Source organism: Neltuma alba, unplaced genomic scaffold, assembly GCF_004799145.2.
Source record: "Neltuma alba isolate B1F8T4 unplaced genomic scaffold, ASM479914v2 tig00011409_pilon, whole genome shotgun sequence".
Lineage (NCBI taxonomy): Eukaryota > Viridiplantae > Streptophyta > Magnoliopsida > Fabales > Fabaceae > Neltuma > Neltuma alba.
In genome coordinates this window covers 269,800-413,978 of record NW_021636095.1, presented here as the reverse complement: position 1 = coordinate 413,978, position 144,179 = coordinate 269,800, and the positions used below count along the sequence as shown (strand labels likewise).

The window sequence follows — 144,179 nt, the reverse complement described above, 5'->3', positions numbered from 1 at the left end:
TCTGTTCATCCTCCCATTGGGTTCCATGATCAGCTTATAAGCTGATCTTACTGTAAATTCACCCTTGCTCCCTGGCTTCCAAAATCGTCTATCTGCTACGTCTCTCTGGATTGTTGCTTTGATTCAAAAGTAATATATGTTAGGGGAAAAAAGGTACCAAGACCTTTGTTTTCTTCTTTTATCTCATAAAGTTGTATTTCATTTTTCCCTTGCTTGCTCTTACTATTTAACTCACATTTGTTAAGCTTCCACCCATTAGAGGCATGCCAGGCTCTCGATCATTTCACTCTGTTGCATTCATCATCATTCCCAATTTTTTGTCTCTTTCCAAGTCGCAATTACTTGAGTGTGTATGTATATGATATTGGAAATGCCTCTGTTAAGACGAGACTTGGATATATTTTTCTGCCTTAACTTTTCTTGGGTTAAATTGTTTTTCTTACATATCGAACCCCAGCTATCGCATGTAAAATTGGGGGGAAAGAAGTCAATTATAATCTGAAAGTTAAAAATGAACAAATGATAAGATATCCGTATAAATAAGTTTAGCATGAAAAGAAATCATTGATTACTAATATACCCCAAACTGAAACAGAAAGAAAAGAACTTTCACAAATGAAAATTGATAAACAAACACAAAAAAACTAATACGGAAAGAAAATTGACAAATTTCAATCCTCCTTACATTGCATTTAAATTAGTTTTCCATTTGAGTGCAACCTCAGACAGCGCTTTTGTAGAAGAACCGTCTTCTTTAATTGTATTAGCAGAAGCATCTTTTAAATTTTTCATTCTCTTGCGAATCTTCTTACCTTCTTCACCTTCCATCAAAATCTTTACCAGTTTAGCAATCTCTTCCCTTTTCACCATGCCATGTTCATTAACTTTAGGCCTCAATGCAACTTTTAGACCATCAGTTAACAAAACAGCATTCATTCTTTGTTCTGCAAAAAGTGGCCACGCTATTATCGGCACTCCCTTCTGTACACTCTCAAGTGTGGAGTTCCAACCACAATGACTCAAAAACCCACCAATGGAACTATGGCTAAGGATTGAAATCTGAGGTGCCCAAGAAGGAATAACAAAACCTTGCTCTCGGGTTCTCTCCAGGAAACCTTTTGGTAAGAAATCTAAAGGATTCTCATCTGTAGAACCAAGGTAAGCAGAACTCACTGAGTTACTTGGTGCTCTAAGAACCCATAAGAATTTCTGCCCACTCTTTTCCAAGCCAAAAGCTAGCTCATTGATTTGTTCTTGAGATAAGGTCCCACCACTTCCAAAAGAAACGTATAAAATAGAGCTAGGTGGTTGATTCTCCAACCACTTCAGACACTCTGACCCATTTTCTTCACCATTAGACCCGGTTTGAGTGATGGGTCCGATCGTATACACAGACGGATAACCACTTTGTTTCTGTGTCAAGGTTCTTACAGCACTTTCTTCCATCTCTGTGAAGGTGTTAACCAATAATCCATCAACAGATAACAATCTCTTGGTTCGTTGAAGAAACGATGTGTAAGATTCACTGGACCGATTTTGAACCGGGTCAGGGAGATCTCTTCCATAGAGTGGGACACACAACCTGGGACCTGGATAGGTTGTGGTATGTCTCTGAACTCACCAGAAATCTCTTTGTGGAGAGTTGGGAGATAGAAGCAGAAGGAAAGAGTTGAAGCAGCTGAAGGGAAGTAAATGAAAGACAAAGTATTGAGTTCCTTTGCGAAGCTTAATACCTCAACTGCAAAAGGGTCTGCAACTATGGCGGCCAAATGAGATTTGGAATTCAACGACTTCAATTCGTGGTGTAAAGATGGCAAAGATTTGGAAATCGCGAGTTGAATTTGGACTGATATGTTGGCATCTTTAGGCAGGTCTTGTTTGGAAATAGGAGGAAGAAAGATGGATTGGATGTTTGAAGGAAGATTCTGAAGGTAGGCTATGGAGGAAGGAGGAGGAGATTCTAGTGAGGGGATGATGAAAGTGACATGAAAATCTGGGTGAAGATAAACAAGTCGCTTGGAGAACTCAAGAACAGGAATCAGATGGCTAAATCCAGGACTGGGAACAACGGCTACGTGTGTTGTTTTCTCCATGGAAATTTCAAAACCAAACCTTCAGATCGATGAAGACTTGGTTCGACGTTTGTAAATTTGTTGATTTCTAGGTTTGAAGTTCGAGATTTTATGCGCTTATATAGAAGACCGGTTATGCTGTGATTACTTGTGTTCGGAAAGCTTGTCTTTTTAACCGAAGAAATTTCTCGACATGCCTAGGAAGTGGTGGGACCCCGCGGCAGGTTGATTTTTCTCTTCGATTCTGATACTCCAAATTGTGATTCAACGTGGAAGCAAGTGCTGATGTAAGTGATCACGTAGATTGGTACTACTATTTCTTTTCTTGGGCAGCAAGGGTATCAAGTATAAGAAATAAGATATAATTGGATACGTGAACTGCTTTGGTTACAAATGAAACATTGAACTGACCACCTTGATCTGGAAACATGATTTCCAAAGAAAAAGCGACTTTACTGATTGAACTTCAAAAAACACCCGGTTCCTCTTTAGAAAAAGATTGCATAAAAGATTGCAGTCAGTTTGATAATGATCGAGTGACATTGCTTCTTCGGCCCGAACCAAGAACCGCTAAACCTACGTTACAAGCAATAGTACCTAGAATTACTACTGGGAAAATAATGGTGACTCATTATTTCGATGAATAATTTCTCCAGACAGAAAAAGATTATGTAAACACTTATTCGAAATCTCACTTATCAGATTCTATTGTGGAAGACACACATTTTTTCCCCCCAACTTAACAATTCAACAAGGGTTTAAATTTATAATCTCCCTCAGGTGCTTAAAGTGTCCAAAAGTTTCAAGTTTTGACTTTTGCCGCAAATAATTATGGAGTTGGATGCCAAAAAAGAAAGGGGGAACCGATTGTAACAAATTTTTTTCCATCAAACTTTTGTTTTTTTTTTTTCTGGGAATTAAAGTACTCATCCAGTTCTTAATATAAGACCTAATCATTAAGTTAATTTTGACTTTAAATATAAAACATATTTCTCATATTTATCAATTTTTCTTAAATTACCCCTATGAATACTTCTTCTTCAACTAGGGAGGGAAGCTATTAAGAAAAATGATTATGGTGTTTTAGAAAAAACATGTCATATTTCTTATAATCAATTAACTTACCTAACTTTCTTAATCTAATTAAATTAGTTAAATATATTTTATATTGAGAAGCGGAGGAGTAACATTCATGCAAGACTTTTCTGAGTATTTGTAGGAATAATCTCCATCTTTTGAGAGACAAAGTTTTGCGTGGGCATTGAAATTTGGAACAATTTCGCTACACCCTTCTATTTGCCTTCAAAAATCAAAATGAATTAAATTTTGAGGGCTAAAAAATATTGATATTCTTGCATATTTTTAATTAAAAAAATCCAACTATCATCGGCTGTTGAAGCTCCAACCATCAGCGGACCCCAAGCACCAGTGCCAACAACCAGAGCTCCAGCATCCGAAACTCCAGAGGTGGCGATGATCGATTTTTTTCCCAAAAAAAAAAAAGGAGTATCAATATCTTTTCAGTCCATAAAATTTAATTTCATTTTGGTCCTTGGCATGCAGTGAAATTTTGCCAAAATTTATGAATGTTTGGAATTTATCTTGGCAACTTGCGTTTTGTTTAACATCAATGCTACGTGTAGGCATCTGATGCATTGGTATTTTAATTTAGACATTTCGTACAACCCCACGGAGTATTTTTACATGAATGAATTTGGTACGTAATTATATAAGGAGGATCTCGTAGCCAGTACTAAAGCATATTAGGAAATTAAAGTATTCAGTGTAAGAGAATTACTACTATTGATGGTGAATACCTTGGGTTAAAAAAAAGAAAAAGAGTTAGTGGCCTAAAAGTAATTCTGCTATGATCGGCCCAATTGTAATTAAAATATATAAAAATATTTATACATAACTCTGAGAAATGATATTTAAATAAACCGACATTCATTCACAAGTAAATAAAGCATTCGCATTTAAACTATACATAACCTAATAAAACAGAGTTATTAAAGTATAAATATTTTATTATAAATTTAAAATAATGTCGTTACTTAACAAGAAAAGAAAAAAGTTTAACGTAATCAAATCCATCCAAAACTTTTGACTAGAAAGCCAATGTACTACTATTCCCAATAAGCTAGTATGCTTGGGTTAAATTTTAATACATGATACTTTTTTTTTTGGAATTTTTTTTGGTGCAAAAATTTTAGGTAAGTCAGGGCTTAACGTAATCCTAGTTAAGGATAAAACGCTTAAATGGCTCCTCCTAAGTGATATCAATATTAGGTAGAGTGAACCCATAATAAACTCTCAAGTGTTAATTTAGACACTTCTATTTTTAAGATGTCTTTCCAAATACCGTGACGGGGAATCAAACGCTGTCCTTTTTGAGTGAGAGGGTGCGGTTCCTATCCCTTCCAAAGATTGGCACGGCCCTTGCGCAAGATTGCCACGCACAAATCGGGAAATGCTTGAGAAAGTTTAATTGAACTTGGACATCCTTATTTTATCTAGTATTTAATTAAATTTATAAATAATATATTTTAGTATTAAGTAAAAAAAAAGAAGAAGTTAGATATAGGCAAATTATTATTATTATTATTTTATAATGTTTTTGTATGTGATTGTGTGTATGTGTGGATGATATTCTAGAAAATTAAACCATAGTATAGAAGTCCCACATCGACTATCTTTGGAGTGAAGGAGTTTGAGGAGCCTATATATAGGAGCTAGTGAGTGGAGTTGGAGTAAGTAACAATTTTTTCGCACATATCTGAGGTAGTCTCAGAAAAGTGCTAGTTTTGATTTTATTAACCGTTGGATCGGACTGAAATTTGGTCGGTCCATTTGGGACATCCAAATCGTTAATTTCAACGGTCGGATCACCCTTTTGATCTCCGAGTTACAATATTAGGTACGTTTTAACTTATATCTTTTGATATTAGCAGATAGAGTCCTGAATAGTAAATTAGCATTTTAAAGTTTATTCACCGTTAGATTGAGCTATAATTTGGAGGATAGTATCATGATGGATAGGAAATTGAATTCAACGGTTAGATTATGGGTTAACTTCTGTAGTGAGAATAACTTGGGTCGTACTAAGTCTATTTGTCTAAGTCTTTCGAAGATGGAATATAAGTTATAAATTTATAGTTTGTCTATTTCCATTATGAATTTGATGATTCTAATAAATAATCTAATATTAAAGGATATTTAAGTAAGGAAATTTAGGAATCGAGTCTAAATCACATATATATATGTTCTTTATTCCAAACCTTAGAGAAATGTCTTTTAGGCTAGAGTTCTGAGTAAAATTAAAGCTTTTAGAGAAGGAGTTAGAGGCTAGAATTTTGTGAGTAGCCTACTCTAATACTATAGAGATAATATTTTAATTTTGTTTGTAGATATAAACTCTATTGTGGCATTTTCGAGGTTGGACTCTGGTTGTAGTTGATGATAGCTAGGAGACCAGGTAACTAAATTTCTATCTGTTGCATGCTCTAGTATGAAGTTGGTGAGCGGCTTTATAACTAATTCTATAAAAGTATATACGTTTTGTATGAACTGTCTTGTGGGATGCTATTTTAAAAAGGATTGACATAGTTTGTATTGCAAGAATTGGTGATCATGATTATGATGTGCTATTATGAAATTCTGTTGATTATGCATATAAATGTGTCATGTTGAACCCTGTGCATCTATTTTGGGTGGGGAAAGGAGATAATTGGAGTTATTGAGATTCATATACTTGCCACGTGGTATTAGCCTCCATACGGAGCTCTATGGTTGGCTGCTATTATTGTCCCACTAGTTCTTCGAGGGACTGCGACACCCCACTAGTTCTTCGAGGGGGGACCCATGGTCCACCGAGTGCTCTGTGGTCTTTGGCCGGTCCACATCATTCGTGTGGTGAGCTTGTAGAGTTGCCAGTCAAATGGAAAGAACTTAGCCCATGGGTCCAGTCGGCGGAAATAAGGAGGATATAAGGATGGTTTGGGTTCAGGAATTGCATATGACATGAGATATTCATTGATATTTATATCTTTTAAATAAATGACAAGTATGTTATTTCTTTTGAAATGTATCCATTGCATGAGACTGGTGGAAATATTTGTCTTGTATGATTATTGTGAGTTTAAATGTTAAATAAATGTTTATCAACTATTATTAACTCTGTGTATCCCACCTGACACCTCGCTAGCCCATGCTAGGGTGTGGGATAGGTAGGGATTTAGTTACTGAGACGTTGTCTCACTCCTGTTGCTTTACCATTTTCAGGAAACAATACGTTAGCGGGACCTTCGGGGAAGACTCCTGAGGCTCAATAACTGTAGCTGGCAGTGTAGAGCTTCTGGACCTTATTTTATGTAATCTTTTCGTATATTGCCACGCATCAGGACTGCATTTATTTGGAACTTATTTTACCTTCTTATATTTTTATGTCGTTTGACTAAAAACGTATTATACTTTCTATGTTTGGTTTATTTTGTTTGGACATTGGAATAGGGTGCTGGTAGTGGGCTTGAGACCCTTAGATTGCATGTGATTGAATTATTGTGGATCCACGATGTGATAATGGCAATTTTGGCAAGTTTAGTTGTTGCTAGTGTTGACTAAGATAGTCAAGTCTAAACTGCTATTATAATTTATCATTCAAAGGCATATTGTTTTATACCATGTTTGCCATGATTACAATTATAGGTTATTCTTTTTCTAACCATGATAGTCTTAATTAAGGTCGAATGTTTTCTATCATGGTTAGCCCTTTAATGATGTGATTGCTCTTAAATAACCATGATAGGGTATGTTTACTAGTTTTAATCTTTTCTATCATGGTTAGCTCTGGTTAGTAAGTGGTGATGTTACAATTATCATATTAACTTATATCTTTTTTAGTAATTTGTACATATAAAAAGTGCTTCTAATAATAACTATCCAAGCATTCTCACTTTATCAGAATTACTTTTTATAAAATCTATTATAAAAAATAAATTTTTTTCTAAAAACTATTTTCTAATTCAAACACCTTAGTGTTGGATAACAAGTTTTCTATATAAGCCCATCAAATCTTGAAAGACATCAAACCCAGAAATCAACAAATTTACAAACGTCAATCCAAGTCTTCATCGATCTTAAGGCTTTGTTTCCAAATTTCCATGGAGAAAACAACACGCATAGCCGTTGTTCCTAGTCCTGGCTTTAGCCATCTGATTCCTGTTCTTGAGTTCTCCAAGCGACTTGTTCATCTTAACCCAGATTTTCATGTCACTTTCATCATCCCCTCACTAGAATCTCCTCCTTCTGCCTCCATAGCCTGCCTTCAGAATCTTCCTTCAAACATCCAATCCATTTTTCTTCCTCCAATCAACAAACAAGACCTGCCCGAAGATGCTAATTTAGGAGTCCAAATTCAACTCATAGTGGCCAAGTCTTTGCCATCTTTACAACATGAATTGAAGTCCTTGAACTCCAAATATCGTTTGGCTGCTGTAGTTGCAGACCCTTTTGCAACTGAGGTACTAAGTTTCGCAAGGGACCTAAATATTTTGTCTTTCATTTACTTCTATTCAGCTGCTTCAACGCTTTCCTTCTGCCTCTATTTTTCGATCCTCCACGATGAGATTTCTGGTGAATTCAGAGACGTAGCAGAACCTATTCAGATACCAGGTTGTCTCCCACTCTATGGTGAAGATTTCCCAGACCCGGTTCAAACTCGATCCAGTGAAGCTTACACAATGTTTCTCCAACGAAGCAAGACTTTGTTATTTGTTGATGGGTTATTGGTTAACAGCTTCACGGAGATGGAAGAAACGACCATGAGAGCCTTGACACAGAAAGAAAGTGGTTATCCACCTGTGTATCTGATCGGACCTATCACTCAAACCGGGCCAACAGGTGAAGAAAACGGGTCAGAGTGTTTAAAGTAGTTGGAGAATCAACCACCAAGCTCTATTTTATATGTTTCTTTTGGAAGTGGTGGCACCCTATCCCAAGAACAAATCAATGAGCTGGCTTTTGGCTTGGAAAGGAGTGGCTAGAAATTCTTATGGGTTCTTAGAGCACCAAGTAACTCAGTGAATGCTGCTTACCTTGGTTCTACAGACGAGACTCCTTTAGATTTCTTACCAGAAGGTTTCTTGGAGAGAACCAAAGAGCAAGGCTTTGTTATCTGCTCATGGGCACCTCAAGTGTCAATCCTGAGTCATAGTTCCATTGGTGGCTTTTTGAGTCATTGTGGTTGGAACTCCACACTTGAGAGTGTCTAGAAGGGAGTGCCATTAATTAATAGCGTGGCCACTTTTTGCAGAGCAGAAAATGAATGTTGTTTTGTTAACTGATGGTCTTAAGATTGCATTGAGGCCTAAAGTTAATGAAAATGGCACAGTAGAAAGGGAGGAGATTGCTAAATTGATAAAGAGTTTGATGGAAGGTGAAGAAGGTAAGGAGGTTGGGAAGAGAATGAAGGATTTAAGGGATGCTTCTGCTAATGCACTCAAAGAAGATGGTTCTTCTATAAAGGCGCTCTCTGAAGTTGCACTCAAATGGAAAAATAATTTACACGGGATATGAAAGGGTTTTAATTTTGTAATTCTGTTTTTCCTGCTTTTAGTTCTTGTAATTGTTTGTCGGTTTTCATTTGTCAAACTAAATTGGCTTTCTTTGAAAGTGAATAAATATTTTGTGCGCTTCTGTTTCACTTTTGGGTGTATTTGTAATGAATGATATCTTCTCGTGATTAATTTATACATTCCGACAACATCTCATTTCTTCTTGTTTTTTTATTTTAAATTTTTAGATATCACTTATTTTCTTATTATTTTATGGGTTAATATGATTTTGGTACTTAAAATTTGAGCCTATTATGTTTTAGTCTGCCCAAATTTCAAACTCATTATAGTCTTCGTCTTTGAAATTTAGTCTGTCTTGAAACATTAGTCCTGTAGGTGTAATAGTATTAAAATCTAATAAAATATCGTTAATAACATTGAAGTGGTAAAGTGGACTCATCATATAATACCTAGCTATATCTTGTGTAAATAACAAAAGGAGAAAAAAACAATAGATCCTCAAAATGCAACTAATTAGCCCCTCATTTTTACTTCCACTATTACAGAATTATAAATACTTTGATCCCCAAAATTCAACAGTTATGAGGAAAACCGTCAAAAAAAAGTGAGGAGAAAATGCATGAAGCAGTACTTGATGGTTTTTCTTTTTTCAAAAACCATCAAGTATTTTCAAACAATAATTGACTGTTTTTGGAAAAACTGTCAAGTGTTCAGTTATAAATCCCTAATATAAACTACTTCCCTTTTCGAATCTAGTTACCTGTTTGCTTTCATGCTCTAAGAGAGTGATGGCTCCGTTCTAGTAGCTTAGTTACCACTATTTTTGCACTCTCCTCTTCTATTTTTAGCTCGTGGTTGCTTGTCTATCACCTTCCACCATCGACCACCTCATGTTTCTCTACTTCTCATCATCATCGAAGGTTTGTTTTGACTTCTTTACCACTCGTTGTGAACCAGGCACCTCTCTGCTCTACATGTTCGCATTTGTTTCTTCTTGTTCCAATAGTTATTTGGTTGTTCCCATTTCTTTCTTCATTTGCATGTTTCTTCTCCTCTATGCTTGCTATTCCACTGTTCACGAATCCATGATCGACATGCTTGATCTCTGTTTTTTTGGGGCTCATGGGGTCTATGGTAGAGCCACATTTGAGTATGTCACAAATGATGTACCGGAAAAAAAAATTCTGACTCATGATATGGCTAGCATGAATATCTGTAACTTTTATATAAAATATTTCTCAAACTATGATTAAATACTTAACTACTTAGAACATTTATTATATTGATATACTTGTTTAAGCTATTAAGTACCATTACAAGAATTTCATAGTCCCTAACGGCCTTGATGAAAAGTTCAGGTTCATTAGTCCCCACACGTTTACCGGCCACGGCCCTGATATGAAGCAAGATTTATTGAGGGATTTGGAGGATATCTTCATTTCAAGGGCAGTGAAGAATAACGACACTTTCTTTTTGGCACCTTATTGCCAAGGGTAAGTGTACTAAATTTTCTGAAATTTTTATATTTTATAATAGTTTCTAGTTGTTCTTATTTTCTTTATTGTACTTGGGAAATATTGGATGCTAATTGTGGTAAATCCCTTCAAGCCAAGAATTTGGTATTTCAATTCTCTTAATAGGGATTCGACCAATTGACTATTTATGCAATCAACATTTAATAGATATCTTGAATATGTTTTATCACATTGAATTTAATTTCTTCTTTCTATCTAATTTTTGAAAATTATTAAATTTAATTTCATTGTATTCTCATAGTTTTGTGGCTATTTTGCACGAATCAAGGCTTAATATGCCCCTTGGTCAAAGGCAACGTATTTGATTCTATGTTCATGTGGAAAAAAAATGAAGGCATTGATCACCATTAACTATTTAACTAAATATAGTTTATTATTATATCATTAATATATTTTCCTTCCCCTTTCTTTATAGTGCTCACTGCAACTAAACCAAAGCTCAGATTATGGATATTGTGTCATGAAATTCATGAAAAAAGATACTCATGCACAATGTTGACATAATTCCTACTAAGTAACATGCATTTGTTCAATTTATGCTTAGGTTAATTATACATGTATATCTAATCTCATCAATTTCTTTGTTTTTTGCATTTAGTACTTTGTGTATACATATTGCACGCAATTTCATCCAGTCAGATGGAAGAAATGGTGAAAGAGTTGGCATTAGCATTGTATTATTAGTGGGCATAGAAAAGATAGACAAAAAGACAATATTGATTTTGGTATTTGTTATTTTTTTACTATATTTGTCAAAATTCAATGTCTTGTGCTTTTGGTTTTGGTACTTAGATAATTTTGTCATGGTTTTTGTAAATGGCCAGTTTTGGTTTTGGTTTAGTACTTGGTCAGTTTTGTTTTGCTTTCTCTTATCCAATTTTTCTTTTGGTATAGAGTACATTGTATATCACTTTTGGTTTCTTAAAATATAATATCAATTTCTATTCCTAATTTGCTGGCTGGATAGAGAGAGATATATATATATATATTTTTGATTCTGTTGCTGCCTTTTGTTTTCAAAATGCATGAGAGCTGCTAGAAAAGTAGCCACCCATTTTAAAAAAACAATATTTGCAATACTTGACAGTTATTGATTATAACCGTTATGTATTTTGAACATATTTGACGGCTATAACTAATAACCATCAAATATTCACAATACTTATGGCCATGACAAATAACTATTGAGTATATATAACAAAAAACTTGACAGTTATTGATCAAAATTGTCAAGTACGGTAATATATACTTGATGGTTATTATGAATAACGGTTAAGTAAATGTTGCCAGAGACTATAAATATGTGGCCATAATACTTAATGGTCTTTTCTTAAAACTGCCAAGTATTATCTCAAATATTTGACTGTTGCTAACCATCAAATATTATCTATATAAGTATTTGACTCCTTCATATTTGACAGTTTATAACCGTCAAGTATTTAAATTTTTGTAGTAGTGTTCTTCCCTATGCGTTTCAGGAGCTATTCCCTACCCTATATTCTGTTATTTACACATTATCTAGTTAGATGTCATTTGGTGAGTTCACATTATCACCTTTAATGTCATTGATGACATTTCAGCATATTTTAACAATGTTCCACCTTCTAGGACTAATGTTTTAAGACAAACTAAATTCTAAGGACTAAAAGCACAGGTTTAAAATTTGAGGGGCTCAAATTAAAATTGGCTCAAATTTTTATATACTATAATTATACTTCGATACATGCAAAAATAAAAAAAAATAAAGAACGAGAAGTTAAGGCAGACAAATATCGAAGTGACTTGTATGAAAAAATATATGCAGGTGAAGTTTCAGTAGTGGCGCTGCCAATTGCAGACACAACTTGTGAGTTAAAGCCATAAATCCTCGAGTTTAGTGGCACTAGTCCCCTGATCTCTGAAAGGAAATGAGATCACAGGTTTAACCCAGTGATTGTGTGCACCCACCCACACGCATATGTATAATTTTATCACATGGGGATTGGTCCACACTACATATGCTAACACAAAGTAAGATCCAACCTTTTGAAAGCCAAAATTGGATTTGAATGATTGAACCACTTCACCATCGACTGGAGAGAATGTGGCTTGTTTCATAGAGTTGAACCATTTAAATATTTTTTCTCCTATTTTTATTCATTTTTTCTAAAACAATTCTTGTATAGTTGTACATATTGGGTTCATTTAGATTAACAGTAGGAAAAATAGGTTATTTTTAATTTGACTCTTAAAAAATTTAGATCAGGTAAGAGTTAGATTGGTTAATATAATTTATATTTGGATTGACTTTTTATAAATAAGTTAATTTGAAAAAATAGAAGTTGTTTGGATTATGATTGAATAAACAAGTTTACTTTATAAAGTTAATAAAATAAAGGGTGTTTGAATAGAAACCAAACCATGGTTTCAGAAATACTTTTACTGTTTACGAAGTAAATATGTGGAGGAGTTTGTTTCGTTTTGCGAAAAAGTGGTTCTAAAACCATGGTTTGGAGGTTGCCAAACACCTCCTAAATATGACTTTTATTAAATAATAAAAAATGAAAAAAAATCAATTTACATAATATAATAATTTTTAATTATTTTAATAGGAAAAAGTCAAATTTAATGAATAAAATATATTTATATCAGAAATCTGTAAAATTTTTTGAATCAAATAATATTACATAATTAATTAAATGATATACTTGTGTACAATTTATGTAAATATAAAATAAAAAATAGTTTTAAAAATTAGAAATATTATATAAAAAAAACTACGTTAAACGAGCGTATATATGTATATATAAGAGAAGACTAGCCAGTTGGGAAAAGCAAGCCACGACAAAATAAGGGAGAAGATAAAAAATCTGGCACAAAAGCACGATGAAAAAGGTAAAAAGCAGTAAGAAATAACGTCACATAATCGCACGATTACAAGCAAATTTTTTGCCATAAGTTTGATGTGTAAAAAGCTAATCCAAACAATGCTCATTTTCTCCGCACGTGCTTATAAACCCAAAAGCCACTTTTCATACTCAGATCGCCATACCAAACAGACACATTGAAATAAGAGAAAAAGACCAAAAAAAAAAAATGACATGTTAACTTGGGATAACCAAAACGTCGGCCAAACTTGGATAATCCCATTTTGGTCATATAAGACCAAATTGGCATTATCTTGGCAAATGAAAAGACCAAATTGCCTTTCATTTTATTTATTGTTTTTAAAATACTAAAGCTCTCACTGGTTGGCCATCGGAGCTTCGGCCATCGGAAATAACTTTTTTGAAAATTTTTACAATTTCAGTATAACGGTTAACCACTTTTGTAACGCTATTAACAACTTTAGTATAACAATTAACAATAGGTTTTTTTGGAAGATTCAATAAGCTCCGGTGGCCGGAAACAGTTTTTTTGAAAATTTTTACAACTTTAGTATATCAAGTAACAACTCTTGTAACGCTATTAACAACTTCAGTATATTAGTTAACAATAGGTTTTTGAGGAAATTCAACAATTGGTTGTCGGAGCTTCGGTGATTGGAAACAATTTTTTAAAAAAATTTTACATCTTCAATATAATGGTTAACAACTTTTGTAATGCTACTAACAATTTTAGTATATCTGTTAACAACAGGTTTTTTAGGAAATTCAACAATTGCTCCAGCGATCGAAAACAATCTTTTTAAAAAATTTTACAACTCAGCATAGTAGTTAACAACTTTTGTAACGCTATTAACAATTTCAGTATAGCGGCTAATAATAGGTTTTTAAGTTTGTTAACGGCATTACTGAAGTTGTAAAAATGCTACTTTTTGAATTTCTCAAAAAACCTGTTGTTAACTGCTATATCAAAGTTGTTGATAGAATTACAAAAGTTGTTTACTGTTAAACTGAAGTTGTAAAAATTTTCAAAAATAAGTAGTTGTTAAAGTTATAAAAATGTCATTTTTTTGAATTTTTTAAAAAATCTGTTGTTAAATACTATATCAAAGTTGTTAATAAAGTTACGAAACTTGTTAACGATATTACTGAAGTTGTAAAAATCTTACTTTTAAAATTTTTCTAAAAACTTGTTGTTAACTAATACACTAAAATTGTTAATAACATTATAAAAGTTGTGAACCGTTATACTGAAATTGTAAAATTTTTTTTTAAAAAAAGTAGTTGTTAAAGTTGTAAAAATGCCATTTTTTTGAATTTTTAAGAAAACATGTTGTTAAATACTATATAGAAATTATTAATAGAGTTACGGAACTTATTAACGACATTATTGAAATTGTAAAAATACTATTTTTGAATTTCTCAAAAAATCTGTTGTTAATTGCTTTACAAAAGTTGTTAACCATTATACTAAAATTATAAAAATTTTCAAAAAAAAAATTGTTTCCAGCTGTCAAAGCCCCGGCGACCAATTGTTGAATTTTTCGAAAAATATGTTGATAACTGATATACTGAAATTGTTAATAGCGTTGCAAGAGTTGTTAACTGTTATACTGAAGTTGTACAAATTTTCAAAAAAATTGTTTCTGGCTGCCGGAGCTTGTTGAATTTCCTAGAAAACCTGTTGTTAACTGCTATACTAAAGTTGTTAATAGCGTTACAAAAGTTGTTAAACGTTATACTGAAGTTGCAAAAATTTTTAAAAAAAATTGTTTCTGGTCGCCAGAGTAATTGTTGAATTTTCTGAAAAACCTATTGTTAACTAATATACTAAAATTATTAATAACGTTACAAAGTTGTTAACCATTATACTGAAGTTGTAAAAAAATTTTAAAAAATTATTTCCGGTCGCCCGAGCTCCGACAACCAATTGTTGAATTTCCTGAAAAACTTGTTGTTAATTAATATGCTGAAGTTGTTAATAGCATTATAAGAGTTGTTAACTGTTATACTGAAGTTGTAAAAATTTTCAAAAAAATTGTTTCTGGCTGCCGGAGCTTGTTGAATTTTTCAAAAAACCTGTTGTTAATTGCTATACTGAAGTTGTTAATAGCGTTACAAAAGTAGTTAACCGTTATACTGAAATTGTAAAATTTTTCCAAACAATTATTTCCAATCGCCGGAGCTCCGATGACCAATTGTCGGCCGGTCGTCGAGCCAGTGGGATTTTGGTATTTTAAAAACAATAAATAAAATGAAGGGTAATTTGTTCTCTTCATTTGCCAAGATAATGCCAAGTTGATCTCATATGACTAAAATGGGATTCTGCAAGTTCAGCAGACATTCTGGTCATTCCTAAGTTAAGATGTCATTTTTTTGTCTTTTTCTCTTGAAATAATACCCTTAATTTGTGGCCTTGGTATTACTCCAAAAATAAACTGAAATTATGCAATATAGTGCACACTTGGGTTGTTTCTCTTTGAGGAGCTAAAAACGAAATTAAATCTTAGTAAATAAATAGAAGCAACCTAAACTATAAAAGGGACTTCTATTTGATGAATTGTTATAACTAAATGCCATGAATTAAATTAAATGTAAAAAGCTTGTTTTTGGTATTTTTATATGAAAAATGACTCAAAAGGAATGATAATGAACAGAGTGAAATGAGACATGCGAGAAAACAATGATAACAAATAATCCCCCAACTCAATAGCGTAGGCAATCTTCACTTCAACAAATAAAGAAGTTAAAACGATGAATTAAGAATTATAATTAAGCTTTTAATCGAATAACCAAGCCACCTCGAATTGCTACAAAACATTTTTCAAAATCCCAACTTACTAACTACAACCAGAATCGTAAAATAGAATTAAGGATGCCAAAATTCAATGCTTAATTATAACTCTATAATCCAAAACAACATAACTAAAACTAATAAGAAACAATATGATCAATATTCTAAGTCACCTTAGAAAATCACAATATATTAATTCTAAAGTCAATACAAATGTTATAACCACAACATTGTAATTGAAATTAAAGTTATAAACAACCCAATATCAAATGCTAAACAATAATCGATCCACAATAATCTCCAATAAGTATCAAATTAAACATTACAAAATTCGCAATAATCAGAAAACTATCCTAAAACCTAGGAATTATTAAACAATTAAATAGTAGAGGATTAGAGTAGTATAAAACTCCCTTGTGAAGACCCAAGCTCATGTTACTGCTGTTGAATCAGAGAATCATAAAACTCCAGCCATGGAAAGACATGGAAAACGACACCATTAGCAAGTCACCACGCCTAGCCATGAAGAACAGAGAAGAAAGTGATGGGAAACTTAGAGAAGTGCCAAAGACGGTGATAGAACAGTGAGCGAAGACGATGACAACGGTGGACTTGAACGGAGGTGGGGAGACGATGATGGTGGTGGGCTCGAATGCTTGGATTGATAAGAGATAGGTGATTTCTGTCATCGTCGTTCAACTCCTCTGTCACTCTCGTGACGCCCCTCTGACTGAAGATGATGATTTTCAGCGGGAATGAAAGGATTGATGGGACTGGTGAATTAATGGTTTGGATTGGTGGGAGATGAGGAATGTGGGCGAGAATCAGAACGAAAAATATGGAAGAGCTGCCGCTACACACCGGTCTGCCTCACGTTGTAGCCCCCCTCGTCAACACAAATTAGTCAACTTGATCTTATATTAAGGATCAAGATATTACTACTTAACATTGAACCTCCATGGCTGGGGCAAAAAAGCCAGAATTTCCATTTCTAATGTGTAAGCGGTGGTTCAGAAAACCATGTTTTTCACTTCAGAAACTTGTTATGCAAATCTTCAAATATTTTTTACTTCTCAAAAAAAATATTTAATGCGTATTATCTAAACCTTCGAATCATATTGTTTTTATTTACTTCTGAAAAATAATGAGTACTTAACATGCTAACTACAATAATTCCCCAGCATGTCTGACTAGCTTTAGTGTATCATATAGCACGCTAACAATTATTACATTTTAGTATCATATTAAAGTTGGTGATAACATGGGATTCAGCTTTATTCTTATTTCATTTCATTGGATGAACATTGTCTTTTTAAAATTTAGTGTTCTTGCTTCCCTAGAAAAAGAAATCTACAAGAGTTATACATAGAAGACCGAACGTGCTCGTTACTTGTTGCGTCGCCAGTTCCACTGAAGGCACTCAGGGCAAAGAGATAAACAGGCGCCCAGCGGGTCCCACCACTTCGTACAGCGTAACAAGACTTTTATAGTAGTACACCCTCTGTATCCTTTTTTTTTTTAATTAAATTGTGTGATTTAAGAAACAGTTAAAATTAATTAATACGTAGCAAATGCAATTATTTTTTTAAATATACCCCTATATATAAATAGGTAAATATAAGATAGTAATAGTGAGATAAATGAAAAAAGAGAATGTGTCAAATACATTAAATTAGAGGTAAAATAGGTAATAATGCATTAAATGTTCAGACAAATTCAAAAAGGATCTTATAAAAAGAAACAAACCTATTTAAAAAATTAGGTATTATAATAAGGGACAAAGGCAGTATATATATAAGCGCATCAAATCTTGAAGACTCCAAACCCTAAAATCAGCAAGTTTACAAAAGTTGATCCAAGTGTTCATCGATCTCAGCGAGGCTTTTTTTTGAAATTTCCATGGAGAAAACAACACACATAGCAGTTGTTCCCAGTCCTAGATTTAGCCATCTCATTTCTGTTCTTCACTTCTCCAAGTGACTTGTTCATCTTCATCTAGATTTTCATGTCACTATCATCATCCCCTCACTAGAATCTCCTCCTTCTACCTCCATAGCCTACCTTCAAAATCTTCTTTCAAACATCCAATCCACTTTTCTTCGTCCTATCTCCAAACAAGACCTACCAAACGATGCCAACATAGTAGTCCAACTTCAACTCACAGTGACGAAATCTTTGCCGTCTTTACAACACGAATTGAAGTTCTTGAATTCCAAATCTCGTTTGGGTGCTATTGTTACTGACCCTTTTGGCAATGAGGTACTAAGTTTCGCAAAGGAACTAAAAATTTTGTTTTTCATTTACTTCTATTCACCCGCTATAGCGCTTTCCTTCGGCCTCTATCTCCCAACCCTCCACGAAGAGATTTCTGGTGAGTTCAGAGACGAACCGGAACTTGTTCAGATTCCAGGTTGTGTCCCTCTCTATGGAAGGGATTTCCCTGACTCGATTGAAAATCGGTCCAGTGAAACTTACGCAATGTTTCTCCAACAAAACAAGGCATTGTTAACCGTTGATGGGTTATTGGTTAACAGCTTTACGGAGATGGAAGAAACTACTGTAAGAGCCTTGACACAGAAAGAAAGTGGTTATCCACCCGTGTATCCCATTGGACCCATCACCCAAACCGGGTCAAATGATAAAAAAAATGAGTCAGAGTGTCTGAAGTGGTTGGAGAATCAACCACCTAGTTCTGTTTTATACGTTTCTTTTGGAAGTAGCGGAACCCTATCCCAAGATCAAATCAATGAGCTAGCTTTTGGCTTGGAATGGAGTGACAAGAAATTCTTGTGGGTTCTTAGGCCACCAAGTAACTCAGTAAATGCTGCTTACCTTGGTTCTACAAATGAGAATCCTTTAGATTTCTTACCAGGAGGGTTTTTGGAGAGAACCAAAGAGCAAGGTTTTGTTATTCCTTCATGGGCACCTCAAGTTTCAATCCTTGGTCATAGTTCTATTGGTGGCTTTTTGAGTCATTGTGGTTGGAACTCCACACTTGAGAGTATACAGAAGGGAGTACCAATAATAGCATGGCCACTTTTTGCAGAGCAGAAAATAAATGCTGTTTTGTTAACTGATGGTCTTAAGGTGGCATTGAGGCCTAAAGTTAATGAAGATGGCATAGTGGAAGGGGAAGAGATTGCTAAATTGGTAAAGAGTTTGATGGAAGGCGAAGAAGGCAAGGAGATGCGCAAGAGAATGAGGGATTTAAGAGATGCTTCGGCCAATGCAATCAAAGAAGATGGTTCTTCTACAAAGGCGCTATCCGAAGTTGCTCTCAAATGGAAGAATAATTTAGATGGGTTATAAAAAGGTTTTAATTTTGTCAATTCTCTGTTTGTTATTGTTAGTTCTTGTACTTGTTTGTGGATTTTTATTGGGTAATGGTGCAATTTTTTTTGCTTATCTTTATTTTCAGGTACACAACCTAACACCTTGATTTTTTTAGTGCTGCCATTTTACCTATGATTTTCTTTTTTTTTTGTGCAGTTCTACCCATGACCTTTTTATGTTGATGCAATTATGTGTCTATGCATATGTTAATTGCACCAAAATAAAATGATTATGGCTAACATTGTAACACTAAAGAAGATCGAGGTGCTGGGGTGCACCTAAAAAATAGTTTCAAAATTTTTGAAAACATTGTTTGAAAATGAATAAATATTTTGTACGCTTTTGTTTCACTTATGGGTGTGTTTGTAATGAGTGATTTCTTCTCATGCTAAATTTATACACTCCGACAACATTTTATCTCTTTTTCTTCTTCTTTTTTTTTGTTTTTTAATTTTTAGATACCGTTTACTTTTCTTCTGGAAACAAATCCAAATGACTTGCATAAATAAATAAATATATATGTGTGTGCGCGCGCGAGTGCAAGTGAAGTTTCAATAATGGCGTTGTCAATTACATTAACTACTTGCTAATTGGACAGCCATAAATACTTGAGTCTAGCGGCACCAGACCCCTCTTTGGGTGGAATTAGGTTACTGGTTTAAACCTTTGCTAGTGTCTTTATGTGTGCGTGCGTGCATACATACATGTATGCATATGTGTATACATATGTACTATCTTAGGTCTTAGTTATAAGATTTTGTTTGTACTATACAAACGATATCTTATAAATAGGACCGGAGCTAGTATATAATTTTATCACAAGGGGATTCATTCATACTACATATGACAACACAAAGTATGACCCAGCCTTTTGAAAGCCAAACTAGATTGAATGATTGAACCACTCTCATCATCGACTAGAAAGAAGGATTGGTACGGATTCTTCTGGAAACCTGTCTAGCTAGAGATCCCAAAAAGAACTCCTTTTTTTATTAACAGTGAACCATTGATTGAACATTAAAAAAAATCTAGTTATTTATTCGTTTGAACTTTACAATAACACACGAATATATCCAAACGCACATATGCACATAATTAAGCATTTAAACTTGCGACGTGGTTCAGAAAAATCTGGTGCTTAGGGCTTCTGAAAGTTCCAATAATTTCAATCAAATTTGTTCACATATTCTTGCAGATTCTATTGGGAAGAAAACTAGTGGTAAAGAAAAACCCAGTCCTTGTTTTTGCCACTAATAATTCTGTGATTGTTGACCATCAAAAGATGCATACGGTTATAGTTGCATGCCAAAAAAGAGAGGTGGAACCAAGTAACAAAATTTGTACGGTTAAACTTTTGTTTATTTTTCCTTCAGGAATTAAAGTAACATTCATGCAAAATTTCAGAGTGTTTAATGTTTATGCGAAAATAAAAAAAGAAATAAATAAATTAAAAATCAACTAAATATTTCCCACAATTTTAATAGCCAACCAGAGAGTTGATTATTTGCTCCATCTTTTGGGAGAAAAAGTTCTGCGTGTGAATTGAAATTTTGGAATATTTGGAATTTATTTTGTGAACTTACATTTTGTTTAATATCTATGCTAAGAGTAGGTACACTAACCAAAAAAAAAAAAAAAGTTTTAGCGATGATCCTCAATATCACAGTTGAAAGTGTGATTTTCAGCAGCTACTTTAAAAGTTAATTTTTAAAAATAAAACTTTCAGCATTCACGCTAAAAGTCACTTTTTCTGTAATGGTATATGATGTCTTGATATTTTAATCTGGGCATTTTGTTCAACCCCTTCGAGCCTCTTATAGGGAATTTGGTATGTAATTGAGTTGTTGGCAAATGTTACTATGCAAAGGTATTGAAAATAAAACCAGTTATTTAAATAGTTCAGATTGTCATTCAAAGATCAATGGTTTATTAGTGACTCAATTAATAAGATCAGCCCAAATATTATTAAAATAATATAATATAATTAAAAAAATATAATAATATTTGTATATCACTACAAAAAAAACATGTATTTTATAGTGGTTAGAACACGACATTTCTAGTAGTTTTAACAGTAACAAATAACATTTGTAGCCGTTAGACAAACTGCTACAAAATGAAGTGCAAGAAACATATTTCTAGCAGTTATGGGAATCGCTACACAGTATGGTCAAAACGCCAGCAACTTTCTAGTGGTTAAAATAACCGCTAGAAAAAACAAGGAGTCGAAAGGCAATGAGACGAAAATTTCTAGCGATTCATTAACCGCTAAAAAGTTCTGAGCAAAATTTCATTTTACCAAGAAACAAAAATTTTCATTTTAGCATCAAAAATTTTTAGTGGTTAATAACTGCTAGAAAGTTTGGAGGAAATCAAATTTTTCCGGGAAATGAAATTTTAGAATTGGCACCAATAATTTCTAACGATTAGGAACCACTAGAAATGTGGCGACAAATTTAAATTTTACAAAAATTGTCCCTCTTTTTTTTTTTCATTTTCTAGCGGTTTAGGAACCGCTAGAAAGTTTTTATTCCATGCGAAAAAAAAATTGAGATGTTTGATTATTAAAAAATATAATATTATAAATTTAAAAACCATTAAGTAGATTATATTAGAGAATTTTTATTAATATGTATAATTACCAATGTATTATATGTTATACATTTGAATTTTGTAATAAATAATAAGTAATTAAGTCATGATTGTGTCAAATGAAATGAATTTAATTTAATAAGATAGTTGAATTGAAGATGAAATAGTTTATAATATTGAACCGAAATTGTTATGTTGAGAAGTGCTTGAATCAGTTGAGGAGGGTATGACAAATGTGAAAAAGAAAAATCTGAAAGAAAAAGAAAAATAAATATGTTAGTAAATTATAAATAAAGACAAATAAAAGATATTAAAACTTATAAAATGAAAATCACGTAACCATATAATAAAGAGAAAAAAACCATCATATCAGAGAATAAGAAAAAAAGAGAGAATTATAAAGAAGAAGGGGAGAGGAAGGAAAAGAGATGGGATAAATGAATAAAGAGGTGATGTGATATTTATAGTGATTAGTGAGATATTTGTAGGGGTTTTTTTTTGCAACGTTTTAATTTATTTTGTAGCAGCCTTGTATTTTCTAGTGTATAATATAACCGCTAGTATTTGTAGCGGTTATATAACCAATTTTAATTTATACATATTTATTTACGAAAGACAAATTTTTTGAATGATAAAAATTTTTGAAACTGCTATTCTTGATTATCATCCTGCCTGAAAGAAGATATTGAAAAAAATTATGGTAGAATTATAATATATTTAGAAAAAATTAGTAATTAGTAGATAATTATTTAAATAATTTAAGAAAATACATATACCTGATAATTGCCAAATTATAGTCTCCTTAAGGAAATTTTTTTTCAAAATTCGGGGGTTGAAACAATTCGTTGTCGTAAATAATATCACCATCACCCATATCATAACGATCCCGTGGCTTGAGGTGAACAATCATATTCCAATCTTTATGTTTCTCGTCCTCAACATAGTAAATCTGGTGTGCCTTAGAAGCAAGAATATATGGCTCATCATCTTCAGATTCCCCCATATGAATAACTTTAGAGAAATTAACAGAGGTGATACCTAAGTGATCAGTAGCGAGTCCCCGTGAAGTTGTCGTATTTGCCTAGAGGCACTTGAACAGAGTTACGGTGAAAAGCTGGTAACTTAACTCAATGATGTCAATTAGCTTTCTACAGTAAGTGACGCCTCTAAAACGCATATCGTCGTCACTACTATTAGCATAACATCTCGTCCTAAATGTCCCGCAAACTCTAAAGTTTTGTGTGATCAATCCTTGATCACGTCCAACCATACAAAACTTGAAGCCATTGACATTATACGACATAAACCTTCATGCATGGTCTAACGGACTGAGGGAAAGAGCTTTGAATTCATCTGTGTATGAGATGTTGTTATTATGTGTTTGACGTGTAAACCAACCAAGAAACTCTTTGTGGACTCTTTTATCAATGTCAGCGAAATGCGCACGCCCCCATAGCTGCTGCCTGAGGTAACTTCTAAACTCACTACAGTGAAGTATAATTTGTTAGAAGAGTCAGTGAGAAACAAATATAAAGTGTAAAAGTTAGTGAGTTTATATAATACTTACTGCATGAAGGGTTCAACTTGGCTACAATTTATCAAAACATGTATGTGTGCCTGGAGTTTCTCTATAGGAGTGAGTCTGAAGAATTCATATCCTCCAACTGGTTTCCCACCATGAGGAAACAAAGTTGACGTGGAAAAACCAGGAGGAGAATAATCTACGTGACACAGACGGTTAAAAGATGTCTCCATGTCATCAAAGTATCTTGAATAGAAAGTTATGACCTCATTTCTGGAATAACGTTATGCTATTGACCCCTCAAGCCATGCCTTATTCCTAACATATGATTTTAATTTTCCCAAGTACTTGCAGGTTAATATTCCATTAATAATTGTGAGCAAATAAAATAACAATGTGAAATTTAAAGAGGCGGGGATAAAAGGTAATCGAGTATCTCTCTATAAGATGTACATCTATCGATAGTGAACTGGGCCAGCAACCTTTGCTTGTCAAACAAGGTGGATAGTCAAATAAACCATAACAGTGAAGAATGATGGAGGAAATATCATCTCCAAGTGACAAAGTGTAAGAATTATTTTATTTTGTAGCTGATCAAGCTTTTCCGCTATCATGACCTTCGCACACAACTTCTTGAAAAATGAACACAATTCCACCAAAACCACTGATACATCAAAAGAAAGTGTGTTTTGCAAGGCCAATGGAAGTAACTATTACATAAGAACATGGGAGTCATGACTTTTTAACTAAGTAACCTTTCAAGCCTGCAGATCAATAGACCTTGAGATGTTGCTAGAATATCCATTAGGTACTTTTATATTCTTCAGCGTCGAAAGGAAGATATCCCTGTTCTGCTTTGTCAAGGTGAATTTAGCTGGTTGAAACTTGTTGTTTTCATCAGGCCAAGCCTCTTCACAAATTCTCCAAGCCTGTAAATCTTTTCTAGCTGCTAGATGGTCTCTGGATTTTCCAGCTTCGCTGAGCAACATATATAGCACATTATCGCCAGGCCTCTTCACAAATTCCCCAAGCCTATAAATCTTTTCTAGTTACTAGATGGTCTCTGGATTTTCCAACTTCGCTGAGCAACATATATAGCACATTATCGCACACATTTTTTTCAATGTGCATAACATCCAAACTGTGTCGTAGCAAATTAGATTCCCAATAAGGAAGAGTGAAAAATATGCTTATCTTCCGTCATTGTATAGGTTGCGCATCAGATGTTCCATGAGATCGTCATCCCAGTCGTTCAAGATCCACATTCTTACCAAACTTAACATTAACATCTTCTAACTGCCGCAAAATATCCACACCAGACAAAATAACAGGAGGATCTCTCTTTACTTGTTTCCAATCAAAGTGAATCTGTTGCAATCTAAATTTGTGATTGGAATTAATGAACCGTCAATGTCCTATGAAGCACCACTTGCGACTATGTGGAAGGTGACATGGCACGGCATCAAAATTGTACTCAGGACAGGCTAACCCAGTATGCACGTTCCAGCCAGACAAAGTTCTCAAACCGGGAAAATCACTTATTGTCCACATCAAGACTGCACGGAGATTGAATAGTTGCTTGTCATATGAGTCATATGTCTCAACACCATTGATCCACAGGTCGATCAATTCGTGCATCAACAGTTGCAGATATACATCTATATCATTTCCTAGTGCTTTCTTACCAGGAATGATCATGGAAAGCAAAAAGGAGCTCCGCTTCATGTATATCCAAGGTGATAGATTGTATGAAATTAACACCACCAGCCAGATACTGTAACTTATGCTCATGTTTTTGAAGGGATTAAAACCATTAGTTGCCATCGCAAGACGTACATTTCTAGGATCACTAGCAAATTTTGGAAATTTTGCATCCAATGTTTTCCACACCTCTGAATCTCGTGGGTGCCTTAACCTACCATCTGGATTTTCCTCAGTCATATGCCACCTCATGTGCTGAGCCATTTTTTATGACATGTACATTCTTTTCAACTGCGGTTTCAAAGAAAAGTATCTAAGGAAATAATGTATTACAAATTTCAAATATCGAATATTTAAAGACTGAACAAGTCACACATTATAATAAATTATATTGAGAATTTCAAATATCGAATATTTAGAGACGGAATAAGTAGCACATTATAATAAATTTTACTTGAGAATTTTGGCTGGTTTCTTCTTCTACTGTTTCTCCTTCCGTACCGACTTATAGCGAGACATCTTACATCTCGTACAAATCTCCTTGTTTGCATCATCTCCCCAATACAACATACAGTCGTTTGGGCATGCATCTATCTTCTTATAGTTCAAGCCAAGTTTGTTAATAATCTTCTTTGTTTCATAAAAAGATGGAGAGAATTTAGCTTGAGGGAAAGCATCTCCCAGTAATTCCAATAGCATGGACATCGCCTTGTCAGTCATACCACATAAGCATTTGATATGATACAACCTCACCAAGAATGACAACTTAGAATACTTTGTGCACCCAGAATAAAGAGGCTTATCAGCTTCGCTCATGAGGTCAAAAAATTCTCGAGCAATTTCATTTCTAAGAAACTTCAGTTGAGGCCCCTCTACTTCATCTTCGTTGGAATCCTCACTTTCGTGAACGCCAAAAGCATCACTCACAGCATTGTTCATAGTATTGACTTCATCCACTCGAACTCCTATTTGTGAAACTACTGGAACTGACTCAGCAACCATATCTAGTCGTTCCCTATGTAGTTGCTAAAATACATACTCTCACAGGAAGGGCTTAAAAATCAAATGTTCTCTAACAATATATTTGGATGCTACTTCTTGAAATAACATTTAGGACATGGACACTGAATCTTACTGTTTACAATAGTATTGGTGAAAGCAAAATCCAAGAAATAGTTTAGACTAGCCAAGTATTGCGAGGTCGACCGGTGCAAGTTGATCCACGACCTATCAATTACTAATGTTGCTCAAATTTCATGAACATATGACATGGGAACCTCAAAGGGAAGTTAAAATGAATTTCAGATGGAGTTCTTCAATTTATAAAGGAGGCTGTCAACGGATACATAACGGTCAAATTTTTGTAGCGGTTCCACTAGAAATTTCTAGTAGTTTCAACAGTTAGAAATTTGAATTTTCTAACGATTCCAGATTTTCTCATGGTTTATAACTGTCAGAAGTTTCAAGCCAGGAGGAAAATTTGAATATGCCAAAGGTTATCTATTTCTAGCAGTTTCTAACTGCTAGAAATTTTTTTGCAATGTTTATTTATGTTCTAGTGGTTTACAACCGCTAGAAAGTTCGAGGGAGGAGGGAAATTTGAATTTCACTATAACGGGGTGACTTTTCTAGTGGTTAACTAACCGCTAGAAATTCTTAACATTTTCCAAGTTTTGTGGCGGTTTATAACCGCTAGAAAGTATCAGTTAGAATAAATTAATATTTATTAAATTAAATTGGGTTAATACAAATTTTGGTCCCTTAACTTTGGGCCCAATTTGGTATTGGTCCCTAAAATTTAAAACGTGTGGTATTGGTCCTTGAAATTTAAAACGTGTGGTATTGGTCCCTGAAATTTAAAACGTGTGGTATTGGTCCCTCAAATTATGTCCGTTTCAGACCATTAGTCCCTTGCATCTTGGCACCGTTAAATTTTGTTGACGTAGTGTTAACACCGTTAATCGATGAGTTGGCATGCTAGAGACTAGCAGCCAAGTCAAATGCCATATCATATAGAACTTGAAACTTTAGTTGCCAAGTCAAATGCCATATCATAGGTTAACAAAGTTAGAGCTAACTCAGACAAATTTGATGGCCTAAAGCCATCACGAACCAACGACCAAAAATAGATATAATTTGAAGGACCAATACCATCTATTTTAAATTTCAGGGACCAATACTAAAATGGCCCCAAATTTGAGGGACCAATATCATGTCCAGGTCATATGCCACCTACATGCCAACTCATTAGTTTAACAGTGTTAATGCCACATCAGCAAAATTTAATGGTGCCAAGATGCTAGGGACCAACAGTCTGAAACGGACATAATTTAAGGGACCAACACCACACGTTTTAAATTTCAGGGACCAATACCGAATTGGGTCCAAATTTGAGGGACTAAAATTTGTATTAACCCAATTAAATTTTACAAAAATAATAAAATAATAGATAGGTATTAAAAGGCATCAATAATATATGTATGCATAAAATTAAAAAAATTCCATGATATGTTAAATATTAAAATACATATTCCAAGAAAGAATTTTAATGTTAAAAGGATATATGTTTAACATGTTTTATATAGTGCAACAATATATTAATTAATACTTGATATAAATAAAATTATATAAATAAATAATAAAAGTAAACAAATAAACATAAAATTTAAATAAATATCCACATAAAACATAAGATAATAAAATCCAAATCTAAATAAAATCCTACACAAGGAAAACAGGAAAAATCAGGGGTTAGGGCCAGAAGCAGCATCATCGTGATCATCGAGCACTAGATCCTCCCGTTGGTTCTACTGGGGGTGGGCAGGCTGCTGATCATGCTAGGACTGGACTGGCTGCTGGTGGTGTAGGGGCTAGATTGGTGGCAAGTGTACGTTAGGGATCTCGGGAATCGGGATGTTTGGAGCGATAGTGATCACCACATCATGCATGGCCATAGCAGCTACCTTCGACTGGTCAAGCTGCAACTGGAACTGACGATCATGCTCTTCCATCCTAGCCTCGATCTCTTGCCTGATCTCCTGTCACAACTCGTATGAGGACAAGGAACCCGGTTGCTTCACTCCTACACCCGCCTAAGAGCTCCTCACAGTGTTTGAAGGGCCAGCGCAACCCGAGCGGGGCAACCTAGTCAGTGTGGGTCTAAGACTGAGCCCACTAACTCGACCAGGGTGCTGCGCTTGGCCATGACTCGCTAAAAGTGAGGCGGTGGGATCCAAGGCAGATCCCTGAGACTCACGCAGCTGGGTATTGACCTGAATCATCCGCGCCTATCAAAATTAATATAAAGATATTAATTAGTATGAAATAATATTTATGCTACGACATGATATTAATATTTAATTAATTACTTGCTGCCATCTCCTTAACCTCATCTGATGCAAGCCCGTCTAGAGGTCTGTACAGAATCGGCCACATCTTGCCATAGGTCGGCGTGTATCCCTGCTCCTGCCACGTCTTTTCTCTCTGTAAATGAAATGAAAGAAATTATTAATTACAAATTAAATACATATACATATTTAACAAATTCTTTTCAAGTACTTACAACTTGTCATAAGTGATAGCAACGCTCTTGGATCTAGCCCTATGACATACTGTCTGCTGCCTGACGCTCTCAGTATTTCTCTGGGAAAGAGCCTAAAACAAAATGTAAAAAAAAATTAAATCAAATTAATCAAATTGGACAAAAAATAAAAAAATGATAATTAATGCAATATTATCATACCATCTACTCAGCCGACGTTCTAAAATAAACATAACTTAACCAGTTTTGCTCCAGGACTCCACCAGGTATATATGCCAATATCTCCTACAGGGGCCTCATCCCGTCACCTTTCTTCTCTCGCCACAGGTCAGTCCTCTTGTTTTTCCATGCCACCCCAAGTCTCTTGATCGTATCCGCCCTCAACTCCTCTCCCAATATAAATTTACTCTGTAATTAAAAAAATAATGAATTATATTCATTTCACTAATATAAATAAAAATAAATAAAATAAATAAAAAATTATAATCAAACAATTAAGTAATTTAAATAAAAAATATATATTCATTTAACTAATTTAAAAATACTATAAATAAATAAATTAAATCAATAACAAATCATAATAACACAATTAAGTAATTTAAATTAAAATATATTTTCATTCAACTAATTTAAAATTATTATAAGTAATAAATTAATGAAATAAATAACAAATTATCATCAAACAATTAAGTGATTTAAATAAAATATATATATTCATTTAACTAATTTCAAAATATCATAAACAAAAATAAATTACAGCAATAACAAATGATAATCAAACAATTAATTAATTTAAATAAAAATATATTTTCATTCAACTAATTTAAAAATATTATAAGTAATAAATTAATTAAATAAAATAAAATTTAAATACCAAAAATTAAGTATTTTAAATAAAAAATTTATACTCATTTAACTAATTTCAAAATATTATGAATAAAAATAAATTACATCAATAACAAATTATAATCAAACAATTAGGTAATTTAAATAAAAAATATATATTCATTTAACTAATTTAAAAATATTATAAATAACAAATTAAGTAAATAAATAAAAAATTACAATCAAACAATTAAATAATTTAAAAACAAATTATATATTCATTTACTTAAATTAAAAAATTGTAAATAATAATTTTATATTACCTTCATCATTTCCAAATCTTGTTGCTTCTTCTCCAGAGTGATTTTCTTCCAATCCTTCACATAAATGGAGAACAGAATCCATTGCTGACCAAGAAGGCGTATATATTTATTATACAGCTGGCCACCTTTCTTGGTTGGCTGGCTAGCCTAATTTATTCAGTAGCATAACCACCTGTCTACTCGTCATCATAGACAGCTCTCTGGTTGTCAGCCTCCTATAGGACCTATTGTCAGAGTCTACAAAATTTAATTAAGAAATTAATTATATATTAATTAATTAAAAAAATTTCTATATAAATTAAATAGTTGTTAAATTTAAAAAAGTTAAATAAATACTTACCCTCAAATTCTATTTCAAAACCGGTCTGGCGTCTAAGAGCAGGACACTGCTTAGTATGGGGATTCTCATTCCCCTGAACCTACTCCTCCTCCTCGCCAGCATCACCATGGGGTTGTTTATCCCCAGAGAAATGAGCCTCCTCAGTCCGCTAGATATCATCATGTTCTATGAAGCTCAAGATATCCTCCTCGTTTAGATCATAGTCATGAATGCTCGGGAATAGCTCACCAGCATCACGACCCCCACCACCACGATTCTCACTAGGTCTTGCTCTCTTAGGATCAATCGGCTCCTTCCCTACTCGACGACTCATCCTAATAATAAAAAATAGCAATCGTAATGAAAAGTATATTTTACAACTAACAATTATTAAAAATAAATAATTATATCAAATAATAATTATTTCTATTAACTCTAAATAATAATATCAAATAATATTAATTGAAAAACAGATATTCCTATATTTAAATTTGCCGTTAACTCATTAAAAAAAATATAACTACTTCTATTAACTCTATAAAAACTAGCCTACTATAAAAAAATTTCTATTAACTCTAACTAAATTAAGCTAGTCTATCAAACTTAATATAAAAAATGTAATAAAATAAATAAAATAAAAAATAAAAAATTATTTATAAATAAATTACTATTCTTATCTGAAAATATGGATATGGATATGGATCTGGATATACTTCGTGGAGAGAATTCGGCAAAGCTTCACTTCAAAATTTGCCAAAACAGTGAAAATGACGTGGTGGAGGGTATATATAGGCCGTGATTTTCTAGCTGTTTTCGTGTAACCACTAGAATTTTCTAGCTGTTTAAATAAAACCACTAGAAATTTCTAGCTTTTCCACTCTGCCACTGCCTGTATTTAGTCACGTGTCACAACTTCTCCAAAGACATAAAAACTTTCCAGCGGTTTTAAGAGAAACCGCTAGAAAGTTGGTTGCATTAGTAGCGGTTCAGTAACCGCTAGAGAATGAAATGACGGTTCTAGCACCAAATCCGCTAGAAATTAAATGCTAGAAGTATGGCGCCAACTTCTTGCCAAAACGCGCGAACAACTGTGGTGGTCACTTTCTAGCGGTTTGCTCCTAACTGCTAGAAACTTGTGGGGCCCACTCGCTTTCTGGTCAAAGCGTTAGGAATTTCTTGCGGTTTGTGTGAATACCGTTAGAAATTTCTAAATTTGTGGCGATTTTATTTAACCTCTAGAAATGTACCGTTGCTACTTCACCCTTTTTTTTTAGTATATGACTTTAAAGAATAATATTCAAGTATTACAAATAATTAATTCAACTAAATTTCTTAATATTTTAAATTAATTATAGAGCTCTTACAATTAATAAGTAGATGAGGTGTACATAGCATGCTAACCTTTCTACTTAATACTCTCATCTTCAAATTTTATGGCCTGAATTTTTGTTTTCCCCTCTGAAAATCCTTAATAACATGTTAACGTACCAACTCCCTAACATGTTTGGTGACTAGCTTTAAAATATTTAAACTTTGATCATATTAAAACTGGTGATTACATGGGATTCAACTTTATTCTTATTTCATTACATTCGATGGACCTTTTCTTTTTTTAAATTTAACGCCCTTGCAACCCAAGAAAAGAAATCTCGAAGAGCTATATATGATAGCAGACCTACCTGCGTGATCACTTACATCACCAGTTCCACTAATTTGACTGAAATTTGGACCTTTAGAATCAAAGGCAAAGAGAAAAACAGCTGCCCAATGGGTCCCACCACATCCTGGGCAGGTGAAGAAGCTTCTGAAGCTAAAAGACACACTTTCTGACATGTAACGATAGCATAGCAAGTATTCTATATAAGCCCATCAAATCAAGAAAGGCTTCAAACCCAGAAATCAACAAATTTACAAACGTCAATCCAAGTCTTCAACGATCTCAAGGCTTTGTTTCCAAATTTTCATGGAGAAAACAACACCCATAGCCGTTGTTCCCAGCCCTGGATTTAGCCATCTGATTCCTCTTCTTGAGTTCTCCAAGCGACTTGTTCATCTTCACCCAGATTTTCATGTCACATTCATCATCCCCTCACTGGAATCTCCTCCTTCTGCCTCCATAGTCTACCTTCAAAATCTTCCTTCAAACATCCAATCCATTTTTCTTCCTCCTATCTCCAAACAAGACGTACCCAAAGATGCCAATATAGCATTCCAAATTCAACTCACAGTGGCCAAATCTTTGCCATCCTTACAACACGAATTGAAGTCGTTGAATTCGAAATTTCATTTGGCTGCTATAGTTGCAGACCCTTTTGCAATTGAGGTGCTAAGTTTCGCAAAGGAACTGAACACTTTGTTTTTCATTTACTCATATTCAGCTGCTTCAACGCTTTCCTTCTGCCTCTGTCTCCCAACTCTCCATGATGAGATATCTGGGGAGTTCGGAGACGTACCAGATCCTATCCAGATTCCAGGTTGTGTCCCACTCTATGGTGGAGATTTCCCTGACCCGGTTCAAAATCGGTCCAGTGAAGCTTACACAATGTTTCTCCAACAAAGCAAGACATTGTTGTCTGTTGATGGGATATTGGTTAACAGCTTCACCGAGATGGAAGAAAGGGCGGCAAGAGCCTTGACACAGAAAGGAAATGGTTATCCACCTGTGTATCCGATCGGACCCATCACTCAAACTGGGTCTAATTGTGAAGAAAAAGGGTCAGAGTGCTTGAAGTGGTTGGAGAATCAACCACCTAGCTCTGTTTTATATGTTTCTTTTGGAAGTGGTGGGACCCTATCTCAAGACCAAATCAATGAGCTAGCTTTTGGCCTAGAACATAGTGGGAAGAAATTCTTGTGGGTTCTTAGAGTACCAAGTAACTTGGTGAATGCTGCTTACCTTGGTTCTACGAATGAGAATCCTCTTGATTTCTTACCAGAAGGTTTCTTGAAGAGAACCAGAGAGCAAGGTTTTGTCATTCCTTCTTGGGTACCTCAAGTTTCTATCCTTAGTCATGGTTCAGTTGGTGGCTTCTTGAGTCATTGTGGTTGGAACTCCACACTTGAGAGTGTCCAGAAGGGAGTGCCATTAATGGCGTGGCCACTATTTGTAGAGCAGAAAATGAATGCTGCTTTGTTAACTGATGGTCTTAATGTGGCATTGAGGCCTAAAGTGAATGAAAATGGCATAGTGGAAAGGGAAGAGATTGCTAAATTGGCGGAGAGTTTGATGGAAGGCGAAGAAGGTAAGGAGATTCGCAAGAGAATGAAGGATTTAAGAGGTGCTTCTTCTAATGCACACAAAGAAGATGGTTCTTCTGCAAATACGCTATCTGAAGTTGCACTCAAATGGAGAAATAATTTAGATGAGATACATAAAAAGGTTTTGAATTTGTGAATTCTCTTTTTTCTATTAGTAGTTCTTGTACTTGTACGTTCATCTATTTTGATTTGTCAAAGTAAATTGGCTTCCTCTGTTCAAAATGAATAGATATTTCCTGCGCTTGTGCTTCACTTCTATGGGTGCATGTTTGTAATGATTGATTTGTTCTGATGCTATATTTATATATTCCGACAATGCTGCACAGCAGGGAAAAGCTATTTTTAACAGCAATCAAATGTAATATTTTACGCCAATGAACATTTCATTTATTCTTTCTTTTTTAATTTTATATATTCTTTCGATTCTAAATATAAGACCCTTATACTCATATATAGAGAGGTCTTATATTTAGGATGGGAGGAGTATCTTTTATTTTCTTGTTATTTTTCTATACTATAATTAGGCTTCGAAATATAAATGTGTAATGAAAAGAATTTAATGAAAGAAAAGTTAAGACAAAGAAATATCCAAGTGAGAAAAGGAGGAAGAAGAAGACGATGGTGAACGAGACGACAAACAGATTACTTCATTGTTGAAGTGGTTTCTCTAATTAATCATCATCATTCATCTCCAATAACAAGAAAGCATAGAAGTTCAGCTCATATATTCAAGTGAATACTATCCTCTGGAATTTTAAATTATAACATACCATCATGTGTTCAAAGTGCTAAAATACAATAAAATACCATTATTAATCATTTGAATTAAAACTACCTCTTAATGGAAACTTTAACGCGTGTAATCACCTGTGCAAGCTGAGATAGAAGAAGGGATTGATGAAATTGAGATTGTGAATAAGTTTCCTTAGGTATTTCCCAAGGAAGTGTCAAGATTATCCCCTGAATGGGAAGTAGAGTTTTCTATTGATTTGCCTCTTGGGACAGAGCTTGTCTCTAAGGCTCCCTATCAAATGGCTCTTGCTAAATTGGCAGAACTAAAGAAGCATCTTGAAGAATTACTTGAGAAAGGATTCATTAGACCAAGTGTATAGCCATGGGGATCACCGGTACTATTTGTGAAAAAAAAGGATGGAACCTTGCAATTATGTATCGATTACTGACAATTAAACAAAGTCACCATCAAGAACAAATACCCATTACCAAGAATTGATGATCTGTTAGATTAGTTGGTTGGGTCAGTAGTATTCTCTAAGATTGACTTGAGATCAAGATACTATCAATTAAGAGTTACAGCAGAAGATGTTTCTAAGACTGCTTTTTGTTCCCGGTACGGTCACTATGAGTTTCTTGTGATGTCATTTGGTTTAACTAATGCTCCAGGTGCATTCATGAATTATATGAATAGGATCTTCAGACCCTATTTGGATAAGTTCGTAGTGGTGTTTATAGATGACATTCTCATATACTCACAAAACGAAGAGGAACGCCATGAGCACCTTAAAATAGTGTTGCAAGCATTGAGAAAGCACAAGCTTTATGCTAAATTGAGCAAGTGCGAGTTTTGGCTCAAGGAAGTGAAGTTTTTGGGGTATGTTGTTTCAGCTGAAAGGGTTGCAGTGGACCCTACAAAAGTTGATGCAGTTCTTAAGTGGAAACAACTGAAGTCAGTGACTGAAGTGAGAAGTTTCCTAGGTTTGGCTAGATACTATAGGAGGTTCGTACAAGGATTCTCTTAGTTGGCTATGCCACTTACTAAGTTGACTAAGAAAGACCAACCGTTCATCTCGACAGAGAAGTGTAAAGCTACCTTTCAAGAGTTGAAAAAGAAGTTGACTTCTGCACCAATATTGGTTATTCCTGATCCTGCTTTGGCATACACCTTATACACCAATGCTTCTTTGAAAGATTTAGGGTGTGTATTAATGCAAGAAGGGAAGGTTGTTGCTTATGCTTCTAGACATTTGAGACCACACGAGGAAAATTACCTAACTCATGATTTAGAGTTAGCAGCAGTGGTATTTACATTGAAGATATGGAGACACTACTTATATGGTTCACAATTTGATGTTTTTAATGGCCATAAGAGTTTGAAGTATCTGGTGGATCAAAAGGAGCTTAATAATTGACAGAGAAGGTGGATGAATTTTCTTAACGACAATGACTTCCAATTGAAATATCATCCCAGCAAAGCGAATGTTGTCGCTGAAGCTTTGAGTAGAAAAGCTATTCATGTATTTCAACTAAGTCTCTATGAGAACCATTTATTAGAAAGGGTGAAGGACACTGATGTGCTAGCTGATATGGATACAACCTTCCAAGCCATGCAGATTAAAAATGAATTCTGGAAGGAGCTCAAGATAGCTCAGTTAGAGGATGACTATTTATTGAAGATTAGAGAAGAACTAGAAGAGGGAGAAGTTAGTGATTTTGAAGCTGGCAAAGATGGAATTTTGAGATTTAAAGAGAGAGTTTGTATCCCTAATGATGGAAATCTAAGCAATACATCTTAGAGGAAGCTCATCGAAGCAGATACACCATACATCCAGGAATCACTAAGATGTACAACGATCTAAAGCAGAACTATTGGTGGCCTGGAATGAAAAAAGATGTGATAGAATTTGTCTCCCATTATTTGACTTGTCAAAAGGTCAAAATTGAGCATCAGAAGCCACCAGGGTTAATTCAAAATCTAGAGATACCAAAATGGAAATGGGATAGTATATCTATGGATTTTGTTATGGGGCTACCGAGGACACCTAGTAATCATGATGAAATTTTGGTTATTTTTCATCATTTGACCAAGTCTGCCTATTTCCTGCCTATACGAGCTACTTATACAATGGAGCAATATGCTCAATTATATGTGAAGGAGATTGTCAGATTGTATGGTGTGCCAGAGAGTATTATCTCTGATAGGAATCCAAGGTTCACGTCAGGTTTCTGGACAGCTTTGTACCAAGCTATGGGTTCTAGATTGAAATATAGTACAGCTTATCATCCACAAACCAAGAGACAAATAGAGAGAACAATCTAAACCTTAGAAGATATGTTGAGGGCTTGTGCCATTGAATTGAAGGGTAGCTGGGACAATCACTTGCCGCTGGCTGAGTTTGCCTATAATAACAGCTATCACTCGAGCATACAGATGACGCCTTACGAGGCATTATATGGCAGAAAGTGCAGATCACTGTTGTGTTGGATAGAATTGAGTGAAAGAACTATCATCAGCCCTGATTAAGTTGACTGCACTACAGAAAAGATTGAAATGATTAAAAAGAAGTTGTTGGCAACTCAAAGTAGACAGAAGAGCTATGTGGATAAACGACAAAGACCCTTGGAATTTTGTGTTGGTGATCATGTATTTCTACGTGTCACCCCAATGACAGGCATTGGAAGGTCTATCAAAGCCAAGAAATTGAGTCCAAGATTCATGGGTCCGTATGAGATTCTTGCTAGAATTGGTGAAGTAGCATACCATATCGCATTGCCACCATAGCTAGACAAGGTTCATAATGTGTTTCATGTGTCGCAATTGAAGAAGTACCAACCCGATCCCTCACACATCATTGAGCCTGAAGAGGTTGAACTTCATGAGAATTTGACTTACAGGACAGAACCAAAGCGAATTGCCGATGTGAAAGAGAAACAACTAAGAAATAAGACAATTCGACTTGTGAAAGTCATATGGAAGGGTATGGCTCCCAATGATGCTACTTGGGAAACGAAAGAGAAGATGCAACAATCTTATCCTCATTTTTTTAATTAGGTACGTAGAACTCTTACATCAATTGAATTTTGGGGGCAAAATTCCTATTTAGGAGAGGAGAGTTGTAACATCCAAAAAATATATATATTTAGATTTTAGTTTATTAAAATGAGATTGATTAATTATCATTGAAGTTAATCTTAATTACGAGTGAGACTACTAATTAATAAATAATAGTTAAATAATAATTAATATATATTTAAAATATATATAGATAAATATAATATATAAAAATATATATATTTTAATAGTGGGTGGCACGTGGCCACCCACTGTTTGTTTTGGGGGGGAGTTAAATCCCCGGTGGGCCGTGACCCACCTTAAAAAAATAGAACTAAGGGAATGAATAAGAGGTCACGTGACCCACTACAATTGAATCATTTTTCCCTTCTTCCACCTCCCGCCTCGTAGCCCCTCCTCACTACTTCACCTTCGTGTTCCTCTGGTCCACTGCCCTGCCGCATGAGAGACTGAGAGTGAGAGGTTGAGGGTGTGAGCAAGAAGAGATTCTTTGGTCTCCTCTAAATTATTTAGGTAAACTATTTTCTTTCTACTTTTTCTATTTATTTTTAAGTTTATGGCAGAAAATAAGATGTGTTAGGGCTTGATAGATTTTTAATGATTTGAGGCTTCTAACTTATTTTGATGATATTAATGGAGCTTATGGGATTAGAATAAGAGCCTTATGACTTAGAGTTTTGGTTGGATGGTTGATTTGAGGCAATATAAGTTAGGGTTTGGTTAGGAAATTGTGATTTGTGTTAATAATGATATTAATTTCAAAATTTATCTCTTACTTGGGTTCATTGGAAGTTATATTAAGGATTCAATGCTTGAACTTTGAGGATTTTTGTTAAAATAGGATTGTTGATGACTTTTGGAGAGACTTTAACTAGTAGAAGTTAGGTGTTTTGAATAAATTGGGAAAAATAATAAAAGTTATTGATTCTAATGAATGGGGAATGATTAATAGAAGAAGGGAATAGGATTGTAATAATGATTTGAGGCATAGTTGATATATGGTTATTTTTCTAAGAGTTAAAGTAAGCACTTTTTGGAGATTTTAGGATGATTTGAAGGAATTATTCTTATTAATAATGGGAATAAGAGAAATAGAGTTGGGAAGTACTAGAAATTGTTACTTGGAGGAATAGATGAATTATTATTTTTCCTAAAGATAAATTCTTAAAGCAAGCCAATTATGGGGATTTAGTTAATAAACTATTTTAATGTATATTAATTAGTTTTTAATACTTGTCTATAAATTTATTATTGTAGAGTGAGCTTGGCTTGGGCTCTTGGGTCTTGAATCCTCCCATTTTAGTTCTTGTGTCAAGAACTTGAAGTAGCCACTTTCTAATTTACCTTGTATGCTTGTTGATGTGATTATAAGCATGTGTTAATATTATAGATATTATCATTATATGTTATGGTGATTTACGTATGAAAAGCGAAATATACATATATATATATATGAAAATTTATTAGTTAAGTGGGCATGGATTATTTTATCTTGTGAATATCTTGTTGATGTTGAACAAAAATTTGATTATTGAATCTGAGGATACTTTATGAATATTGGATTTTGAGGAATTAGATGGTTGGAATGTTTATGGAGCTGTATTGTGTTGTGCTGAAATGTAATGGTGGGAGATTTGATTATTTATACCACATGGTATAACCACCACTTGGCATCCAGTGGCTAGCTTTAACATTCTTAGGGCCCTCGATATCATCCTTCCTTTGGCCGGGTCAAGGGTCAGCCCAAGGGACATGATACCTTTTAGTATTCTAAGGAAAGGAAACCCATGGTCTGATATGAGCTCTATAACTTTTGGCCAAGTTATATGTCATTATTGGAGAGCTTGGTGCAGTCTTGTTAAAGAGACTAATCCTATTATGCATTATTAGTCCATAGGTTCTGTTAGAGGTTACAATGAAGTTATAAGGATGGTTGATGAAGTTCTATGCATGCAAGTTATCTTTTGAAATTATTATATATTGTTTTCTGTAAAGATGTTTACCTTATATGTTATTTAAAATTGTACTTTGCCTGCTTAACTATCTTGTAATCACTCCCTGTATACTTGTTAAATTGGAATTGTGGTTATTGGGTCAATTTGACTCACCCCGTAGTTATTTAATATTTTTCAGGCGAGGGTTCAGGTGTTAGTCTCAAGAGAAAGTTGTCCAAGGCTTGAGTTGCTCTTCCAACTTTGTGTAGCCTCTATGTTGGTATACATGATTTGTTTGATATATATTGCCAAAACTTTAGGGCTTTTTTGTTAAACTTAACATATGTTTAATTTTTCTGCTGCATTCTAGACTTGAGCTATTGGGCAGAGCCCTTTTTGGGTATAGGGGACTATTATTTTGATTGCGATTGATATGGGTAGTGGTGGTAATTATTTTGGTGGACTTCAAATGCTATAACCCATTCATGATTGGTTTTAGTTATATTTTTGGGATTATAGATATTCATGATGGAGTTATTATACACTTGAAAAATCAAGTACTGATTACTTCTTGTTACATTAATTATCTCTACTACTTTGGAATAGTGGCTACTGCACTATTATGGATGTAAATTGTTAATGACTATGGTAGATTTCTATTTGATTGGTTTTATTCTTCCTACCATAGCTACTACCTAAATTTTTTCTTGGCTAATTCTTTTCTAATTATTAATCTTTAAAGAATTAATTATCATTTTGAAAATGATTATTTACCATTAATTACGGAGGCTGTTACACAATGACATGTCCTATTTATAGGCAGAGTCTTACACATAAATTACACTTGTACTTAAATGTCATAGTGGATAATAAATCATATGAATATGAGTGGGAGGTGAGTTACAAGATTAAAGGTATAGTGGAGGAGTAATAGAGTAGTGGATGAGTAATGTATAGTGAAAGTAGGGGAAGTTGATGAAGTTAAAGAGGAAGTGGAGATGGACATTCACACTTGATAATATTCATAACAATTTATAAATTTTTATATCATTTTTCTTACTTTGTTGAGTAGTAGTCATTTGCAAAAGTTGTATAATCATATCATTCTAACATTTCCCTCTAGACAAATACATTAAGAATTAGATCACCAAATAACTTGATTAATTTCTTTGCATGATAAAATATATTTATTAGGTGAACAAAGATTAATTCAAGATGAAAAAAAAAAACAAAAATTAGTCCAAAAGCTCTAATCCATAACTTGATTAATTAAGTGGGCAATTTGCAGCTGTCTCTATTTTAAATTTGAACGTGCGTCGCCTTGACATTTATAAACTATCTTGACCCAAATCATCAAAACTCTTTAATACAAAAAAACAAAAAGAAATATATCTATTCACAAAATGGATCAATGGCTAATTAAGAAATTATGTCATCTACTTAAAAGTAAACCACGGCTATTTAAAAAAAAGAAAACCAAGGGAATTGTCAATAATTTCACTTTTGTGCCCAATAGTTTTGTAAAGTTACACATTGATCCAAAACTGGCCAAATATCCACATAATGCCCAAGACATATCCATATATTAGGTCCCCATTTTTAGTGCTTATGAATTTCAATTGCAAGACAAAATTCTAACGGGGATATAGTTCAGTAATTGATGCTTCATTTATTGATTGTTGGATAGAGTTACTTTCCCCTTCACTTGATCTTGTTGCCTCTGAGTTATACTCCCTCAAATGTGTCTCTGATGAGCCACTGGTACTCACTAAAAGTGGAGGCTTTGAAGGAAAAGGGAGAGAGGAAGAGTAGCTATTCAGCATAACTACAACCGAAGCCATGGTTGGCCTGTCAGCTATAGTTTCTTGAACACATAATAACCCAATATGGATGCATCTCATTATTTCATTCCTTGAAACATTATTTAATAGAGGATCTACTAAATTGAAAGTCGTCCCTTCCCTCCAATTTTTCCATGCCTACAAGCAGTTCATCATCAATGATAAACATTAATCCCAAGCTACTTTTACAACTACATGTGAGCTAGTCATGATACGCACAACAACCATAATAATAAAGTTTTATCCCACTAGACGGAGTCGGCTATATTGATTATACAATGCTATTGAGTTCTATTAACAATCAAATATTTGATTAGGTTGTTAATTAAAAGATCTTGCTTAATAGCTTCATTGAGTATTCTTTTTAACTTTCCTCGACCCACAATCTTAATTATGTGTGTGTATTGAAAGATGACAAATACATGTATGCATGAGTGAAAAGAGGCAAGGGACTTACATAGCTTAATAGATCATGGGCGTTCTCTTCATCAAAGACACTGTTCTTCTTTTTGCCACTTAAAATCTCTAGAACTAATATGCCAAAACTAAAAACATCTGATTTGATGGAAAATAGTCCATGTATTGCATATTCTGGTGCCATATATCCACTAAACATCAAGATGAATAAGCTTAGTTAGATGTGCTAGTCATGACTAAGTATTGTGATTATCAATAGATAAGAAGGAGCAATATACTTACTAAGTTCCAACAATCCTACTAGTATTGCTTTGAGTTTGGTCGACAACAAATAGTTTTGCCATGCCGAAATCTGATATTTTAGGATTTAATTCCTTATCTAAAAGAATATTACTTGCTTTGATATCTCTATGAATAATACGTAATCTTGAATCTTCATGAAGATAAAGAAGGCCACGAGCAATGCCTCCTATGATTCTGTGACGCATTATCCAATTCAAATGAACACGTTGATTCGAATCTGCAATATTTTCATACCTATTTAAGGCTATAATCCACTGAAACTATGTCTACAATTTGGATTTTGATTTTCCTCCAATATAAATGAAAGAAGAGAAAGACCATCCATCCGAATTAAGACAAAAACATCCCATCCAACGACTTACCAAACAACAAGCAATCAAGACTTTTATTGGGAAGAAACTCATATACCAATAGCCTTTCTTTCTTTTCTAAGGAGAAGCCCAATAATCTCACTAAATTGCGATGTTGGAGTTTAGCCACCAAAAGCACTTCATTTTTAAATTCTGAGTCTCCTTGGCCAGAATCCATGGACAACCTTTTAACAGCAATGTCTTGCCCATTTGGAAGCTTGCCCTACATTATTTATTAGAGCTAAGGCATGCAATTATTTAATCAATACCAGACTACACACACTCAAACATATATTCACACACACACACACACACACAAATGACAGTGTTATCTGATATTTTATCTCAACATAACAATAATGTAATGTTGTTTACCTTATATACTGATCCAAACCCTCCTTGTCCAAGCTTATTTGCATTAGAGAAGTCACCTGTGGCGAGTTTTATGGTGTTGAAATTGAATTGCAGTGACTCGGTTGGTTCAATTTCATCATGCTCTACCTCAGGTTGAATGGCTGAGAAAAAGTCAAACAAAAGATGTACCTGAGCTTTTTTTAATCCATTATGACGTTATTAAAATTAACAATGTTCAGAGAACATGGTTTAGGCTGAAAACATTATTTTGACTTACTTTCAATTGGTTTCTTCGATCTCCGAACCAGAAAATAGATGCAAATCAAAATAAGAATTGCGACAAAAGCTCCAATAGACATAGCCACGATTATGACTGTTCTTGATGTACTGTTGCCACTCCCTACAAATTAAAGATCGGAAACCGACTAACATATTTATTGACAAGATACGAGGAGAAAATTACAAAAATAAAATTTATATTTAATACTCCTTCTTGTTCTTTTTATAAGATATAAATAACTTAATTATGTAGATAAAAACAGTTGATTAATATTAATTAAAAGTAATATGTGTATAATTAATAAAGTGAGAGTAACTAATAATTAATGCGGAAAAATTAAAAAATAATACTAGAAATTTTAAACAGGATATTATTCACTCTTATAAATATGTCATTTCCAAATAAATTCCTTTTACATATATAGAGAGAGAGAGGATGAGAGGGAGAGAGGATCGGAGAGTAATTGCTTTGATTGCTTCTTTGCCTAAAAAAACAAAAGACATTGCTTTATTAAGCTAGAAAGATGAGTTAGTACCTTTTGGGGAAGACACAGCTTTTGGTGAATCAGCTGTTCCTGCCATGACATAAAAAGAAAAAAAAAATAGAAATTATTTGCCGCTTAACAATTTACTCATAACTGGTGTGAATTTGAGAAATAAATCACATTTATTGATTATTCATGTTAATTTACGAACAATTGATTCTTGATTAAGTATAGTATTCAATTATACAGTGTTTACATTAATCAATATGGGATGAAGTATAAATAATAATTGCTTGATGGCAAGAGTTTAGACGTGAGATATACATGGGTGCTATTTAGCATGTGATACTTAGGTGAAAACTTATATAAATAATTGTCCTTTCGCTCTAGATTAAGTTGAGGCTGCACATATACACGCGCGCGCGCACACAACTAATAGGAAAATTAGCTACACTATTTATAACTTATAAAATGATCAGTTTATTATTTATAAGGTATGCAAACTGATGCATCGATTACGAGTCTTCTTTATTGAGAAAAAGACACAAAAATACTCGCAGATCTACAAACGCCAATTCAGGACTTTAAAATGCGTGCCTAATTACTTACTTTAAAGTCCCTAGGGAGTTGTCTTGGATTAAATTTTGTAGTAAACTTAAATATCCATATTTTAAATTTAAAAAAAAAATTAAAATGACAAGAAGTTCAGTTAGTAAAAATTTTAATTGATCAAATAACAACTACAACTAAGATACTAATTTCACACAAATTTCATAGAGGGCAATTAAGTCATCTCATGAAAAAAATTAGTTCCAAAATAGTCCATAAGAGCTCCATAGAAATTAAGTTATTTTGAGTAGTTATAATCATTTTGGATTTCTCATATCTATATGAGTGGTCATTATGTGTATGTGTGTGTGTGTCTTTATATATACATATATATATGTCTTTATATATACATATTAGCATTAATAAATGAACATAGATTGGCATGGCGCGTGCGTGCATAGGATATTGTTAGAATGCAAATAAAAGTATTTGCCACGTAAGATTAGGATCAACAGTACCTTGGGGGGAAGATGTGTTGGATGGTGAAGCAGCGGAAGGAGGTGAAGGTACCGCAACATCATAGAAGGGATAATTCTCATATCTAACGTTGCAACTCGGTTTGATAATCCGTCCACCGATCCTGTTGTTACAAAAAATGGGAATGCTCGAGATTGCCTTCTCCAAGCAGTCATCACAATCTTGCTTAGGCAAATCAGGCATGCACTGAGCAAAACCATATACAGTTTGAAAGAAAGAAGCCGCCACCGCCGCCGTACCGGCAGCAAACTTCCTGCGGCTGTCGCCAGCGGCGGCTTTGCCTCTCAGCCTTCGCATCAGACCATCAAGCACTTCATTGTAGCTGTCTGTTGCATTACTAGGGTTACACATATCAAATGAAAAATTTGAGTCTTGGTTTACCCCAAACATGGAGCGATTAGCGTATCGTGAAATGCACCCATCGTTGTATCCATATGCTTCCTTTTGATTTGGACATAGCTTTCGTAGAAGGATTGTGGCATTGTGGAGGCAACTAAGACAAGAATCTGGCTTAACATCTGCTCTGCACAGCCCAAGAGCGTTGACCCTGTTAGGATTTTGGCCTTCAGAGGAAGCGTAATAGCCATGATCAACTTTTGGGTCGGAAGTGAGATTAGAAAGAAGGGTTTTAAGGTTTGCGTCGTAGGAACTTCTGCTTGTGTAGTTACCAGCATTACTGAAACACAAATGACGTAGAAAGTTTTGCTGTGCAGTAGTGAGAATGATGAAATGAGAAAAGAAAGAAAGCAAAGCGATCGAAATGATGGTTGTCATCAAGGAATGAATAGTTGTGACAAATTGATGAGTGTCACAACAAAGATGTATAGGTCGAATTGGCAAGAATTTAGCTCTTAACTCATAAGGCTGTAAGTTCAAATCTTACCATTAATATGATAAGAATCTTGTTAGCCAGCTATTTATAAGTACCTCTCTAAATGCTTTTTGAACTCAGAAACATGTCATCATCTTGACGAATTCCTCAAGACTTAACTTATCTAAACTTTTCAAAACCCAAAAAAAAAAAGGTTAATAGGTGGGAGAAGAAGAAGCTTTAGGATGCTATTTTTGGCTCCCAGTTGTTGATACAGAGGCATCTTCGGCTTGCTCATTATATTACTCAAGTCAAAAAAGTCAATCAAAAGAACAAACAGGTCGCGTCTACATTTCGTGCTCATCACACCGATGACCAAGGCGTAGTCAGCACTCAAAACGCCGTTTCGTGCTCACTACTCTGATGAGCAAGGCGTACTCAGCACTCAAAACGCCGTTTCGTGCTCACCATTCTGATGAGCAGGCGTACTCAGCACTCAAAAAACTGGTGCTTTGAGTGCTGAGTAGTGTGGGACTTTAGTTTTTTCCCCCTTTTTACCTTCTTTATTAAAAAAATATATGCATTAAAATTATTTTTGATTCAACTTTCACTACTACAAAAAAATAGACTTTCAACGACGACTTTCGGCGGCGATGAAAAAAGTCGCCGTTGAAAGTCCACTTTCAGCGGCGACACCAAAAAGTCACCGCTGAAACTAAGACTTTCAGCGGCGACAAAAAGAGTCACCGCTAAAAGTCCTGCTGAAACCAAGACTTTCAGCGGTGACAAAAGTGTCGCCACTGAAAGTGGACCTTCGGCGGCGACTTTTTTTGTTGCCGCTGAAAGAGGACTCTTAGCGGCAACTTTTTTTGTCGCCGCTGAAAGTGTGATATAATAATATATATTTTATTTTACAATATTAATAAACAAATTCAATCTAACTCAGCGGCAAGAAGATTGGAGACGAAAGGAAGTGGTCACGAGTTCGAACCTTGAAGAAGACACATTTAAGGTGAAAATATTTGGACGATGATATGGTGAGAAGGAGTGATGTGGCAATAACATGGAGGTGGCTAGTGATGATGTGGCGGTCAGCGGTGATGATGTGGCCGCCAATGACGATGACGTGGCAGTTGGCGGTGATGACGTGGCGTTGGTAAAGCCAATTCTTCTTAGGTATTAAATGTCGCCGCCGAAAGACTTTTCAGCGGCGACAAGAATGTCATCGCCAAAAGTATCTTTCAGCAGTGACAAGAATGTTGCCGCTAAAAGACTTTTCAGCAGCGACAAATGTCGCCACAGAAACCTTTAAAAGTCGCCGCTGAAAGCATCTTTTAGCAGCAACCTTTTTAGTCGCCACTGAAAGTTTTCAGCCACGGCTGCTACGGCAATGACTTTTTAGCGGCGCTAAAAGTCAATTTTTTTGTAGTGCACCTAGTTTCTAAATACATGTCATCTTTTTTAAAAGTACTTGGTAATCAAGTATATTAGTTAAAACTACTATTATTATAATTATTATAGAGAAATATGAAAGACAAAGTGAATTATAATTTTATATTTAAGACTAAAATAAAAGTCAAATGAGCTCTCATATTAAGCACTAAAGGTAATATATCTTTTTTTGTGATGAGTGCTAAGCATGCCTGATGAGCACGGGATGTGGACGTCAAATGCGTCTTGGAAAACTATGATATACTACCTCCAGTTCTAATTATAAGATCTCGTTTATAGATTATAAATAAGGTCTTATAATTAGGATTAAAGGTAGTAGTTGATATCCACATTGATTTGAGAAAGAGAAAACGACGTCCGTGAAATGAGTTGCGTGCCCGACAAGCCTATTGAGGGGAAGTTCACCGAAATTTCTAGTATATTATATTTAATAATTTTAGACAGTCTTTCATATTATTTTATATACTGTTACGAAGATTTAATTAAACAATTATTTTATAGATTAAGACTGAAAAATATATAATTACTAACAGATTATACATAATTATATACATGACCTTCGAAGGCCATGCATTGAGAACTCTTGACGTGTTACGACTTTGCAGCCAAACTGACACCAAACACTTCTCTCCAGAGTTTTTTACGGGTAAAAATGTGAGTTTAAATTTTTGATGAAAGTTGTGATGTGTGTTTGAGTCATGAAAAAAAAAAGCACTTGACATGTTTTTTATACCAAAAAATTATGATTTTATTAATCATGAAAAAATTGAACATGCTTTTTGAATAATTAATTAATCAGTTAATTAATTTAGAAAAAATGACCTAATAATTCAGAATCTGCAATTTATCATCTATAATCTACATTTATCTTCCATGATTTTGCACTTCTTCCATGTCTTGAAATCTAAGTCAGTTTTTCCAATTAATTAGCCTACTAGGTCCTTTCCCCCTATCTTCTCTAAAGTCTAATTTATTGGACAAGAAGAAAAAAGTCCCATGTGGTCGGGTTGAAGACAAGCCAGCGTTTCTATGACGCCTAAATAGTCCCACGCAAGTTGTCGGTATTATTGTATTGACTTGGACAAATCTCCAACATCAATGTGTTGTGTGATAAACATAATTTGTCATTTATATTAAAAAAAAAGTAGACATTGGAAATATTAAAATCTCAGATATAGACTCACAAGGAGAGAAGCCAGCTAGCTGTTTAAAACATTTATATTATTGTTTACGCATTCAAATAACTTTGATGTATACTAACATTTTTTTCTATATTTAAATCTTCTCTTTACCTCATCCTCAAATAATAATCAAATAAATAAATACCAACCAACCTCACGTCATGCCGGGTTATCTAGTGATTTTAAGGATATCTCAATTATATAAGTATATAACTATAATTATACTATACCTCCGGTCCTAAATATAATACCCTTATAAGATCATTATACTAATACACACTAGTATAAGGGTCTTATATTAGGACCGGAGGAGCACAAAAAGATCAAAATTAACAAGTATTCTTACACTTTGTTTTTTATAATTCATGTGTAGCTCGTTGTTGTGTATGATCCGTTGTATAGTTCATAAAAAATAACGTCCTGTTGATAGAAGAGCTTTTATGAAAGTGAAAGTGGAGGTGAGGTCGGTGGGTCGCTGGAGAAGAAGAAGAAAACCAAGTGATGGTTCACTAGGAGTGAGCAACAAACCTATTATCTGCTAGCCCACTCATGACCCATGAAATTTTTACCCATTTAAGCCCGCCCAGTTAGTCCAAATAAGATATTATAAACGGACAGGCTTAAATGGGCGGGATAACCCATTAAATGGGTTGGGCTATGGGTAAGGTATTGAGCTGCCCATACCCGCCCGTTTAAGTTTTAATTTTTTAAAAATATTTTTATTCTTCATTTAATTGATGATATTGTTTCTCATTCATCTTTTATCAAACCTTCATGTTTGTCTAAACTTTTATTTTATTCTTTAGGTGAAAGTTAGAACTTTCAAAGTTTATGATACTTTATGATTGGTGACTACTTTTATGATTTTATCAAACTTTGATGGTTTGCGAATCTAAACGAGGTTGTGTGATTGAATATAATTGATGTTATTTCATATTTGATTTGCTATTTAGCATGCAAAATTTATTAACAACTTCATAAGGTTACATATACAAAATAGTTATACTGAAAAAAAAATTAAAAAAATAAATGGGTTATCCTATAACCCGGTCAGCCCAAACAGGCTGTCCCATAATCCATTTAATACGAGCTAAGTAGGCTACACCGGGTTATGGGTTAGCCCATACCCATTTATTCATAAATGGACAGGAAGGTTAACCCACCCTACCCATTGCTCAGCCCTGTGGTTCACAATTAAAAATGAGAAGGACAAAATTGTCAATATATAAAATAACAAAGCGTAGGAGTGAAAAAACCGGATTCCTCCGAAGGGGACCACACTTCCATATGCCATGCTGAATATTACGCACCGTGTGGTGGGACCCGGTTTCATTAATTTTGTATTAAATTTATATAAAATTATAGTTATTATCTTAAAATATAATATTCAGAATTGGGAAACAAAATATAAATATTTAACTATTAAAATAAGTCTTTAACAGGGACAAAATAAAAAATTTATTACAAAAATTTAAGATAACTTACAAATATTTATTTCGAGTATGTGTCTGTGTGTGTGTGTGTAAGGAGAGATGTCTTGATCAGTGTGGAGGGAATTTTGAATGGTAGATACTCCCTTTGGTTCAAAATATGATCTAAATTTTCTTAGAAAGGTTAGTTTTTTTTATAAGATAATATTCATTTTTATCTCAACATTTAATGAGTTTTTTTTTAAATTTTATCCCCATATATTCTCTTTCCTTTTTATTTCATTTATTACATTTTTTTACTTATTCTCTTCATTGATAAATGTATATTAGAAAAAACAAATATATGTCTTACATATTTATTGTTTTAAATTGATTTTAATTAGTTTCTTGATAAACATAATAAATAAAATTTAGCTTATATTTTAAACTGGAAGGAATAAATCTTTCTATTCCAGACAAAACTTGAGTCCCATCAAGTTCCTATCTTGGAGTACCAACCATCGTTCAATCAGTATCATTTAATTAATGATATTTCGTCCCATTCACAATATAATTTAGTTCTAGAAGGATGACTTTATTCAAAATATAAATCGTCATTAGAAGAGTAATTAACGTTTATTTATCAATTTTGTCTCTATAATTAATGTTTAAATGCAACTCTTTTTGTTTTCCTCTTCCCTTCACAATCTCATTCAATATGAGTAAAGTTGAAAAAAAAGTTCAATTTGAAACAAATTTAATAAATTAATTATCATTTTTTATCTGAATAAATTAGTTAAAATGAATTATATGTCTAAAGCAAGAAGAAGGCTTATTACTCATAGCTAATTTAATTTCCATGAGCAAAACCATTCACATTGAAAGTTGACAGGTAGTAGTATTTTTTTTTTTAAAATACCAGCGTTGACCAGTGGTAGGTGAGTTAGGTGAGATTTACCGGGGTGTTTGTTAAACCTGAAAAGTATTTTTTTTTTGTACTTTTCCTCAAATCAAAACAAACTCTTCTATATATTTATTTTAGAGGTGTTTGGATGGAAATCAAACCAAGATTTCAGAAGTGTTTTTACGGTTTACGAAGTAAATATGTGGAGGAATTTGTCTCCTTTTACGGAAAAGTACTTCTGAAACCATGCTTTGGAGGTTGCCAAACACTTTCTTTGCATACAGTAAAAGTACTTTTAAAACTATGGTTTTATTTCTACCCAAACACCCTCTTAATTCCTCTTAAACAAAGAATTCAGATTTTGATTGGTAGGTGATTAAAAAAAATCATGTTGAAAAGTCTATTACTTACAATAAGATTCGACAATGTTTAAATTTGACACGAAAATACTAATTATCAGATAATTATATAAGGGAAAAAAAATCCATCCTTCTCTAAGGAAAAATACAACAACCATAACCATCCAAATCTCAAATGCATAAAATTTTGAAAAAAAAAATTAAAAGATGATTATATGAAAGTAAAATATAAAAGTAATGCTTTATCTGCCGATGCGATCCTTGAACGTTTTTGTTAGCTAGAAGTAAATCGCCGCAACCAAAACGCTAAAAGTCATTTCTTTATAATTTATTGTTCAATAAATATTTATTATGATGTTATTTTATTATATAAACACAAAAATATTATATTTGTTATTTTTTATACTGTCATATTTCTGTAACATTATAACAATGTCATCCTATTTATAAGTAACTTGTGTCCCAACCCTCAAATAAACAATGTATTTAATTGATAATTATTTTCACATTTGCTCTTATTAAAGAAAGAATATTAAAAATATTTAATTTCTCTCACATATTTGTTTTATCTCTTTGTGCATTTATTAGGTTAACATGAGTAAAATTGAAAAAAATCTAATTAATCATGATTCATATTTAGAAATAAACTTTTTTTCCTCTATAAATAACTCATAAATAGTAACATAGAGTATTTATTTATGGGAGAATTGCAATAAAGTCCTAAAAATTAAGTATAATTACTAAAAAGTCTTAATGATAACTGAGTAACTTGTAATGATAGGTTTTATGGTAGAGAGTAACAACTTCTAACTTGTCATTAGAACTTTTTGATAGTTATTTTTTTCTTTGGGTAGTCATTGTAATTCTCCATTTATTTATTGTCAGTCTCTCTGAAAGCAGGGACAGAAAAGTGTAACTACGTGAGTATTTGGATACAAACTAAATCGTGATTTTAAAAATAATTTTACAGTATACAAAGTAAATCTGTGAAATGAGTTTTGTTTCGATTTGCATGAAATCACTTTTTAAAAGTTTTTTTTTTTGTTTAACCACACACCCTATACATGGCTTTGGGTGAGTTCAAGTGGAGGGGCTGTACTGTGAATGAAGGATAGATTGTAAAGATTTCGGAAAAAGCTTGAGTAACGTCAATAACTTTCCATTCATTTATGTTGTGCATAGTTTTCGCAAATAAAGCTATCGGTCGCCCGGTTAGAAAATGGGCATCTAAACTCATTCCTTGGTTAACAAGAAGAAAGCAATTTCTCAGAGCTAAGCTTCCATGGAGAAAACAATTCACATAGCAGTAATTCCCAGTGGAGGGCTCACCCATCTTGTCCCCATTATTGAGTTCTCCAAGCGACTGGTTCATCTTCATCCGGACTTTCAAGTTACCTGCATAATTCCCTCACTTGGTCCTCCTTCTTCTTCCACCAAATCCTACCTTCAAACTCTTCCTTCAAATATACACTCCATTTTTCTCCCACCAGTTCATGAAAAAGACATTACTGCTCATCAGAGGGATCAAGCAGCTGACATTGCAGTCCAAATTCAAGGCGCAGTGACTCTCTCACTGCCACATATTCGTCAGGAATTGGAATCCTTGTGTTCAAGAAATGGCCTTGCAGCTTTGGTTGCTGATATATTTGCCATGGAAGCATTAGATATTCCTTCGGAACTCATTATGTTATCTTACGTATACGTCCCCCTCTCTGCCATGGCTTCATCTCTTTACTTTTATGGACTAAAGCTTGATAAGGCAGTCTCTTCGGAGTTCAGAGACCTACAAGATCCCGTGAAGATGCCAGGTTGTGTGCCAATACAAAGTAGAGATCTCCCAGAGTCTCTTGGAGATAGAAGCAGCTTTGTCTACAGGAAATTTCTTGAGCGTTGCAGAAGAATCAGTCGTGCTGAGGGAGTTCTTGTTAATAGTTTCCCAGAACTGGAAACTGATACAATAAAAGCCTTACATGAAGAGTTCAAAGACAAGCCCCGGATTTATCCGGTTGGTCCCATTTTACAAAATCACGCTTCAAGGGGTGAGCAAAATGGATCAGATTGTTTAAACTGGTTGAACAATCAACAACCCAGATCAGTTCTCTATGTTTCATTTGGGAGTGGAGGGACAGTGTCTCAAGAGCAGCTCAATGAACTGGCTTTAGGGTTGGAACTAAGTGCTGAAAAGTTCTTATGGGTCCCCAAATAAATTTGGTAGTGCTGCTTACTTTGGTTCCAAAAATAGCAGTAATCCTTTAGATTATTTACCAGAAGGGTTCTTGCAGAGAACCAGAGACCAAGGTTTGGTTATTCCTTCATGGGCACCTCAGATTCAAATCCTTAGTCACAATTCCATCGGTGGATTCTTGAGTCACTGTGGTTGGAATTCCGTCCTTGAGAGTTTGCAGAAAGGGGTGCCATTAATAGCATTTCCATTGTTTGCAGAGCAAAGAATGAATGCTTGTTTGTTAACTGATCTGAAGGCGGTACTGAGGCCAAAGGTTAATGAAGATGGCATAGTGAAATGGGAAGAAATTGGAGAATCAATAAAGAATTTGATGGCAGGCGAAGAAGGTAAGGAGATTTATAAAAGATTAAGGGATTTAAAAGATATTGTTGCTAATGCGCTAAAAGAAGATGGCTCTTCTGCAAAAGCACTACGTCAGGTAGCTTTGATATGGAAAAATTTGGATGGGAATCAGAAATGATAAGATTTGTTGGGGAGGATGGTCCCTGCTCCTCCTCCTTACTGCCCTCCCTGCTTCCTCCTCATTTTAATTTCCTTTCCCAATGCTTTTTTCTTGTTTCTTTTCATTACTATATTCTATATTCAATCAGTAACATTTTGATATCCTATGGGCAAAAAATGGAGCTGTTTTCAATTTTTTATGAGTTTTCAAAAATTTACATAAAAATCTATGCTGTTTACATTTGTTTTTTGAAAATTTCTTGAAAAATTATAAAAATTGAAGACAGCTCCATTTTTTTGCCCATAAGATATCAAAATGTTACTCATTGAATTTAGAATCTAGTAATCAAAAGAAACAAGGGAAAAAAAACATTTTGAAAGGGAAGAAAAACGAGGCGGAAGCAGGGAGGACAGTAGGAATTGAGCAGCAAGCGGACACCCCTCTCCCGATTTGTTGGGTTTTATTAGTTTGCTTATTGTTTACTACGTCCTAGCATTTCTTATTACAATACCGTTAGATGTGCTTTTAGGCCGATTCCAAACCGAAGAAAATGTTGTGAAGAATAAATAATGGAGAGAGATTTTTATTGCTTATATTGCTTTTTTCGTTCTCCTTTTAAATTTGATGTTTAATATTTAATATTACTTGGTTGCTCTGTCTAAAAAGAAAATATTACTTGGTTGCATTTAATGGTTGGTGCAATAATGTAATACTTTACTATAAGTTTCAAATAACTAGACTTGAATTAAAAAAAAATTAAAATTAGTTAAAAGTAATAAATAAATTTTTTTTATCAGAAAACTAAAAGAATACGTTAGAAATGTATTTTTATTTTCAAATATGTATTTATAATAAATATGAAAAAAGATAAAAGAAAATGTATATATTTGACAGTTTAATAGAAATGTCCAATTTTAAATATAGTTATTTCATTATTTTAATTATAATCGTCAACTAATTTCTTAATATTTATTTATTTTTAATATAACGAAGAAGTATTTAGGCAAATTTAAAATGCCTTTCAATTAAGTGATGAATATATTAGAACGATATTCTAGTTTTTCTTTTTCTTTTTTTAAATTAATGGAGTAGACACTAACAAACCAAGACTACAAGCGAGATCGAACCTACAACCTCCTACTTATAAAGAAATATCAATGCTACTAGATAACAAGGAGGATATTCTAGTTTTTTAAGATGTTCAGGAGTCATTGCACAAAGAAAAGGTATTTGTGGATTGTGTAATTCAGAAGGAAAAATTAATACTCCCTCTAGTACTATTTATAAGTTTCGAGAAAGAATATGTTTCAGTTTATAAGCTTCAATTTGTTATTTATATTAACATTTAATTCATTTTTCTAATTTTTTAAAATTATTTAATCTCTCTTCCTGTCATAATATCTCTTATCACATTTTCCTACACATTCTCGTCTACCATTTTTCTTATTTATTATAAGGACATATTTAAAAATAAAAGTATAGGTTTAAATCTTAACTAATTTTAATTAATTGTTTGTTATTTACAAATTAATTATTTGAAACTTATATGGATTAAAAAAATAAGTGATTGAGATTTAATATTTTATAAAACTATTATATAGTATTACGTGGAAAGGAGGGGATAGACATCTATTTTTCAAAATATTGGATTTGAACCATTTATTTTTTTATTCCAATCTATTTTGAAAAATAGATGTCTATCCCCTCCTTTCTACGTAATACTATATAATAATAGTTTTATAAAATATTAAATCTCAATCACTCATTTATAAATTACCCTATAAATTAATCCACCCACATCCAAACGAACAACAAAGCAACCATAACTTACCATACGAGCCAAAATCCAAATATCACAACCTTATTGATTGCAGTTTCCATGGCGAAATCACCTCACATCGCCTTCATTTCCAGTGCAGGGTTCACCCATCTTTTCCCAGTAATCGAATTCTCAAAGCGTCTCCTTCAACTTCACCCAGATCTTCACATCACTTGCATCATTCCAATTCTCGAAACTCTTCCTTCTTCCTCTGAATCTTACCTTCAAACCCTTCCTCCAAACATTCATTCGATCCTTCTTCCTACAGTTCACAAGCACGACATGCCAGAAAATGTTCATCCTGGAGCTCAAGTTCAGCTCACAGTCACTCTCTCTTTACCATATATTCGTCAAGAATTGAAGTCCTTAATCTCCAGATCTTCCCTTGTTGCTTTGGTTACTGATTGTTTCGCACATGAAGCTCTAGATTTTGCTGCAGAGTTCAACCTTTTATCTTACATGTATCTTCCTTATGCTGCAATGATGTTCTCTGTCTACTTCTGTAACTCCATGAAGCTTGAAGATTCAGAATTCAGAGACGTACCAGAATCCGTAGAAATTCCACCTTGTATACCAGTTCGCGGCCGAGAGATCGTAGATTCACTTTATGATGGGCTTGTTCGTAAGCAATTCTTTGAACGTGCCAAGAAGCTAAGATTAATCGACGGTGTTCTGTTCAACAGTTTCTTAGAGTTAGAAACTGCGACAATTGGAAACTTGCAAGAAGAAACCAAAGGAAAGAAGCCTCAGATTTATCCGGTTGGACCCATTATACAAAGTCGATCCAATAATGAGACAAATGGGTCGAACTTGGATTGCTTAACCTGGTTGAACAATCAACCACCAAAATCTGTTCTTTATGTTTCATTTGGGAGTGGAGGAACATTATCCCAAGATCAACTCAATGAACTAACCTTTGGGTTAGAACTAAGTGGTAAGAAATTCTTGTGGGTTGTGAGACCTCCAAGTAATGATGTTAGTGCAGCTTATCTTTCTGCTTCAAGTGAGAACCCTTTAGATTTCGTACCAAATGGGTTCTTAGAGAGAACCAAAGATCAAGGTCTTGTTGTTCCTTCATGGGCACCTCAAATTCCAATCCTTAGTCACAATTCTGTTGGTGGATTCTTAAGTCACTGTGGTTGGAACTCCACAATGGAGAGTATCGTTCATGGCGTTCCAATAATAGCTTGGCCTCTGTTTGCAGAACAGAAGATGAACGCAGCCTTTTTAACAGATTGCTTGAAAGTGGCTTTATGGCCTGAGCCTAACCAGAGAGGGATGGTGGAAAGAGATGAGATAGCTAAGGTCATAATAAGATTCATGGAAGATGAAGAAGGAAGACAGGTTCGTAAAAGAATGGAAGACTTGAAGGATTCTGCTGCTAATGCACTGAACGAAGATGGGTCCTCTACACAGACTCTGTCTCAGTTTGCGATGGATTTGAGAGATAGAACATGAGGGAATTAGTGATGTTTGAATATTATATTATATGTAATTTCAATATTAAGATGAATATTTCAGGTTTTATTAGTTATTTTATAAGTGTTGAAGATTTCATATATGTGTAATATTTGCTGGTTTGCAAAAGAGATGAACAGAGGAAAACAGAGGATGAGTTCATTTTTTATGAAGCAAAAGTTGAGATTGTGACATGCAACTAAAGAGATGAAGATAAGAGAACTATGGAGGATAATAATAGCATATTCCTTTAGCCTCATTTTTCCCGGATGTGGATCCTTTCAAAAGTTAGAATTCCTCTCTCTCGTTTCAGAATCTCATATCTATTATTGAATAAAAAATAAATGGTTCAAACCCAATATTTTGAAAAATGGATGCCTGCCCCCTCCTTTCTACGTAATACTATATAATAATAATTTTATAAAATATTAAATCTGAATCACTCATTTTTTTTAACCCAATGACAGAGATGTGGTTTTGAGAGGAATAGGAGGAAATTCAAATCCATTTTTCTTACTCGGAAGTTTTTCTTTTTCACATGAAACCTACTGAAAAATCACACTCCTTCATCCTGTCTTGAATGAAGAGCTGCTTTTTTTTCTTTTTGAATGTGGAATGGTATTAAAAGATAAAGATATTTACAGGGGATTACAATGAGTAAAAGAAAAAAGCAAAGCCAGAGAGAAACATCAAAACCTAGCAGCGGTTGTTTCTGTGAAGTCTTGCTTATATTTCCACGCTAAGTTCCAGTAGGTCCGTTCATCCTCCCAGTTGGGTTCCATGATCAGCTTATAAGCTGATCTTACTGTAAATTCACCCTTGCTTTCTGGATTGTTGCTTTGATTCAAAAGTACTATATGTTAGGGGAAAAAAGGTACCAAGACCTTTGTATTTCAATTTTCCTTTGCTTGCTCTCACTATTTAACTCATTTTTTAAGCTTCCACCCATTATAGGCATCGCAGGCTCTCAATCATTTCACTCTGTTGCATCCATCATTTCAAATTTTTTGTCTCATTCCAAGTCTCAATTACTTGAGTGTGTATGTATATGCTATTGGAAATGCCTCTGTTAAGACGAGACTTGGGTATATTTTTCTGCCTTCACTTTTCTTTGGTTAAATTGTTTTTCTTACATATCGAACCCCGGTTATCGAATGTAAAATTGGGGGAAAAAAGTCAATTATAATCTGAAAGTAAAACATGAACAAATGATAAAATAGCCGTATAACTAAGTTTAGCATGAAAAGAAATTATTGATTACTAATATACACCCAAAAGTGAAACAGAAAGAAAAGAACTTTCATAAATGAAAATTGATAAACAAACACAACAAACTAATACGGAAAAGAAAATTGAGAAATTTCAATCCTCCTTACATTGCATTTAAATTACTTTTCCATTTGAGTGCAACTTCAGATAACGCCTTTGTAGAAGAACCATCTTCTTTAAGTGCATTAGCAGAAGCCTCTCTTAAATTTTTCATTCTCTTGCAAATCTCCTTACCTTCTTCACCCTCCATCAAAAGCTTTACCAGTTTAGCAATCTCTTCCCTTTCCACTATGCCATTTTCATTAACTTTAGGCCTCAATGCAACTTCTAAACCATCAGTTAACAAAACAGTATTCATTCTCTGTTCTGCAAAAAGTGGCCATGTTATTATCGGCACTCCCTTCTGTACACTCTCAAGTGTGGAGTTCCAACCACAATGACTCAAAAACCCACCAATGGAACTATGGCTAAGGATTGAAATCTGAGGTGCCCAAGAAGGAATAACAAAACCTTGCTCTCGGGTTCTCTTCAAGAAACCTTCTGGTAAGAAATCTAAAGGATTCTCATCTGTAGAACCAAGGTAAGCAGCACTCATTGAGTTACTTGGTGCTCTAAGAACCCATAAGAATTTCTGGCCACTCCTTTCCAAGCCAAAAGCTAGCTCATTGATTTGTTCTTGAGATAAGGTCCCACCACTTCCAAAAGAAACGTATAAAACAGAGCTTGGTGGTTGATTCTCCAACCACTTTAGACACTCTGACCCGTTTTCTTCACCATTTAACCCGGTTTGAGTGATGGGTCCGATCGGATACACAGGCGGATAACCACTTTCTTTCTTTGTCAAGGCTCTTACAACACTTTCTTCCATCTCCGTGAAGGTGTTAACCAATAATCCATCAACAGATAACAATCTCTTGGTCCGTTGAAGAAACGATGCGTAAGACTCACTGGACCGATTTTGAACCGGGTCAGGGAGATCTCTTCCATAGATTGGGACACAACCTGGGATCTGGATAGGTTGTGGTACGTCTCTGAACTCACCAGAAATCTCTTCTTGGAGAGTTGGGAGATAAAAGCAGAAGGAAAGAGTTGAAGCAGCTGAAGGGAAGTAAATGAAAGACAAAGTATTGAGTTCCTTTGCAAAGCTTAATACCTCACCTGCAAAAGGGTCTGCAACTATGGCGGCCAAATGAGATTTGGAATTCAAGGACTTCAATTCGTGGTGTAAAGATGGCAAAGATTTGGCGATCGTGAGTTGAATTTGGACTGACATGTGGACATCTTTAGGCAGGTCTTGTTTGGAGATAGGAGGAAGAAAGATGGATTGGATGTTTGGAGGAAGATTCTGAAGGTAGGCTATGGAGGAAGGAGGAGGAGATTCTAGTGAGGGGATGATGAAAGTGACATGAAAATCTGGGTGAACATGAACAAGTCGCTTGGAGAACTCAAGAACAGGAATCAGATGGCTAAATCCAGGACTGGGAACAACGGCCACGTGTGTTGTTTTCTCCATGGAAATTTCAAAACAAAACCTTGAGATCGATGAAGACTTGGATCGACGTTTGAAAATTCGTTGATTTCTAGGTTTGGAGTCTTCGGGATTTGATGCGCTTTATATAGAAGACAGGTTATGCTGTGATTTTTTTTTGCCTGAAGTTTATGCTGTGATTACTTGTGTGGAAAGCTTGTCTTTTTAACCGTAGAAATTTCTCTACATGCCTAGGAAGTCGTGGGACCCCGCGGCAGGTTGTTTTTTCTCTTCGATTCTGGTGCTCCAAATTGTGATTCAAAGTGGACGTAAGTGCTGATGTAAGTGATCACGTAGATTGGTATTTCTATATAATAATTCTCCGACATTTCTTTTCTTGGGCGGCAAGAGTATCAAGTATTAAAAAAACAAGATATAATTGGATACATGAACTGCTTTGGTTACAAATTAAACATTGAACTGGCCACCTTGATCTGGAAACAGGATTTCCAAAGAAAAAGCGACTTTACTGATTGAACTTCAAAGAACATCTGGTTCCCCTTTTGTTCCCCCCCCCCCCCCTTCCTTTCAACTTAACAATTCAACAAAGGCTTAAATTTGTAATCTCCCTCAAACAGATTAGGTGCTTAAAGTGTCCAAAAGTTTCAAGTTTTGACTTTTGGCGCAAATAATTATGGAGTTCGATGCCAAAAAAGAAAGGGGGAACCGATTGCAACAAATTTTTTTCCATCAAACTTTTGTTTTTTTTTCCGCGAATTAAAGTACTCATCTGATTCTTAATATAGGATCTAATTATTAAGTTAATTTTGATTTTAAATATAAGATATATTTCTCATATTTATTAATTTTTCTTAAATTACCCCTATGAATATTCCCTCAATCATAATCAAGTGAGTGAGATAAGAAGGCTATTAAGAAAGATGATTATAGTGTTTTAAGAAAAACATGTTATATTTCTTATAATTAACTAACTTACCTAATTTTCTTAATCTAATTAAATTAGTTAAATAGATTTTATATTAAGAATCGGAGGAGTAACATTCATGCAAAACTTTTCAGAGTATTTGTGGGAATAATGATTTGCTCCATCTTTATTTGTATTGTATTTCTCTGACGGCACCACGGTTCAATTTTGGGTGTAGTGGTAATTTCATCATTTTGGTAAATTTTCCATTTTTGGTTTCATTAAGATTTTTTCCCAAAAATTTAGATTCTCCCGTTTGTTAGTGAATTAAATTAACCAAATGAAGGAATAGTTTTAGTTTATTTTTCTATGGTAATAAAACTCAGCTTGCAAGGCTTTTTGCAAATTACATGAAAAAATCACGAAGTTGAAGGGGAAAAAGAGGGAAAACTTAAGCTTTAGTGCTTTAATATTTTTTATTCTTAGTACGTATCTCTTGTAAGAAGTTTAGATAGCTTAATTCTTGCATGAAAAATTGGTTTTCAAAGTCTTAAAATAGATTTTTTTTTATAATTTCCGTTTACAAAATTTCATAGCAATCTAAATGTTATTTCCCATAGATTTATACTTAAAACTGAATCTCCATGTCTAATGCGTTAGCTGTACTTCATAAAAACTTGTTTTTCACCTCAGAAACTTCACTTGTTATCCATGTCTTTAAACATTGTTTGCTTTTCAAAAAATATTTAATGCGTCATTCTATCTACTCAAATTATATGGTTTAAATTTATTTCTTAGAAACCCCATTAACATGCTAACTAGAATTCCCTAACAAGTCTGACTGGCTTAACTGTCATAAAGCGCATTAAAAATTCTTAAATTTAAGTTGGTGATTAGATGTGATTCAACTTCGTTCTTATTTCATCACATTCGATGAACCTTCTCTTGTTAAAATTTAATACAATGGTCATGGCCCCTCTAGAAAAGAATCTAGAAGACCAATCTACGTGCTCACTTACATCATCACTTCCATTAATTTGACTCAAATTTGGACCTTGAGAATCAAAGGCAAAGAGGAAAACAGCCGCCCCGTTGGTCCCACCACATCCTAGGCTGCCGGTCGGTAGAGAAGCCTCTAAATAGGTGGTGTTTGGCAAACTTGCCAAACTTACTTTTAGATCCCAAACCATAGTTTGGTCCAAAAAGTTGCCAAACACCCTATATTTTTAATAAAACTATAGTTTGGCTTAAAAATTATGGTTTGATCCACTTAAATTATGGTTTCATAAAAAGCAAAAAAGAAAAAAGTGCTTTTTGAAAATATGGTCCTTTTTTTGTTTACATTGTAATACTACCTCTGGTCCTTAATAGAAGAGCTAGTTAATTAATTTTATTAAGTTAAAAAAACTAGTTAAATTAGTTATTTGTAATAAATAGGTGTTGTATTTCCTAAAATATTCTTTCTAATCACGTGTATTAGCTAGAAGTACCATTTGATGAAACATTTAATATGTATAACTATTATAATGACTACTTTAAAATATATATATAAATATGAGAAACAAAATATTGAAATTTTATATTTAGAATCAAATTGAATATCAAAATAGTTCTTATATTAAAATTGGAGGTGGTATGTTGTTAAAAAAAATTAGTTGTGAAAAAATGTTATGGGATTTCAAGTTTAAAATCTTTAAGGCAAAATAATATTTTTCTGTTGGCAAAAAATAATTATTTTTCTAAAAAAATATTTAATCTTATATTTTATAAATACACATACACATATTAATTATTTATTAATTGCGTTTTTTATATATTATTTATTATGTTGGCAAAAAATATATTATTAACAAATTTATTACTTCAAATAAAAATATATTATAAAATCTATCTTTTATGTAATTATTATATTAACTTATATCCTTTTTATGGGGTGTTTGGATGAAACCAAACCATAGTTTGGAGAATAGATTCTGAGGAGAATAGATTTTGTGCAAAATAGATTTTGTAAAAAAGTTATTCTGATAAAGTGAGGGTGTTTGGATAGTTGTTATCAAAAGCACTTTTTACAAGTGCAAATTACTAAAAAAAGCATAAGTTAATATGATAATTATATAAAGAATAAATTTTATAATATATTTTAATTTGAAGAAATAAAATTATTAATAAAATAATTTTTACTAACATAATTAATAATATATAAGATAATATAATTAATAAATAATTAATATGGGTATATATATTTATAAATTATAAGATTAAATATGTTTATAGAAAAATGATTCTTTTCTAGCAGAAAAAATATTAATTTGCTTTAAAAATGTGAATATATATATGTGTATATATATTTAAAAATGTGAAGGACCGAAGGCTCCTGATAGAGTGAAGTACTGAAGGCTTTTGATGGGTTGAAGAAAGGAGTGAATAATTGAGGGCTGATTTGTCCTGCAACGTTAGGGCCCACACTAACAGCTACAAATTTAAGTCAGAAGTCAGCATGCTTTTCCTGAACCCATGGTTTCATATATTTTTTTCACCTGTTTGGGAATCTCTGGACCAAAACCATGGTTTGAGGTGATATCCAAACAGCCCCTTAGTAATTTATACATATAAAAAGTGTTTTTGATAACAACTATTTAAATAGTGTCATTTTATCAGAATCATTTTTCCATAAAATCTATTCTTTCAAAATCTATTTTCAAAAATAACTTTTCTCCAAAAAAGTTATTCTCCAAATTATGTTTTGGAAAACCCCCCCTAATGGTTTGGATAACACATCTTCTATATAAGCCCATCAAATCTTGAAAGACATCAAACCCAGAAATCAACAAATTTACAAGTGTCAATCCAACTCTTCATCGATCTTAAGGCTTTGTTTCCAAATTTTCATGGAGAAAACAACACACATAGCTGTTGTTCTCAGTCCCGGCTTTAGCCATCTGATTCCTGTTCTTGAGTTCTCCAGGCGATTTGTTCATCTTCACCCAGATTTCATGTCACATTCATCATCCCCTCACAAGAATGTCCTCCTTCTACCTCCATAGCCTACCTTTAGAATCTTCCTTCAAACATCCAATTCAGTTTTCTTCCTCCAATCAACAAACAAGACCTGCCCAAAGATGCTAACTTAGCAGTCCAAATTCAACTCACAGTGGCCAAGTCTTTGCCATCCCTACAGCATGAATTGAAGTCCTTGAATTCCAAGTATCGTTTGGCTGCTGTAGTTGCAGACCCTTTTGCAATTGAGGTACTAAGTTTCGCAAAGGAACTAAACATTTTATCTTTCATTTACTTCTATTCAGCTACTTCAACGCTTTCCTTCTGCCTCTATTTTCCGATCCTCCACGATGAGATATCTAGTGAGTTCAGAGACGTACCAGAACCTATTCAGATCCTAGGTTGTCTCCCACTCTATGGTGAAGATTTCCCAGACCCGGTTCAAACTCGGTCCAGTGAAGCTTACACAATGTTTCTCCGACGAAGCAAGACTTTGTTATCTGTTGATGGCTTATTGGTTAACAGCTTCACGGAGATGGAAGAAACGACTATGAGATCCTTGATACAGAAAGAAAGTGGTTATCCACCTGTGTATCCGATCGGACCCATCACTCAAACCGGGCCAGACAGTGAAGAAAACGGGTCTGAGTGTCTGAAGTAGTTGGAGAATCAACCACCTGACTCTGTTCTATACGTTTCTTTTGGAAGTGGTGGGACCTTATCTCAAGAACAAATCAATGAGTTGGCTTTTGGCTTGGAACTGAGTGGCCAGAGGTTCTTATGGGTTCTTAGAGCACCAAGTAAGTCGGTGAATGCTGCTTACCTTGGTTCTACAAATGAGAATCCTTTAGATTTCTTACCAGAAGGTTTCTTGGAGAGAACCAAAGAGCAAGGTTTTGTTATTCCTTCTTGGGCACCTCAAGTTTCAATCCTGAGACATGGTTCCATTGGTGGGTTCTTGAGTCATTGTGGTTGGAACTCCACACTTGAGAGTATACAGAAGGGAGTGCCAATAATTGCCTGGCAACTGTTTGCAGAGCAGAAGATGAATGCTGTTTTGTTAACTGATGGTCTTAAGGTTGCTTTGAGGCCTAAAGTGAATGAAAATGGCTTAGTAGAGAGGGAGGAGACTGCTAAATTGGTAGAGTTTGATGGAAGGTGAAGAAGGTAAGGAGATTCGTAAGAGAATGAAGGATTTAAGGTATGCTTCTGATAATGCACTCAAAGCAAATGGTTCTTCTACAAAGGCGCTATCTGAAATTGCACTGAAATGGAAAAATAATTTACACGGGATATGAAAGGGTTTTAATTTTGTAATTCTGTTTTTCCTACTTTTAATTCTCGTAATTGTTTGTCGATTTTCATTTGTCAAACTAAATTGGCTTTCTTTGAAAGTGAATAAATATTTCGTGCGCTTGTGTTTCAATTTTGGGTGTGTGTTTGTAATGAATGATATCTTCTCATGAGTAAGGGTGTGTTTGGATGAAACCAAACTATAGTTTGGAAAAGTGATTCTGGAGAATAAATTCTGGAAAGAATAGATTTTATGAAAAAGTGATTTTGAGAAGTGAGAATGTTTGGATAGTTGTTATCAGAAGCACTTTATATATATACAAATTATTAAAAAAAAGACATAAATTAATATGATAATTACAGAAAAAATAGATTTTATGATATATTTTAATTTGAAGGAATAAAATTGTTAATAATATATTTTTTATTAACATAATTAATAATACATAAGATAATATAATTAATAAATAATTAATATGTATATATATTTATAAAATATAAGATTAAATATGTTTATAAAAAAAATAACAAGATACATATCCTATGGGCTCTCACACTCTCCCTTTTTTCTCCAAAAGCAAAAAATTTTTGCTTTTTCCAAAATCATGGTTTTGGAGCCAAAACCATGGTTTTGGTTTTTGGGTGGGTGTTTGGGTGATTTATTCCCCAAACCATGGTTTGGGGTGTCACCCAAACAAAGCCTAATTTATGCATTCCGACCATTTGGCTTAACTTATTTAATTTTTCACTGTACTTTTTCCATACTTGAACTCCAAATTCTTTTAACTCACCTCACACAACATTGACTTTTCTACGGCTCGAACCAAAGATCTTTTTTGTGTACGCACGCAGCTTCACCAGTTAAGCTGTAAAGAACTTACAAACTTATTATACAAAATTAAATACATATATATTATTCTTTTATACAAACAATTATATATATGCATATATATTATTAGAAACTAAAAATAAACTATATGATAATTTTAATCATAAGTATTTTTATAACAAAATAATTATTAAATATTGTTTTATTATTTATTTTATAATGTTTTATTTTTAAAAAAAATATTCTTAATATAATATTAATTTCGAATGACACTAATTCATAAATATATTTTTAAAATTTAATTTTTTAATTAAAATTGATAATATATATAATTTAATTATGTATGTATTATATTACATTATACTCCTCCGGTTCTTAATATAAGACCCATTTAACTAATTTGATTAGATTAAGAAAATTAGGTAATTTAGTTAATTATAAGAAAAGTGACATATTTTTCCTAAAACACCATAATCATCTTTCTTAATGTCTCCTCTTCCTCTTCTACTTGATTATGGTTGAGGGAGTATCTATAGGGGTAATTTAGAGAAAATTGATAAATATGAAAAATGAGTCTTATATTTAGGACCAAAACCAACTCAAGAATTAGGTTTTATATTAAGGACCGGAGGAGTATTATATTATCTATATGTGTTTTATATATTTGATGAAAACCATTTATAATTAGTAAAAAAATCTTGTTATTCATAAAATAGCTGCCATAATAAAATCTAATAGATTATTCTATATAAAAAAATTAAATGATTTGAATAGTTTATGATAAAAAAACATTCTCCTACTTATATATGTAATCTATATAATTTATTTTCTTAAAATTCTTTCTATAGACCATTTGTTTTTGTGTTGAACAACAAAATCAATCTATATCATAGGTATTAACTATATCATGATCTAATTTTATTTTTTAATGATTGAAATTCAAAATTCACTTCAATATTAGTTTGATTTATAATCATAAATTGAGATGTTCATACAAATTCATTTTTCGTTTTTGAATTTCCATCATATATTACATTTTTAATATATTATACATATAATAGAATTATTTCTTTCTTATATCAATTTGCATAAGAAAGTTATTAATATTCTTATCATATTTGTTTAATTATTATTAATAATCAAGAGGAATTTATTTTAACGAAATATAAACAAAATTTTTATGAAATTGTTTTTCTATTCTCATATGTATCTAATGATGAGATAAATGGTAATGATATTTTCATTAATACCAATTCCACAAATATATCAATCTATTTTATAGATGAGAATATATTTAAATCATTATATTCTTAATTATATTATTATATGAATTGTTGTAAGATTATAATCTAAAATAATAAAATTTAAAATTAGCGACGGAACTTTTGTTGAAAAATAATTTCCATTGCTAAAATTTTATAATTAAAATTTGCAACGAAATTAATAACAGAAAATTTTGACAAAAAAATTTTGTTGTTAAATATTTACTGACAGATTTTTAAATAAATTAGCTATGGAATTTAGTGATGTAAACAATTTCGTCGCCAAATTTGACAATCGAATTTCCATCTATCAAAAATTAGTGACGGAATAATTTTTCATCACTAATTCTGTCAGTAATAAGTTGTTTTTTTAGTGCATTCTTAATCTTTTAACCCCTTACATCAATTAAATCTGGAATAATGTTCCAGATTGAAGGATAATACCCAAACCGTCATTAAATCACTCTCAATAGTACTAGCTATTGCTTCTCACGGCCTTAATATGATTTATGGAAATCTTTTTCCAGATTTTGGCATCAACTTTCCCATTCCAATTTAACACTTAAATCAACATTTTTAAGTCCCCATGTACATTTATATTCAACTAAAAAGGGTTCCATTCGTTAATCTATTCGACACTAACTATCTTATTATATCTTCATCTTAAAACAGGTACCTCCTTTCAAAAGCTTAAAGAACTTAGAACAGTGTCTCTTCTGACTAAGATTTAATTTTCTAAGTTACCCGTTAATCATTTGGGAACTTCAACTTACCCACTAATTTAACAGCCCACAAGACAATCTTAGACAAAACATTCAAATTCACAGCCCATATATATAAAATATTATCCAATGCAAATTCCTATGCAAATCATATATTGCTACCTTGTAAGCTTATACATTCCTATATGAGCTTTAACTACCTCCTTCCATCTTAATATATCACGCCTCACGTAATGACAAATCTGGAATTTTTTTTTTCCCCGATTCGAAGACTTTCCCCAAACCAGTTATAATGATCACAAAAGGAACAAGTAAAACCTAAGGACCTGATGCCAACAACAAGAAAAAGAGCTCCCCTGTTTGGGTGATTATGCACCAAAGCAGCCAGTAACAATGCAGAGGGGGGGGGGGAATGCAACAGCATCATTCACACGATGAACCACGCATCAATTATCCCCTACCCTTAATCCGTTAAGATACTCATTTTCCTCCATAACTCCAAAACTTTAACTTGTTGATATCTCACCCAAATTACCACGGCAGAAGAAAAGAAAGGTAGGAAGATGTTCACAAGACTCACCTTAGTCAAAATCCACCGTCGCATGTAGGACATCAACCTCCGATCACCTCCTTCTCCTTCCTCTTGACCTCTCTCTCTCTGTCTCTCTCACTTTTTCTCTCTTTTCTTTTGTTTTGCAGCGTGGAAATGAGGACGGAGAGGAGTCAACTGGGTTAAATGGGTGGAGAGTGTGAGAAAAGACAATTTCGCCCCTCTATGTTCTCTTTGGTTTCACTTTCGTCCTTTCTCTATATTTCTCGTTGCATCCCGAATTTTAAGACTCTAAAAATAAGGAGCCAAAAAGCCAAAGTCGGGGTGAAAATTTTTTTAAAATGGTTATTAAAATTATTTAAGGATAAGAAATTTGCAGGAAAAAATTCATGGTATGTTAGTTAGAGTATTTAGGAAATTTATGAAAAAGATTTATTCTCCAAAAATTGGCTTAAATAATTTTAAAGCTAATTTCTAGAATTACAAGTGTCTATTTTTTAAAAAAATTCAAGAAAAATAGTTAGAGGTTAATTTTTGAGCTGACTTTTTAGGATAATTATTTTATGAATTAAAGAAGCTAATTAAGGTAAAAAAAAATCCTTATAATGTATTAAGGATTAACTGGGGAAATAAAACCTATTCTCTTAGAAAATTCAAAAAAAAAAAAGTTAGGAGTTAATTTTTGACCTGAAATTTTTAGAGAAGTTATTTTATGGGCAAGAGAAGCTAATTGAGTACGAAAATCCTTTTAAATACTAAGGATTAATTTCTAGGGATTATTTGGGTTTCAGAATAATAGATTAAGGATGGAGTTGGAAGTAAAAGACTATGACTGAACGGCAAGATGGTCATTATTCCCTCTCCTCTCTTCTCACCAAACGGGTTCCTCTATCCTTATAACCCATCAGACCCCACTTTTCCCGGTTTGGAACCTCTCATCTTTCCTCCTCTTTTTTTTTTTTTTTTAAACCGTTGATTAATATATTTCAACGGTTTAGATCTTAATTTTTTATAAATTATTTATAAAAAATTTAAAAACGTTTAGTGTACTTGCAAACTATTAGAATTAAAATTTATTATAGTTTGTAATCTATTATTTATTTATTTTTATAATTTAATATTTTAATAATAGTTTTGAAAGGATTTAAATCTGAACTGTTAAAATATTAATCTAATGGTTAAAAAAAAAAAAAAGGAAGAGAAGAGGATAAGAAAAGAAGAGGAGAGGTTTCAAACCCCATTTTCTCCTCCTCATTTTCGAACCGAACCAAGAGCAAATCGGCAAGAGCGTGCGGTTCTTATCCCTCCCCAAGATTAGCGTGGCCCTTGCGCAAGATTGACACGCACAAATCGGGAAATGTTTGAGAAAGTTTAATTGAACTTAGAACGTTTTCGGCTGAATTTGAGCCCAAATGCATTAGTTGGGTTAGACACTGCACGTATTTGTTAGTATTGTATTGCTCTGACGGCACCACCGGTCAAGTTTGGGTTTAGTGGTAATTTCATTAGTTTGGTAAATATTCCATTTTTGGTTTCATTAAGATTTTTTCCCAAAAATTTTAGGTTCTCCCGTTTGGTAGTGAATTAAATCAACCGAATGAAGGAATAGTTTTAGTTTATTTTTCCATGGTAGTAAAACTCATAATTTGCAAGGCTTATTTCAAATTACATGAAGAAATGACCAAGTTGAAGGGGAAAAAGAGAGAAAACTTAAGCTTTAGTGTTTTAATATTTTTTATTCTTAATATGTATCTCTTTTAAGAGATTTAGATAGCTTAATTCTTGCATGGAAAATTGGTTTTCAAAGTTTTAAATAGAAGATTTCCCCCCCCCCCAATTTTCGTTTACAAAATTTCATAGCAATCTAAAATGTTATTTCCCATAGATTTATATACCTAACGCTAAATCTCTATGTCTAATGTGTTAGCTATACTTTATAAAAACTTGTTTTTCACTTCAAAAACTTCACTTAACGTGTTATCCATGTCTTTAAACATTTTTCACTTTCGAAAAAATATTTAATGCGTCATTCTATCTACTCAAGTTATATGGTTTAAGTTTACTTCTTAAAAAACCCCCTTAATATGCTAACTCCAATTCTCTAACAAGTCTGACCGGCTTAGCTGCCATAAGCACATTAAAAATTCTTAAATTTTATCATATTTAAGTTGGTGATTAGATGTGATTCAACTTCATTCTTATTTCATCACATTCGATGAACCTTCTCTTTTTAAAATTTAATATAATGGTCATGGCCCCTCTAGAAAAGAATCTTGAAGACCAATCTACGTGCTCACTTACATCATCACTTCCAAGGGGGTGTTTGGCAACCTCTAAACCATAGTTTCAGAAGTACTTTTCCGCAAAATGAGACAAACTCCTCCACATATTTACTTCATAAACCATAAAAGTACTTCTGAAACCATAGTTTGGTTTCTATCCAAACACCCCCTTGGACCTTCAGAATCAAAGGCAAAGAGAAAAACAGCTGCCCAGAGTGGTCCCACCACATACTTTTCAAAAAAATATGTATGTGTATCATATATCACGCTAACCATTTCTAAATTTTAGTATCATATTAAAGTTGGTGATAACATGGGATTCAGCTTTATTCTTATTTCATTTCGTTCGATGAACATTGTCTTTTTAAAATTTAATGTTCTTGCTTTCCCAGAAAAGGAAATCTATAAGAGTTAGTATTACACATAGAAGACCGAACGTGCTCGTTACTTGTTATCTCTCCAGTTCCACTGACGGCACTGAAGGCACAGAGGAAAACAGGCATCTCGTGGGTCCCACCACATCCTAATGCGTAACAAGACTTTTATACTACTTATGATCCTAATTATAAGACTTCATTTGTAAACTATAAATAAGGTCTTATAATTAGAACCTGAGATGGTATCTACATGTATATGAGCGCATCAAATCTTGAAGACTCCAAACCCTAAAATCAACAAGTTTACAAAAGTTGATCCAAGTGTTCATCGATCTCAGCGAGGCTTTGTTTTGAAATTTCCATGGAGAAGACAACACATATAGCCGTTGTTCCCAGTCCTGGATTTAGCCATATCATTTCTGTTCTTCACTTCTCCAAGTGACTTGTTCATCTTCATCCAGATTTTCATGTCACTATCATCATCCCCTCACTCGAATCTCCTCCTGCTGCCTCCATAGCCTACCTTCAAAATCTTCCTTCAAACATCCGATCCATTTTTCTTCCTCCTATCTCCAAACAAGACCTAACCAATGAGGCCAACGTAGCAGTCCAACTTCAACTCACAATGACCAAATCTTTGCCGTCTTTACAACATGAATTAAAGTCCTTGAATTCCAAATCTCGTTTGGCTGCTATTGTTGCAGACCCTTTTGGTAATGAGGTACTAAGTTTCGCAAAGGAACTAAACATTTTGTTTTTCATTTACTTCTATTCACCTGCTATAGCCTTTTCCTTCGGCCTCTATCTCCCAGCCCTCCACGAAGAGATTTCTGGTGAGTTCAGAGATGTACCGGGACCTATCCAGATTCCAGGTTGTGTCCCACTCTATGGAAGGGATTTCCCTGACCCGGTTGAAAATCGGTCCAGTGAAACTTATACAATATTTCTCCAACAAAACAAGGCATTGTTATTCGTTGATGGGTTATTTGTTAACAGCTTCACGGAGATGGAAGAAACTACTGTAAGAGCCTTGACACAGAAAGAAAGTGGTTATCCATCAGTGTATCCCATCGGACCCATCACTCAAACTGGGTTAAATGATGAAGAAAATGGGTCAGAGTGGCTAAAGTGGTTGGAGAATCAACCACCTAGCTTTGTTTTATACGTTTATTCTGGAAGTAGCGGAACCCTATCCCAAGACCAAATCAATAAGCTAGCTTTTGGCTTGGAACGGAGTGACAAGAAATTCTTATGGGTTCTTGGGCCACCAAGTAACTCAGTGAATACTGCTTATCTTGATTCTACAAATGAGGATCCTTTAGATTTCTTACCAGGAGGGTTTTTGGAGAGAACCAAAGAGCAAGGTTTTGTTATTCCTTCATGGGCTCCTCAAGTTTCAATCCTTGGTCATAGTTCTATTGGTGGCTTCTTGAGTCATTGTGGTTGGAACTCCACACTTGAGAGTATACAGAAGGGCGTACCAATAATAGCGTGGCCACTTTTTGCAGAGCAGAAAATAAATGCTGTTTTGTTAACTGATAGTCTTAAGGTGGCATTGGGGCCTAAAGTGAATGAAGATGGCATAGTGGAAAGGGAAGAGATTGCTAAATTGGTAAAGAGTTTGATGGAAGGCGAAGAAGGTAAGGAGATGCGCAAGGGAATGAAGGATTTAAGAGATCTTCGGCCAATGCACTCAAAGAAGATGGTTCTTCTACAAAGGCGCTATCCGAAGTTGCTCTCAAATGGAAGAATAATTTAGATGGGTTATAAAAAGGTTTTGATTTTGTCAATTCTATGTTTGTTATGGTTAGTTCTTGTACTTGTTTATGGATTTTTATTGGGGTAATGGTGCAATTTTTTTGCTTATCTTTTTTTTTTTTCAGGTACACAACCTAACACCTTGATTTTTTTAGTGCTGTCATTTTACCTATGATTTTCTTTTTTTGTGCAGTTCTACCCATAACCTTTTTATGTTGATGCAATTATGTGTCTATGGATATGTTAAGTGCACCAAAATAAAATGATTATGGCTAAAATTGTAACACTAAAGCAGTCGAGGTGCTGGGGTGCACCTAAAAAATAATTTCAAAATAGGACATTTACCCACTTTTATTTTTCAAAACATTGTTTGAAAATGAATAAATATTTTGTACACTTTTGTTTCACTTATACTACCAAAAAACATCTGATTAGCGACGGAATCATATTACCGATGGAATTAGCGACGGAATTGGTTCCATCACTAATTTTTTCATCACTAATTGGATTACTGATGGAATTGAAATTCCGTCGGTAATTACTGACGGAATTAGCGACGGAATAGTAATTCTGTCGGTAATTAGCGACGGAATACCGTCGCTAATTACTGACAGAATTTTTCTGTCTCTAATTACCAACAGAATTCCTATTCTGTCAATAATTACCGACGGAATTTTAATTTTGTCGCTAATATATTTTTTTAAAAAAAATTAAAATGCCACCTCACCTTCGCCTCCACATGTCACCACCTCATCTCCACGTTTCGCTGCTACCTCACCTCCGCTGCCACGTGTCGCTGCCACCTCAGCTCTGCCGCCACGGGTCACAACCTCATCTCCACGTGTCCCTACCACCTCACCTCTGCCGCCATGTGTTGCTATCTCACATGCCACCTTGTATTGCCATATGTCGCTACCATATAATTCTTCCTCAAAGTGACTTCTCTACGACTCAAACCAAAGACCTCATTTGTGTATGAGCGCGACTTCATTAGTTGAGCTGCAATGAACTTACTGACTTATTATGCAAAATTAAATATATATAATATTCTCTTACACAAATAATTATATATACACATATATATTATTAGAAACTAAAAATAAATTATATGATAATTTTAATCATAACTATTTTTGTAACAAAATAATTTTTAGATATTTGTTTTACTATTTATTTTATAATGCTTTCTTTTTTAAAAAAATTATTTTAAATATAATATTAATTTCCAATGACAGTAATTTTGAATTTTAAATAGAAAATAATTTTTTCATAAATATATTTTTTAAATTTAATTCTTTTATTTAACATTCATAAGATATATAATTTAATTATATATTTATTATATTTATTATATTATTATATTATATTAATTATTGTATTTTAGCCACAGAAATTAGCGACGGAATAATTTTCCATCACTAATTCCGTGGCTAAGTTAGCCGGAAAAGTATTCCGTCGCAAATCTTAATTATAAAATTTTAGCCACGGAATTTTCTGACGGAAAAAATTCCTTGGTTAATTCCATGGCTAATTTTAATTATAAAATTTTAGCCACGGAATTAGTCATGGAATTTTCTGATGAAAAAAATTCCGTGGCTAATTAGCGACGGAAAATTCCATGGCTATGTTTAGCGACGGAATTTTTGTTGGTAATCCGTCAGAAATTAGCGACAGAAATTATTCCGTCACTAATTTTGTCGGTAATTAACTGTTTTTTTGTAGTGTTATGGGTGTCTTTGTAATGAGTGATTTCTTCTCATGCTAAATTTACACACTCCGACAACATTTTATCTCTTTTTCTTTTTCTTCTTCTTTTTGTTTTTTTGTTTTTTTAATTTTTAGATACCGTTTACTTTTTTGTTGTTTTTATATAATATAATTAGGCTTCTATACCAGCAAGAAACTTAATGAAAGAACAAAAAGTTGAGGCAAAAAAATATCCAAATGACTTGCATAAATATATATGTGTGTGCGCGCGCGCGAGTACAAGTGAAGTTTCAATAATGGCGTTGTCAATTGCATTCACTACTTGCTAATTGGAAAGCCATAAATACTTGAGTCTAGTGGCACCAGGCCCCTCTTTGGGTGGAATTAGGTTACTGGTTTAAACCTTTGCTTGTGTCTTTATGTGTGCGTGCGTGCAGACATATATGTATGTGTATGTGGATACATATGTACTACCTTAAGTTTTAATTATAAGATCTTGTTTATAGTATACAAATGATGTCTTATAAATAGGATCAAAGCTAGTATATAATTTTATCACAAAGGCATTCGTTCATACTACATATGACAACACAAAGTATGACCCAGCCTTTTGAAAGCCAAAGTAGATTGAATGATTGAACCACTCTCATCATCGACTAGAAAGAAATGGCTTGGTACGGATTCTTCTGGAAACCTGTCTAGCTAGAGATCCCAAGAAGAACTCCTTTTTTGATTAATAGTGAACCATTGATTGAACATTAAAAAAAATCTAGTTATTTATTCGTTTGAACTTTACAATAACACACGAATATACCCAAACGCACATATGCACATAATTAAGCATTTAAACTTGCGACGTGGTTCAGAAAAATCTGGTGCTTAAGGCTTCTGAAAGTTCCAATAATTTCAATCAAATTTGTTCACAGATTCTTGCATATTCTATTGGGAAGAAAACTAGTGGTAAAAAAATATCCAGTCCTTGTTTTTGCCACAAATAATTCTGTGATTGTTGGCCATCAAAAGATGCATACGGTTATAGTTGCATGCCAAAAAAGAAAGGTGGAACCAAGTAACAAAATTTGTTCGGTCAAACTTTTGTTTATTTTTCCTTCAGGAATTAAAGTAACATTCATGCAAAATTTTCAGAGTATTTAACGTTTATGCGAAAATCAAAAAAGAAATAAATAAATTAAAAATCAACTAAATATTTCCATCAATTTTAATAGCCAACCAGAGAGTTGATTATTTGCTCCATCTTTTGGGAGAAAAAGTTCTGCGTGGGAATTGAAATTTTGGAATATTTGGAATTTATTTTGTTTAATATCTATGCTAAGAGTAGGTACACTAACAAAAAAAAAAAAGTTTTAGCGGCGAACCTCAATATCACCATTAAAAGTGTGACTTTCAGCAGCTATTCTGAAGGTTAATTTTTAAAAATAAAACTTTCAGCATCTACGCTGAAAGTCACTTTTTCTGTAATGGTATATGATGCCTTGATATTTTAATCTGGGCATTTTGTACAACCCCTTCGAGCCTTTTTATGGGGAATTTGGTATGTAATTGAGTTGTTGGCAAATGCTATTATGCAAAGGTATTGAAAATCCAACCAGTTATTTAAATAGTTCAGATTGTAATTCAAAGATCAATGGTTTATTAGTGACTCAATTAATAAGATCAGCCCAAATATTATTAAAATAATATAATATAATTAAAAAATATAATAATATTTGTATATGACTTTAAAGAATAATATTCAAGTATTATAAATAATTAATTCAACTAATTTTCTTAATATTTCAGATTAATTATAGAGCTCTTACAATTAATAAGTAGATGAGGTGTCCGTAACATGTTAACCTTTCTACTTAATACGTTCATCTTCAAATTTTATGGCCTGAATTTTTGTTTTCCCCACTGAAAATGCTTAGTAACATGTTAAAATACCAACTCCCTAACATGTTTGGTGACTAGCTTTAAAATATTTAAACTTTGATCATACTAAAACTGGTGATTACATGGGATTCAACTTTATTCTTATTTCATTACATTCGATGGACCTTCTCTTTTTTAAAATTTAACGCCCTTGCAACCCAAGAAAAGAAATCTCGAAGAGTTATATATGATAGCAGACCTAACTGCGTGATCACTTACATCACCAGTTCCACTAATTTGACTGAAATTTGGACCTTTATTTAGAATCAAAGGCAAAGACAAAAACAGCCGCCCAGTGGGTCCCACCACATCCTGGGCAGGTGGAGAAGCTTCTGAAGCTAAAAGACAAACTTTCCGACATGTAATGATAGCATAACAAGTATTCTGTAGAAGCCCATCAAATCTAGAAAGGCTTCAAACCCAGAAATCAACAAAGTTACAAACGTCAATCCAAGTCTTCAACGATCTCAAGGCTTTGTTTCCAAATTTTCATGGAGAAAACAACACACATAGCCGTTGTTCCCAGCCCTGGATTTAGCCATCTGATTGCTCTTCTTGAGTTCTCCAAGCGACTTGTTCATCTTCACCCAGATTTTCACGTCACATTCATCATCCCCTCACTGGAATCTCCTCCTTCTGCCTCCATAGTCTACCTTCAAAATCTTCCGTCAAATATCCAATCCATTTTTCTTCCTCCTATCTCCAAACAAGACGTACCCAAAGATGCCAATATAGCATTCCAAATTCAACTCACAGTGGCCAAATCTTTGCCATCCTTACAACACGAATTGAAGTCGTTGAATGCGGAATTTCATTTGGCTGCTATAGTTGCAGACCCTTTTGCGATTGAGGTGCTAAGTTTCGCAAAGGAACTGAACACTTCGTCTTTCATTTACTCATATTCAGCTGCTTCAACGCTTTCCTTCTACCTCTATCTCCCAACTCTCCACGACGAGATATCTGGGGAGTTCGGAGACGTACCAGATCCTATCCAAATTCCAGGTTGTGTCCCACTCTATGGTGGAGATTTCCCTGACCCGGTTCAAAATCGGTCCAGTGAAGCTTACACGATGTTTCTCCAACAAAGCAAGACATTGTTGTCTGTTGATGGGATATTGGTTAACAGCTTCACCGAGATGGAAGAAAGGGCTGTAAGAGCCTTGAAACAGAAAGGAAATGGTTATCCACATGTGTATCTGATGGGACCCATCACTCAAACTGGGTCTAATTGTGAAGAAAACGGGTCAGAGTGCTTGAAGTGATTGGAGAATCAACCACCTAGCTCTGTTTTATATGTTTCTTTTGGAAGTGGTGGGACCCTATCTCAAGACCAAATCAATGAGCTAGCTTTTGGCCTGGAACATAGTGGCAAGAAATTCTTGTGGGTTCTTAGAGTACCAAGTAACTTGGTGAATGCTGCTTACCTTGGTTCTACAAATGAGAATCCTCTTGATTTCTTACCAGAAGGTTTCTTGGAGAGAACCAGAGAGCAAGGTTTTGTCATTCCTTCTTGGGCACCTCAAGTTTCTATCCTTAGTCATGGTTCAATTGGTGGCTTCTTGAGTCATTGTGGTTGGAACTCCACACTTGAGAGTGTCCAAAAGGGAGTGCCATTAATAGCGTGGCCACTATTTGCAGAGCAGAAAATGAATGCTGCTTTGTTAACTGATGGTCTTAGGGTGGCATTGAGGCCTAAAGTGAATGAAAATGGCATAGTGGAAAGGGAAGAGATTGCTAAATTGGTGGAGAGTTTGATGGAAGGCGAAGAAGGTAAGGAGATTCGCAAGAGAATGAAGGATTTAAGAGGTGCTTCTGCTAATGCACTCAAAGAAGATGGTTCTTCTACAAATACGCTATCTGAAGTTGCACTCAAATGGATAAATAATTTATATGAGATACATAAAAAGGTTTTGAATTTGTGAATGCTCTTTTTTCTATTGGTAGTTCTGGTACTTGTACGTTCATCTATTTTGATTTGTCAAAGTAAATTGGCTTCCTCTATTGAAAATGAATAAATATTTCCTGCGCTTGTGTTTCACTTTTATGGGTGTATGTTTGTAATGATTGATTTGTTCTGATGCTATATTTATATGTTCCGACAATGCTGTACAGCAGCAAAAAGCTATTTTTAACATCAATCAAATGTCATATTTTGCACCAGTAAATATTTCATTTATTCTTTTTTTTTAATTTTATATACTCTTCTGATTCTAAATATAAGACTCTTATACTGATATATATAAAGGTTTTATATTTAGGATCGGAGGAGTATCTTTTATTTTCTTGTTATTTTTCTGTACTATAATTAGGCTTCGAAATATAAATGTTTAATGAAAAAAATTTAATGAAAGAAAAGTTAAGACAAAGAAATATCCAAGTGAGAAAAGGAGGAAGAAGAAGACGATGGTGAACGAGACGACAAACAGATTACTTCATTGTTGAAGTGGTTTCTCTAATTAATCATCATCATTCATCTCCAATAACAAGAAAGCATAGAAGTTCAGCTCATATATTCAGGTGAATACTATCCTCTGGAATTTTAAATTATAATATACTATCATGTGTTCAAAGTGCTAAAATACAATAAAATACCATTATTAATCATTTAAATTAAAACTACCTCTTAATGGAAACTTTAACACGTGTAATTATATTAGGAAATACTTGAAGGCAAAATGGATAAGTATTAAAAACAAAGTTGTTTGAGTGGGGGCCTTATATATATATATATATATATATTGTTTAGGACCAAATTAAATCTTCAATTAGTTTTTAAGGACTTGAGGCATAACTACCTCCCGTCCTAAATATGAGAACTAGCTAGTTTATAGTGCAAATTACACTACAAACTAGTTTTTATATTTAGAACCAAAGGTAGTATAACTTAAAATGGAGAATATATTGTATTCATTTTCCAAAATTAAATCTTCAAATGAAAATTTGTAAATCAATATAATAGAGTTAAGTTTTAAAAACCAACTTACAGTGATTGCAATGACAAATGAGGGTGCATGCATTAGCAAATCATCTAATATGAAAAAAACTATAACTATAGGCTACATATCATATTTTTATTATCACGAAAATGATCAGTTAATGTGAACAAGTAAGGGTTATTTTAATAACAAGAAAATGCACTTGCAATGGAAAAGGCACTTTATATCATAATCTGTGCTTATTCAATCGTTAATATAAGATCTAATTAACTAATTTGAGTAGATTAATTATGTTATTTAAATTAGTTAGTATAATATGTTTTTTCTAAAACATCCTAAAATCTTTCTTAATTCGCTCCCTTTTCTCCTACTTAACTATTGTTGGGAAAATATCAATTGGATTAATTTAGAAAAAAATGATAAATATGTAAACAAAATCTTACATATAGGACCAATATTAGTTTCTCAATTAGGTTATACATTAAGAACAGAAAAAATAATAAAATAAATTCTTGCAAGTCTTGATAGTATGGCCAGCTTCATACATCTTCACAAATATAAGCTTTTTTTGTTTTAATTTCAAGCTAATTGTGAATTTGACAATAATTTGGCGCTTTCCTTTCCAACAATTGATCTAATGTTATTGTTCTCATACTACTCCCAATATATCATATATTAGCTTCTATATCGTTTAGAGATTGACCCCCTATATCAAAGAAATATAATAGATGCTTTCTAAAATGTGTTGCTCATCCTTAATGTCAACCTATACGCACTACATACTTATTATTAACAGCTAAACTAACTTCTTTAACAACCATGCGATATGCGGTATATGTAAACAACTAATGTGCATCATATACTTGCTATTAAACTAAACTAGCTGATGTGAAGAAGAGAGGGAAGGGAGGGATGGATTAAGAACTAGTTTCGGTACTCATCACTTTGATGAGCATCTTAAACTCATTAGATCTGGACTGTTTATATTTGATTTAAATGGTCTAGATTTAAAATCTTTAATTAATTATTTTTAAATACAGAAAACTATTTTTTGAAAGAATGATAGTTAAGAGATCATCACTATTTTAGATTCTATACATATTAAAATAATTATTTTGAATAAATAAAAATAAAAAAATTAAATTTGAACCATCCAAATGAGATATGAATAGTTCAGATCTGATGAGCTTAGAGTACTCATCAAAGGAATGAGCACTGAAATTGATTCCGACGGATTATGGGGATTTGTTCCTCCTCCTTTTCGATGCAGAACATGTTTTTCAAGTGTCCTCCATGTGCTATGCGTTAGGTTAAATGTGGGCTACGGTTAGAATATGAGTGGCCTTAAGTGAGTGAGGATCAACCCAATTGATAATGCGCACCTAAACTATTGGGTGATTCAAGGCCTAGGCTTAGTCTAGCCCATGATGAAACCACTAAAGCGCACACTTATGTGACCTCTTCTCATATAAAAACAAAACCTACACTACCCCGACGCGGGTTTGATAGAATAATTAAAAAAAAAAAAAGTTTTTCATAACATGATGAGTTAAAATTTAAATGCTTGCTATTCACCAAAAAAAAAAATAAATTAAATGCTTGCTGAGGTGCTTAGATTGTGTTCAATAATGCCTCGAACTAGATCTTCTCTAACAGGAGATTTAGTAATTTTAAGTTCTTTGTTGTAGGATTCTCCCTTTTCCAAACTATCCTTCCATGTAATTAAATATGCATTTTAGCTCCTAATTACGCCCAAACAAATATGAATAAGACCCCAAATAAAGTACAAAATAATATATAAAATAGGGATTTATCACTAGCTATATTAATAACCACCGTGACATATATTAACTAGTATCAACTTCCACAATACACTTGTTATTAACATTTAAACTTATTATATTAACAATTGTAAGACGGGTACTTTTAACAGAGGAAGCCAATTTAATTTACAAAGAAAAGTTTATAAACCAGTACAAAATCTAATAAACTAAGTAAACAGGCATAGGATTTTATTGTACCCCATTTAAAGTTTTCCATCTGAGTGCCACTTGAGATAGTGTCGTTGTAGAAGAACCATCTTCTTTTACTGCATTCGCAGCAGCAATTTTTAAATCTTTCATTCTCTTGCGAATCGCTTCACTCTTTTCGCCTTCCATCAAACTCTCAACCAATTTAGCAATCTCCTCCCTCTCTACTATGCCATTTTCATTCACTTTAGGCCTCAAAGCAACCTTAAGACCATCAGTTAACAAAACAGCATTCATTTTTTGCTCTGCATAAAGTGGCCACGCTATTATTGGCACACCCTTCTGTACGCTCTCAAGAATTGAGTTCCAGCCACAGTGACACAAGAACCCACCAATGGAACTATGGCTAAGGATTGAAATCTGAGGTGCCCATGAGGGAATAACAAAACCTTGCTGTTTGGTTCTCTCAAAGAAGCCTTCTGGTAAGAAATCTAAAGGATTCTGATTTGTAGAACCAAGGTAAGCAGCATTCACCGACTTACTTGGTGCTCTAAGAACCCATAAGAACCTCTGGCCACTCAGTTCCAAGCCAAAAGCCAACTCGTTGATTTGTTCTTGAGATAAGGTCCCACCACTTCCAAAAGAAACATATAGAACAGAGTTAGGTGGCTGATTCTCCAACCACTTTAGGCACTCTGACCCGTTTTCTTCACTGTCTGACCCGGCTCGAGTGATGGGTCCGACCGGATAGACGGGTGGATAACTGCTTTCTTTCTGTGTGAAGGTTCTTATAGCAACTTCTTCCATCTCCTTGAAGCTGTTAACCAATAGCCCATCAACAGTAGATAACCATCTCTTGCTTCGTTGGAGAAACATTTTGTAATATTCATTGGATCGATTTTCAACCGGGTCTGGGAGATCGCTACCTTGAAGTGGGAGACAACCTGGGATCTGGATAGGTTCTGGTACGTCTCTGAACTCACCAGAAATCTCTTCGTGGAGGGTTGGGAGATAGAGGCAGAAGGAAAGCATTGAAGCATTCGAGGGGTAGTAAAGAAAAGACAAAGCATTGAGCTCCTTTGCGAAACCTAGTACCTCGGATGCAAAAGAGTCTGAAACTATGGCAGCCAACGGAGATCTGGAATTCAAGGACTTCAACTCATTCCATAAAGATGGCAAAGATTTGGTCACTGTGACTTGAATTTGTATTGCTAGGTGCGAATCTTGTGGCAGGTCTTGTTTGGAGATAGGAGGAAGAAAAATGGATTGGATGTTTGAAGGAAGATTTTGAAGGTAGGCTATGGAGGAAGGAGGAGGAGATTCTAGCGAGGGGATGATGAATGTGACATGAAAATCTCGGTGAAGATGAACAAGTCGCTTGGAGAATTCAAGAATAGGAATCAGATGGCTAAAACCTGGACTGGGAACAACGGCTATATGGGTTGTTTTCTCCATGGAATCTTCAAAACAAGGCCTTATTGAAAGTTGAAAGTTGAAATCGAAGCTCGTAAATTTGGGGACTTCTGAGTTCAAGTCTTGAGGTGTTGATGGCCCATGCAGTAGAAGAGATATCTTATGAAATTAAACTAAAATATATGTTTGAATCTTTAATTTGATTTGTACAAGGTTTTAATTTAATTTCTTATCTTTAAAAAATATATTTTTAGTTTTTTAATTTTAAAATTAAAAAAAATAATGATACGAAGATCTTAAATATTAATAAAAAAATTTAAATACTAAAATATTAAATTTAATTTTTTAAAAATTTATAATTATTATAAAAGATTATCATTAAAACTTAAGAATTTTATGGTTAAAAGATTACATGTATGATTTTTAAAATTAAAAAAAACAAATTAAAATATTATAAAATCACTTTTTCTTTTAGCCTTGGAGAATTCTCCACCGCATATCTTTGATAGGGTGTATTAATTCCCAATGTGTTTTTTTCTTGGCAACCCCATCGTGTTGTTGCCTGTCATTTCATTTTCATGAGAAAATGAAATGACAGGTGACCCATTATTTTGTATCTTTTTCAAAAAAATAAATATTGAGAAAATCACCAAAAAATTATAAATAAAACCCATTATAACTTTAATATTAATTTTGGTAATAATTGATAAGTAAATAATAAATTTTTTATAATCAAGTTCTTGTATGCAATTTTCTAAATAAAAGTAAAAATTATAAAAAAAATCATAAAAAAGAACTGTGGAATTTGAAAAATTATAAATAAAGTCCAGTGATAATATTATTATGGGTTTCAATAATTATAGTATAGGGTTTGGTAATAATTTTTATAAATAAGTTCTCATCTGTGATTTTTCAAATTTTATGATTTTTTCAAAATTATATAACCACCTAAGTATGAAGTTTTGGTGAAAATAACTTTTAGTGTACTATAAAGTTTTGAGTTTGAGTTTATAGGAATGAAAAAAAAAAACTATTTGAGATCTTTTTTAGACTTGATAAAGAGGCATGTAAAAAATAGTTAGTATAAAAACAAAAAATCACATGAATCGTTTTTAATTTAGAAATTCTTAGCACAGCAAAAAGAACCTAATCCACCTTATAATATAAAATAAAAAGATGAAAGTCAAAAAGCTATCTTGTTCTAAAAAATACAAGCCAGTGTATTTTAAAGAAATACAAACCTTTTTTTTTTTTTTAAAATCCTTTTCTCCACCTCGTCCGAGCCGCCTCCGCTTTTCAACTGCACCCCCCTTTTTTTTTTTTTTTTAACTACATGGTTGATATCTTTCCACGTCTTATTCTTAACAACGGCCACAAAAAATCACTGATCACTCATCACGGTGGCGATCATAACGATGTAAAATCTTCAAATTTATTACGTTGAATAGCACGGACATCCCCTCAAAAATGTTGTGAAAAATCTATTTTTAATCGACATCCAAGGGCTTTCCTACTATAATAGTATTTGCTTCAATTATTTGATGGTTGTTTGAATGTTTTCAAACAATAGTCAAATTGTTATAAATTTATGAAATTTTAATAATTACAACAATTTGATGATTGCTTCTATGTAACCGTTAAATATTGTCCTATATTTAATTTACAGTTAATATAATAACCGTCAAATAAATAATTATTTGACCTTTGCTTCGGGTTACTTGAGGCTTTTTTTTTTTATAACCAATAAGTATGAAGTGTCAAATATGACAATTTCTTTAGCAGTTATAATTAATAATTAAAAACATTAAATTGCAAGATAAAAATAAAAACAACTATATTTTTAATATTGATTAGTAAAATGATCTATATTATTACTCCAACATATCTTACTTTTGTTAATAATTAAAATAATCGTTTTATTATTATTTTTATATAAAAGCCTGTATCATATATAGTCGTCGTTTCCTCTTCCTTATTTTCTTTTTTGAATGATTTGTTTTTTTGAACAAATATCTTCCTTATTTTCCAACTCCCATAATCTTCTTGTGTTTATTTAATGAAATATAAATATTACTATCTCCATTCTCCGGTACTTAATATAAAATTCAATTTAATTTTTAATTTGATTTTAAATATAACACTTCAATTTACTTTATTTTCTTATATTTATTTACTTTTCTAAAATAATTTTTATAATAATTACATATATTAAATATTTTATCAAATGATATTTCTAAATAATACACATTATTATAAAAATTTTTTAAAAAAATTAGTAAAAATAATTAACTTAACAAAATTTTGAACATATTAAAATTAATTAGTCGGGTCTTATATCAATGAGTTAAAAAAGTATTTTTCTTTTCGAAATCACCGAACGCCAATATTGTTTTGGCAAAAAAAAAAAAAAAAAGAAACACCAATATTGTTCATTTTAAAAAAAAATCTGAAATCTGAAATGATTACAAAATAGGTTAATGATTGAGAACAGGCGGCATCTTTGCAGAGGAGCACGTGATATTGTACGAATAGTAATAATAACATTACTGGGGGGTGTCTGAACAAAAAGTCACGTACGTTTGTTAAAATATTTTTTCTTTTTATAATTTGAAATATCAGCTCAATATCCATCAAGAAAAGCTTTTTAAACCAAGACGTTTTACTTCATATTTAGGGTGTGTTTGGATGAAACCAAACCGTGATTTGAAAAAGTGATTTTGGAGAATAAATTCTGAGAAGAATAAATTCTGAAAGAATAGATTTTATGAAAAAGTGATTTTGAAAAGTGAGAGTATTTGGATAGTTGTTAGCAGAAGCACTTTTTATATATACAAATTATTAAAAAAAGACATAAGTTAATATGATAATTACAGAAAAAATAGATTTTATGATATATTTTAATTTGAAGGAATAAATTGTTCATAATATATTTTTTATTAACAAAATTAATAATACATAAGATAATATAATTAATAAATAATTAATATGTATATATATTTGTAAAATATAACATTAAATATGTTTATAAAAAAATATGTTTATAAAAAAAATAACAAGATATATATCATATAGGCTCTCACACTTTTCCTTTTTTCTCCAAAAGCAAAAAAATTTTCTTTTTTCAAAACTATGGTTTTGACCCAAAACTATGGTTTTGGTTTTTGGATAGGTGTTTGGGTGATTTATTCCCCAAACTATAGTTTGGGGCCTCACCCAAACACAGCCTTAATAAGTTGTCTAGATCTTATTGTTGAAGATATAATAATGATTTTGCTTATTATGAACCGTCTGTAAGTAATTCGATAAAAATGAGTATGTATCAATGCATGGACCTTGACCAGTCAGTAGAATTCAATTTGCTTAAACTTATTTTTATGTATAAAAAAGAAAGTAAATAAAAGGTGGTCAGCTTTTTCACTTACTGAAAATTAAAACGTCGGATTAATCTCAACTTATTTAATTTGAGAAAAAGACAACAAGACCACGTGAAACTTTTCAGTGGAAGGGGACCATTTCCCGTCAAGCCATATGCTTTTATTACACAGTACATTTTATTTACCCACATGGCAAAATGTCTTGTCATCTTGAATAAATAGGATTCGATTTTTTGAAGGAAAGCAGCCACACACATTTAATGTTCCAACGGTCTTTTTTTAAGCAAAATATTTTAAAATAAATTTATAACTAAATTTTTTTTCTTCTTCTGATGAAACTAGACTTTATTTTAGGATATACTGGCACATGATTCTGCAGTGTTTCTTTTTTTTCTTGCTAGATTAGGGAGTGCAATATTTTTTTTGACAAATTAATAAAATAACTCTCATTATTTTACAATAAAGTGTGTGTATATATTTTTTGTAGTCGTTAAAAACATGAAATAAATCATATAAATAAAAGTTTCAGTGTATATCATTGCAACTACTAATAAGAATGAGTTGTGCCAACCGCTACGTGAACCACTAGTTAGTCGCTTGGTCAATAGAGCGTGTACGGTTCGAGTCCACTCCCTTGTAACTTAAAAAAAAAAACAAAAACAAAACACGATAACACTGAAAGTCGAAGATGAGAGAGAAAGCGGTAAACTCAAATTGATGAAAATATTATTCTTATTCATATCATATTCAGCCCCCAGCTTAAGTATTTATATACAACTAATATAACTTAATGTTTGACAGTTGTCAACTAACAGATCTTAACAAATCTAACAAACTAACAACTCAGTTAATTATTCCCTAATACCCCCCTCAAGCTGGAGAATGTATATCTATCATTCCCAGCTTGGAAAGGAGTGTACAAAATGGAGTAGGAGCAAGTGCTTTAGTGAAGATATCAGCCAGCTGGTCTTGAGAACTGATCGGAAGAAGATGTAGCAATCCCTTTTGTAGTTTCTCACGCACTAGATGACAATCAATTTCGATATGTTTTGTTCTTTCATGAAAGGTAGGATTGGCTGCAATATGTCTAGCAGATTGACTGTCACAGTACAATAGGGCAGGTGACGTTTGAGCAAGTCCAAAATCCTTCAACAAATAAGAAAGCCATTGTAGTTCACAAGTTGTAGCTGCAAGTGCCCTGTATTCAGCCTCAGAAGAAGAACGGGATACTGTCTGTTGTTTCTTAGATCGCCAAGTTATCAATGCTTTATCCAAGAAACCACAAAAACCAGTGATGGAACGTCTAGTATCTGCACATCCAGCCCAGTCAGAGTCACTGAAAGCCTTTAAACGTAGATCAGATTGTGCAGGAAGAGAGACCCTTTCCAGGTGAAGCTTTAATATAGCGAAGAACTCTGTGAGCTGCTCGGAGATGAACATCAGTTGGACTGTGTACAAATTGACTCAATTGCTGTACTGCAAATGATATATCTGGTCTAGTATTTGTGAGATACAACAAGCGACCAACAAGTGTTCTATAGGATGAACTATCTTCCAGAGGAATTCCTGAATCTTGAGTAAGCTTGAGATCCCTATCCATAGGAGTTTTGACTGGTTTGCTATCAAGAAAACCAGCATCTAATAAAATGTCTAAGGCAAATTTGCGTTGACATAGAGAAATACCAGTAGAACTGCGAGCAATTTCAAAGCCTAGGAAGTATTTAGCATCTCCCAAGTCCTTGATCTTAAAAGAATTATCAAGATAAGCCTTAAGTCGATTAATCTCAACCAAATCAGTACCACTCAGGATTATGTCATCAACATATACCAACAGAACGGTAAAAGAAGTATCAGATTTCTTAATAAACAAAGAATGATCAGCTTGAGAATGATGATATCCACAGGACAAAAGTGCTTCAGAGAGCTTAAAAAACCATTGTCTACTGGCTTGTTTTAAGCCATAAAGGAATCTCTGTAATTTACAAACTTGAGTGGGAGAAGAAACTGATAAACCTGGTGGAGGAAGCATATATACCTCCTCATTAAGATCCCCATGTAAAAAAGCATTATTTACATCAAGTTGCTTTAAATGCCAATTATGAGCAGCAGCTAGAGCAAGTAGTAAACGAACTGTAGTGAGTTTAGCTACAGGTGAAAAAGTATCAATATAGTCAACTCCTTCAATCTGAGTATAGCCTTGTGCAACTAAACGTCCCTTGTATCTAGCTAAGCTACCATCTGAGTTATATTTCTTTGCCAAGACCCACTTACAACCTATAGGACGCTTGCCAGGAGGTAAATCAGTTAACACCCAGGTATTATTTTGCTGTAAAGCATCTAGTTCAGCTTCTATAGCTTTCCGCCAACACTCATGTTTGATAGCTTGGGCATAGGTTTTAGGTATATCATCAACAGAAATGGACAAAGCAAAATTTTTATATTTAGAAGAAAGACGATTATATGACAAGACAGAAGATAAAGGATGATAGCTACCTGCCTCCATGGAATCTGGTACAGCTGCAGTACATTGAAGGGTGTAATGATAGTCATGCAGATATGATGGTGGTCTTTTAAGTCTAGAAGAACGTCTTGGAGAAGGTAAAGAAGTAGGAACAGATGCAGAGGAATTTTCAATGGAAGTGGATGAAGTTGCTGAAGAAGTGGTATTGGTTTCTTCTGAAAATTCAAGAATGGGTAGCTCTTGTGGCAAAGGTATTGAATCAGACTGTTGTGATGATGGCATGTCACTATTGCAGAAGGGAAAAATAGATTCATAAAAGTATACATTCCTTGAGATAGAAATTTTTCGGGTGGTTAGATCCAGAGTAATAAAACCTTTGGTACCATCTTGAAATCCTAAAAAAACACATTTTTCTGCTCTTTTATCAAATTTAGTGCGATGCTGAGTAAGAGTTGAAGTAAAGCAAAGACAACCAAAAACTTTGAGGTTATTCATTTCAGGAGGTTTTTGGTGTATAATATCATACGGACTCTTATTTTTCAAAACAGGGGTAGGTAATCTATTAATGATATAAATGGCGTGAGAAATAGCATAGGACCAGTAGACTTTTGGAAGCCTAGCTTGAAATAACAAAGCTCTAGCAACATTAAGAATATGTTGATGTTTTCTTTCCACAACACTATTTTGTTCAGGAGTTTCAACACAAGAAGTCTGATGCAGTATTCCTTTGTTAGCATAAAATTCTGTCATATTAAATTCTAAACCATTATCAGTTCTAATGGTTTGAACATATGTGTGAAATTGTGTTTCAACAAGCTGAACAAAATTTTTAACATGAGAACGAACTTCAGATTTATTATGGAGGAGATAAACCCATGTATATCTTGAAAAATCATCTACTATAGTAAGAAAGTATTTATGCCCATGTACAGAAGGTATATGATAGGGTCCCCAAATATCCAAATGCAACAAACTAAAAATTTTATCAGATTTAGTATTGCTAACAGGAAAGGGCAATTTTCTTTGTTTAGCAAAATGACAGACATCACAACAATTAAAAGAAGGATTATGAGAAATGAAAGGAAACTGCTGGTGCAGAGTATGTAGTGTGGATTTGGACAAATGTCCTAAACAGAAATGCCAAAGATCAAAAGGAGTATCACAATTTGGAATAGTGCAGATGTGATTAGCAACAGAAACTGCATTTTTCTTCATGATATAAAGCCCTTCAATCATTTCAGCTGAACCAATCATCTTCCATGATGGCAGCAGATGAATTAGACACTTTAACTTCTGAAAGGAAACAAGGCAAGAAATAGAAGCTGTGAGTTTAGAAACAGAAATGAGGTTAAAACGAAATTCTGGAATATACAGAACATCATGAATTGAAAAAGAATCTGAGAATTCAATAATCCCACTATAAGTGGCTACTGTTCGTGAACCATCTGGTAGATTAACAATGATAGGAGAGATAGATTTGTATGAAGAGAATAAAGATAGAGAGAAACAAATATGGTCAGTAGCTCCTGAATCAATGATCCAATGAGCATGTGGAGAATGAATAAGAAAAGCATAGGATGTACCATTGGTAGAGATATGATTGACTGAGGATTGGGGAGATGAATGATCTGCTTGAACTAGAGCCAACAGCTTTTTGTATTGTTCTGGAGTGAAACTGTAATTTTGATTAGCGACCTTAGGTTCAGAAGAATCTTTGGATTTAGGATCACCAGATGAAATAGCATTAGCTGAACTTGTCGAACCAGCAGGAACTTGAGAATTCTTGAACTTGAATCCCGGAGGAAATCCATGTTTCTTGTAACATGTAGCTTCAGTATGACGAAATTTACCACAGTAAGTACACTGTTGCTTGTCTTTTCCTGCATTCTGAAGTCGATTATAACCAGCTTTGCTGAGTAAAGTTGTTGCTTCTGCCCCTTGAAATCCCATTTCTCTTTCCTGTTGTGCAACAAGAGAAAACACCCGATTAACATTCGGCAAAGGATCAATCAACATTATTTGCGACTTAACGGCAGAAAATCTGTCGCTCAATCCCTTCAAGAACTTAATCACATAATCTTGCTCCAAATGTTTCTTGAAAGATTCTGCAGCACCACAATTGCACTTCGGATTACATGAACAGGCTATTATAGGTCTTAAGGTCAGATACTCGTCCCACAAGATTTTCAGCTTCGTGAAATATTCACTCACAGTCAGATCCCCTTGCTTGAGACCTTGGATTTCTTCTAATAGATCTGCCAACCGGAAGACATCATTCTGTGAGAATCGATCACGGAGGTCCTCCCAAACATCTGAGGCGCGATCGATCCATAAGATGCTTTGAGCTATTGTCGGTGACAATGACCTGGTAATCCATGATAATACCATCATGTTACATCTTTCCCAGGCTGGAAAGACCGGGTCCGTAACACTAGGAATAGGAGTTGATCGATCGATGAAACGTATCTTATTTTTGGAGAGCAGAGCCATCCTCATAGCTCGTGCCCATGAGTGGTAATTAGGTCCTGAGAGAACTGGTGAAACCAAGATCAAAGATGGATTCTCATTCGGGTGTAAGTAGAAGGGGCTGGCGATATTAGAAATAGCATCTTGAAGAATAGAGGTAGAAGACGACGAGATGTTCGCCATGGAAGAAAAGACTAAGAACAAGAAGAGAGAATTAAAACGGCAGAGGAAGTAAACAAAATCAGAGTTTCTGCTCTGATACCATAACACTGAAAGTCGAAGATGAGAGAGAAAGCGGTAAACTCAAATTGATGAAAATATTATTCTTATTCATATCATATTCAGCCCCCAGCTTAAGTATTTATATACAACTAATATAACTTAATGTTTGACAGTTGTCAACTAACAGATCTTAACAAATCTAACAAACTAACAACTCAGTTAATTATTCCCTAATACACGACCACGTGAACCTTGTCAGCAAGGGGACCATTCCCTATCAAGCAACGTCCTTTTAATATGCATTTTATTTACCATACAGTAAAATCTCTCGTCATATGTAAACAGGGGCAAATTCTTGAACGAAGGCAACCACACTTCTCTATTCCTTCTCTTTCAACTCAATTTTCATAAGCAGCCATTTTCAACGTAAAGCCATCCTCATGGAGAAAACGATCACTCACATAGCCGTTGTTCCTAGTACAGCCCATAGCCATTTCTTCCCCGTTCTTGAGTTCTCCAAGCGACTTGTTCATCTTCATCCAGATCTTCATGTCACCTGCATAATTCCTTCTCTTGGCTCTCTTTCAACTTCCTCAATAACGTACCTAAATTCACTTCCTTCCAATATTCACTCTGTCTTTCTTCCTCCAATCTCCATTAATGACTTGCCACAGCAACAAGCTCCAGCATTCCTAAGCAAACTAGTTATCACTAAGTCCCTACCATCTTTACGTGAGGTCTTGAACTCTATGTGTTCCCAAACTCCTCCTTTGGCTGCTTTGGTTGCGGACACTTTAGCGTACGAAGCACTTGATCTCGCAAAGGAACTCAACATCTTGTCCTTTGTTTTTGCTCCTTGGTCTGCTACATTGTTGTCCTTCTACTTGCAATTACCGAAACTAGATGAGGATATTGTTGGTGAATTTCGAGACTGTACAAAACCTTTCAAGATTCCTGGCTGTGTTCCAATCTATGGAAAAGATTTACCAGACCCTGTTCAAGATCGATCGAGTGAAGCATACAAAATGGTTGTGCTTCGTGCTAAAACACTCTCTTCTGTGGATGGTATCATGCTTAATAGCTTTGTGGAAATGGGAGAAGGTTCAGCAAAAGCCTTGGCAAATAACACAAGTGGTAGTCCTCCTGTCTACCTGGTTGGACCCATCTCATCACAAACTGGTTCTATAGATGAGAAAGACAGGCCTGAATGTATGACTTGGTTGGAAAAGCAACCACCTAGGTCTGTCTTGTACGTTTCATTCGGAAGTGGAGGGACACTCCCCCAAGAGCAGCTCAATGAACTGGCTCTTGGGTTGGAACTAAGTGGCCAAAAGTTCTTATGGGTTGTGAGAGCCCCAAGTAGGGTTTCTAATGCTGCTTATCATGCTTCTTCTTCTTCAAATGAGAACCCTTTAGATTTCTTGCCAAAAGGCTTCTTAGAGAGAACAAAAGATCGAGGTTTTGTTGTTCCTTCATGGGCGCCTCAGATTCAAATTCTTAGTCACAGTTCAGTGGCTGGATTCTTGAGTCATTGTGGGTGGAATTCGACCCTTGAAAGTGTTGTACATGGTGTGCCACTCATAACGTGGCCACTGTTTGCAGAGCAGAAACTGAATGCTATTATTCTAAATAATGTTCTAAAAGTGGCCGTGAGGCCCAAGGTCAACGAAAAGGGAATAGTGGAAAGGGAAGAAATTAAAGAGGTGATAAAGAGATTAATGAAGGGTGAAGAAGGTAAGGATATTTACAAACAAATGAAGGATTTGAAAGAAGCTGCGGCTAATGCAATGAAAGAAGATGCTTCCTCTACAGAGACACTCTCTCAGGTTGCCCATATTTGGAGAAAGATGGGGGGCCATCAAGAAAAATAAATGCTCGTTGTTTCATTCTATATATTTTATTTGAGTTTTTTTACTCTAGCTTCTTATCTTTGTTGATCATTCCTTATTGGAAAATCAATTCTCAGTTATTTTTAGTGTTTCCTCCATGTTAGTTATTACTTATTACTAGGTTGTCCACATATTGAATCAAGGGCTAAGATGCAAAAATATCTATCAACACCATATACTTTTTTCAAGTGCAAATCTTACTATGAAAGTTCAAAATGGGTGCAAAAGAAGAAATTGCAGAAGAAAAAATATTGCAAAAAAGTCCCTAAAAATATGATAATTGCTTTGAAGTTTTAAAGGGACTTGACTGCAATAATGTCCCTAGTAATTCAAATAGAAAAAAACAGTAAAAAAAAAAAGAAAATTGTCAATATAGGCCGCGATAGTTGTCAATATAGTTGCTTCACTTGTTAATGATAATTGTGTCATGTAGGTTTACATTAAAGATGGTGAGCACGTTCGGAAAGCATCTATTATTTTTTTCCCCCTATATAAGGGGAAAGTTTATAAATGATGAAGAAGATGATATGCGATATGTTGGGGTTAGTGTGAGAATGATAAACATAAAAAGAAGGCCCAAGTTATGAAGAGTTGAAAGAAATTATATCATTAATTCTTGAAAAATAAAATAACTCCTTTGTTTTGAAAATATTTTGGATCTATCAATATTATATGTCATTATGTAACTTGAAATTATATTTTTTTCCAAAATTGTATCAGCAGATAAATTGACAAATGATAATGTAACTATTGACAAGTGACACTACAATTATAAACAAGTGATGGTGTACTTAATGACAAGTAATTTCATAATTTCATATCAATACTAATTGACTTTTAATAACAATTTTATATCACATTATAACCACGATGAATTAGTGTAGAAGAATTGATGATATCATATGTCATTATATTTATAACCTACTGTGCAAGTTGAAATCACATTTTTCAAAACTGATATTAGCAGATAGATTGACAAGTCATAGTGCAACAAGTGACAAATGAAGAAATGTGTATTGCCACTGAAGGGTGCCAATATTACAACTGAAATGACATCAAAATTTAACATACTAGTTTATAACCAACTTTCATTTACAGCTTCATATACATATAATTACACCAATTTTACAGCTCATCTAAATTTTTAAAAAAAAAAACATGCAGATTGCATGTATCCAATACTAAACTAACCAATTGGTGTGTATTGTGACATCTACAAAAAAAAAATTTCTATTTACATCCATTTACAAAAAATTCCCTTCATATGCGTTTTGAAAAAAATGGTTTTCACATATTCTCAGTTAACATTTGGGTTCTTACATATCTTTACAGTGTATCTAGCCTCAATGCATCTTCTCTTGCTACTTTTGTATGGCTATTATTTCCATTCTCTTCTATGTACATAGGTCACTTTCTTCATTGAACTTTATTAAATACTCTACCTTATCATCATCTACCAACTCCGTAACTGTATTTTTATCATATATAACTGAGAATTTCAAAACAAAGGAGTTACTTTCTTTTTCAAGAATTGATGATATAATTTCTTTCAACTATTTATAACTTGTGCCTTCTTTTATGCTTATTATTCTTACATTACCCTCCAACATATCGCATATCGTCTTCTCCATTATTTATAAACTTCCCCCTATATGGGGGAAAAAGACAAAATAGATGATGCTTTCCAAATATGCTCACCATCTTTGATGTAAACCTGCATGACAAAATTGCCATTAATAAGTGAAGCAATAATATTAATAACTATCACGGTCTATATTGACAACTATGTGGCTTACAATGATGACACTATCTTTTTAGCGATTTTTCTATTTAAATTACGAGGAACAATAAGGTCTTGTCAACTTTCCCATTTGATAAACCTCTATTATTTCTTGTTATTTTGTATCTTTTTAAGGGTTTTTATCAGCTAAAATAAGTTAATTTGCATTTATTACTACTATTTTCAATTAATGAATGATTTTATTAAAATAGAGCAAAAAGGGTATTTTCGTTATATTCTTATGTTTGCTCTTAATTAATAAATTTCGGGACTTTTGATATTACACTTTGTTAAATTATTTTGTAGGTTATTTTGGGAAATTTGGAAAAAGAAAAAAAAGAATTGGACAGAAGGACCTGAGATTTCAAAATTGCTGTGAATGACCTATGGACAATGAAACTCATCATTTTGAATATGGGAGCATTAGGGCATTTAATTATCAAATTGAAGGATGCTGGGAGGGGAGAAGCCGCAACATTTACAGCCTTTGACTTCTTCTTCTTTAATAAAAGTCCAGCAAGCTCCACACGTTCCCTTTTCCATCAATGTCGAGACTCCACCTCCCTTGTCCTCCATTGTCAACGCCGACATTGATACTTCCGTCCTCCATCTCCACCATCAACGTTCTCTCCTCCCACTATAAACACCATCTGCGTCTTCCTTCTTCTCTCTTCCTCCAGCTCAACTTTCTACTTCTAGCTTCATGGATTATGGGTGTTTCAGATGAGTTGTGACTGGGTTCAGAGCTATGAAAGGCTAAGTTCATTGTGCTCTTTGGGACTGAATATATAATGGCTTGAGTTTGGGATTAACAAAAGGGAGTTTAATGTAAGAATGGCTGATCACCCAAGAGGGGGTGAATTGGGTGTTAATTAAAATTAAAAACCTTTTCGCAATGTAATAAAATTCATAAGAAATTCTGAGTATAAAAACAATGAATCGACATAAGCATAATCATAGTAGTAAAATGGTTTAGCTGAAAATATAAAAAGGTAAGGGATGAGAAGATGCAAACTATGATTTATCCTAGTTCGGTCCCCACTGACCTACATCCAGTCCCTAGGCTCCCCCTGAAATTTTCAATCGACTATCTCTCTCAAGTTTAACACGGGTACTTGAGAACCACTAAAACCACAAGTTTGATCCGGGCACTTGTGACGCCACTTACAATTCTTAGACTAACTAGTCTATTCAACAGCAACCTCACACCGAGGTAAATACTCCCCCTTACACACCGTAAGGATACAATCTAATAATGATAATGAAGATTGAATATTTCTTCTCTCAGAGAAGTGATAGATGAATCTTAAGCACGTCTGGGAAACTCTCCTCTCTATCTTACGAATACATAAGTTTTAATCTATGAAGTACAGAGACAGGGAGTTTTCTCTCGGAGCTCTAAATGACAATATGTTGATTCGGCATTTTAGCATTTGATGTTGTAAGCTCAGACTCTTCTCTTCTTTCTTGTTTTGAATGCTCTTCTATTTATAGATGATGTTGGATACTTGACCGTTGAGCATTTTCTTCCCGTTTGGCTTGAAGAATATGACCGTTGAAACTAGCCGTTGGAAGCTTTGACCAAAGTCGATTCTTCACATTATAAATTCATTGTGGCTCTTTTCCTGAAATAATCTTCCTCAAATCAAGTGATAAGTATATGATAATCTTAGAAATAATAAGTTGGAAAACCTGGAATCAATCAGTTGTTAAATGTGCTGAGTAATAACTGATCATGCTTGATCGAAGTGATGTTCGATTACTACTTGATCGAACAGGTTATCGATTATTCTGAGTGAAAGCTTTTGAAACAAATAACTAATTTATCAGTCAAGTGATGGAACAATGATTTATCGATCAAGTGATCGATAAAATGCAACAGAGACACTTATGCTAATATGTAAACCAGATAAAGATCAGAGTCACTTTTGATCATAAATCACTTAGCAAAATAATCAAGATGATCATGCATACTAAAAACAGTTTGAAAGAAAATAGATAATTGAATGTGAGAAACATCATAGCTAACTCAAATTGAACTGAAGGAGTTCCATGATCGATCAGTTGATCGAATACTTATTGATCGATCAGATTATCGATAATCCAAATATTACAGAAATGAAACTTCAGTTAATGTTGATCGAACATATTATCGATAAACTCATGATCGATAATGTTATCGATAAACACCATGTGAAAAATATTCAATGAAGAGCAGAGACTAAGTGGATTGATCAAATAGGTGATCGATAAGTGAATGTTCGATCATGTTATCGATAAAATGTGAGACAGAGACTTTATCCTGAAGCTTGTTTATCGATCATGTTATATGAAAAAGAACTATTCAGAAAGATTAGATTATCGATAATGTTATCGATAACTTGGTTAAGTAAGAGCAGATAAAATACTGATTATCGATCATGTGATCGATAATGTTATCGATCAGCAGCTATGATGAGTACCTGCATTCAGAGAGTCAGTGAGCAATGTTCGATCATATTATCGATAAATGAATGATCGATAATGTGATCGATAAATGGAGACTAAAGCAAAACATAGAATGAGTACAATGCATTACCATTTATCTGTCTTCTCATCGATAATCTATTTATCGATCATGTTATCGATAAATGCCTATTTATCCATAACGTTAACCTTATTTATCGATCAAGTGATCGATAAATACATTTATCCATAACGTTATCCGAAAACCATTTATCCAACAGGTTATAAAATCTCAATAATACATATGAAGATAAAAGAGAAGAATTGAAGAGATAGTACCAGGAACTCGATAAAGTGATCGAGTATGTAGTTGCTTGATCAGGCTCGAGTAACATCTGATAATGGCTTTTCATTTCCTCATTTCTTCTAGTGCTTTTACCCAATAACATGTTTGAGTAGCACGTTGCTCGAGAGCTTAATCAATCAATGTAGAACTTCTGGTCTTTGCCTCAATAAATTCGAATTCTGATTCAAGCAGAACGAAGGTCAACTTTGAGTGATCATAACTCTTCCAATTCAACTCCAAATTTTTCAAATGACCTATCCCCAGAAAGCTCTTTGAGTCTACTTTCTAATGCAATAGGAATCACCTCAAAAATCATTGTATTTACAAAGTTATCTTCATCACAGTGACTGAAGGTCGGAATCGAGGCGTTAATACTTACTTCAATGTTTCGAACAACATATCTCCCTCATATGAAACTCTTTGAAGTTTATTTTGGTGTCCATGAACCATGTTCTGAGTCTAGTTTCATATGAATCAAGTTTCACCTCAAACGGACTTGTGGTTTAAGAGATATTAGACAAATACCGAACCTATGTTAGAGTTGAACGAAGAACAGAGCATAATAGAGTATGTGTTTTATCGATAACTTGATCGATAAGTGGATGATCGATCAAGTGATCGATAATTGCCCATGAAAATCACCTCTGAAGCTTATTGTCCATGTTTATATGAAGGGTGACTCAATATATGATTATATAACTTCCGGTTTGTGCATTTGAGCTTCCGATTGAGCCATTCAAACTTCTGATTGAGCATAGCAACCTTTAATATTAAATCTATGAACTTAAATCTTGATATTTCCATTTGGTCTTACAGGTTCTTCTTTTCTCAATCTCTCTTCTTCTTCTTCCTCTTGATCATTCTTCACAACTCAAAGTTCAACATAATAACTCCTTTCTTTTCTTGAGGAAACTACACATGATATTAAGTATGATAGTTAGTCAAAATATGAGGTAAATAATTTATGCAAACTTTTTGCTCTATTATTTGACATCATCAAAACTAATCATATCTAACATTTAATTCTAGTTCTTAGTTTAGACTATTTAATTGATGATTTTTGGTTCGAAATTTGTTATATTTGGTTTAGAACTAGGAGTTGCTAGTTGTAATTCTTAGTTTGGATTAGAATTGTTGAGATTTGAATTGGTAATTATAAGTTTGAGAACTTGGTTTATAAATATATTTATGTTTATGCCTTTGTTAATTCATTGTTAGTATGATTTTTATGCAAGTTGTGTAGAGATTATACTTGAAGTGATTTTAACAAGTAAGGCTAGGGTATACATTTGGTCTTTTAACTTTATACAAAATTTTAATTTGGTCCTTTAACTTCAAAAATTATACTTTTAGTCCTTTAACCCTTTTTTTTTTATAAAAAAATGATGACATTAAGATCTTAAATATTGATAAAATACTCTCAAATACTAACATATTAAGTTTAATTTTCAAAACATCCATGATTGTTAAAAAAAATCATCATTAAAGCCTAGTGATTTTAGAGTTAAAAGACCAAATGTATGCTTTTTAAAGTTAAGAGACCAAATTGAAATCTTGTACAAAGTTAAAAGACCAAATATATACTTTAGCCAACAAGTAATTAATGTCCTAGTTAAGCATTAATCTAAAAGGAATAACTTTTCTAAATCAATTCTAATCACTTGAGTTACTCCAATATCATGAAACAATCTAGGATAGTTATTGGTTCATTTTCGAAGAGCATCTCATCATTGGATTCCTAAATTAATATTTTCATTTACCACTTTATTAAATAGCCCAAAAAAGTAGTAATTAGGACTTATCTAATCTACATTATTTACAAAGTAGTTTCATTAAAGAAAATCAATTTCAAAACCTTTAGAATGTTTTTGGTACTTTGCTTAGCTTAGTTGGTTTTATATTGATTTAACCTCGAGGTGACTAATAGATTCTAAATCAATGGCGCCATTGTTGGAGAGTCAATTTATTTGACTCCCTAGTAAACTAAGTGTAAATTTTGATAATCTTGAGTGAGCCACTTTTTGGTAGCTTTAGTGTTTGAGTTTGTCTAGTTTAGGTTGCATTCACATTGCATTGAAAATTTTTGGAAAATCAAACAAATATTTTGACTTTATTTTGACTTTAGCATACTTGCATATGCATACCACATACTTTGCATTTCATTTTGCATCTTGGCATCCATGCTTGAACTTCTCTTTTGACTCCCTTGTTGTTTCTTACTTGGTTATTGCTGTATTGGTGCTTTTTGCTTGAATTCTAAGCTTTTGATTTGCTCTACCATTTCTCCAAGTTTCTTGTGAGTCATTATTTGCATTTTCAAGTTTGAATTGGCTGGTTTAAGATTCTACACAATTTTCAGTGTAAAGACAAGTTTTGGATTTTATTCATACTTGATATTTTGAAACCTTGTTGAGTGTATAGACATATACTTTGTTGAAACACATTGGGAAGTATTTGGTTCATTGAGATTCACTTGATTTTGACATCATACTTGTGAATATTTGATATTTTGAGTCTTGCTTTTGTACCTTACTACTCTAAATTTCTCTATTACATGCCTAGAGATAAAGAACCCTTATCCTATTATCTTGAGATTGAGATAACTTTGAGGCAATTAAAGGAAAAAAAAGAAAAAGAGTCAAAAGAGTGCAAGTGAATTTCGCTTAGAACACTATACTCCTAGTTTACACCTCACTAAATTCTAGATATGACTAATCATATCAGTAATAGGGTAATAGTGGAAATGGTGGAAATGGTAATGGGGGCAAAAGGGATAATAATGGTCATGGGAAAAATCATGTGCTTAGAAATAATAGTGAGAATATAATTGAGGCATTCTTATTCATATCTCTATTTTTCCAAACACAAATCATTATCTTCTACATCTTTTGTGAACCCCTTTGAGCTTTCACTTTCTTTTCGTTCTCATTTTGAGTAGGCGATAATGCGTGTGCATCTTAAGTGCATTTTCAAAGCATCTTAACACACCTATACCTGGTTACATATTAGGATGTTGCTGCCATTTTTGTAAATGTGTTGGAATGCCAGTTCGAAAAAAGAAAAAAAAAAGCAAGGAAAAAAAAGCAAGAAAAAAGGGGTGAAATAAATAAAATAAAAATTTGCAAAAAGAAAACGAAAATTGGAAAAAAAAATCTTATGAATATGAGAAAAGCAAAAGAAAAGAAAGGAAATAAGGCTTCTTCTTAGTCTTGTTGAGTGGCAAAAGTATCATTGTAAGGCTTGAATTCTTTGTGAAATATCTAGTGGTATTTAGGATGCTTGTGATTCATTAAGCATGCATAACTCTTGTCATTCCTTTTTATTCATTCCATGTAGCCTATTTTCATTATTACAACCCTTGAAAGTCCTTGTGACTCATTTGATAATTATGATAATAATTGAGATTGTAGAGTTGTTATAAGCCTATGATAGAATGTGAATTAAGTGGATTTGAGTGAAAATTACCCTAATGACGTGAGTGGCCGAAACACTACTATCCTTGAGTGCTCTCTCTCATTTGTTTACTTTTTTGGTTGATTGACTGATTCTTTGTATTGGTTTTAACCATGAATTTTGCTAGTTTGTTGGATATCACTAATTGGACTATTATATTTCTTCTATGAAGCTGTGTAGCTCTTTCATTGCTATTGGCGCTTGTCTTGATTTTAATGTGATTGATTGTCTTTGCCCAATAGTGCAAAGGTCCAAGTGTAGGGGAGTTGACAAACCTCTATTTTGTCTTGTTATTTTATATCTTTTTAAGGATTTTAATCAACTAAAATAAGTTAATTTTCATTTATTATTACTATTTTCAATTAATGAATGATTTTATTAAAGTAGAGTAAAAAGGGTATTTTTGTTAAATTTCTATCTTTACTCTTAATTAATAAATTTTGGGACTTTTGATATCACAATTTGTTAAATTATTTTATAGATTATTCTGTGAAATTTGGAAAAAGAAAGAAAAGAGGAGTTATTATTGTTGAGGACCCAAAAGAATTATAGAGAAGGACTTGAGATTTCAAAACTGCGGTGAAGGACCTGTGGATAATGAAACTCATCGTCTTGAATATGGGAGCATTAGGGCATTTGATTATCAAATTGAAGGATTTATCATGCTTTAGCAACTTGAAAATTTGCACTCTCCATGTTCATCAACTTTCTTTTATGATCCCTATTCATCTAACCTTTAGTGTGCTTTAGACAAAAAGGATTATCAAGAGCACTCAAGTTGATGACCTTAATTCTTTAGACACTAATGTTATCAACAAAACCTCTAAGTTAAGAAGATTTATGTTAACCTCAATAATTGTTAACTCCATGGAATTTATATTGTTTTAGCACACTTTCCTCCTTAACTTCCTGTTTTTAGAGTTAAATTTTGCATAGAAGTAGAGCCATTGAGGAAAATGTGTTTGGTTTAGCTCCTTGGGATATCTTGAGATAATTGTGATGATTTTGAGCTATTCGGAACTTACACATTTCTCCTTTAAGCAGGAGAATGGATACAAGTGTTTTCAAGCTATGTAGGACACCTTTGAAGAGTACAGTAACTAAAAGGAAGCATAAAAGAGCTTTAAAGTAGAAAACTCTCATTTTCAAGTGCATTCATTATTAGTTCACTACAACCAATGCTATACCAAACAAAATGAAAATTGCAAGCTGAGATGGGTGAAATTTATGGCCATTGGTTATTGGTTCGCCATGGCTATTTGCTATTGATTCGCCATGACCTACCCATAGTGAATGAAGAAAATATGCTATTTTGCATTTCAATTGCTGAAACACCGTTAGGGTTAAAAGGAAGGAAAAGTGTGATGGCTAGGCATTCTGGATGAAAAAAGAGGCGATTTCACATTGCTTTGGCTTGGGAGAAAGAGGTCCTAAGAGTTTTGAAGCCTTGAAGTGGATTCTTGAAGAGATTCTTAGGATTCCCATTTGGTTTTTCTGCTTTCCTTCTCTTTTCTACTTGAATATGATATGATTGAGATGTATTTGTATAGTTTTGGTTTATTTTGGATAATGAGTAGCCAAACTCTTTATTTTAGGGTTGCGTTGAACTATTACATGGATTAAGTCTAGTTTAATTTATTCCTCTCTTTTATTGATTAATGAAGTTGTATATTAATTTTGTGCTTATTGCTTCTAAGTGTTTGATCACTACTTTTGTTGTTTGGTTTAGTTGAGTGGGGCTTGAGAGAGTCCATTTGGCTGTAGAACTTAGGTAGAATTGTGTTAAACTTGAAGTTTTTAAGTAAACGGATGGTTTGTTAGTAGGGTAGAGATATTCCTATTAATCTAACATTGCTCAACTAAGGTTGGGATTTATTGAGCTTTAATTAACATTAAACAAGAGACTGCATTTGTTAATTTGATTTGCTAAAAGATTGGTTTTGACTAGAGAGAGCTTAATCAATTGATTTTGAAACTTAAGCAAGCACTAAATTTTGTTATTAAGCTAATTGAGAGGAATTTAAATTACATGTTATGAAGTACAATAGGGAAAAGCAATCCTAAGCCCTTTTAATCGTGAATTTGAATTTCTGGTATAGTTTTCTTTGAATTTAATTTAATTTGTTTTTCAATAATTTGCTATAATTGCAAGCACTTTCTGTCACACCTGCTTTATTATCTCATTATATAACAATTAGAACCACCTAAGGTCATTGTATGACCCTTAAGTTTGAGAAAATTTTAATTTCACAACTTCCAATTTTGAATTTCCATACACTATTCACAGCAATTTGGGCCAATTTTGAAAATTAATTTCTAATTCTAAAAAAATAAAAAATAAATGGTTCTAGGTTTTATGGAAAGCTCTTCGTATGCTCTTTAATGGAAAAATACTCATTGGTATCCAGATCTCATGCATCAATGCCAAATTTTGTTCAAAGTGGTACTGTTCATTTGGTCATTTTTCAATTTTTCAGGATTTATACCCAACTTTATAAGGGTATAACTTTCTGTACAAAATTCCAAATTTAATAAATTACCACTTTTTTTAAAGCATAAAATGATATCTATAAGCATGCCAAATTTTAGATTTATATTCATCCAACTGTCCAAAATCACATTGGTCAAACTTTGCTCTCAAAAAGTTAACCTTTATCAAAAAGTATTCCATACCATAGTATAAGTCAATCAATTCATAGAAACATAAAGCAAGCAACACTTACACATTAAGTAAACAAGAAAAACAATCAAATTAGATTCAAAGCTACCTTGTTTATACTTGAACCAATTCGGCCTCTTCAATTGCTTTGGATTTTTTCTTGTTCTCTTGCACAATGCCTATCAAGTCATGCATAAACACCTTCCAATTTATCAATAATTCAAGTATAAACACTAATGCTTGATATTAAACTCAATTAAACCCCTTTTTCCTTGATTTTTGACATAATTATTCCCTCTTTGTTTCCATTAATCTCTTGGTCCACTCCTATATAATTTTTCATGTAGAATCCAAAGATCAATTCAGATTTATGAAAATCAAACTCCTTCCCTTTCATTTAAGCTTGGCCGAATAGGGTAGTATATGTTCCAAAAAATTCTATTTTTGATTCCAATGATTTCAAATACTTTTCCTTGGTGTTTTCCTACACCAAAAAAACCTTTTAAACTCATTGAAATCATCAAAATACATCAAAGCAAACTCCTATCCTAAGAACAAGTGTTGGCCAAATTGAACCATTAAGGACCCAATCTTGGTTTTCTTCCAAAAGTCAATCCAAACACCATTTAAATATGCTTATTTCACATCATATTTAAGGTTTCTATCCTTCCCTAAAGCATAAGCATGCTGAACAAAACTTACAACATCTCTCTCTTGGAATTTCAATTCAAAAACCTAACCAAACAGGCTTTAATTTCAACTATAGTAAAGCTTAGACATCTCTTGGTGAATCCTTGACTAAATCTTGATGATTTCTTGTCCAAAAACACTTATCAAATTCAATCTCCAGCTCAAGAAACAAAATGGGCAACACCTCCCCTTGTTTTACCAATTTTCCACCTATGTTTGGGTATTTATGGGGTATTTATAAGCAAATAAATCTGACCTCTCCCCTTAATCAATGGATGAAATTTGGCCAGAAAAAAGGCTATGTGGCTGCCATCCATTGTCCTAATTTTCAGATCATGACAAGTGTCCAGTCTCTAGAACTTTCTTACTGATATTTTGATTGAAATTGGACTTAAATCCAATTGAATTGAAGGGTCCAGAATCTGCATGAAATTAGGTCTTAATTGGGATCAATGTGGGGACCACAAATATTTTAGGATAGTCCAAAAAGATAGCTCACAACCCAGATCACAATTCCCAACCATTTCGAAACTTTATCGGTTACTATTCACTAGTAACATTTCATAATTTTTCTAGGCCTCCAAAAATTCATTTCTCTCCATTAAAAATCCCGTTTTAATATAAGGATGTGATTTGAAAATTTTTAGAATTTTTCTCCAACTCTAACTATTTATTTTGAATTTTTTCCGATTAGGCCTTCATTGGTAAACTGCGGGAAAATAAATTTTCTAAAATAATTTCCTCTACCTTCAAGGCCTGAAATCAATTTTATAAATTTTATCCAATATTTAGATAATTATTCCATATTTTTCTCATAATTATTGAGGCCTTTATCCATTTAAAATAATCATTTTCCTCTTATTTTTCACTGTTTTTCCCGAAAAACCTCTATTTTCAAGAAATTCAGTAATAAGTTGTTTTCATACCATTTTCACCTTTAGGGCCTCCATTGAGTTTTCAAAATCTCTAATTTACCTTTTTAAATATTTTCTGGGAAGTTTTTAGAATTTTTCTCGAATTTTTCTACTTTGCCCTTCCTGGACTGATAATTTCAAAAATGTTGGTCCAAACCTTATATGGATCTTATGTCATGTCTGGCTTGGTCAGCCAGTCTACCTTCCATATTGGCCCTTCACTTAAATTTTTATTTGAATTCGGCTGGATGTGACACTTTCAGGTTTATTTTTAAGTTCAATCTAATTAATATCATGTTTGTGAAAATCAATCCATTTTTGCTTTAGTCTTTATGGGAACAGCACTTTTTCTTACCTATACTACTTGTCAATGACCCATGCGCTTGCAATCACACAGGACGGCAAAAAATAACTTCATGACATTTCAGCACATTTTTATTGAGTTTTATAGACTCTTTAATCCATGAGGTGGATACCATATAGGCATGCCACCTCAGCATGATTGGTTAAAGAAACATTGACCATTTAAATCTGTTAGGGCAGGTTGATATTGCTATGATTATTTCACTTTTAGAGAGACAATGCTCCAAAAAAATTTGGGTAGTCACAACTTCTAAAGCTTTTGGGGTAAAAATGTCGTTTAACCCCTTTATTAAACGGTTCATGATGGATAATAAGCACCTTAATGGATCTAATTATGGAATCTTGACATGTTGATTGCTGACAAATGTCATACTCGTATTGCATTATGACTCTAACTATGAGGCCTACCAATGTACTACATGACTATTGAGAATGCTCATATTTTAAGATGCATGTTGAGGCTTTCTCATAGTTTTGTCAATATGACATCTTTGTCCTTTAATGTTTTGTTTTTACGCATTAGGTTGTGTCACTGGACTTACACACAATTGCATCAAGCTCTAAATGAAGATCACCTTCATATTTTTCATAAATATGAGATCCAATTTGTGTAGTATATTATGTTTTAGGACAAAACCCACATAAGAAAGACTATGAAAATTTGGCATGTGGTGTCTGATGGAGTGAAGCAATACATAAAATTTTGTCAAAAACTAATAAAGATTACTATCACTTTTAAGCCCATCCTCAAATCACAAGTTGATCTACACAATAACTATGACTACATATCATCACGTAGTTTACTTGGTGATAAACCCATATTTTATGGTAATATCTTCTATCATTTGATGGGTTTTTACTATTAATATTTGGCTTGATTGTATATAACATAGATAATTTATATTATAGAGTGATTGCATGAATTAATAGCTAAAAAATACATGCTTGCAATTTTTTTTTTTGTAACTACTCTTAGTTCGACTTGATTCCTCGGGCCTTTGATGCTATGCAAGCTATTTGGACCTTAGAGAAGAAGATGCAATAGCACAAGGAAGGAGCAACAAGGCCCAAACATTTAAGTTAGAGTTATTATACTATTTATTGTGTAAAAGGGTTGTTTTCGCTGTAGCTAAGCCGCGACATCAACAACACTGCATCTTGGTTTTAGATAGCAAAATTGGATCATGCACTGCACAACCCAACTAGGACTAGACCTAGATTAGTTACCCACTCTCTAATTCAACCTGGGGCAGCGTCGTAACATCCATTCAACCCTAAGACCAAAAACTCTCCCCTTCTCTCATTTCTAACATTTTCTCCCTTTTCCTCACCATTTTTTTCACTTTTCCTCCATCCTTCCACTACGGTTGGCATGCTAGAGCTACAAATTAGAGCTCCTCTTCCTGCTATGCGTGGCTAAAGCAATGGGTCTTCATTAAGAGAGTTCTTTCCTAGTTATAATTCCGTAGTTTTAGTTTTCTATACAAGTATTTTGATTAAGTAGTGCTAGATGTTCACTTTATATGTGTGGCTGAGATTTCAGATTATATAGTTGTTGATTCTATATATTGTATAGCTGGATTGGATATTTGTATTGAGTACTTTAATTTGATTAATGTTAATTTCAGCTTAAGTCTTTAAATATTGAGTTATCTTGCTTTTGGTTAATGGTTGAGCTTGTTATTATTGAGTTGATGAGTTTGCTAGCACTTCCTTAATTTTAATTGGACTCACCTAAAAAAACATTGCATTGAATTCAATCTAATCGTACAATTTATAATTGTACCTAAGTTCTATAATTAAATACCCCGGTGTATGTTGGCCGTAAGAGATTGAGTCTTCCAATATTGAGTATCTTTGGAAAATAAACTAAGTGACTGTATTGATGGATTTGATCTCAGATGAGCATTTATATATAGTTTAGTTCAATGGTATGGAGTTATCCTATCATTTGAATTTGCTTTGGGAATTAATTAATTATATGAACTAATCTCAATTACAACCTAAACCAATAATGTGTAAACCATTGCTTGTCACTTAATGCCCTACCTCAAGACAGCATTCATAATATTTTTGCATTCCATCTCATTTCTCTTATACCCCAAAAATCCAAAAACAAGTATTTTCATTGCATTGTTAGTTTTCAGGAAATTTTAAAAACTTAACCATTGTTTTATTGCATTTTCGTTAGCATTTAGTTTCCTAGGTGCTCAATAAAATGCTCCTTAGAGATGACCTGAGTGTTGCTTTATTGTAATTCTTGTTTTATAAATTTTATTGATTTTAAATCCCAAGGCCTCAAGACAAATGGTTAGGTCACTTGGGTAATAAATTAAAGATGTCTCTAACTCCCTATCAAAATCCCCAACTCTCATCTTGAATCTCAAATAAGAAATCTAACACCAAGTTTCATTGTCCAGTTCAAATAAATTATCCAAACCATTTATTAATTTCTATATTTCAATCAATGAAAATCCCCAATTTACAACTCAAGATTCTAACTTCATTTTACCAATAGGTGAACTTCAAACTACAATCGATAAACTAAATCGATTAAACCTAAATCCTAACTCATATAAACAGAACTCAAACATTAGTCATAACTTAAACGACTATAGTATTAATTTCCAACATAACGAAACCCTCAATTTAACATCAAATTCTAGTTCAATTTTCACAAAACTTGAAATCACACAAACTAAGCCATTGAACATTTTAATGTAGCCCTATTAGTCCATTTAAACTCAATGTTCGATCAAAAATTCTTACATTTTAAAATCCTTCATAACCTTGACTTCAATGTCCTCAAACCCTAAGAATCCAAGAGTACAAGATGAGAAGTCTAGTTGGAAACACTTACACAAAGGTTTAAAAGCTTGAAAATACTCCCTAAGATCCAAAAATGTAAACCAGATTTCCCAATCTCCACAGCTAACAACATAAAGAGGGTAATATACCAAAAGGCATGATATTCACCATAGCAAATAGCATAGAAAGGAGAAGATGCCATTCTATGAAGATGACATTCTATGAAATTGGCAACAACGTACAATGCATCTCACCAAAATGAATCTCACAAAGAGCGGCAAACCTAGAAATTTCATTCTTAAATTCTCCCTTGGTGTTTCAAAGAATAAATCTATGAAAAAGGAATACCAAGTTACCCTTCTCTACCCTAAATCAGAGCCTTTCTTTGCTAAGTCCTTGGATTTAAAATTTTTATTTGCACTGAGAGACAAAGCGATAAAATTTGAAGGTTTTTAAAAGTGACATTTACTCGCAAGTAACTTTCAAGTATAATTATATTTTACACTGTTCCATGGTTGTTTATTTAACCATACTTGATGGGTTAAATATATTTGATAGTTTTTGCAACAGCCATCAAAATTTGATAGGTTTACTTAATATCTGACTCTCTGTATTTGACATATTTCTATTTAACCATCAAGTATTAAGTGTCAAATATGCGCTAACCTGTAGTAGTGGCTTTTCCTATCATGAGCCCAATTGTGAGAGCATTTAGAAAAAAATATATAAAAAAACTAACAATTTGTTAGTTGATGTGGCAAGCAACTATACACAAGTTGTTGGGAGGACTTTAACACTAAACATTCTCAGTCTGGCAAGAATTAACCTCAAGTACAAAGTGACATGTGGATATCTTGAGCTCATGCCAAAAAAAAAAAAAAGAAGAGATATAAAGAAATTGCAGCGGAGCACATTTTTGTAGTTTTGCATAAAGGAAAACAATTAAGTAAATTAACACATTAATTGGGGAAGATTAACTCTGGTGAATGCAATTTAATATTTTTTGTCCAGAAACTCAACTAAATTCAAAGTCAAGGAAAACCATAAATGGTAGGTAAATAATTGTAGAACAAGCTTCATTTTTCTTATTAATGCATTTAATTATAATTCCTCGATATGTACAAAAATTAACTTAAATATTTAGTCACATTCATTCCTCTAGGTCCATCTCTTGAGAAACATTCTCATTCAGTTTCATCCCGAACCTGCCAGTCTTCCTTTCATTATAAAAAAAAAAAAAAATCAATCAATCTTGTCGAATGGATACTCTGAATGAAGAAGCGAAACTAGAAAGGAAAAAAGAAATTGAGAAAACGATGATGACGAGTTCTTCCTTAGAAGTCGAGAGCAAGAAAGGGCTCAACCCCTTTGCAAAGGAGTGGGATCCGGCAAAGGAACGAGCACCAGAAGAAAGAAGATGCCTTTACTTGGCATTTTCAAGTTGGCAACCACTCGATGAAGACGAGATAACTCTCTTCTTTCACCAGTAAATTTCTATCTTTCTTTTATCATAATTGTAGCTTAGAATTATAGTATTTGTCATTTGTGGGTAATTTTAAGTGGCTGAAATTTTGATAGGTTGGGCATATATAGATGCAAGAGTAAGGTAGATTAAAACAAATAATTTTTCAAACCTTATGCTAGACTAAATTAAATTTGTTGTCAATATAGAATAGAAAATTTGTAACAATTAGCATTACTCACAATCATGAAAAACCCATATCATGTCCCAATCTATGACCAATATGTAAAGTAAAATATGTCTAGTTTATTCTTACAAGAGTATTCCCACTAAACATAATGATATGCATTCGAAGTCTTGTTTTCATAACAAACATCGACATTCTCAGTCTTAATTGAAAATGGATTCAATATGCTGTGGTACACGACATGTGAGAAAGCTCAAAGACAATCTGAGTCCTTTGTTTTCAAGTTGTGTCTTTTTACTCCCTTTGATAAATGACTTATATATATATATATATATATATATATATATATTTTTAGATCCTTCTTCACACACTACTAAACAAAGATTCAGTCTTAATTCCATTCACAAAGACGCATTGATTAAAATGAAATCATTCATTCATGAAGTCATTAAAATGGATTGAGCGCACCACGCCAGTCCATTTAACTCACTAATTTGGTTAATTGATTTAATTATTAATTTGACTAGATAAAAGGGTCAACCAACCTAAATCATAGGTTGACACATTTACCAATATGATTATTTAACACAATTATCATGCATAATTTAACGCACTTTTTAATTTCAATTTTCTGTGCCTTTGTCTATGTGTTAAAGATATATATTGATGATGGTCCTGGTAATGAAATCATAACTATGGATACAAAGGACAAGATTAAAATGATGTTTAACATGTGGTGTACGTATTTAGTGTTGGTATAGTAGCTTATGTTTGAACTGTGTTGAATGTTAGATGACAACAATATATCGAATGATTTATCATTACAAAAGCAATAAATCAGTGATGAAATTTCATCTGTAAGTAAGTTTTGCGACGAAATTCAGTCGGTAATCAATCAGTGACAGTCTTTTTTGTGATACAATTTGTAAATTCTGTTGCTAAATATCATCACTAATTTACTGTTGTTTTTTGTAGCGTTAAGACATTATAATGCTAAATGTTAAATTCTTTTTTTTTTTTTTGAATTTTTAATCTATTCTGGTAAGATAAATATCTTAACCTGCTTAGCTCTGATGGTAAGTCGTAATCATATTCTCGACCCATTTAATTAGATATTTCAAAATATTTTGGTGTCTTTAATTTGTAACCCATAGTGACTTAATTGGTCGCCCTTTCTTGAGCTAAATTATTAAGTTGGTCCATTAAACTCGTTTTAAAGCCTCAAATATTCATCACTTCTCTTTTTATACTGCTTTGGCTTGAAGTTGAGTCCCTGCCTGACTTTTCTATAAATACAATGGTGCTTTTGAAGCTCTGAACTAGTAATTAATCTTTCTCCTTCAATGTTGATATTTTCATGTATTTATTTGCACCATTCAAGGTTATATTGGAGTAAAACTCTATGTGAAGCTCAGTAACTATAAAACATCATCTTTTGTGAATATTTTGTGGCAGGATGTTTGGCAATTGTGTTGACAAGGTGAATGTTCATTGGACCCAAGATAACGAAGATGCACTGACTTTTGGCAAAGTGGTCTTTCACTTTTCTGCAATTCCTGCGAGCGTTCTGGGGAAGGAGAACCAAGTTCTGTTCATTGTGAATTCCAAAAGCCTTTGGTGCTTGAGGTTTGATCCGTTGAACCAAAACAAGGAAGAGTAACGACATCGTGTCATTATTTTGATGATATATAGACTTACGTCTATATATTTATTGTCCCAATAATAATCTCTTCAATGTTGTTGCTTCTTCTGGCGTTTGAGCCTTCATAGACTAAAATAAAATGTTTTAATAGTTTGACATTTGGAACTGCTTTTGTTAGCTTTGAATAAATGTACAAACTCCAGGCTGTTATATTTCTGATAACTGATCTTATGAAGAAACGGAGTTGATTTGAATATTTGCTGGGCTTGTGTTTCTTTACACTCTTAAAGCTTATTACAAAGCTACATGATTGGATTTACACAACCCGTGTATGCATGCGGAATTAGTGCTACCTCTAATCCTTAATAATAAGAGCTAGATAACTAATTTACAGACATTAATAAAATTAATTAAGTTGGTAATTTATAATAAATGTGCATTAACTTTCCTAAACTACTCTCTTTAATTATATGCATTGGAATTATTTCTTAATAGAAACCTCTTAACATGAACACTCAATAGGAATATTTTGGGGGAAACAACTATAAATATGGTATAATTATATCCATCTTTAGTCATTGAAAGCTGGCCTCATTTTGATTTTTGCTTCTGAAATTTAAAACCAGTGATTTTGGTCTTTAAAATCTTGTTTCATTGCCTAAAAACATTATTTCAAGGATAAAAAATCTTTAAGCAAACCAAAATTAAGTCAAACTTTAGGAACCAAAACGATATCAAATTTCAAAAACTAAACATGGTATTAATCCTTAACCAAAATCCTTTTATTCCCTATATTCTATGTTGAGGTATTTTCATTATTTGTGCCACTTTTTAGCCCAAAAGAGGGTGTTTGGATAGAAACCAAACCATGGTTTCAGAAGTGCTTTTACGGATTACGAAGTTGTGGAGGAGATTACCTCGTTTTGCGGAAAAGTGCTTCTGAAACCATGGTTTTGGGCCTTAGAAACCTCTTCTCTATTTCTTTTGTGTTTATGGGATTTTTCTAGATTTTCATGGGAACTTTTCATAATTACTCTTCTGATTCAAAACTTTCCAAAATAACACTTCTAGCTCAACTTGACCCTTTTTTATCATACTTTAACTAACTTTGGACTCTAGTATCTCATTTACCCCCATAAATGCCTTACCCCATATTTGGATGGAGAGAAAATGGAGAGGAAAGAAAATGAAGGAGGAAAATGAGAAGAAATGAGTTTTTTCCTATTTGGATGAAAGGAGAAAAGCAAGAGAAAAGAAAAGTAGGAAAAAAATGGGATGTGGGACCTACCTTATTTTCTCTCAAACTTTTCTCTTCATAAATAGAGAAAAAATGAAAAGAAAGCTCACATTCCCCATATGCCCTCCTTGATAAAATATAGTCCAATAATATCACTTTCCACCTATGCAAGTTTTTCTTTTTAATTTTGCTTATCACTACTTCATAATTCAACAAAACTATCTCATTATACTATGGCCAACATCAGAAGCTACACATAATCTCCATTCTTTCACATTCGATGAAAATGCAGAAAATTCGCCCAAATTAATATATATATATATATATAATTTCTTCATCTCTTTCAACTTTTATATTAAATGTTTACTATTTATTAATAATTTTAAATAATAAATATTTGTTTATTTCGTTTTGTTATGCTTGATTTTAAAAAAATTATCCGCTTTTTTTTTAATTTTTACCTTTAAAAAGATATTTTTTTACTAAATTATTTGGTTTTTAAAATATAATCACGTGATAATAAATTTTTATCAAATAATTTTATTTTAAATTATTGAATGATATTAACGTTAATATATATTTTTATTATGATACTTAATTTGACTTATAACATGATATATTTTGATATAAGAATAAGGAAATTTTAGTCATTCATATATTTGCTCATTTTCTTTCCTTCTTATTTTCTCTCCTCCATCCAAATAGAAATAACGATAACATTTTTTCTCCAGTTCTCTCTTCTCTTCATTTTCTCTCCTTCCATTTTCTTTCCTCTTAATTTTTCTTCCATCCAAACAAACATTAAAGTCTTATATTTGAGCGATATTTAGCATGTAGAATAGGTTTAGAGGAATTACAGCAGAGATTTAGGATCTAGGGTATTATATACAATTTTGTTCCTATTTATAAGTTTTTTGTAGAGAAAAAGTTTGTTTTTAAATATAAGTCAATTGTAGGGTAATTATGAACATTTTCAATTTTATCTCTGTTGACTTAATAAATACAAAGTGAGATAAAGTAAATAGGTGAGAGAAAATATATAAAACATTATTAATGTCCTTTCTTTAATAAGGACAAATGTAGAAAAAATTATCAATTTAATACATTTTTGTTATGTGGGCTTGTGTTACAAATGACTTATAAATAGAAATAGAATGGTATCATATACGCACGTTTTGTAGTATTGCATAAAAGAAAAGGAAAAGAAAAAGAAATTAAGTCAATTAACACGTTACTTGCGGATAATTATTACTTCTGGTGAATATAATATAATTTTTTTTTTTTTGGAAACTCAACAAAATTGAAGTCAACGTAAACCATAAATGTTAGGTAAATAATTGTAGAACAAGCTCCAATTTTCTTATTAAGCCTTTAATTATAGTTCCTTAAAACGAACAATATAGTCACATTCGTTCCTCTAGGTTCATCTATTAAGAAAAACTCTCATTTAGTGCATCCTTAACTTACCAATCTTCCTGTCATTATATTAAAAAGATCCATCAATGTTGTCGAATGGATGCCCCAAGTGAAGAAGTAAAATCAAAAGGGCAAAAAGAATTTGAGGAACTGATGATGGCGGGTTCTTCCTCAGAAGTTGAGAACAAGAAACGATTTAACCCAAGTTGTTATATGTCCAATTTTAAGCCTAAAAGTTCAAGAATAAACCTGATGAATTAAGTAGGCTAATAAGCTCAGTTCAGCAAAAGTCCCAACAATGCCTTGAAAAGATAGGGTGGTTTGTGAGGACTAAAGTGCGAATTGTAACATCCCGAATTTTCTGACTCAAGATGAGTGGAAAAGAGAAAGTTCATTAAAATTATTTAATAGCTCAATCACAATTGGGGAAAATTATGAAATATTGATTTTTCAAGGTTTAGAAATATTTTGGAAAAGTTCATTTCCCAAAAACTGGCTTAAATGATTTTAAAGCTATTTTCATAGCAAAATGGGTTATTTTCTTAGGAAAATTATTTTATGGGTCAAAGAAGCTAATGGATAAGAAAAATCCATTTATGATATTTTGGTTTAATTTCTGGATATATCTTATATTTCAAAAAAATAGGAGAAGGAATAAGATTGGAGGAATAATTATTTAGGAGGGCAAAATGACTCAGCAACCATGTAGTACACATGCTGCCTTCTTTGTTAGCCACCTGATTCACTCCTCCATGTAACAGCTGGTTACCCACGCATCTAACTCATTTCGTTCGGTGCCCAAAAGAAAAGAGAGGTAGAGACGGAGAGTGAGAGAAGGAGAGCACGGAAGAAACTGAGTTGGTGGAGCTGGAGGAGTGACCGGAGTTAGTATCCAGTGCATGCAAACCGATCAAACATTCCAGGTGAGCTCTCTAATCCTTCTCGCATCTTTATTGTCGTTAAACAGGGGTTGTTTGAGGTGTTGATGAAGGTAGAAGTTGGGTTTAGTGAGAGAAAGTTAAGGAAAGGAGAGAAGGATCGGTGGGTTCATGTTATATGGCAATATTGAAGTATATGGTGCTGGTTTTTGAGTTTGCATGTGCTGTTTTCCTTCTCTGTTTTGGTTGCCGAAAAACAGAGGTTTGTCGCTGCATGCTGATTTTGTTTCTTGTTTGAGTGGAGACCGAACTGATATATATATATATATAGTTTCGATACTTGTAGCTTCAGGTTCTGTAAGTTAGGAAGAATATAATATAATATTATATGTATACACAATCTGTAGCAGAATAAAGTTTAGCTTATGGGCCTGTGTTATATGTACATATAAGTATATATCTTCTGGTTGATTTAGTGACGGGAGGTTACGGGTCTTCCAATTTTGATGTCACTGATATGTTGATTAATGTTGCTGTCATGGGACTGAAATTTTAGAAACTAAAGTGGCGGAAATGTATGTTTATACATGGATGTATCGGGTTTAAAATGGAACGAAGAAAGATGATGATTTTGCTGCTGAATGGAGTTGAGTTTGGGTTTTATATATTTATATAATTGCTTAAGTGTGACCGTGGGAGCTGGAATGTGAGTAGCGAGAGATATATGAGAAAGAAGGAAGTAGTGGTGTGTGAGCTGTAAATCTGGAATTTAAGTTTAAAGATTCTAAGCTAGTTATTTTAAATATTGTTCTCCAACATGAAAATTTCCAGATTTAAGTTAGCAGTTGAAACAAGATGTTGAAATAAGGATTTTGAGTTGAGGGTAAAAATTTATTGGGATTCAAGTGTGAGTGGGAGAGTTGGAGTTTAATGGAAGGAATGATTAGGAATATAAAGAATAATGATGCGCAGCTGTTTAGTGGTGATATGAAGAATTGACTTTGGAAGCTTAGAGTTGATGTGGAAATGCTGTCTAAATAAATAAATAAATAAGGGTGTGGTTTTAGAACCTTGATACTCAAAATTTATTAGGAGGAGAACCATGTATGGTTTGTTCTTAAGGTTTTGAATGATAAGTGATGATTATGTAAGTTAATTTGTTATATGATCGAATGGTGAATAGAAATGGTTGAAGCTTGGGGACTTTTGAATTTTTAAGAGGAAAATTGATTAGAACTCTAAAATGTGAAACTTTGAACCAAGGGATATTTTGTTACAAAGTGTTGAGAAATCATTGGATTTTATTGATAAAAGAACCTATAGAATGTTGAGTGGAATGATTTAGCTATTGGCATCCAATCTGGAATTTCTCTTTTAGACTTAAAGTGAAGAATTGTATGGATTTGGAAATTACAGTATGAAGTTAATTAAGCCAAGCCAATTTTAGAAGCAAGTTAGAAGTACAAAAATAATAATTTATACTCTAGCATAGGCGCCTAAGTGTTAGGTGTTTGGCATGGGAAGTGCTATAAAGTATATATTTGTGTATGTGTACACACTTTCGATTAGTAAGCTAGTAAGGCAAGGGGATAAGAGTAATTAAAGGCTAATAGAGATTGAAAAAGGATTGGGATTTTAAGAGAGATTTCTAATTTATGAATTTTAGTTGGATCAAGCATTAACCTACCCTTACTAAAATAATAGGTTTTGATATCTGCAAAAGCCCACCGAAGAAGCTAAGAGAAAGGAGTAAGGGAAACAAGTTCAGGTAGTAGTTTGTACACTTGTGTATGATTGCTACATGTTTGTTTGTGCCATATTGCTTTTCTAAAGTATGAGAACATGTAATCCTTAATTCCTTGTATGGATTATTTAGCCGTGATCACGTGTAGCTGATAGACATGGGGCAGTGATTGCCAATTATTTGCGCATTATTTATTCAGCTTGTCTAATAGACATGCGGCAGTGATTGCCAAGTATTTGCGCATTATTTAATTAGCTTGTCTATCTGTCATTGCGCATAAATGCTTAATTGCATTAGCTTGCAAGGTTATGTTCCACTTTGGCTTGTTTTGCATGCTTTATGTGATCTGCACATTTGTTTGATGGAAATTACTACTACAGGGATTCGTTCGAATCTCACCCTCCAATTTATGATGAACAGTGAAAGCTAGTAGCCCGAAGGACAAGGAGGTTGTTTAAGAAGAAGGTGGGCTGGTTGAAGAGCAGAGATACCTGTTATAATTCTGTAAATTGTATAGCAAAATATATGGGCAAGTAACTTTACTTGCTCTATGGAAATATTATTTTGTATCCTCTAGAAGAAGGAAGTGAGCATTGCAAGGTGCACGTATATGCTGTCAACCAAGAGCGTTGTTTTATTTTTAATATAATATTATAAGATTGTATAGTATGAAATTATTTTAGGTGATAATAGATTAAGTTGAAAGCAGTGTTGATATTGGATCACTCATCAGTTATCTGAAGGTTTGAAATATTTGATCAACGGATTCCAATGTTAAAGGAAAAAAAAAATTTCCCTGTCTTTTCCCAGGACGGAAACCTGGCGTTAGTATTTCACAGACGTTAAAATGATCCTATTAGTATATAAAAATGAGGTGTTGCACGAATTATTATTATTATTATTTTTGTGATTAAGGTATGAATATTTTTAGGGACTCTAGGAAAATACCAAGGATTCAAGTGAAAGATAATAGGGATTTAAATATAAAGGAAGAAAGGTCTGAGTGAGGAAGGACGATGAAAAGTTTATAGGCACCAAATTGTTATTATTGAAAATTAAGAGTACTCAAGTTAAATAAATACTATGAAACAATATAATAGTACCCAAAACCCGAAAATTCTTTTTAAAAAATGGATTTTCAAGGCTAAAGAGGTACTACCTTAGATCTTAATATAACATCTGCTTAACTTAAGAAAGTAGTTAAAATAGTTATTTGCCAAAAATATATGTTGGTTTTTTTTTAAATGCCCTTTTAAATCATTTGGATTAGAACCATCCTTTGATACAAACTTCTTTAATATATGCATGAAATAGGGTTAATTTGGATAAATAAGGGAGGAAAAATAGATTGGGTCTTATAGTTAGAGCCAAATTCAACTTCATATTATCTCTTATATTAAAGATTGGAGATATTATTAAAGATAAAAATACCTCAACAAAAATATAGTCAACTAAAAAGCCTAATTTTGGCTAATTAATTAGTATTTAGCCAAACTACGTAATTTTAATGGAGTAATTAGAGAAAATAGGGGGAAATTATTTCAAAGGAATTTTACCCAAGAATAACGCATTTTCTTGAAAATTTTGGGAAAAAATACTTAGAGATCAAATTTAAGTTTGAGAAAAATTGGGTAATCATCAATAAAAAAAAAAGGGGGTAATCACTCCCTAATAAATGTGAGTTTTTGATGGTCTAACATTGGTCATATGATTAAGGAATCTTCAAAAAATATTTATGAGAAAAATTAAGATTTTTGCAAGGTAAGGAGGCTTTGGGAAAAGGGATTTTTTTTGTCACCCTCAAGTACAATGTCGGCGCGATCTGCTGCAAGAAAGGAAAAGAAGATGAATTCTTGGCCATCGATCATGAAAGAGTCAATAAAATAATAATTTTTGAGTGAAGATATTACTAAGGAAAGCAAAGAATATCATAAAAAGCCACTAGCTCTCTCATTTTCCTCCCATTTGAGTCAAAACCAGAAAAGGGAAAGAGAAATTCGAAAGTGAGAAGGGAGGAGAGAAGGAAGGGAAAAGAAGAAGAGGATATAAGTAGTAGGCTATTGTAGTTTGTTGTTGATGATGATAATGGCTGATTTTGGAACTTTGAAGCATGAAACGTTAGGGGAAGTGCTGCTTAATTTTCCAAATATTTTAGAGCTTCATGATTTGATGATTAAATAAGGTTTAGGAGTAGTTGAAGATATCAAATCATGTGTTGATAAAGAAGAAATTACAAATGGCTTAGGGTCATAAGAAAAGTTATGCTGACCAGAGGCGGTCATTGGAGTTAGAAGTTGGGGAACCCTAATCCCTAACTTGAGTTAAGTACATACATAATGTCTTTGAAATTACCGTTTATTTACGCCTTGGGGTCAAATTCAAAAGTAAAATCAAAGATTGTACTATAGGCACAACCTTGGGTCATCTCACTTATTGGAGCCTTAATTATTGATTTTAAGTTAACTAAACGCCATTAAAATGTAAATTGACTAAGAAAAAGTTAGGGGTTTCTATTAAAACTATTAATTGAGATGAAATGCAATATAAATATATTCTTGGACTTTTGGGAAAATAGGATCAAATGGATGGAAAACAAGTTGAAAACAATTAATAAAACTCCTTAAAAATGGATCTTTGGCAATCATAGTTCAAATTAATTTGGAAAGTGGAAATCACTAAGTTTTCTAAATGTAAAACCTTAAAGTACCCTTTAAGTCAAGGATCTTAATCAATGGTCACCCATCTCATAAAATCCTACTAAGTTCACTTAGTATGTGTATTAGGATTAATTAATACACTTGGTTCAATGTAAATCCAGATTAACTTAACAATTAAACAGTGCTATGTAGGAAAGAGAGAATCAAGAGAGTTGTATAGAAACATATATGTAACCACATATATTGAAGTTCAAATTCAACATCAACTAATCTAATACATAAGATAATCATCCAGAATTAATTACAACCATAACCAAAATAGTTTAGCCATAATTTACAAACCCTAAGACCTAGGAATTCATAAATAAAAAACTAGAACTATGGATGAAGCTAACTCTCCTTTGAAGCCTTTGGCACTCATGCCAATCAACCCCATCATCAAGAGAACAAAAACTTAGCCACGTATTGGAGCAAAAAGCACTACAACCAGCATCAATTTTGAGCTAGCCATACAAGGTGGAAAATGAAAAAGAAATGGAAGAAGATGAAAATTTGGTAGAGGAGAGTGAATGAGAGGAAAGAGCATGAATGGAAGAGGTTCTAAATGAACGAATCTAGCTAGGGTTCAAAAATGCATCAATCTTAGGGTTTTCTGGTTGGGTTTAGGTCAGATTTTGAGTGGGTAAACTGTTTAGAGTCAAATCTTGTAAGTGAAATGCGTAGCTTCACAAACATTCTAAGGAACTATAGAATCACTTCTCCTCCTTTTGGTGCTATGTTGTTCTTCAGTCTTTGATCTTGGCTCTATTCTTTGTGTGTCCTACAATCAAAATCAATCTAAATAAAGTATCAATTGTCCTAAAAATTAATAAATAATAATTAATTACCAATTTTGACAATTCTGACTCCAAAAAACATTAACTCTATACAAAGGCATCTAAACCATATTAGACACAAATATATAAATTATGCTCATTATAATCCATAACAACCCACAAAATGATATAAAATAGTATATAATAAATAGCTTAGATCAGTCTTCCATGTTTTTCAATTAAAGAAATACCAACCAAACCCAGCATATGTTATAGAATATGAAAAAATTGTATTGCAAGATAATCTATCATATGAATAAGGTCTATGAGGACAATACTAGCATAAACAATTAATCTAGGGAAATGGTCAATGTAATTGTCAACTAAGTGAGGTGAGTTATATTTATAACTTAGTTTGTTAGTCCAAAGTCTCCCAGAGATTCTAATACGTTACAACAGAGTCAAAGTAGATTTCGGAGGATCACAGTAGATCCTAATAGGGCTTAGAGAGATCATATTAGATCTCAGGGTCATAGTAATAGTAGACCTAGTTTTAAAAAGTTTCTGAGTTATAAGAGTAAAATATGGTATTTTTTTCATCTAAACTATTTTCTTTCATGTCTAATCATTAATTAAGTTCCTGGTCTTTGCACAAAGAGTACCTTTCACTATCCCTTTCTAACTCTTTAAGCACACTTACTTAATTTTGTGTTCACTAACCTTAATGTAGTGCCAATTCCCTCCGAAGGAGATCTCCAAAATTTGAGATATGACACATGCAACTTATTGAGGAATGGGATCCAACAAAGGAACAAGCACCAGAGAGACAAGATGCATTTACTTTTGGCCTTTTCAATTTAACAACAACTCTATGAAGAAAAGAGACTCTTTTCTTTCACTACAAAAGCTTTATCTTTTTTTAATTATAATTAAGGCCTATGATTATAGTATTTGTTATCTGTGGCTAACTTAAGTGGCTAAAAGTTGGATAGATTGGACATATACAGATGTCTAGGAGTAAGGTGTACTTTTTTTTATTAAAGTGAATAATCTTTTAAACCTTCTCTGAAACTAAATTAAATCTGTTTACAATATAGGATAGAAAACATATAGCGATCCATATTATTCAGAAGTCATGAAAAATGTATATTATTTTTCAATTTATGGGCAACATGCAAAGTAAAATATGTCTAGTTCATTCTCAATCCATAAAGTAGGTTAAAGCATTAGATAGATGACTTATCGAACTGATTGGATATTTTGTAAAATGAAGCAAGCGGTAAACACTTCAATGGAGGTTCCTTGGAAGGTTTGACATTAAAATGATTCAAGAGATCATCCAATTTGGAGTGTATGCTTTGCAAAAATTGTTCAAACTTTGAACTTCGGCATTAGAGTCATTCCAGTGAGTGATGAGATAGACAACTAAAGTTTTGGAGATTCAAATGCGATTGGGAAAGAGATTGTATAGAGGGGACTCACTACAAAGAAAAGATTGTAAAGAGGTGGTTCATGACAAATGCATTTGTAGCGGTTTTTAGAACTGCTACTAAAATGTGTGACAAAATACTTTGTAATAGTTATTTAAAACTACTACAAATATGGTCAAAACAGCTACAAACTTTTGCAAGGGTTGTTAAAAACTGCTATAAACGCACATTAGAACTGCTACAAGTGTGTCAAAGTTGGCTGAAAAGTATAACATTTGTAGCGATTTTTTAAAAAAATTTTTTTGTAGTGGTCATTAGAACTACAGCAAATGTGGTGCCAAAAACTTTGAATTTTCGATAATCACTGCAAACTTGCCGTGTTTTGAGCCATTAAAAGGACTATTGCAAACGCACAATAATTTTATTTTTTAAATTATTCTATAGCAATTCTAAGGAATATTAATTATTCCGTTTCTATTAATAAGGTAATTAAAAATTATATCATCAAATAATTTTAAGAAATAAAATGTAAATTATGTAATTAATGATATATTACCATTTATTTATTTATTTAAAATTGTTTTGCGTAAAAAATTATTTTGGCCTATAAGAAATAATTTTTAAATAGATATTTATCGAATTGAGTAGTAAATGTTCAATAAATAGAAGGAGCAAGGAAGAATGTGTGCCTTATGGTATCAATCTACCAGAGAAAAAAAAAAGTAGAGGAATACGTGTATGAAATAAATGTAAATAAAAATGAAGATTAATAAATAATTTTTTTAAAATTTTTACCGCTGATAAAAATAATGGATAATTAATCTGTAAATCCTTATAGTTTCAACCAATTTTGAATTAGGTCCTTATAGCTTTTTCCTTTTTTATCAGATCATTATACTTTCACCTATTTTTAATTAGGTCCTTGTATTCATTTTTCTTTTTATGAAGTCCTTATAAATTCACTTTATTTTTAATTATATCCTTGAAATTTTTATTCTTTATTTTATAAATTCTAATAATACTATTCTATTAACATAAAATAATATATATTATTTAATATTAGTTTATAAACTATAATATTCTAAAAATAATGAATTATTATAATAATTTTAACTTTTTCCAGCAAGAAAATATTAATTGTGCTAAAAAAATTTCCTGGATTAATTAATTATATTACTTATTTTTATTATATACTTGTTAATTTAATTTCATTATCAATATTTTATATTTCAGTATTAATCTATTTAATTAAGTTTATATTTAATTAATAAATAAAAATTAAAACTATATGGACCTGATTAAAAATTTAGTGAAATTATAAGAACTTGATAAAAAGAAAAATAAATACAAGAACCTAATTAAAAACTGGTAAAAGTATAAGGACTTAATAAAAAGAAAAAAAATTATAGGGACCTGATTCAAAATTAGTTGAAACTATAAGGACTTGCAGATTAATTAACCCTAAAAATAATTAGAGCAGAAGAGAGTGGAATGAGAAGAGGAAAGAAGAAAAGCAAATGGAAAGTAGGTGAGGGCGTATTTATTACAAGTGTCTGATATTTGTAGCGGTTTATGTAACAATGTTTACAACGGTTGTTTATAACGGTTTGAGTAGTGGTTCAAAAATCGCTACACGAAGACATTTACAATGATTTTCTTATAAAACCCATACAAAATTTTTTTTCATTTACTGCAGTTTGAAAAACCACTACAAATGGAATGGCAAGAATTTTTTAAAACAAAAAAATTTTCTGCTACTTTTATAGTTGCTTTTGTTGAGAATCGCTGCAAAAGTCCGTGGTTCCAGTGGTTCATCAAAACCATTAGAATCAATGCACAAACCACAGCAAATGTGTTGTAGTTTTTGTAGCAGTTTTGCCAGAACCTCTACAAATTTTTTGCTGTTTTCTTTCTAGTAGCGATTTTTTGTACTAAACCGTTACTTAGTTTCGCTGCAAGTATTCTTGCCACATGGTGTGAAGCTTGCGTGCTATGATTTTGTAGCGATTACTTCTAAAATTGCTACTAATGCACAAAAATTGTTACTAATGCTGCCATTGTGGTCAAATCGTTGCACATTAGTAGCAGTTTTTACAAAACTGCAGTAAATACATAGTTTAACAGTGGTTATTTTGAAATGTTATAAAAATTGTTTTTTTTTTTGTAATAGTTTGTGAATTGGGTTTTAATTGCATGAGATATGGGTTACCCATGGGGAATCAAATTAAATAGGATTTTAAGCTTCATGTTCTCTTGTTTATTAAACAAAGGTAGATTTTATCTTTTTCATGTTTCTTCTTTCATATGCGTCAACAAGGATACCCTTTAAACGAGATGCAAATAAGATGTAGAGTTTATTTACACATGATATTGCTAAACAAAATAAGAGGAATCAAAATTGAGATAGTGGACCTCTAACATGTTCACTTACACACGATATTGCTAAAAGAGATGCAAATAAAATCAAGTATTTGAAGGATTTGTATCTAGCACTTAAAAAATATAATATGCATGATTCCTCAGTAAACCATAAGGTACAGAGTTCATTGCATATACTATCAAAGAACTTATAGAGAAACTAAATATACAAAACAAGATCTAATAAAAATATATATGGGTTTATGCTGTTAATTAATGAGGACAAGAATACCTTATATTTCCATGCTTGTGCCAATGGCTACATAAGGGCAAACTGTATATTAGAGCCATCAAATTAATGAGCATATGTTAGTTACTTTACAGCTGTACACTAACTAAATTCTAATTGAGCTATTATTTACATAATTAATCTGTTACCTCCCCCCCCCCAGCAAGCTGGTGAGCATATACTAATCATACCAAATTTAGACATTAAAATAGAAAAAGGCTGTGAATCAAGAGGCCTAGTAAGAACATCAGCCTATTGCTGGAAACTTCGTATAGGCAGTAAATGGATGACACCAACTTGAATTTTCTCACTCACAATATGACAATCTAACTCTATGTGTTTGGTGCATTCATAAAAGGTAGAAGTCGCTGCTGTATGTCGTGCAGACTAGTTACCACAATAAAGCACAGCAGGAGATGGATGATTGATGTGTAGATCCACAAGAAGATATAGTAACCATTGGACTTCACAAGTAAGAGATCCTAGTGCACGATATTCAGCTTCAGATGAAGAGCGGGACACGGTATTTTGTTTCTTTGATCACCATGAGATAAGAGCTCGGCCAAGGAAAACACAAAAGACAGTTATAGATCTGTGAGTATCAGGACACCCTGCCCAATTAGAATTACTAAAACCCTTGTGTTTGAAAATGGATGAAGAAGGAAAGAAAAGTCCTTTCCTTAGGTTTTGTTTAAGATATCTCACAACCCGAAGTGTAGCTTGATAATGAGTTGTAGTTAGGGCCTGAGTAATTGACAAAGCTGTTGAACAGCATAGGAAATATCCAGTCGAGTTGTTGTAAGATAAAGGAGGCGACCAATCAATCTTCGATAGCTAGCTATGTCATTGAGTGAAGTCCCATGATCTTTTGATAATCGTGTGGATCTATCCATTGGAGTTGACACAGGTTTACAAGCAAGGTAACCAGCATCAGAGAGAATATCAAGAGCAAATTTACATTGGTTTAATGCTATACCAATAGAGGAACGAGCAACTTCAAGACCAAGGAAGAATTTGAGTTTAACAAGATCCTTGATTCACTTAATTTCACTAAGATCATTGCCTGCAAGTATTATATCATCAACATAAACCAATAATGCAATGAAGGAGGTGTTGTGGCTATGAACAAATAAAGAATAATCAGATTTAGATTGGTTGTAGCCCTATGATAAGGGATGTAGATAACTTGGCAAACTACTGCCAAGAGGCCTGTTTTAAACCATAAAGTGATTTTTGTAGTTTGCACACTAGTTTAGGATCAGGAGAGGAAAACCCAAGAGGAAGATTCATATAGACAAACTACTGCCAAGAGGCCTGTTTTAAACCATAAAGTGATTTTTGTAGTTTGCACACTAGTTTAGGATTAGGAGAGGAAAACCCAAGAGGAAGATTCATATAGACATCCTCAGTTAGATCCCCATGTCGGAAGGCATTGTTCACATCTAGTTGTTCTAGATTGCAATGAGATGCTACAAAAATGGCAAGTAAAAGATGTACAGTAGTCATTTTGGCAACTAGGGAAAAAGTATCAAAGTCGTCAACTCCCTCTGTTTGAGTATACCCTTTTGCAACAAGGCAAGGCTTGTAACGCTCAAGACTTCTATCAGCATGAAATTTTGTCTTGAACACCCACTTACAGCCAATGGGAAATTTATCCTTAGGTAACTCAATCAATATCCAAGTATGGTTTGCTTTAAAGCTAAAATTTCAGCTTGCATGGCCTGCTACCACTTAGGATATTTAATGGCTTTGTTGTAAGATCTTGGTTCATGAGGAACAGTTATGAAGCAAACAAAATGTTTATATGGAAAAGATAGATGATCATAGGATAGAACACTTTGTAGAGGATACATATAGGTTGTAGACATGGAAGCCAACTAGTCCATTTTTAATAAAAAGCAATGATAGTTGCTTAAGTATGAAGGCTGCTTGATGGTTCTACTAGAACGATGAGAAGGTACAGGAGTTGGTAAAGAAGGACACGGAGAGGAATGTTGCGTAGAAGGTGACAGAAAGGGAGATGAAGAAGAAACATGGTCAGTAGTAGAAGGAGAAGATGAAGAAGTAACAAAGTTAGAAGGACCAATTGTAGTAGGTGGAGAAAGAACAGTTGAAGGAACAAGATCATCAATAGGAATAAAAGACTGAGGCATAGGAACAATTGAAGTAGGAAAAGAAACAGGTATAGAAACTGTGACAAATGAAAAAAATGGATCCATAGAAAATGACATGCCATGAAAAGTATGACTTGTATAGTCATCAACAACAATTTAACAATCTGATTGGATTGATTTTCTAGGAAAACAAGGAGATTTTAAAGAGATGAACGAGCTTCATATTTAGCTTTAAAAAGACAAACCCAAGTATGATGTGTATAGTCATCAACAACAATTAAGAAATATTTGTGGCTATGAATAGATTCAATATGATAGAGACCCCATATATCAGGTACAAGTTCCAGAAAATGAGTAGTCTGAGTGACACTAGTAGGAAAAGGTAATTTTCTTTGCTTTGCAAAAGGGCATACATCACAACTTTTATTATGTGGTATACAAGGAATAAAAAAAAATTGAGAATGTAAAGTATCTAAAATAGAAGAAGAAAGATGACCAAGACGATAATGCCACAAATGAAATTAAGAAGCTGTATTAGGATTAGAAGAAGTTGAAACAGAATTCACACAAGAAGCTGAAGAATTGTGATTCTGCAACATGTATAAACCTTAGCATACCAATCATTTTCCATGTCCTCAAATCCTAAATCAGGCAATAAAAAGAGAAAAATATAAGACAACAATGAAGTTTATAGTCATCTAAGTGAGGGATATAATGTTGAAATAAAATTCAGGTATATACAGAACATTAGTTAAGCATATAGAAGGAGTTATTTGAACAGTACTAGAAATAGTAGTGATGACAGCAGAATGAGTAGGGAGAGTAACTCGAATAGATGAGATTTTAGAATAAGATGTGAATAAGGATAAAGAAAAATAGACATGAGTTGTAGCTCCACTATCAATTATCCAAGATGAATCATGTGTAGAGTGAAGAGAAAGAACATTATGATTACCTGGCTTATCAAGATTAGGCATAAGAGTAAGAGAGGACGTTTGATTAACATGATGAGTAGCATTAGCTACAGAAACAGGGATAGGAGGAAACACAGAAAATTGAGACACAGTGGGAGGTTGTAATAGAGCTAGTAACTTTTGGTATTGATCTTGAGTTATAGGACTAGTAGTGTTGGCAGAGAGGGGTGCGCAAGGCAAAACCTTAGCGGATGAAGAGTTAAATGTCACCATATTATGAATAGAAGCTCCTTTATTCCAGAATTTGAAACTAGGTAGATATCCATGCTTCTTGTAGCAAGTTTCCATTATGTGTCATGGTTTTCCACAGTATGTGCATACTTTGTTGGTATTATTGCTCGATCCATATAGAAGATAGATTTGGTGGTCTAGATGTGCAAGTAAAGCATATAGTGGATTCAACAAATCCATTCAATTCTTGTTCTTGTTGGATAATAAGAGAGAAAACTTTATTGATTGAAGGAATCAAATCCATTAACATGATCTAAGATCGAACATTAGAGAATCGGTTATTGAGACCTCTGAGGAATCGGATTACATAGTCTTGCTGAGTATAAGACTTAGCATAACACGAACAATTAGGCAAAAGGCGAAAGTTCAATAACTCCTCCCAAATTATCTTCATCTTGGTAAAATAATCAGAAACAGAAAGATTACCTTGACAAAACTGACAGAGCTCCTCTTAAAGCTCAGTGATAACCTCTCAAAATTCCTACCAATTCAACTTGTTTTAACACTCATTTCTAGGTTTTGAAAGCTAATTATACAGGGTTATTCTCTTAAAGCTAGAAAATATGACTTGAAAAAGGAAACTTTGATTTATGCTAACAATTGGGGATTATTTGTGCAATGTTTCTAAGATTCTTGGTATAGGAAATAGCAAGAGTTGGAAGATGAATGACAAGGAGAAAGATTCAACAAATTTTGGATGATCATAGGAAGATCAAGAACCTAAAGTGAGCAAAGATGGAAGAACCAAGCTAAGGAGGCTAAAAAGGCACCATCTGCCATGGTGCATGAAGAAATTTGCCACGGCGTCTCAAACAGAAAAGAGGAGAGACATTCTGCATGATGCGCCACAGTACCTGTCTAAATCTGCCGCGACGCCTAGTCCTTTCCAAGGAGATTGCCATTCTGTGATAGGCACTGCGGTGCATGTACAAATTTGCGGTGGTGCCTAATCCCTTCTTGGAGTTCCTTCTCTGTGTAATTCGCCACAGCAGATGCGCCTATCCATTCCGATGTCTATCGCCTCACAGCTATGCATTTTACATTATAACTTAAAAATTAGGGCATATAAGAGGGAGAACTCGTGATTTTCAGTCAAACTTGAACTTGGGGGCTTATTTGGAGCTATTCTCTGCTAGGGTTTAGAGATTTTGAAGCTTAGGAATATTGGGGTTGAAGTTGCAAGAGATTTAAAGCTTCTTTCTTCCTTTTCCTTGATTTTCTTCTTCTCTTCTCTTTTGTTTCTATAATGGCTACAAAATGTCTTTATATTTGTAGCTCTTTTGCTGAATATCTGTAACTAGAATAGTCATTCTAAGGTTATTTTGATCTATTATATGGATTAAGACTTGTCTTCACTCTCTCTTTAGTGTTAATGATAATGTTATGTTGTTTTTATCTTGAGATTAATGCTTCCTTATGAATGGCCACCATTTGGAATGATTTGTTGATTGGTTGAAGCTTGAGAAAGTTAAATTGATTTTTGAACTTGGGTAAAAACATGCTAGACTAAAAATTTATCCTATTAAATGGATGGTTTGTTGATAGAATAGAGATATATCTATTGGCCTAGCTTTGTCCAAAAAGGGTTTTGGTTTTCAAAGTGTAATCTTTTTAAGTAAAAGCAAGATGTGAAGTTTTACTAAGATTACAAAACTTGATTTTGACTTGAGAATGCTTAATCAATATTTGTGAACCTTAGGCTAACTTAACTTATCGTTAAAACACTAAATGAGAAGTTACTAATCAAGTTTTATAAAATACAATAGTGAGAAATAACCCTAGATCCTTATTTGTTTCAAAGTCAAGTTTATTTCGTTTCAAGTTTTATCTTTGTTTTCAAAGTACATTAAAAAACTTTATTTACAACAACTATTTCACTTAACCTAATCATGAGCACAATTATGATTTTTAACTCATCTGGCCTTAGTCTCTGAGGGAACGATACTTTTTATACTACTTGCGACCTGTCCGCTTGTAGTTAAGCTAAATGGTGAACATTCAGCAACTCTGAAAATATCGCCATGACTAAAATGCTCTTTCAGACCATTCTAAACATCAACAACTTTATTAATCCAGATCACGCTTTGTGCAATTGAAGGAGAAAGTGGACGATTGATCCAAGTCAGAACCAAGGTATTGCATCGTTGTCACGCCGAAAAGAGAAAATCATTTTTCTCAGGAATCTTCAAAGAACCATCGACAAATTGAAATTAGTTCTTGCTCATGAGAGCCATAGTCATGGCTCATGCCTAGTGATGATAATTCGAACCTGTGAGAGGAGGAGAAACAAGAATGAGGGATGGATTTTCATTGGGATGCAGATAAAAACAACTCGTTAAATCTTGAGACTGATCTAAGGAAGAAGAAGAAGAACTATATGGAGCCATAGATCAAGGAGAGAGAGAAGAAAGAGAGAAATGGAATCAAGGGTACAGAGAGTATGTGTGCTCTGATACCATAATAAAAAAAAAAAAAAGAGAAAGAGAAAGAGAGGGAGTAAAAGATTTGTCTTATTCACAAAATGAGTAGTACAAGTGTTTATATACAGAGAGCCACGTGATGATGTTAGCTACTTTACAGCTGTACACTAACTAAATTCTAACTAAGCCATTATTTACATAATTAATCTGTTACAGCCTTTGGATTAAGATTCTTAATATTTTCTTATTAAGAGTGGGGTTGCTTTCCTGTTATTGTCGTGCGCGCGCACACACATATATATAGAGACACAAATATTTATATAGTGTGTGTGTGAGGGGGCACGCGAGACAGATCCGTGTTCAAAGGCTTTATATGTGTAATTCAGTTTTATTTTATAAACTAAGAACAATAATATATTATACTTCTTGAATTAATTTATGGATATTATCTTTGACTTTTCTAACCTAGGCTACGCCTTTATATATGGTTTAGCCTATATATGCTACTCATTTAAATTGACATTTTTAATGTATACAGAACACTCTGATATATATTATATTGTATGACCCTAATATAATGCCTCAAATCATGAGATCTAATTACGAAATGGACCTCATTCTTCGATACTTTAAACAAAGTTTGTTTCATAAATGAATAGGAGTATTGGTTCAATCTAATTAACAATTCAAAAATGATGATAAGAATTTGATCTTTCCTTAACGTGAATTTCTCATCCAATATGTATACTTCAATCCAGACTTTCTCTTGTTATAGCAAATTTTTGTAATGCATGAAATGCCACTAACTCGAATAAATATAAGACAAAGTTTCATACATGGACCCAAAATTAATGGGTTTCATAACAGCATCAATAGCAATTTTTTTTCTGTCATCTTCATATAAAATTTATATATATCTCTCTACTCTTCCCTTTTAGACTGAACTAATGCTCCAACTTATATATATGGAACAACATGAGAGAAAATTTATAAAGAGAATCCAGTTTCTCTAATTAATGTGATTCAGATTTCTCCATTTGAGGGCCAAATTTGACAGTGTCTTTGTTGAACTACCATCCTCCATTAAAGCACAAGAAGCAGCATCTTTAAGCTCTTTCATTCTTCTTCTAATTTCTTCACCTTCTTCATCACCATCCTCCATTATACACTTTATAACCCTACTAATCTCTTCTTTCTCCACTATCCCACTATTGTTGTCACTAAGTCTTGGCCTTATAGCAACTTTTAGCCCATCAGCTAACATTGCAGCATTAGTTCTTTGTTCTGCAAAAAGTGGCCACGCTATAATTGACACTCCCTCTGCAATGCTCTCTAGTATTGAGTTCCAACCACAATGACTTAGAAACCCTCCTGCTGAACTATGACCTAGGACTTGAACTTGTGGGGCCCAAGAAGCCATGACCAAACCTCGTTCCTTAGTTCTTTCCAGAAAGCCTGAGGGTAAGAAATGAAGTGGGTCTTCTTCATTTTTATCACTTAGATAACTAGCACTGGCTCTATCACTTGGTGATTTCACGTTAACCCATAGAAATCTTTGGTCACTTAATTCTAACCCTAAAGCTAGCTCATTGATCTGGGCTTGAGATAATCTCCCACCACTTCCAAAGGAAACAAACAGAACAGAACTTGGTGGCTGTGTGTCTAACCATCTTAAGCATTTGTCACAGTCCCGGTCTGACCGGTTTGGTTCAATGCTGGACCCGGTTTTTATTATGGGTCCAATTGCATGTACAGAAGGGTATTTCTTAGTTTGTCCTTTTCCGGCTGGTTCCTCGTGCTGCCAGGCTCTTATGGCTCCTGCTTCCATTTCTTCGAAGCTATTCAATAAGATACCTGCAAGAGATATTATTATTAATATATATATATAATTGGGAAAAAAGTAAGAATAAAAATTGTTTTTTGTGACCTCATATCAAGACTTTTTGAAACAAATTAAACCGGCCAATAATAAAATATTTTAATTTTTATAATAGGCTACTGAAAAAGCATGAGCTAACGAATGACAGTAATATCTCTTTAATAAAAGGCAACTGGGAAATAATAAAAGAGAATTTGTCTTTTCGTTAAGAATTATAAACTGGGGTGAGAGCGAAATGTATGTCGTCTAATATGTTGAAAATGTCAAGATACATATACAACTTGTTTAATTGTTCAATACTAAAGGGACATGCTTTTCCTCTTAATTTGCGCACAATATAGAATTAATTAAAGCGTGGTGCTGAGCTGTTGTGTACGAGTTATCTTCAAAAGACTTGTATAATTTATATTTTATGTTGGTGGCTACAAAAACTAATATTTTATGTTAACAAAAGTGAATTTCGAAATATATATAAAAAAGGAGATGCTGAACATATAAAAGCACACAATGTACTTGGTATTATTTTCTTTTTACAATGCATAAACAAATGCATGAATATTAGTAGACATTCAAGTCACTAACAAATTTTTCTAGCAAATATTGATCCAGCAGACAAAGGCATTTAAGTTTCAAATGTCATTACCTCCTGTTCTAAATAAAAGATCTAGTTTGTAGTATAATTTGTACTATAAATTAAATCTTGTGTTTAGGATAGGAAGTAGCATCGGTTTGTAACTAGAATCTCTGTTTGCAACAGTGTAAATCGATATTTGCAACTCTTTTTTTTTTCAAAAAAAAAACTTTTCAGAACCTAACTATGTCATTAATTCATTCTTCTTGTGGGAATTAATAATACTACATCCGATCTTAATTATAAGACGTTATTTATAGATTACAAATAAGGCCTCATAATTAGGACAAGAGGTAGTATCATACAAACAAAGGAACATTTACCTTCAGCAAGATGGTATAATTGACAACGTTGAAGAAACTGCTCATAAGCCGAACTTGATCGATCATGATGATTATCTGGGAGATCTTTTCCATTCACAGGAACACAACCAGGAATCTCAATGGGTACTGGTAGGTCTCTAAACTGATGACCACAAGTAACTCTTTGATTCAGCTTGGCAGAATAAAAGCAAAGTGAAAGCATCATAGCAGAACAAGGGAAATAAAGATACGATATGATGTTAAGTTCCTTGGCTATTGCTAATGCTTCAATGGATAAAGGCTCAGCCACCATAGCCGCCAAGCTCGAGCTCGAACCGAGGGACTTTAAGGCCTCGCGAACGAGCGGCATAGACCGAGAAACGGCGAGCTGAAGCTGGACTTCCAATGGAAGATCCAGAGGTTGGTCGTGGAGGTTCACAGGAGGAAGAAAAGTGCAGGTTATGGAAGAAGGAAGGGACTGAATCAGAGCCATGGAAGCACTAGGAGGTGATCCGAGAGTAGGGATGAAGCAGGTCACATGGAACTGGCCATGGTTTTGGAGAAGAACAAGTCGTTTACAGAACTCGAGAATGGAGGCTTGGTGGCTATACGCAGGGATGGTTACGACTGCAATCTCAGTTATGGCTTCCATGATCATTCAGAAGGAGGAGGAGGAGGAGGAGGAGCGAAGAATAATATAGTGAAGTTTGGTTTAATAATTCAAAGATTTGTACAAATATGGAGCTTTATTGACGGAGCGATGTTATTTTATAATTGAACCGAGCGATTGATGTGAACAAACAAGAGAGGACCTGTACTTGGATCACATGTTAATTTAATTTGAGAGATTTTTTTTTTTTTTTGCTGTTAAACGTGTTTTTTGAGTTATTCTTCTTTTGAAAAAGAAATTGAATTCTTTTTTCAGTTCTTTAATTTGTTCAAATAATAGGCATCTAATTAAGATATTCATCTTTCAAACTTCCTTATCCTTTAATTTGATGGGCTAATTCCTGACTTTTAAGATACCTATTGTGCAGAAAAGCTTAAATTTAAAAAAGAAGATTAATTTTTCAAAAAAAGAAAAGAAAAATGACATAAAAATACTCACTAAATTTTAAAATGACAAATAGGTGATTTTGGTGGATTTTGAGTAGTCTCAAAATCATTATAAGAATAATTAGCATGACCTATTTATCTTTTTAAAATTCAATAGGTATTTTTTGTCATTTTTCCAAAAAAAAAAAATCTTTAAGATATTGGCAAAATGGTTATTTCCTTTTGTAAAAGCTCCTTTTTTTCCTTTTTCCATGACATGTAAAAAAAAAAATTAAACAGAGGCATTAGTAGGTTTGAGTGTCAATAAGGGTCAGGGAGTTAATACCATTTATTAAGTAATTCATCATGAGAATGTCAAAGTTCATGTATCCATTTAAGATTCGTTTTTGCATATGAATGTCAAATCTCATCTATTTAGATAAAATAAAATGCTATATATTGTTAAATTTTTGTCTGGGGCTATCTAAATTTAATAGTTGTTCATAGATTTTAGGTCATTAATGATAATAAAAGCACAAGCCAAAGACTTATATGCAGCGAAAATAAGATTTTTATCACTTGCAAGTAATTAAACAAACATTTGGTGGAAATTAAATTACACTACACAATCACACAAAAATTAATAACATGAAAGCCCATTTAGTAAAAGCGTAAAAATCACATCTAGTCCAGTCCAATAGAAGCAACTCCTCCATAATCAAAATTGGAGTACAAAAGACCAACCAGAATTCCAAAGCAACAAACTTAATGGTAAATCATTTATCTCTTACTCTTATTTTCATTATAAGGAATCAACTAACAAGTATTTTTTTTATCCTTTTTGTAAGGGATTTTCTTAGTTTCAAGAAGCACTAGATTTTTTTTTTTTACCATGCTTGCCCATATTTAAAAAAGTAATAAGAGAATAAAAATTAATATGATATTAGAGTTTTGTATTGTTAATAAATGGTATATTGAAAATCATTTAAATTCTATAATAAATTTAATACTTTTAAATATTTTTTATCGGTATGTGTAAATTAATTAGAAATGACTTATAATAGAGATGAACGGGAATATATATTAGTATGTAAATTTTCTTTCATTATTTTTCAGGACTAAAGTATACATTTGGTCCTATAACTTTGTACAAGGTTTTAATTTGATCCCTTAACTTTAAAAAGTATGCTTTTAGTCTTTTAATCTTAAAGCTTTTTTTTTAAATAATGACATTAAGATCTTAAATGTTGATAAAATATTCTCAAATACTAACATATTAAGTTTGATTTTTAAAATATCCATGATTGTTACAAAAAATCATCATTGAAACCTAATGATTTTAGAGTTAAAGAACCAAATATATGTTTTTTAAAGGACCAAATAAAAACCTTGTACAAAGTTAAAGGAGTAAATGTATACTTTAGCCATTTTTCAGAATATATCTGTTTTATTCAAATAAGTAACGTCATTATCATTTTACGTACAAAACAATTCTTCATGAATTTGTGAGTTTCCAACTTTTTATTGTTGTAGTTTTGAGTAATTATTTGACATTAGTTTAAGACTTGTGACAGTTACATCTTTTAACCATACATGCAATTAAATTTATCACAAATAAATACTGTCCAAAGTCATGAACAATGTAACTTATCCCAAACTTTATCGGACTAAAGTGCCAGTTGCATTTTTTCGAAAAACTAAAATGCATTTTTTATCAGAAAGTATTTTAAAACGGACACTCAAAGAAAGAGGAGAAAATGATTAAAAAAACTGTAAAATTACAAAAAATTTTATAACCTATTTTTACATAAATATGCTGTTATTTACAAGTCAATTATTGTTAAAGCCTGTTAAAGTATTGTAACTAATCCTAATTTAAAATTTTACAACTTCCACAGGATTTTTTTGTTATTTTTCAAAAAAAAAAAAACTATAAAGCAATTTAGCTTATAAGCTTTTAAGATTGATGCAATGTCACCCAATTTTGACAATGGGCAATATTTACATCAAACCTTATATTCATTATACTAGCTTGTCCAACTAACCATGGTCATGTGAACTATTTTCAAAATACTACCTCCAATCTTTAATATAAGATCTAGTTGATTCATTTATAGATTAAAAAAATTACTAAATTACTTAATTATAACATATGTTGACCTCTCTAAAATACTAATGTGTATAATTAGACTACCATCGGGCCTTAATAGAAGAGAGCTAGACAACTAATTTGTGAATATTAAAAAATTAATTTAGTTATTTGTAATAAATGAATATTGGTTTTTCTAAATTGCCCATGTTAATCATGTGCATTAGAGTGTAAACTTTTTAATCTGTGTGATCACCATGGGACTCCTTTGAGAAAAAAATGAACAAATATAGGAGACAGAGTGGATTAAGATCTTATATTTAAACCCAAATTGAATCTCCAACTAGCTGTTATATTTAGAATTGGAAGTAGTATATCAATTTATAAGTGATGCAAATTAGTTTGAAGAAAAGCAAGAAATATAATTACTTTAAATTAATTATGTAACTTTTTTAATTTCTCCAAATCAATCAACTAGGTCTTATATTAAGAACCAAATGTAGTATTATTATTATTTTTTTTGCGTGAAAAGGTTAAAAAACAGGATACATGGTCTTTATATAATTAAAAAAGTTGACATAATAGATATAAAAAACTTGACTTAAGTTATTTTCTTTTTATAATTAGTACTCCCTCCGTTCCTTATTATAAGAGACAAATAACTAAATTACGTTGATCAAAAAAACAGTTAAAATTAGTTGAGGACAATTAATATGTAAAAAGTATAATGTTTTTTCCAACAATACCCCTATTAATAAGGAGAGAGAGTATGAGAGAGAACAATTAAATTATTAAAAGAAAAAGAAGTGGGAGGGAGAGAGAGTATGGGTAGAAGACAAAGTAAATAGGGGTAAAATAGGAAATCAATACAAAAAACTAGAGACAACTTTTAAGTGTCTCTTATATTTGGAAACATGCCATAAGCATCAAATGTCTCTTATAATAAGGAACGGAGGGAGTACAAGCTAAGAGAGTTTTTTATTCAACGTGAACGGTTAAAAATAGCGTAATATTGTACCAATTTTAAAAGCTAGAGTGATATATATTTTCCACACAGTGTTCTTTACAATGTTTATATAGCTCCTCCAAGGATATAATTTTCGGTAAAAATGCAATTTAACCCAATTTTATGTCAAGTATAAATAAAATTCATATAAATATTCATTTAGAAATAATTATTATATACGCTTATAAAATATATTTTTTATCAAATGCTTATTAGATATATTAAATTTTAGAAAAAGTCCATTTCAAAAATATGTATTCATACATGTATCATAACTTTATTTTCTCTCCTGATATAGGACAAAGCAATATATATTACGTCCAGTTCTTAATATATATATATATATATATAAAAGATTCAGTTGACTAATTTAAAGATATTAAAAAAATTTTAAAATTATTTAAAAATATTTATACTTATTTTGTTCAAACTAATTCATCTAACGTGTAAATTGATATCTAATCTAATAGTATACAAATATTTCAGAGAGGTTATGTAACACATGCTATAAATAAGTAATTTTTTAGCTCCCTTAACATTTCCAAAATAATAAACGGAGTCTTAGGGTGTGTTTGGGTGACACCCCAAACCATGGTTTGGGGACCCAAATCATGGTTTGGGGTGTCAATCACCCAAACACCCCCTCTAAAAACCAAAACCATGGTTTTGGGTCAAAACCATGGTTTTGACTCCAAAACCATGGTTTTGGAAAAAGCAAAATTTTTTTGCTTTTGGAGAAAAAAGGGAGAGTGTGAGAGCCTATATGATATATATCTTGTTATTTTTTTAATAAACATATTTTTTGATAAACATATTTAATCTTATATTTTATAAATATATATACACATTAATTATTTATTAATTATATTATCTTATGTATTATTAATTATGTTGGTAAAAATATATTATTAACAATTTTATTCCTTCAAATTAAAATATATCATAAAATCTATTTTTTCTGTAATTATCATATTAACTTATGTCTTTGTTTTAGTAATTTGTATATATAAAAAGTGCTTCTGATAACAACTATCCAAACACTCTCACTTTTCAGAATCACTTTTTTACAAAATCTATTCTTCACAGAATCTATTCTCCCCAGAATCTATTCTCCAGAATCACTTTTTCAAACCACGGTTTGGTTTCATCCAAACACACCCTTATATTACAACAACAATAAGCCTTATCCTACTAGATGAGGTCGGCTTTATGAACCACACGACGCCATCATGTTCTGTCAACAACCCAGTCCTTAGATATGTTGTTGACTAGGAGGTTTCGTTCAATGACCTCATTAAATGTTCTTCTTGGTCTTCCTCTGTTCTTTTTTATGGGACTCCATCTTGTCTGATCCACCCTCCTCACCAGGGCCTCCAATGGGCTTTTCTGCACATGTCCAAACCATCTTAAAAACGGAGTCTTATATTAAAGATGAAAAAAAATATAAAGATAAATGTCTTATTTTGAGCGTGGGTATGATAACAGTACAATAAATATCATACAATACTTATTCAACAAAAAATAGCTTTAAATATCGTTAAAGGGTTTCAACAATTTATTAGTACCAACAAAACTAATTTTGATTTGGTATTGATCTATTTATCTATCCTTCTGTAGGTGTGCGCCTGTGCAGGATATTCACCAATATTTTATTTTAATTCTTTGACTTTTATGAAGTATCTTTTTCAGTCCTCTAATGCTAATTTTATTAATAAAAATACCAATATTAAAATTTTAAATGCGAACAAAGTATTCATAAATACTAATATATTAAGTTTGATTTTTTAAAATAATAATATATTGCACAAAAATATCATTTGGAACTAACAATGCTAAGGTGAGAGGATTGAAAAAACACCTCATAAGATTAAGAGACACCATTAAAACTTTTTATAATTGATCCTTTTATGCCATAAGTAGTATGGACTTGGGGCGTGTATATTTGCCGACTGGTGGGGGAATTTTATAAAACGAACAATATGATGCTTTAAAACAATGCAATGAACCTGGGCATGAATTATACATATTGAAGCAGAGACATTATTATGAAGATTAAATGTATGAGGGGATAAAAGAATATAATAATGCCTACGTTCATGAACTTTCTGACTCAGAATTTTACTTCCTTTCCTATCCTTTCACCAACGTTCATCCCTTTCTCTTCCTTTAGAATTTAGATTCATGTCACTGCTTTAAAAAACATTGAAATTAATTAAATTCTTACAGTCTCCTGCATTGTATATGAAAAAAGAGACAAATATGATATTCTATCCCGACCTCATTAGAAAAAACGTCTCACATATAGGTGGAAAAATATGTAATTGGAGAACTTGATATTGTAGTTATAATAAACTTGATCTAATTTTTTTTTAAACAAACAATCATTTGATGAGAAAAAAGACAAAAATAATCATTTCACAAGACATAAAAATATAGTTAGGATTAAAAAATATGTTTCAAATTTATTTTAAAGAATAAGGTAAAAAAAATATTACTGATTCAAACTTAATCACGCTAACTTAATGAAGCCTAAAGATTTTAAAAATACAAGGAACAATGAGTAATTGCCAAAGAGAAAAAAACTCTTTTTTTTTTTTGTAAAGAAAGGAGTAATTTGAAGGAATGCCAAGTGAAAAAGAATGGTCTACATGAAAATAGAAAATTAAATTATTCCTTTTTTCTAATAGTAGATAAATTACACTTAAAGAAAATCTATACTTTCCAAAAGTTGTTATTTCGCGTAAGTTCCTAATAAACCCAAAACTAATTTTTCTTTTTTTTTCCCCTTGACTTTAAGAATATAATTTTCTACACCATGTGCATATATATAATCAAATTATTAAAAAATGTTTTCTGGTGTATATCTTTTCTTATAGTTTGCTGCTTTCTGTTTTTGCCATATTTAAAAATTAATACATCGAATCCTCTTTTCCGATGTCCAAGTTCAATGTTTATGTGTAAAATTAATTTGCGTATGCTGAATGTCAAATTCATGTATCTGTATTGTTAAATTTCATCTGGGCAATATAATGCTTATGCATAAATTCAGGACAATAAATCTCATTTATTTGAATGATTTAAAAGAAAATTAAAATATATAATGATATTGAGGTAATTAATATAAAAGAAAGTTCAGAGAGCTGCGTATTAAATGATTTAAATAACCTTATGACTATCATTAATGATATCTTATTTTTCTTCCACATTCATGAATCCAAATAGTTATTAATTACAAGGGCATTCTTAAATCATATGTACCAAATACATGAAGGATTCTTTAATTTTGGGAAATGTACGTCATAATATTAGTATAAATATAGATACAATGTAAACCATGTTTTGTATTAAATGAATGAGAAATATTGTCCCCAATTTTTCATGCCTTCCTAAAATTTTCACTTGCCCTTGTCAAGTGGTATATATTTTCACTAGATTTATAACATAATCACCAGTTCTTTAATTAAAGAAGCGAGACGTATTATATAGATAAGTACAATAGTACCTCTGATTCTAAATATAATACTACTTCAGATATTTAATATAAAAACTAATTTGACTTTTAATTTGATCCTAAATATGAAAATCCAATCCACTTTGTCTCTCATAATTATTCATTTTTTTCTAAAGTAATCACTAGTAATTCAACACAAACTAAGCCTAGGAAGTCAAGGAGTAGCTTAGGCCTCCGAGCCTTCCTTGACAAACCTTCATAAGGACTTTTCTTGGAAAAATGTTAAAGCAACGGAATGAGACAAACGTCTCAGTAACCAACAGTCCAACACATTATACATGCTAATAGGTAGTCATGAGGTGTCAAGTGGAACATTTAAAATATCAAGGCGTAAAAAAATATTTCATATAATCCATGTCACATAGAATCCCAATTTCATATAATTGAGGTTTATTGACCCAAAATATTTAATTCTAGAGTTATTGAAGATTATTGCGGTAGAAAATTTTGACCGGAAAAAAAACAAAGAGATGGAAAATAAATTATATATCAGCAGAATTTCATTCTCTGAACTAATGTTTTCACTAAACAAATAAAAAAAATATTTATAAACAAAATGGTCTCAAAAAATCAATAAAAAATTTAAAATGTATAGTTAGACAAACATTGTGATTTCTCTTGATTTCTTGTCATTTCTTTTTATTTGTTCAATGATTCTTCTCCGCGAATTTTCTTTATTTCTTCAATACTTTTCTACACGATGTAGCATGATTTAAATTAAATATCAGAAAAAATAAGTTCAATCTTTTAAAAGATTTTAAACTATTTAGTATATACATCTAATTATTTCAAAAAAATGGAGAAGATATTTTTTCAATAAATCAAATACCTCCTTAGTTTCCTATTGTTATTTAATTATTAAAATTATTTTAGCATCTTAACACTAGGAAGTGATATCAGCTCACATGTCATTGAGACTTTTTTATAATTATTTTGCTTGGAACTCTCCCAATTTACATTATTTTCATGTAATACCGTATCTAATTATATATAAACATTTTAAATTTGTCAATTACCTAAATTATTAATTTTTGAGATTGGACTTCCCAAATGACAAACCCAAAGTAAGAATGCATCGTTATGGTTCCTTATAATTTGGGCTTAAGCCCACGTCTTATGACTCACCGAAAAAGACCCAGTTTTGTCCTTTTGGAATTCGCACTGCTCCCAAAACGTGACGAATAAGTTTCAAATCTTCACTTTACTTACATTTAGTGTTAAATGACATCTCAAATATAATTACCTCTCCAATAAAAAGATACATGCGTCTGGAAAACTTTTTTTTTGTTTTTACCCTATTGTGCAATCAAATGTACTCATTACTCAAATACAATTAATTGCCTGCAAGAAGATGTCCAAGTGTGGATTCCACAGGTCTACAAAAAAGAAATAGTTAAGAGGTGTGATTTGTTAAAATTTTCATATTTTATATTACTCGTTCCCGCACAAATATGAGAACTAGTTGAGGGGTTTTGTGTTGGTTGTAAAAAAGATTTTCATTAATGAAAGTAGTTTTTATTAAAGAAAATATTTTAAGAAAACCTACATATATTTATTACAAATAATTAATTTAATTAATTTTTTAAAATATTTATAAATTAGTTATTTAATTCTCATATTTAGAATCAAAAGGAATATGTATACTATGCCTTATGCATAAAAAATGTTGGTCATAACTATTTGTTCATTAAGAGTATGTTTGAAATATACGTAATTGTTTAATAATCATTATTTGAGCTCCCAAATCCCAATCTTACACTATTTAGTCAAGTATTTCCCCAAAAAGAACATAGCCTATGTTTTAATTCAAATGTGATTAGCGACAAGTCCTAAGTAATAAATTCAGCCTGTGATCCTGTGTATTATATGCAGAAGCTGCTGAGAAATAATTAAGCTGAATAGTTCATCATATTATACAAAAATATATTGATTGCAAATGACAAGAATATTTACACTTGCATTATTAAAAGGTATAAAAGAATAATGAAGATTATAATATGAACAAATGAAATTAAAAATTATTCTCAGGGGCCCAAAATCCATGAAAACCAAGAGGGAAATTCAAATGCTTTGGGATTTCTAGTCTGGCCACAACCGCATTGCCTGCTCCAATCTTCTTTGGATTTAGGATTACCAGATAACATCTCTGCATTGCAACTGCGTACTGCACAATATATAAACCCAAACCAAATGCAAAAACTCAGAATTGAAAAAATATCCCACAAAAAACAATACGACAAAAATGTTTCTAAGAGCAAAACGATTTTGTAGTAAAAATAATATAATATGAATACATGTTAGGTAAATTTGGCCTGAAAAGAATAAATGATATTTAATTTAATATATAGACTAAAGTATACGTTTGGTCCTCCAAGTTTATATCAAGTTTCAGTTTAATTTCTTGAATTTATATGGTGTATTTTTAGTCTGTTAATCTTAACACTGTTACTCTCATTTAATGAAAACCACCAAATTAGCAAATTTATATGGTGACTATACAATTAAATGCTGACAAAATATACTTAAATTTTAAAACACAAGAATGATTATATTGTACTATAATTAAAATTTATGGCATACTTTTTCAGTATTTAATTATAGAGTCATTATGTAAATTTGCTGAGTCATTATTTTTGCAATAGAAAGAGTAATGAACTAAAATACATTTTATAAATTCGAAGAAATAAACTGAAATTTAATATAAATTTAAAGAATTAAATATATACTTTAACCTTGTATATAATATATAATTTGTAGTGATGCATGGCCTTTCGTCTTGTTCATCACTACGAAGAAAATTTTCTGAAGGGAAAATCTCACCAAAAAAAAATAAAAATAAAAATTACTAAATCTCAAATCATGATTGTTTTTTATACTTTAATAAGTTTTGATCTACGTTTCACTTGCAACTAACAACACACTTTCGTAACAATTTCTCATTTGAAATTTAGAAATCTTCAGGTTCTTTAGGTGGGATTTTCCCTTTTTTTTAAAAAAAAAAGGTGCGCTTTTAAAAATAAAAGGACTAATATTATCTTTTCAAAAACAAAAAACAAAAAGTAGAAGTAGTTATATGAAAGAAATTAATTTATGAACTAACATATAAGAAATGCTTACCTCTACCACAAGCAGGTATCCATCGTCTTCTTCTTCAGCACAAGTAGTTTTGGGGACAAAGATGGGTTCACCAACAAATCTGCGACTTCCAACAGACCAAGTTTGGACGCAACCACTTGATAAATCCAACTTCACCACCGCATCAAATGGGAAATGTGGCAGTGCTTTCCTACTTCCTAATGTGGTTGCTGCATAAACATATCTGTTCTTTTTCCCGGAAAATGCTGGATTTATTACCGGAAAATCTGACGACTTTTCCCACTCTTTCACCCGCTTCACGCTGCATTCCTCGCATTTCTCATCCCCATCTAGCTTTATTGATACCTGTATTTGACCATTTCCATAATCACATTGACATTAAAAACAGGAGGAAAAAAAGTGATTTCATATTCATGTATATTTGGCTTAAATGTAAGAGTTAAATAACTAATTTACAGAGAGATAAGATACTTAAATACCCCGAAATTTTTTTTTGGCACTTATATGTCCTGTAAGTTTTATTTTGTATCATTTCTACCATAAACCATTATTCGCTCTTAAACTTAACTGTTAAATACATCAGTCAAACTGTATAATTTAATAGTCAAATTTAGCTACTGTTAACAGTTAGGGTATTTTTACTAGGGAAATAAACTTACAATATATAAAAGAGCAAAAAAAAAAAAAACTTGCAAGTGCTGGGATGCTTCTTCATGGATACTTTCAAGATATTTAAACACCTTATTTTATTTACAAATATTAAAAAAATTAATTAAGTTAGTTATTTATAAAAGAAAATTATATATGTTGATTTTTCTTAAAACACTCTTTTTAATTATTTGCATTCAGAACTATTACAGTGATCAACCCCTCGTTATATGTAAATCTATATATATGTAATTAATAGAAACGATTTGAAAACACATAAATAAAATAGTTTGAAATTTTATATTTAAAATTAAAGTAAAAAATCGAATGGAGTATGAGATAAAAGTGGAGGAGAAATCCAAATTCCTCGCATATATGCT

General features: G+C 32.7%; 10 protein-coding genes, 1 long non-coding RNA gene and 5 pseudogenes across 14 annotated transcripts in view; 9 read left to right on the top strand and 7 right to left on the bottom strand.

Annotated features, from left to right (window-relative positions):
* The window catches only part of LOC114713031 (hydroquinone glucosyltransferase-like), a 7,580-nt pseudogene extending 355 nt beyond the window's left edge, over positions 1-7,225 (bottom strand).
* LOC114713019 (hydroquinone glucosyltransferase-like) overlaps positions 1-7,786 on the bottom strand; it is a 40,256-nt gene extending 32,470 nt beyond the window's left edge. For both annotated transcript variants that reach the window (XM_028897601.1, XM_028897600.1), the window contains exon 1: positions 7,248-7,786. In XM_028897601.1, coding sequence (XP_028753434.1) covers positions 7,248-7,339 — 92 coding nt within the window. In that variant the 5' untranslated portion in view covers positions 7,340-7,786. The remainder of the gene's footprint in view (positions 1-7,247) is intronic.
* Positions 1,084-8,832, top strand: LOC114713036 (uncharacterized). The gene is made up of 2 exons (XR_003737299.1): positions 1,084-1,158; positions 8,143-8,832. It is a non-coding gene; the product is annotated as an uncharacterized LOC114713036 (long non-coding RNA).
* Positions 8,833-17,736: 8,904 nt separating this feature from the next.
* LOC114713032 (hydroquinone glucosyltransferase-like) lies at positions 17,737-19,146 on the top strand (annotated as a pseudogene).
* Positions 19,147-31,956: 12,810 nt separating this feature from the next.
* Positions 31,957-33,443, top strand: LOC114713024 (hydroquinone glucosyltransferase-like). The gene has a single exon (XM_028897609.1). It carries the CDS (start codon positions 31,957-31,959, stop codon positions 33,385-33,387), a length of 1,431 nt encoding a protein of 476 aa, XP_028753442.1. The 3' UTR covers positions 33,388-33,443.
* A 922-nt stretch (positions 33,444-34,365) lies between these two features.
* Positions 34,366-35,008, top strand: LOC114713011 (uncharacterized mitochondrial protein AtMg00860-like). Its single transcript, XM_028897587.1, has 2 exons — positions 34,366-34,378; positions 34,653-35,008. Exons 1-2 carry the CDS (start codon positions 34,366-34,368, stop codon positions 35,006-35,008), a joined length of 369 nt encoding a protein of 122 aa, XP_028753420.1.
* A 5,518-nt stretch (positions 35,009-40,526) lies between these two features.
* Positions 40,527-44,949, bottom strand: LOC114713035 (putative receptor-like protein kinase At4g00960). The gene is made up of 7 exons (XM_028897617.1): positions 44,090-44,949; positions 42,536-42,658; positions 42,280-42,419; positions 41,917-42,127; positions 41,534-41,771; positions 41,292-41,442; positions 40,527-40,972 (listed from the first exon to the last, which is right to left on the bottom strand). Exons 1-7 carry the CDS (start codon positions 44,880-44,882, stop codon positions 40,628-40,630), a joined length of 2,001 nt encoding a protein of 666 aa, XP_028753450.1. The 5' UTR covers positions 44,883-44,949; the 3' UTR covers positions 40,527-40,627.
* A 6,557-nt stretch (positions 44,950-51,506) lies between these two features.
* LOC114713010 (hydroquinone glucosyltransferase-like) lies at positions 51,507-52,929 on the top strand (annotated as a pseudogene).
* Positions 52,930-54,750: 1,821 nt separating this feature from the next.
* Positions 54,751-56,357, top strand: LOC114713034 (hydroquinone glucosyltransferase). The gene has a single exon (XM_028897616.1). The coding sequence runs from the start codon at positions 54,791-54,793 to the stop codon at positions 56,186-56,188; it is 1,398 nt and encodes a 465-aa protein (XP_028753449.1). The 5' UTR covers positions 54,751-54,790; the 3' UTR covers positions 56,189-56,357.
* Positions 56,358-57,382: 1,025 nt separating this feature from the next.
* On the bottom strand, positions 57,383-76,015 carry LOC114713030 (hydroquinone glucosyltransferase-like). The gene is made up of 2 exons (XM_028897614.1): positions 75,980-76,015; positions 57,383-58,989 (listed from the first exon to the last, which is right to left on the bottom strand). Exon 2 carries the CDS (start codon positions 58,968-58,970, stop codon positions 57,561-57,563), a length of 1,410 nt encoding a protein of 469 aa, XP_028753447.1. The 5' UTR covers positions 58,971-58,989; positions 75,980-76,015; the 3' UTR covers positions 57,383-57,560.
* LOC114713009 (hydroquinone glucosyltransferase-like) lies at positions 62,680-71,932 on the top strand (annotated as a pseudogene).
* On the top strand, positions 75,996-77,614 carry LOC114713025 (hydroquinone glucosyltransferase-like; annotated as a pseudogene).
* A 2,677-nt stretch (positions 77,615-80,291) lies between these two features.
* On the bottom strand, positions 80,292-91,024 carry LOC114713028 (hydroquinone glucosyltransferase-like). 3 transcript variants are annotated; one of them, XM_028897612.1, is made up of 2 exons: positions 90,958-91,024; positions 80,292-81,843 (listed from the first exon to the last, which is right to left on the bottom strand). In XM_028897612.1, the coding sequence occupies exon 2, from the start codon at positions 81,495-81,497 to the stop codon at positions 80,508-80,510; it is 990 nt and encodes a 329-aa protein (XP_028753445.1). In that variant the 5' UTR covers positions 81,498-81,843; positions 90,958-91,024; the 3' UTR covers positions 80,292-80,507. The 3 variants fall into 3 exon arrangements, with proteins under 3 accessions (XP_028753445.1, XP_028753446.1, XP_028753444.1); XM_028897613.1 differs by lacking the exon at positions 90,958-91,024 and adding an exon at positions 90,902-90,939 and having other exon boundaries at positions 80,292-81,787; XM_028897611.1 differs by lacking the exon at positions 90,958-91,024 and having other exon boundaries at positions 80,292-82,042.
* On the top strand, positions 90,794-92,478 carry LOC114713026 (UDP-glycosyltransferase 72B1-like). Its single transcript, XM_028897610.1, has one exon. It carries the CDS (start codon positions 90,842-90,844, stop codon positions 92,270-92,272), a length of 1,431 nt encoding a protein of 476 aa, XP_028753443.1. The 5' UTR covers positions 90,794-90,841; the 3' UTR covers positions 92,273-92,478.
* Positions 92,479-130,420: 37,942 nt separating this feature from the next.
* LOC114713021 (hydroquinone glucosyltransferase-like) lies at positions 130,421-133,066 on the bottom strand. Its single transcript, XM_028897605.1, has 2 exons — positions 132,436-133,066; positions 130,421-131,456 (listed from the first exon to the last, which is right to left on the bottom strand). The coding sequence occupies exons 1-2, from the start codon at positions 133,064-133,066 to the stop codon at positions 130,612-130,614; spliced, it is 1,476 nt and encodes a 491-aa protein (XP_028753438.1). The 3' UTR covers positions 130,421-130,611.
* An 8,993-nt stretch (positions 133,067-142,059) lies between these two features.
* LOC114713041 (carotenoid cleavage dioxygenase 7, chloroplastic-like) overlaps positions 142,060-144,179 on the bottom strand; it is a 7,985-nt gene continuing 5,865 nt past the window's right edge. The window contains exons 6-7 of the mRNA XM_028897621.1: positions 143,173-143,496; positions 142,060-142,219 (exon numbers count right to left, since the gene is read on the bottom strand). Coding sequence (XP_028753454.1) covers positions 142,067-142,219; positions 143,173-143,496 — 477 coding nt within the window. The 3' untranslated portion in view covers positions 142,060-142,066. The remainder of the gene's footprint in view (positions 142,220-143,172; positions 143,497-144,179) is intronic.

Excerpts from the sequence above, each read along its gene's own strand:
- LOC114713024 (XM_028897609.1), top strand. The coding sequence starts at position 31,957 with ATGGAGAAAACAACACCCATAGCCGTTGTTCCCAGCCCTGGATTTAGC.
- LOC114713030 (XM_028897614.1), bottom strand. The coding sequence starts at position 58,970 with ATGGAGAAAACAACACACGTGGCCGTTGTTCCCAGTCCTGGATTTAGC.
- LOC114713034 (XM_028897616.1), top strand. The coding sequence starts at position 54,791 with ATGGCGAAATCACCTCACATCGCCTTCATTTCCAGTGCAGGGTTCACC.
- LOC114713035 (XM_028897617.1), bottom strand. The coding sequence starts at position 44,882 with ATGACAACCATCATTTCGATCGCTTTGCTTTCTTTCTTTTCTCATTTC. Across the intron at positions 42,420-42,535 it reads ATCGAAGAAACCAATTGAAA|CCATTCAACCTGAGGTAGAG; the intron begins GTAAGTCAAAAT and ends ACTTTTTCTCAG. Across the intron at positions 41,772-41,916 it reads TCTTGATTGCTTGTTGTTTG|ATTCGAATCAACGTGTTCAT; the intron begins GTAAGTCGTTGG and ends AAAATATTGCAG.
- LOC114713026 (XM_028897610.1), top strand. The coding sequence starts at position 90,842 with ATGGAGAAAACGATCACTCACATAGCCGTTGTTCCTAGTACAGCCCAT.
- LOC114713021 (XM_028897605.1), bottom strand. The coding sequence starts at position 133,066 with ATGGAAGCCATAACTGAGATTGCAGTCGTAACCATCCCTGCGTATAGC. Across the intron at positions 131,457-132,435 it reads ATTATACCATCTTGCTGAAG|GTATCTTATTGAATAGCTTC; the intron begins GTAAATGTTCCT and ends TATCTCTTGCAG.
- LOC114713028 (XM_028897611.1), bottom strand. The coding sequence starts at position 81,920 with ATGGAGAAAACAACCCATATAGCCGTTGTTCCCAGTCCAGGTTTTAGC.